The sequence below is a fragment of the Microcaecilia unicolor genome, chromosome 9, assembly GCF_901765095.1.
Source record: "Microcaecilia unicolor chromosome 9, aMicUni1.1, whole genome shotgun sequence".
NCBI lineage: Eukaryota > Metazoa > Chordata > Amphibia > Gymnophiona > Siphonopidae > Microcaecilia > Microcaecilia unicolor.
In genome coordinates, this window is record NC_044039.1 from 89,875,369 (window position 1) to 90,019,547 (window position 144,179).

General features: G+C 42.8%; 1 protein-coding gene across 1 annotated transcript; it reads left to right on the forward strand.

The window, feature by feature from the left end:
- Positions 1 to 22,129: 22,129 nt before the first annotated feature.
- On the forward strand, positions 22,130 to 108,091 carry THBS1 (thrombospondin 1). The gene is made up of 21 exons (XM_030214147.1): positions 22,130 to 22,688; positions 44,973 to 45,547; positions 52,021 to 52,096; positions 54,453 to 54,649; positions 59,872 to 59,979; positions 60,956 to 61,049; positions 65,714 to 65,887; positions 66,486 to 66,662; positions 71,496 to 71,669; positions 71,947 to 72,074; positions 82,502 to 82,654; positions 84,931 to 85,149; positions 87,844 to 87,951; positions 91,822 to 91,981; positions 92,815 to 92,933; positions 94,642 to 94,876; positions 98,044 to 98,271; positions 99,141 to 99,412; positions 101,738 to 101,835; positions 103,944 to 104,083; positions 107,452 to 108,091. Exons 1-21 carry the CDS (start codon positions 22,622 to 22,624, stop codon positions 107,472 to 107,474), a joined length of 3,525 nt encoding a protein of 1,174 aa, XP_030070007.1. The 5' UTR covers positions 22,130 to 22,621; the 3' UTR covers positions 107,475 to 108,091.
- Positions 108,092 to 144,179: the final 36,088 nt, after the last annotated feature.

A 144,179-nucleotide genomic window follows, 5' to 3' on the forward strand; every position in this document is an offset into this window, starting at 1 on the left:
AGAGGCGGTAAGGGCTACCATGCTAGTCCTGTGCTCATGCTACCTGATTAACCCAGGCACACCTAAACATTCCCAGACACCTCCTGCGGCAAAAAAATTAAAACATTTTTTTTACCATGGGTGTAGTGTGTGCTGCTGCCCAAACTACCACGGGATGCCTTAGCGAGTCTTTAGCGCATGGCAGGCCCAAATTAGGCCTACCACGCCTTAATAAAAGGGCCCCATAGTGTTTCCCTAGCCAATAAACCAAACATTTACATAGGACCTCAAAAAAAAAAAAGGAAATACTTTTAAAACAAATAGAAAGAAATATTTTTTCACTCAATGAATAGTTAAGCTCTGGAACTCTTTGCTGGAGGATGTGGTAACAGCAGTTAGCATATTTGGGTTAAAAAAAGGTTTGGACAAATTCCTGAAGGAAAAGTCAATTGCTTGCCCTGGGATTTGTAGTATGGAGTGTTGCCACGATTTGGGTTTCTGCCAGGTACTTGTGACCAGGCTTGGCCACTGTTTGAAAAATAAGATACTGGGCTAGATGGACCATTGGTCTGACCCAGTATGGCTACTCTTATGTTCTTATTATTTTTAAACAGGAAGTTACATCAGTGGAAACGAGAATTGGCTACTAAGGTCCAGATTCTGTAAATAGAGTCTAAAATTTACACGTGTCCAATTAATGCGCCTGACACTATTCTATATAATGCTCTTAAAGTTAGGCATGGTGTATAGCATAGCGCAAAGGACTAGGAAACACGTTTACATTTAGGCGTGACCATTTACACCACTGAAAACCTGGTGTAAATACCTGTGCCTAAATGTAGGTGCATTCCTTCGGATTCTATAACAATGAACGTAAATTCGAATAACACCCCTGGCATGCCCACACTGCCTTTTCAGCTACAGTGGGGAAATAAGTATTTGATCCCTTGCTGATTTTGTAAGTTTGCCCACTGACAAAGACATGAGCAGCCCATAATTGAAGGGTAGGTTATTGGTAACAGTGAGAGATAGCACATCACAAATTAAATCCGGAAAATCACATTGTGGAAAGTATATGAATTTATTTGCATTCTGCAGAGGGAAATAAGTATTTAATCCCTCTGGCAAACAAGACCTAATACTTGGTGGCAAAACCCTTGTTGGCAAGCACAGCGGTCAGACGTCTTCTGTAGTTGATGATGAGGTTTGCACACATGTCAGGAGGAATTTTGGTCCACTCCTCTTTGCAGATCATCTCTAAATCATTAAGAGTTCTGGGCTGTCGCTTGGCAACTCGCAGCTTCAGCTCCCTCCATAAGTTTTCAATGGGATTAAGGTCTGGTGACTGGCTAGGCCACTCCATGACCCTAATGTGCTTCTTCCTGAGCCACTCCTTTGTTGCCTTGGCTGTATGTTTTGGGTCATTGTCGTGCTGGAAGACCCAGCCACGACCCATTTTTAAGGCCCTGGCGGAGGGAAGGAGGTTGTCACTCAGAATTGTACGGTACATGGCCCCATCCATTCTCCCATTGATGCGGTGAAGTAGTCCTGTGCCCCTTAGCAGAGAAACACCCCCAAAACATAACATTTCCACCTCCATGCTTGACAGTGGGGACGGTGTTCTTTGGGTCATAGGCAGCATTTCTCTTCCTCCAAACACGGCGAGTTGAGTTCATGCCAAAGAGCTCAATTTTTGTCTCATCTGACCACAGCACCTTCTCCCAATCACTCTCGGCATCATCCAGGTGTTCACTGGCAAACTTCAGACGGGCCGTCACATGTGCCTTCCGGAGCAGGGGGACCTTGCGGGCACTGCAGGATTGCAATCCGTTATGTCGTAACGTGTTACCAATGGTTTTCGTGGTGACAGTGGTCCCAGCTGCCTTGAGATCATTGACAAGTTCCCCCCTTGTAGTTGTAGGCTGATTTCTAACCTTCCTCATGATCAAGGATACCCCACGAGGTGAGATTTTGCGTGGAGCCCCAGATCTTTGTCGATTGACAGTCATTTTGTACTTCTTCCATTTTCTTACTATGGCACAACAGTTGTCTCCTTCTCGCCCAGCGTCTTACTGATGGTTTTGTAGCCCATTCCAGCCTTGTGCAGGTGTATGATCTTGTCCCTGACATCCTTAGACAGCTCCTTGCGCTTGGCCATTTTGTAGAGGTTAGAGTCTGACTGATTCACTGAGTCTGTGGACAGGTGTCTTTCATACAGGTGACCATTGCCGACAGCTTCTGTCATGCAGGTAACGAGTTGATTTGGAGCATCTACCTGGTCTGTAGGGGCCAGATCTCTTACTGGTTGGTGGGGGATCAAATACTTATTTCCCTCTGCAGAATGCAAATAAATTCATATACTTTCCACAATGTGATTTTCCGGATTTAATTTGTGATGTGCTATCTCTCACTGTTACCAATAACCTACCCTTCAATTATGGGCTGCTCATGTCTTTGTCAGTGGGCAAACTTACAAAATCAGCAAGGGATCAAATACTTATTTCCCCCACTGTACATGCATTAAGAATTTACATGCTCCTCTTTTAAAAATATGCCTAAAAAGAAGCACTCATAAATTCCAATTTTGCCAATTAGTGATGATCATTTGTTGTTATCAGCCAATTATCATCACAATTGACTCGGTACTAAATTGAGTAGTTTGCGTAAATTGGTCACACCGTGCCTTATATAGAATCCAGGGGTTAACCCTTCTTTTTTTCTTTTTTTGTGTGTTAAAGTATCTTTATTAACACCAGAAACAGCACAAGATACATACCAAACACAAACCAGTAAGCACAGAATAAACAGAAGTAAACAGCCTGGCCATGGGAACATAACATAACTATTAGGAAGCTCTCAAGGTCTAGTTACAATAACTTTCAACCAGTTCCAAATCCTGAACTGGACATTGCCTCTTATCTCATGCCTTTTTAATTTCCTCAAGAGCTTCTCATGAGGGACTTGGTCAAACGTTTTCTGAACATCCGGATATGCTATATCATCTGGCTTATCTTTGTCCATATGCGTATTCATGCCTTCAAAAAATTTAACAGATTGGTAAAGCAAGACTTGACTTGATTAAACCCATGTTGACTCTGTCCCAGTTAACCATGTTTGCCTACTGTATGTGTTCAGTCATTTTGTTCTTTATAATGGTCTCAGTCATTTGCCTGGCACTGTTGTCAGGCTCATCAGTCTGTAGTTTCTTGGATCACCCCAGAATCCTTTTTTAAAATTATTATTATATATTTATTAAATTTTGAAAGAATTATGCAGAATACAAGATTACACTGAAAAGAGCACACCATCAGGAATAGAGCTCCTTATACAATGCCAAGTAAACTTAGAAAATAATATAAACATCAAAAAGAAACTCTCTGGAAATAAGGGAGCCAGATATATATAAGAGCAATTACACGGAAGTGTTCAGCTACTGAAGCTGAAAAAACTCAACCTTTCTTCTACTTATCTAGTTATCTTTTCTTCATTACCCTGAATAAATTCTGTCAAGTGGAAGGAATTAAAGAAAACATATTCTTTCCCCTGATAAATAATCCTGTGTTTTTCAGGGGGGAAAAAAAGTCATACCCATAGCTGAAATCTTGGTTTTAAAGAAATTCACTTCTGAGATTTAAGGGATAGGCCCAGGTTACCCTGGACATACCTTCATGAAATGTTAGATTTCTTCTTAATGAAAACAGGCAAAACATGATCCCTATCAGAGGCTCCAGCAAAGAAGTCAACCACAGTACCTCTGCTGTTGATCTTCTCTACTAAAGTCTCTAAAATAGTAGTAAAACATAAATCCTGGATCTGATAATGGATTTCCCTGAGCTATTTCTTAAGAGTTCTAGGCACGTAACATGTTTTTACTATATTGGGCAATGAATCAATCTCCAAATGGAGGACATCCACCATATATTGCTTTAACATTTCAGATGCAAAAATCATTGTACAATAGGGAGATTTTAAAAACCGCAAGTAGAGGGAACGAAGAATATTCTCAACTTTTTCCATTTTATGCTTTAACAACATATTACCTATAACCAGTGAAGCATTCTAATGATTCTAATCTTATTGCCTGATCCAGCAAAATCTTCCAATGGCTACCTATTTCTTGTTCCACTGTAGAAAATGTATGCACCGTTTCACCAGAAAATATACATAATTGACATGAATAGTTGCTTTCATTTTGGCCATAACTCATCAAGATTCCAAATTAGTAACCTCCTTCAGAGGAGAAACTGGTACAGTTTTATCTGGATCCATAGAAATAGGAGACAAAGACAGGGTATAAAGAGGAGCTAGTAGAAGTTATACAAACTGGCTCACTAATCACTATTAGGGAAGCTTTTGCAGCAGATTGCACCATAGACGTAGACACTGATGGTACAACAAGACTTATTTTCCTCCAAAATCGTTTTACCCACACTAGCCCACTCCTCAAGTCACTTCACTGGCTCCCTGTCCGCTTCCGCTTACAGTTCAAACTTCTCTTACTGACCTTTAAATGCATCCATTCTGCAGCCCCCCCCCCCCCCCCCCCCATTACCTCGCCTCTCTCATCTCTCCCTACATTCCTCCCCGTAATCTCCGCTTGCTGGACAAATCTCTCTTGTCATCCCCCTTCTCCTCCACTGCTAATTCCAGGCTTCGTTCCTTTTCCCTCGTGGCACCTTATGCCTGGAATGGACTTCCTGAGCCTGTACGCCTAGCTCCATCTCTACCTGTTTTCAAATCTATGCTGAAAACCCACCTTTTCACAACTGCTTTTGGCTCCTAACCACTACTCAATTCCCCTATCCTTGTTCCTTCTCACCCAGTACTTTCCTCACTCTTAATTGTCTTGTCTGTCTGTATTTTTAGATTGTAAGCTCTATCAAGCAGGGACTGTCTCTCTGTGTCAAGTGTTCAGCGCTGCGTGCGTCTGGTAGCACTATACAAATGTTAATAATAATAATAATGCTTCCTGCAACTTCCCATCATCTAAATCACTGAGGAGAAAGAGGAGACATAAGAACATAAGTGTTGCCACACTGGGACAGACCAAAGGTCCATCAAGCCCAGCATCCTGTTTCCAACAATGGCCAACCCAGGTTACAATTACCTGGCAAGATCCCAAAACAGTATAATACATTTTATGCTGCTTATCCTAGAAATAATTATGCCTGCGCTCTGTCGAGCATCAAAGATATAACAAAATGTTTAAACACACATGAATACAAGTGTATTGTTGCTTCTTCAGCTTGTTGAAAGTGGAGTAGTCTCATATATAACACACGATAAAAATTGTTTGATTTTCACCCAATAACTGGGTGTATTATCAGTGTGTATTGTCTAATCATTGACTTAACCTCCACCGACTTTACTAATCTTATATGTAAGATACCTTTCTATTTTTCTATATGCTATCATCTAATTTTATGCAGCACTTAGCTTGAACAGGTTGGTGCTCTTAAAACCCCGACAGGTCCCCGTTTCGTGGCTACTTTTTCAAGGGGGAGTCACCAGTTCTAAAACCAAAAACAAGATGGTTTTAGAACTGGTGACTCCCCCTTGAAAAAGTAGCCACGAAACGGGGACCTGTCGGGGTTTTAAGAGCACCAACCTGTTCAAGCTAAGTGCTGCATAAAATTAGATGATAGCATATAGAAAAATAGAAAGGTATCTTTACATATAAGATTAGTAAAGGTCGGTGGAGGTTAAGTCAATGATTAGACAATACACACTGATAATACACCCAGTTATTGGGTGAAAAATCAAACAATTTTTATCATGTGTTATATATGAGACTACTCCACTTTCAACAAGCTGAAGAAGCAACAATACACTTGTATTCATGTGTGTTTAAACATTTTGTTATATCCTAGAAATAAGCAGTGGAGTTTCCCCATGTCTATCTTAATAATGGCTTATGGACTTTTCTTTTAGGAAATGATCTAAACCTTTTTTAAACCCTGCTGAGCTTTTACAACATTCTCTGGCAACTAATTGCAGAGTTTACTTACACGTTGAGTGAAGAAATATTTTCTCTGATTTGTTTTAAATTTACTACTTTGTAGCTTCATTGCATGCCATCTAGTCCTAGTATTTTTGGAAACAGTAAACAATCGATTCACGTCTACCCATTCCAGTCCACTCATTATTTTATAGACCTTTATCATATCTCCTGTCATGAACCTGGAATATCAAACATGGAGCCAGATGTACACACCTACGACACACCTAATACCTCTCTTCTGAGTATCTCCAGCTTGGGCGCACCTAAACTTTAGCGTGCCAACATTTTGGTGCACCTAGACTTTGGGCACGTCTACATCTGGGCGCGTCTACTCTTTGGTGCCCCCATGTCTGGGCGCACCTACACTCTGTGCGTGCCTACTCTGACATCAGACGCCTTCACTTTAAATCCAGGAACTTCTCACTACTTCATTGCCTTGGTTACTACCTTCCTGGTGTCTTGTGCGTTTTTCTCGTTGCTGTTCTTCCCTGCTGACTGCTGCCTGAACCTGACCTCTGCTGGATCACCGCCTGTCTTGACTACTGCTTGGACCTGACCTCTGCTGGATTGCTGCCTGCCCTGACAACTGCCTGGACCTGACCTCTGCTGGATCACTGTCTGCCCTGACCACTGCCTGGATCTGACCTCTGTCAGCTCTGAGCTTGCCTCCTCTTCTTGTCTGAGCCTAAGTCCGTCTCACTGCCCGACTCCTTAAGTCCTGCTGGCCACCCGAACCCAGGGACTCAACCGCTGGGGAACGGTGGTCACTGCAGGTGAAGTGTTGGGTTTCTGACTGCTGGTCTCTGGACCAGCACAAAGGCTCACTTACTAATTCCTGATCTCTGTGACATCTCCCCTCTTTTCTCTAAGCTGAAGAACCCTAGCCACTTTAGCCTTTCCTCATAGGGAAGTCGTCCCATCCCTATTATCATTTTCGCTGCCCTTCTCTGTACCTTTTCTAATTCCACTATATCTTTTTTGAGATGCGGTGACCAGTGGCATAGGTACTAGGTGAGAGGCCAAACTAAGGAGCTTCCAAGAAGTATTCTGGCCAGCTGTCCTATCCATTTCCTTAGACAGTGTTATAAAAGTTTCAATAGGTCCCTGAATCGATCCACTCAACACTGCTTTAGAGGACTGACTCTTAGTTTTCCTCTTCCCATAGCAAAGAAGAGGAAAAGCAGTACCTGATTAAGTAGTATCCATTTTCAAAACAGATGTATACATAACTCTGAAGCTCTTCAGTTGCTGCTTGATGGCTCATTGATTGCTCCTCGCTGGCTCCAAAGGGGCTCCAAAAGGGGAGGACTTGCCCCTTTGGTCATGCCTCTTCAGGCCTGTGACCACTGACCATGTGCCATGGCTGCCCCAATATTTTGTAGAGAAAGGTATGATATTATGACATCACACAGCTCATGCCAGGCCCACCAAATAATGCTGTACTGCTGACATCTCTGGAATTCTACAAGCCCTGGAGACAGGTACTGAATCTTTATCTAGAGGTGCTACATATGTGCTAAGATCCAGTTGGACACTGCCCAACAGGGGTTTATCTAGTCCTGGGTTGCATGCAGGGACTTGTAATTCTGATTGCATTCCCTAATAAAAACAAGACTGCAAGTCCCAGCATGCACTGTGGTAAACCAGAACTAGATCAACACTGTCCTTCAAATCTGGATCCAGTTGGCAGCCTTTCAAGAATCCCTATGCCCCCATCCAGCACATACTAGGCCATGGCAAAAGGTGCATATTTCAATTCAGTGAGTTTAGTACCTTCTAAAAGTAGACAATTTGAGCAATACTTTGAATTTGATTGCCTGGATATGAAGAATTGTGAAGATATCATACATTGCATTAAAAAGCATTTTGCACATCATGGTATTCCAGAAGATGTGTTTAGTGACAACTCTCTATTCACTAAAGAGAGTTTACAGAAATTGCATGACCATGAATTTCAACATGCAATGTTCTCCCCCCCCCCCCCCCCCCCCAAATACCCAAAAGGGAAGGCAGAAAACGCTGTCTGAATGGCAAAGCCTCTGAGGCTCAAGTTGATCCATTCCTATGTCTACTAGATTGGAGGACTACCCCATCTAAGGCATTAGAAGAATCTCCAACTCATATCATGTTGGAGGTGACAAACTTGGACTCTTCAGCTTACTATGACTGCTCTGCTGGAGACTCTGTCATCACATTACATTATATTTCTACACCCCTGACCCATAAGTTCTAGGTAGTTTACAATAAAATATAAAGCAAAAAAAAACAAGACAAACCTCGGAATTACAATTATATCAACTGAATTGAAAAAGAGGATGAACTTAACAAATCTGTTAAAAAGAATATTCTTCAGATGTTTCCGAAAAAACTATCATAACTATTCAAATCTTAAAGCAAATGAGTTCCAAATATAAGGAGCCTGAGACATCATTGACTGCTTAAATAAGCCAAATCTTTTTATCCCCTTGGGAGAAGGAGTTGCAAACGGAGAATGTGGTCTTCTATTTCTCCTAAAATCTTTAAACTACACTTGCTCTATTAAATAACTTGGACAGTCTCCAGTTAACATTTTAAACAAAATATGTGCAAATTTAAATAAAATTATAGCTTCTAGTATCGGCAACCAGTGCAATTGAAAACAGAACTGAGTAATATGATCATTGCCTAAAGGCAGTTAAAGATAAATAGGCCCACTTTTACAATAGGACAGCCACAAAAAGACCAGTCCTGAAAGAAGGCCAGACTATCTAGGTCAAAACTGATGACAACAATGACTAGAGAAAGACAGACGTTGCCAAACAACTTCCACATCACTCATATTTGGTCAAAATGGAAGATGGATAAGAGTGGAGGGGAACATCCAGACATATTCGACTGAGTCTAAGTCCCCAATTGTGGTAAAAGATCTGGATATTATTACCAGAGTAGGGGATAGCCAATATAAAAAGATGCACTTACAAGCCATAAGCAATGCCTTATGCACAAAATGCAACCCACCCCCTAGTAAATTTGCGTTTATCATTCCAGTGATCAAACAAATACTTGGGTGTTGGAAAAATGCGAACATGTAGTAATTAAGTAAGACATTGACATATATCTCTCTGAAAAACAAGAATAGATGGACAGTGCCAAAACATGTTCTGCAATCCAGCCCTGGAAATTTTACATTTGGGGCATTCGTCTCTAGCAGCCAATGTAGCTCGAAAAGCTCTGTGTGGTGGAATGTGAGAGTTTCGTAACTTGTACTGAAGTTCCCAAAGACCCACATTCCCTGTAACACATTTGGCCTTGAGTAAACAGTTTTTTTTAACAATGTTTAACAGATATTTCAACTTTCATATTACTGCTTTACACATCTGCTAGATCATAGTCATAGTCCACTTCTTTCTACTGCAAGTAACCATGACAAATGGCCATTCAGATCTTATCCTGGTCCTCTAAACTTAGGGCATCACTCAAAGTTTCATGATGCTCATAACCTCCAACATAATGGACTAACTGCATAAAAGCAAAATGTGCACTGTGTTCATTTTACCTTGTACATTCACACATTGAAACAAATACCTCACACCCTTATCATGCCACAATTGGAAAAACTTGTGAAGTCATCACAGGTAAAAAGTCACAATTCACGTGGAGGGGCATAATCGAGCGCGAGCGCCTATCTCCATGGGCGTCTATGTCCAAAAACGGGTATGTGAAGAGGCGGGACAGACCATATTTTCAAAAAAATGGACGTTTTTCAGCTGGGTGTTTGTTTTTTTTAGCGATAATGGAAACTAAAAATGCCCAGCTCAAAAATGTCCTAATCCGAGCCATTTGGTCATGGGAGGGGCCACGATTCATAGTCCAGTCGCCCCCCTGACATGCCAGGACACCAACTGGGCACCCTAGAGGTCAGTGCAGTGGACTTCAGACAACGCTCCCACATGCATAGCTCCCTTACCATGGGTGCTGAGCCCCCAACCCCCCTCCCCAAAACCCACTACCCACAAATGTACAACACTACCATAGCTCTTAGGTGTGAAGGGGCACCTACATGTGGGTACAGTGGGTTTTGGAGGCCTCCCATTTACCAGCACAAGTGTTACAGGTAGAGGGGATGGGCCTGGGTCCACCTGGCTGAAGTGCACTGCGGTACCCACTAAAAGTGCTCCAGGGACCTGCATACACACAGGCCTCTAGGACTTGTTGCTGCTGTATAACATTGGCACACCAGTTGACACCTGAAGAATAATCTCTTCCGGAAACGTCCTTTATTGGAATAAGCACCTTACTCACAGTTAACTGCAGATCAGAGGTTGTGCCCCACTGGCAACGAGACTCCCTGGTACTGAGATTAGCAGTAGGTCAGAGCTGGCAGAATGGTGTACAATGCCCTCTTTCAGCCACATTCAAGGTAAGAACTAAGTTCTGTAACGTTGCTAACACGTGAAAGGGATCTAAAACTGGCTTACAAAAATGGCCACTACCTCATGGACTACCGGAAACAAAACAGGGCACACTCTGACCCAGTAAGCAGGGGGAAAAGCACCATGGGAGTAGAGCCTACCAACTACCAACATCGTGAGCATTTGCCACAAGCTAGTGGAATCACGGAGCCCAATACCCTGCACCCACCACAATGCATTGCTGATGTGACTCTGCAGTGCGCATAACAGAAAAGGTGTCACACTCACCCGAGAGCCACATCAGAACCAGGGAAAGGCTGTCACAGGATAGAACACATTCTGCTGTCATGGAGGTGGGTACGGCATTTGAGGCTGGCATAGAGGCTGGGAAAAAAGTTTTAAAGTGGTTTTTTTTTGGTGGGAGGGGGTTAGTGACCACTGGGGGAGTCTGGGGAGGTCATCCCCGATTCCCTCCGGTGGTCATCTGGTCAGTTGGGGCACTTTTTTGGGACCTGTTCATGAAAAAAGGGTCCAAAAGTGACCCAAAATCGCGGTAAAAACGCCTTTTATTTCGATTATCAGCTAAAGACGCCCATCTCTCCTTGGCGATAACCACGCCCCAGTTCCGCCTTCACCACGCCTCCGACACGCCCCCTCAACTTTACCCGTTTCTGCGACGGTTTGCAGTTGGAAACGCCCAAAATCGCTTTCAATTATACCGATTTGGGCGCCCACGGGAGAAAGACGCCCATCTCCCGATTTTGGGTAGCAATATAGGCATTTTTCTCTTTCGATTATAAGCAGGATAGACTGGCAGTAAAGGTGTAACTTGAGGGGAACAGTTAAACAAAGTTAGGAAACAGTTTCAGATAACCCTCATCAGACCAATAAAACATGGGTCTTTAGAAAGGACTCCATTGAGTTTCTGTAGCCTGGAGAAAAAAGCTAATGTAGAGTGGTCTACAAGTATCCAGTTCAAGAGATGTGGTGTAAAAGTGGTCTGTGCCCCTAAACCAATCATTAAGACGGCACATGTCACAAACAAGATTAAAACGTGTGATATCCAGTAAACCCAGACAACTTTTTTTTCTTGATTTGGAGAGCAGTTTGAGGAGCAGCCTAGCTCTCTATCCTTTCCACAAATAAGATAAAGCCCTATGTACTACCTGGTCACCAGTGTAGCAGAAAAGTCCTGAAAGATACAGCTGGACTAATCTTTGAAGGTAGTTTCACACTTATAAGAAAATAAGTATAGCCATACTGGGTCAGACCAATGGTCCATCTAGCCCAGTATCCTGCTTCGAACAGTGGCCAATCCAGGTCACAAGTACCTGGCAGAAACCCAATTAGTAGCACATTCCATACTACCAATCCCGGGGCAAACAGTGGCTTCTCCCATGTCCATCTCAATAACAGATTATGGACTTATCCTTCAGGACCTTGTCCCAACCTTTTTTAAACCCAAATACGCTAACTGCTGTTACCACATTCTCCAGTAGAGAGTTCCAGAGCTTAACTATTCTTTGAGTGACAAAATACAGTATGTCCTCCTATGTGTTTTAAAAGTATTTCATGTAATTTCATTGAGTGTCTCCTGGTTTTTGTACTTTTTGAAAAGAGGTGAAAAATTGATTCACTTCTACCCGTTTTACACCACTCAGGATTTAATAGACCTCAATCACATCCGCTCTCAGCCATCTCTTTTCCAAGCTGAAAAGAGCTAACCTCTTTAGCCTTTTCTCAAATGGGAATTCAATCCCCTTTATCATTTTGATTGCTCTTCTTTGAACCTTTTCTAATTCCAGTATATCTTTCTGAGTTAAGCACCAGAATTGAACGCAATACTCAAGGTGAGGTCGCACATGGAGTGATACAGAAGCATTATAATATTCTTGGTCTTATTTTGCATACCTTTTGTAATAATTCCTAGCATCCTGTTTGCTTTTTTGGTCGCTGCTGCACACTGGGCAGAAGATTTTAGCATATTGTCTACAATGACACCTAGATCTTTTTCTTGAATTCTGACTCCTAAGGTTGTCCCTAGCATCAGGTAACTATGGTTTGGATTATTCTTCCCAATGTGCATCACTTGCATTTGTCCACATTAAATCTCATCTGCCATTTGGATGCCCAGTCTTCCAGTTTCCTAAGATGTTCCTGCAATTTTTCACAATCCACATGTGTTTTGACAACTTTGAATAGTTTTGTGTCGTCTGCAAATTTAATCATCTCTCTCGTCGCTCCATTTTCCAGATCATTTATAAATATGTTAAATAGCACCGGTACCAGTACCTGACTTTATTTTTTTGCCATACTATGTTTTTCTGTGCATAGTTCAAAAGTGTGTGATCACCACTCTCTGCTTATTATGGTCACTATTGCTATCATGCTGTGGCTCCAAGAGGTGTGTGCATGTTCAATAAGGAGTGGCCCCATGTCTCCATTTAAAATTAGATCTTCTGCCAACCAAATGGATATAACATCTGCCAGTCAATGCTTCACAATGGTCTCAGGGATTCCCACAAAATGCAGATTGTGTTGCCACAAGTGATTGACAAGAACATTGAATTTCTCTGCCTGGGCTCTAATTAAAGCATGTAGGACCACCCAAGGATATACCACAGGGACCACCTAGGTCTCCAGTTCAGTCATACTATTAGCATACTCACTGAAAGTTTGTTACATCACATCCAACTGCTTGAATGTCTTGTCAAATTTAGAGTCTAATGCCTTAGTCAGATCTGTCACCAACACCTCACCAGCCTCAACAGGTGGGCCTGATATAGGTCCGTCTGCCATCTTGTCCTCATAGGTCTTTGACTTGCCTTGTCCTTATGCTGTTATTTTGCAGATGTATCAGAGGCATTCTATTTCAGCAACTTTTCTATATGCTAAGGATAACATGGAGGGGGATAATCGAACTGGGACGGCCATCTCTAAGGGTGCCCATCTCTAGGACGGCACCGTAAAGGGGCGGGGCATCCCATATTATCAAAACAAGATCTTTCGTTTGATAATACGGTCGGGGACGCCCAAATCTCCACATTTAGGTTGACCTAAGAGATGGTCGACCTAAACGTTGAGATGGTCGACCTTAGAGATGGGCGACCTCGGTTGTCGCCATTATGGAAACCGAGGAGGCATTTGGTCATGGGAGGAGCCAGCATTCATAGTGCACTGGTACCCCTCACATGCCAAGACACCAACTGGGCAACCTAGGGGGCACTGCAGTGGACTTCAGAAATTGCTCCCAGGTGCATAGCTCCCTTACCTTTTGTGCTGAGTCCCCCAAAACCTACCCAAAACCCACTCCCCACAACTGTACACCACTACCATAGCCCTTAGGGATGAAGGGGGCACCTACATGTGGGTAAAGTGGGTTTTGGGGGGGTTTGGAGGGCTCACATTTACCACCACAAGTGTAACAGGTGGGGGGGATGGGCCTGGGTCCGCCTGCCTGAAGTGCACTGCACCCACTAAAAACTGCTCCAGGGACCTGCATACTGCTGTGATGGAGCTGGGTATGACATTTGAGGCTGGCATAGAGGCTGGAAAAAAATGTTTGTTTTTTTTTGGGTGTGAAGAGTTTGGTGACCACTGGGGGAGTCCGTGCTGTTTTAAGGGCAAAGACCTTAGAATTCTGCCTGAAATTGCTATCAAAGCCCTTGATAAGTTTCATTCCAGCCCATCCAAATCTATCTAGCCACGATCAAGGCACAGACCGCAGAAGTCCACCCTGTATTGGCTTTGCTTCCCAATTACCAGTGTTTCCACCTAGTCTCTGCTAAGCTTCTTTGGATCTATTCTTCTAAACAGGATACCTATGTGTTTATCCCACACATTTTTGAATTCTATTAAGCCTTCCTTTAAAACATTTCTCAAGGTTTCCCAGCCCTCAATGGTATGATAAAGGGGGATAGAGGTAGGGGCCCAAGAGTAGCTCAGACCCATGTCCTCCCCTATCCTGCACTGCTTACTACATAGGTATAGCCATACTGGGACAGACCGAAGGTCCATCAAACCCAGCATCCTGTTTCCAACAGTGGCCAATCCAAGTGACAAGTACCCAGCAAGATCCCAAAACAATGCAATACATTTTAAGATGCTTATCCTTGAAATAAGCAGTGGATTTTCCCCAAGTCCATTTTAACAATGGCTTATGGACTTTTCTTTTAGGAAGTTATCCAAACCATTTTAAACCCCTCTAAGCTAACTGCTTTTATTACATTCTCTGGCAATGAATTCCAGAGTTTAATTATATGTTGAATGAAGAAATGTTTTCTCCGATTCGTTTTAAATTTATTACTTTGTAGCTTCATTGCATGCCCCCTAGTCCTAGTATTTTTAGAAAGAGTGAACAAGTGATTCACATCCACCCATTCTGTTCCACTCATTATTTTACAGACCTCTATCATATCTCCCCTCAGCCATCACTTTTCCAAGCTGAAGAGCCCCAGTCGCTTTAGCCTTTCCTTATAGGAAAGTTGTCCCATCCCCTTTATCATTTTCATTGTCCTTCTCTGTACCTTTTTAATTCCACCATATCTTTTTTGAGATGCTGTGACCATAACTGCACACTATTTTCGAGGTGCGGTGCGCACCACTGAGTGATACAAAGGCATTATAGCGCCTCATTTTGTTTTCCATTCCTTTCCTAATAATACCTAACATTCTATTTACTTTCTTAGCTGCCGCCGCACACTGAACAGAGGGTTTCAACGTATCATCAAAGATGACACTTAGATCCCTTTCCTGGTCAGTGACTCCTAATGTGGAACCTTGCATTACATCAGGGGCGTTTACATCCGGCTACATTCCCTGACCCCACTTTTGTGAAGAGGGACTATATCCTCTCATCTCCAATTCCTCGGAACTCCTTCCATCTCTTGGGATCTATTAAATAAATCCTTAAGAGGTCCTTTAAAATTCTAGAATGTAACTATCCGGCCCCATAGTTTTGTCCATCTTCAGTTTTTCAAGTTGTTCATAAATATTTTCTTCTGTGAACAGTGCAATACCTACTTCATTCCCATATATTCCTTCTCCAAGATTTTTCTCTATGAACGGTACAATATCCACTCCATTCTCATATATCCCTGTGGTCCTTCTCCAAAATTTTTCTCTGTGAACACAGAACAGGAGCATTTGTTTAGTACAACCGCTTTTTCCTCATCATTCTCCAGTAGCAGGTCTCAACATCTTTCAATCTTACAACTCCATTTCTAGCTTTCCTGTCTTTACATCTGTAGCCATTTCTATCTTCTGCTTGTGCTTTTGCTAGCTATCCCTCTTCACTTCTTTTGAGTTTTACCCAGTAATCTTTTCTATGTTTCTCTTATGGCATTCTTCTCTAGCTCTTGAATCCTACTTCTTTTGCCTTTATTTTTCAGCCACTTGTTTGGAGAAACACAGGTTTCCTTACTCTCCAGAAAAAGTTGCATCAGAGAGATGGGTATGCTGCACAAGAAAGGCCCTGGTGGGGCCAGGCAGAGACAGCTTACTTTTATTGTAGCCTCTGCTGGTGATCCACCACATGTTTAGAGGGCTGGCAGGGTGTGTGTGTGATTGAGAGATGCTGGACCTATCTGGGGAGGGGGGCAAAGGCTGGATCTGGTAGAGGAAGTAATGGGAGAAAAAGACCCAGGACAAAGGGGAAGGATAAAAGAGGGGGAGAGATGCTAGACTGAGGAAAAAGAGAGAGAGAGAGAGCGAGAGAGAGAGAGAGAGAGAGAGAGATATGCAGGCCTGGGGGGGAGGGGAAGGGAAGCAAAGGAAAAACAAGAGAGAGAGAGAAATAGATGCTGGATTGGTGGGGGGGGGGGGGGGGGGGGGAGGAAGCAGAGAGAAGAGAAAGAGAGTGGGAGAGAGACTGGACCAAGAGGAAGAGTGGAAGATAGAGGGGGAGAGATCCTGGAGCAACTGAGGGAGGAAGGGAGGGAGGGAGAGAAAGATGCCAGACCAGGGGGATGGGTAGCAGAAGAAGAGAAGAGAGAGGGGATAAGTTAGACATGGGGAACGACAGGGATCCAGAGAAGAGATGTTAGGCATACAGGGAACATAAGGACAGTTTTACCTGGTAATATTTTCTTTGTTTTTCTTGTGTTATTTTGTATTTCTTGAACACCACCTCTTTTGTTTTTTGTTTTTTGTTTCAACCACTTGTTTGGAGTACCATATAGGTTTCTTTTTTCTTCTGTTTTTTGTTTACTTTCCTTACGTAAAGATCTGTTGCTGTAGTTGTAGCTGCTTTCAGCCTGGACCACTGCTCTTGCTATGTCTGCCCATCCTATCAGTTCTTTCTTTAGATATTCCCCCATTTTACTGAAATCAACAATAGAATGGGGTAGAGGGTGTTCTTTTGGCTTTAATAGCCTCTTTCATCTTAATCATGCCAGTTGTCATCTGGCCTTTCTTCAAAAATTTTTAAATATATCTGGTAGAGGCTTTAGGATGATATTTTTAAACAACATCCATGCATGATTTAATGTATAAGCGGGCAATTCTGGAAGTGGGCATCTTTATTTTGGTGCCCCATGCCAAGCAGTGAAAGCCTGTTCAATAATGGTATCTGAGTGAGTGAGTGAGTGAGAGGGAAAAAATCAGGTAAGGAGAAGAAAGAAGATGAAGACAGGAAAAAGGATAACTGCAGACAGACAGCTAGGTATCTCTAGCAGATAATACCATAGAATCGTAGACCAAAACACAAATCTCAGGCCCTGAACGGAATTCCAGAAATGGAGCTTTGCCAGATGCTATTGCTGCATGTTTCGCAACCTCGACAAAGCTCAAACTGGAAAACAGCATGCTGAAAACATAAAAAGTGAGAGCAGGAGAACTATGCATTAAGAATTCAACCCTTGCTACTGTCCATTTGCATATCTGATATACCAATTCAGTGGATAGTATATCTCACATTTACTTGCCTCATGCTTGGGTCAGAAATGATTGGGCAGCATGGAGTAATCATGGTAAATTTAAATAGATTTTTAGCTGAATGTGATTTGTTGGTGAGCACTGCAACCACACTACTTATGGGAAAGGAAGGGATGAGGGCTGGTAGAGAGGCACATTATTTTTAAAGTAGCAGGGATGCTGTCCTGGAAATCGAAGCTCAGGCTAAAATTCCAAACAATCTCTCTTGATGTAAATAAGTGGTAGGACATGGTGAATGTTATGCATAAATACAAGATAGCTGCTACAGAAAAGAAAGGCTTTTAAAACTTATAAAAGTTGTCAAATATGGCAGACCATGGCAGAATACTTGGAAAAAGGTCCAATGCAATTCTCTGTCTGCGCTTACAAGCAGTGCATCTGTACAGAATTGTTACATGTTTGGTTTATGTACTTGTTGCAAAGTCCATAAAGAATTTTGAACACTAACTGCCCGATATTCAGAACGATTTAGCCGGCCGCTGATCAGTTAAATCGTGTGGTCAGGGCTAATATTCAGCACCACTTAACAGCTAAATGGTGCTGAATATCGCGGTTAGCATGAAACACAAAGCCGGCTATCTTGTGGGTGTTCTGGGATGGAGTAAGCACTTGGCCACTTAAGTGCTGATATTCAACCCTTAAGTGGCCAGGGTTAGCACATAAATAGCAATGCATAATGTCTGACCTATTATGCAGTATCCCATGGACGCTTAAGTGATAAATATTGACTTAAGTAGTTATGTGTTAGCCCGCTTAAAAATAACTGGATATTCAAAGCTGAAGCCCGCACAGGTTCCAGCTTTGAATATCTAGGAATAACTACCATCAGCAGTGAACAAAACACACTGCCGACAGCTGAATATAGATCCCTAAAATTATAAATTACCAGGATCAGATTTAAGATTTAGGTGCCCATAGGCAGAACTGGAGGGTGAGAGCATAGATCCTCCCTTGTAGTTCGAAGAGGTGAAGGGGTTCTCCATGGATAGTGTGATTATTTAGCCACACAGCTGAAGTGACATCTGGGTGACATTACTGACCCGGCCTTCCAATAGCATAGAAAACTCTAAGAGCTCTCTGCGCATGTGCTAACCTTCCCTTCACAGGTCTATAATATAAACACCGTACACATCCCCTGTAGACTCAGTTTTATTTAGTCTGAAGTTTCATTAGACCCGCTGCACTTCTAGTTTTTCCTCACAAATAAATACTTAGTTAGATTCTTTTACTTTTTGGATTCCTTATAGTTTGTATTGTTAAAAAAAATATTTTTTTCATCATGTCGCAAAAGCCGGGGTTCAAAGGTTCTAAATCCTGTCATCGTAAGATGTCGATCACAGATCCCCATATCAAATGTCTCCATTGGGCAACAACATATAGCAAAAGACTGTGCTGACTGTAAAACAATGTCAGCAATGTCGTTATAGATTCGGCTATTTATGCTCAAAGACTTATGCCAATCTCAACCTTTTTCAGGAACTGCTACATCGCTAAAGAAGAAGGCAAAAACTAAACATATAGTGAAACAAATGAAGATTTCATCTATTCCACAACATGCTGCACTTGCAGATTCTGTCCCCCCCCCCCCCCCCTGCTTCTATGCTCGGGGGACAGGATCAGGGTATCCCTGAACAGCAGTTGGCATCAGATGCTTCTCATGGCATCACTGTCAGTACTGCCGGGACCCTGCAGAATCTTGATCAGCCAGCAAATGAGGTGTCAGCTGATTCTGGCACAGCCAAACTCAGATCAATAATGATATCTGGACAACTTAACACCCGTGCCTTGACATCAGCCCAAAGTCGGGTAAGTAGAAGTTCGTCGACATTGTCGACCTCATCTACTTCTCGAAGTCGATTACCTTCTTCTCATAGAAAAAGCAAACAGTGCTGCTCTTCCTACTCTAGAAGCAAAACGTCTGTCTCACACAGAAGGCATAGGTATGTACACCACTCTAGTCATGATAGATGCCATAAATGTCGATCTGCTCATACTAGATATCTCAAATTGGTGCTGTCTACCCAAACAAATAATACTATTAACAGCTCCATCAGTACAGCAAGTTCCTCTGCTATCATACCCAACCCTCAAAACTGTCTCAGCCAAATTTGTTTCCGTTTAGTGGCTCAATTTTTAAAGCAGCATATTCCAACTGCTTCAGAAAATTCATTGGCAGCTACAACTACTCAAAGATCTATACCTCAACGGACTTCTCTCAGATCACATCTGGTGGAGACATATTTCATATCAGAGGTCAGATCACCTTCTAGGAATTCATCTCCTATCTCTCATGAATCTCCAGGGAAAAGATCAAGTATTACTGACTTAAACAATGATCTCCCTGTGAATTCTTCTATTCAACAACACAAGGAAGACTGTGCATATCCTCAGTTTCTGCTGAAGATGACTAAAGTACTTCAGTTACCAACAGCATCTCATGCTTCATCTACAGAGCTAGAAAAATGTTCTGTGTTGAAATACCTAAATATTAATAAAGAATCTGTACTTCTTCCCATTGAGAGACTTTAGGAAGATCAACACAAGCAAATTAGGTCTACTCCTTATACTATACGCCCTACTAAATGCTTTTTTGGACAATAAGTACAGCGTCCAGACAGAGTGTTTTAGGGCATGGCAACCAACAACTTCCACACTAATCTGTGGTAGTTAAGTTGGCAATGAGGAAGCATAAGACTGGAAAAGAAAGTACTGTATGCCCCATCATCCAAATAAAGTTCTCAAATGTATGGATCTGTTAGGATGGAAATTATATCAAAACACTATTCTTCAGGCCAGGATTATGGTTCATTCCTTTCACTATGTGCAATATTTATATACTGTCATGGATAATATTGCTAAATTACAAGATACTTCAAGTCAACTTCTAACACTTTGCCTACCATCATGCAGGATCTAAAACTGTGCTCTCAGTTTATGATACAGGCAGCATTTGATAGTTATGAAATGGCAGTGCATGGAGCAGCAACTTCCATAGCTATGCACATGACGTGGTTACATTCTTCTGCTTTGGCTAAAGATCTCTTTGATAAAGTGGCGGATTTTCCATGTTTAGGAGATAGCCCTTCTGGACCCAAGGTAGCAGAAATAATTGATAGTGTTAAAGAGGAATGCACAACACTAGACACCTTGAAGGAAGATCAGTCCAAGAGTTCTAAGACTGCATACAAACATCTGCCTTATTAACAGTGTAAGTCCAGGTTTTCTAATAAATGCTCTTACCCATATCAAAAACCTAATTATCAGAATAAGCAGTCTAGACAGAAACATTATCTCTCATCTAAGGCTCAGGACAGAAAACAACCTAAAGTTGTTAATCCCCAACATCCAAAATCCAATCCTAGTTTTTGACATCCTAATAAATGCTGCTTTACCAGTTGGAGGTCGTTTATCAATTGTCTACAATGCTTGGAAGATTATAACAACCAGCTCATGGGTGCTGCAAGTGATAGAACAGGGTTATCGGATAAACTTTCATCATTATCCACCAACACATGTTCCAGCAGCAAGCAGAAACCTTGAGGCTCATTCACTCCTTCTGCAACTGGAAGTGAACAGGTTGTTGCAAGCGCAAGCAATCGAATTGGTACCTCCAGATCAAGAAGGAAGCAGATTCTATTCCAGGTACTTCCTCATACCAAAAAAGTTGAATGATTTTTGAGTTATTCTAGACCTCAGGATGCTCAACAGATTCATCAAGAAAGAGAAATTCCTCATGTGTACTTTGATGAACATTCTGCCATTCCTGCAACAAGGAGTTTGGCTAGCATCCTTGGACCTCAAGGATGCTTATCTACATATCCCGATACATCCGGATTTGCATCAATACCTTCGTTTCACTGTGCAAAATACTCATTACCAGTACAAGGTTCTCCTGTTCGGTCTCACTTCTGCACCCAGAGTCTTCACTAAAAGTGTAATCATAATAATAGCCCATTTTTGTCAGCAAGGTCACATCACGTTTCCATATCTAGATGACTGGCTATTCATCGGTCGCACTCCACTAATAGTTGTCCAAGCATTGCAGATGACAATCTTCTCAACTCACTGGGTTTCCTCAGTTAGCACATGTACAGACAGCTCTTAGAGTTTTCTGTGCTATTGAAGGCCGGGTCAGTAAGTCACCTAGATGTCACTTCAGTTGTGTGGCTAGATGATCAACTGTCCAAGGAGAACTACCGTTACAAGCAAGCAACGTCTTTACTCCCTTGGAGAACAGGAATCAAGAGTGGGTGTCTTAGGCCAGAGAGCGGTGGCAGTGGAGGGCCTTAAAGTAAGTGGGAGAAGATTCCTTTTTGGCCTGGGTACTTGGTACCTTCAACATTTGGCACCCTAAGCAGTTGTCTTTACTACTACTACTAATCATTTCTATAGCGCTACTAGGCGTACGCAGCGCTGTACACATTATATGCCCTAGAGGGCTCACAATCTAAGTTGCCTATGCCTAATTTCAGAGCCTAAAAATTACAGCATATAAAATAAGTAAACCAATTAAGATTGGCTGCTGGAACACTGCACAGTATCAGGGACTAGTACAAGAAACCACTTTATTCTGGTTATGGTGTAATTTAAGAATTAGCAAGTTTTATTTTCCAGTAAAGGGCTAGGAGTTCAACCCCTTGAATGCAGCCTTCTATTAGCTCAGCACTGCCACCTGCTGTGATGCGGTATGGACTTATATTACTTTAACTTCCAATATTTCCCTCTGGCATCCAGGACAGTCTGAAACTCTGTATTTTATTTGCAGGCAGCCTGCAGAAATGATGTCATTTCCTGCGGTAGAAAACTCTGAAAGGCCAGGTTGTTTGGATGCTGTCTCCCGGGAACTGAAATTGATAGATGTTCAGCTTTTTGAGCTACGATACCTAGATATGCCAGATTGTGAAATTCCTGAGCCGTGCGTCACCCCCTTTCCAAGACTGTGCCGTTTCTCTTTGTGTAACAGGAGCAGTCGGCCTCTGATTGGCTGCTGCCGTCTAAGGAATGTGAGAAGCCCCTTTAAAGAGCTGCTGTGAGCAAAGAGCCGCGTTCAGAGGGGAGGGCGAGTGCTAAGAGTTCAAGACAAAGCGGCTAGGGCTAAGGGGGCTTCGCAGGTCTTCGGGACTCCTCAAAGAGCACAAAGAAAGCGGAGACAGACAAAGGGAACACTTTTTAAGTTCCCTTTGGGGACTTGAATTTCACTTTCCTCCAGAGGAGACAAGAGGCTTCTTAGGGTCTGGTGGCTGCACCACCAACTCGGTCGTGCGTATAGCGGGACATAAACTGTGCTGGAATTTCCTTCCTGCGCTGTGCGGTAGGGATGGATTTATTTGTGGCCGTTTTCTCCCTTCTGCTATTGACTGTTTGTGCAAGCGGTCATATCCAAGGTGAGAACTTGTCTGAAGGTTCAATCTAAACCTCTGCCGGTGCTTGCCTCTATGTTTTTTTTTGGCTTTTGCTTGTTTCTGTGGCCGATCTTGTATCTCACTTTGTGTCCATGTCTAAGATTGATTTATCTTGTGGTGGTTGTGCATAATCCTGTAATAGCCCGTGATCGCAGATCTGTGTCTGCTGTGGCATAAATTAAAATGAATCAACAATTTTAGAAAGAGCCCACATAGCGAGGCACTTCAGAAGACCCGTGACTGATTGAACATGAGCCCCACTTTTCCAAATTTATTTATATCGGTGCATTCCTTGTTCATTTGCAACTTTGTTGTCTGCCGGGTAGCCTTGGAGCACTGGGGCAGTTCCCCTGTAATGTGTAGAGATAGCCCTTAATTTAATTTTAAGATGATCATTTGGGGGGGGGGGGGGGGGGAGAGAATGTGTCCAGTGCATTTCAGCGGAGCTTTGACATTACCTTTTCTTGTGCCCCAAAATGCCACTGCTATGCCATTTGAAAGTTGTTTTTACTTGATGTAAGAGTATGGGGTGTAAGGGGAAGGGAGTCAGTAATTTAGCATTCTTATTTTGTGGTCGATTTAGAATATACACCTGTAATGCATTCATTTTGTACATTTTGCACACAAGATGAGTAAAGTTGATATATAGTCTTTTCCAAATGAGGGGATTGGGGAAATTTTGCATAGTAGAATTCTACTGATGCCTGACACAAACAAGAGCAAAATTAACTCTCACTAAAACCCGAAGAAACTGGTTATTGCAAAATCACACACACATCAACAAGTTACCAAAGGTCAACTTTTATTACAACTTAAAAAGAAAAAGCTGAAGAGAGCTACCCAGTATTTTGCTGTGTTACATGCACAAATCTACACACACACACACACACCTACATCTTTACATGCACAAATCTACACACACACCTACATCTTTATATATAATTATCTGTCTCATGGGGGTGGGGAAGGTTGGTTGAGTTTGTGGGTGCTGTGAGCTAAGCTGTCAGATTGGTGCAAATGGCAGGACGTTTTTATTTGGAAGGTACAACAAGGTGGCATGTCTGATCCATTGGTAACTCTGTAAACATTACAATATCACTGTATTCAGAAAAGCATTAGGATCCATGACCCTAAGAGAACTGTGAAAAAACAAAGAGGTTATGATCACCTGGGATATCTCCATCCTGGCAGATAAAAAGCTGGTTGCAAGAAAACTGGACATAGAAAAACACCAGAATGGCATCAGTCATAGAGGTGTCAGTCCCAAGCGATTCCAAATCATGTGGAGACAGAAGATCTTCAAGTACCAAGAAATGCACTCTGAGACAAAAAAAAAAAAAGGGTCAGAAAGATACAGAAATAATTCCCATTGATTTGGGTGCCACAGGCTTGATCAAAAAGAATTTCCTAGCACACCTGGATAGGTTGTGCAAAGGTGATACAAATTCCAAATGGAAGCGTTCTTTGACACCATGCACGTTTTATGATTTTAGCAGTAAATTTGAGAGGCTGAGATCGTTCTCCATATGCCCTGGCTTAGGAATGAGGTTCATTCCTGTCATGGTGTGTTAAATATTCCCTGCTTGCTTAAATAGAGTGGTTGGGTTTAAATGGTTAGACCTGGATTACATATTTTTTAGTTTTGAGAATTTCGGACACTTTTTCTCACAGATATTCATTATTTATTCATAGGAGTTTTTTGAGGAACCAATGATTTTTCTCTGTAACGGGAGTTTATTTCATTGGTTTGTTTTTTATCCTATATTTTATTTATTTATTTATTTATTATATTTGTATCCCGCACTTTCCCACTAAAAGCAGGCTCAATGCGGCTTACATAGTAATAGGTAACACAGAATTTTGTTATGTAAAGTAGGAAATTAAGTATCACATAATAGAAGGATGGATGGGTAGTATAGAATAACCAATGATAAAATTTTGCTCCTGGTATAGTGGAGACATAATCAACAAGGGAGGAATTGTTCCGGAATGAACAGTCTCACTAGGAGGCTTTGAGGTCCTTGTATTTGTAAAAGAAGTTCTTTATGTATCTGTCAGTGAAATGGTCCAAATGCAAACTGTTTTTTGAGGTAGGTTAGTGGTAAGGGTACCAGTTTGATCCTGTTTTTGAATAGTTTGGTGCATAAAACTAACTCATTTGGAGAAATTGCCCCCAAGAGACCTTTTGGAATATAGTAGAATAGTTTCACCTCCATTCTAGCAGCCTGTTTGCTGTTTTGGTGGAGCAAGATGTAAGCACAGTACAAACCCAGAGTTTAGTAGTTGGTTTGGATGGGTAGACTGGATAAACCATATGCAAGCTCATTTTCAAAGCACTTAGCCTCCCAAAGTTCCATAGAAACCTATGGAACTTAGCCTCCCAAAGTGCTTTGAAAATATGCCTCATAGTCTTTATCAGCATCAATTTTTCTATATTTCTAAGTTCAACAGGAAGGAGAGCATGGTGTATGATAGGAAGTAATCCTAGAACCTGCCTCCGTTATCCCTTCACACTGAGTATGTGTTTTACAGGCGATGTGTCCAGAGGGGAAGGGTCAGAACAGCCATTATTATTAGTCATTCAGACATTAGAATTATAAATAGCTGAGTGACTGGTGAGTATGAAGATCACTTAATAACTTGATTGGCAAAAAGGAAGGAAACTTTACGTGTTAGCTAAACAGGATTTTAGACAGTGCATGAGGTAGAAAGTTCTGGTAGCCAAATATAGGAATAACGAACCTGAAAACATTCTTCTTCAACAAAGCCTACAATGAAAACCTATAACCTCACTAAGTGCACCCAATTATGAACGCACACCCTCTAAAACTACCTTATCACCTATCTTCCTTCTTCCCTCTCCCTTCCTTAAGCAATACACAGTTCTAACTGTATCTGATATCCAACTATGACAATGCTATCAAATCTATGTAAGCCACATTGAGCCTGCAAATAGGTGGGGGAATGTGGGATACAAATGCAATAAATAATAATAATAATAACCTCCAGGGTAGTGTTCTCAGAAATGTTCTCAATTCCACATGGACACCAGAAGCAGGCTGAGCTGCAAAGTCTCAATGAGTGGATTATATATAGAAGCCTGAACACACTGCTCAGAACTGGGGGGGGGGGGGGGGGGGGGGGGTGCTCTAGCACCCATAGGGCTGGCATTTATGGATACAAGGAAATGAAGTTTAGATTTGTATGAAATTGGGGAACATTTTGAAGAAGGATGTCCTACTCGGGATATCGCTATTTTAACTAGGGTGCAATCTGTTTGCTGGCTCATAAAAAAGAATATAGAGCAGCTTTTCAAGTAAATAAAAGGGAAAAGCCAGCAATCCCTCAAGTTCAAAGGATACTGTCAACAACAAGGATGTAGAGATCCCCAGAGAGGCTATGGTAGCCCAGGTGGACTTAATAAGCTAATAAACAGGAATGTTTTCAAATTACCTGTATCAACTGCTAATTGTATTGTGAAAAGAAATGAGAAAATGTACTTTCAGTTGTCTGACATCTAAAGTATAAATTGTGATATTAGCGTAAATGATGATATAATCCTAATAGGCATCTCCAAGACCTGGTGGAACAAGGACAAACAATGAAACATAGTGGCACCAGGGTATGAAACACATCAGAGGATAGGGCAGATTAAATTGGAGGAAGTGTGACAATGTAGGTTAATGATATCCTCTTTTCCTTTCCAAAAACTTCCAAGCATTCTGTTTGCTTTTTCATCCACCACCACATAGTGTGAAGCGTTGCTCACAGTGGCTGAGTGGTAGTTGCTAAAGAGGAATCCAGCATTGGGTACCTGTAGTTAAGAATATTTTTCCCATGTGCATTACTTTGCATTTGCTCACATTCAATTTCATGTGTAGTTTAAATGCCCAGTTCTCCAGTCTGCCAAGGATCGTGTGCCGCTGCTCACAATCCGTTTCTGTGTTAACTACTTTGAAGGCTTTTGTTTCATCTGAAATTTGATTATTCCCCTTGTTGCTTCCTTCCCAGATAGCCAATGAATAAGTGGAAGAATTACTTATCAAGACCTTAAAGACTAAATGTAATGAGATACAAAAAAGAAAGTAAATTAATAAATGTGACAAATCCTGCCAAGCATGTAATTAATATAAAAGCATGAGGAATGGCTGGCCAAGACTTTACATTACATTTTAGTCTTGTATTCCGCAATATCCTCCACAGTTCCATGTGGATCACAATAAGAAAGAAACCAGAACAAATATCCAGAAATTTACAAAAACAGTCGCATATTAAACCAAAAGAATGATTTGATAAAATAATAAAACTGTAGAATACTCAGACCAGTGCTCAGAATTTCCCCCCCCCCCCCCTAAGCTGACAGCACTGCGCTTACTGCCAGAATAGCACATACACCTGGCATGCCAGTGCTCAAAGGAAATGATGATCAAATTATATGCGCGCTGTAAAAGCGAAAGCAAGGGGGGAATGTGCTTGGCGCATGCGCAGAAGAGTTTTGCAGTAAGCTCAGCTCCTGTGCATATGTGCCTGGCAAACCCAAAAGTGAAGCACCTTTAAATATAAGCGTTTCAATTTTTTTTTTACTTGGAAGGCTTATATTTAAACGCAGGAAACAGGTGCCAATGTCTGCTTTCATCTTGAGGTTTGTTCTGACTTGAACACATTCGTTTCTCGCTGCCAGCGCTCAGGGGCTTGCACGTGCTTCCTTTGGCTTCCAAATTGTGTAAAAACTGGTAGATTTTTTAAAAAATCATGTGAAATCTTCTCTTCAAACACGCCTGCTCCAAGCAGGAATTAATGTTTTTTCAGCGGTAAGGGCGGCTTTGTTTTGTGCGCTGTTCTCTGAGCATTGGGAAGGGATAGGAAATGACCTTTTTAACATCCATTTCACTACATTGACATGCTATTTGTGCTAATCTTTGGTGCACTCAATGTCTCCCACCTACAACCTCTGAGCATTCTGCACTCACTAATGTGGACACTAATTTGGCACTAATCACTTCTAGCGCCCATGTTTGGTTCTGAGCATTGGCCTCAAAACAGTTCAGAGGGGGGTCCAAAGTACAGAACAGAGTCCAAATAGCGAAAAGAAGCACCAGGAGCCTTCAAACTTGGGACACAATTTCTTTAATCGTGTAACTTGAACATCAGTTCTTTCCTTAGTGACCCAACAGAGCTTGAAGGGACCATCTTTGCGCCAATTCCACTGAGTATTTGTCATCGGGACAATTCATGTCATCTCCAAAGGAAAAAGTTCCGTTACTTCTTAGATGTCACAGCTTATTTGACCCCTGACGCAGGCACTGTGTGCCGAAACAAGGGTCACTAAGGAAAGAATTGATGTTCAAGTTACATGATTAAAGAAATTGTGTCCTGATTTTGAAGGCTCCTGGTGCTTCTTTTCGCTATCTGAGCTTTGACCTGTCAGAAAACATAGCAACTAGTCCAGCTAGTCATGTTGAGGGAAGGGGGAGATTATTTTATAAAAGTGCACTTATGTGAAATGTCCAAAAAACGCACCAGGTATAATTGTTACTTTATAAAGTCAAACTCTCTATACCAAGATATTTGGAACTTTTTTTTAAGGACCATCAATTTATTATCAATACTGTTGCTTCTTCAATCTAATCATTAGTTAGTCCAATTTTTTTCTGTATGGTTTTACTTTAAAAATTCATTAACTATCAAAACTACTTAAAATTGTCCATGTAAAGACCCTGAATAACAAAGTTAACCACTCAAACACTTACAACCATGTTTACTAAGGTGCACTAGCGTTTTTAGCACAATCTAAAAATTAGCGACGCTAATGCTAGAGACACCCATAGGACTATATGGGTATCTCTAGCGTTAACACGTGCTAATTTTTAGTGCGCACTGAAAATGCTAGCACGTCTACAGTGTGGTTTAGTAAACAGGGCCCTTATCTTGGTTTACTCAATGCAATCTTCAGTGGACTACATATTTCTCCAGCCTCCAGCAAACACTGCCCACTTCCCACATCTTAAGCAGCTGCCTAGATGCCTTTTGTAAAATAGGCTCATAAAATTACCTCCAGCAGTGCAGAAATTCTCTCGCACAAATTTACACCTGCTCAAAAAAAAAAGGTATAAATTGTGCATGTACTCAATTGGAGTAATTTTGTAAATGGGATCTCTCATTTAGGTGCTGAGAGAGAGCTATTACAAAATACAAGAGCAATCTGGCCTAGATGCGCCTAAGTGAGACAGGAACACGTGTAACTTACAGTATTGTGTAAATTTCCACGTAAGTGGGAGACCCTCCTACGTCCCACCCATGCTCCACTCCTGTGTACGCCCCATTGAAAATAGATGCCATGTAAGTTTATCGGGCATTTGCATAATAGTGCTAGGGGAAAGGGAATGGAACGTGCCTTTTTGTGGTCGCAGTCAAAGCGGTTTACATATTATATACAGGTACTACTTATTTTGTACCTGGGGCAATGGAGGGTTAAGTGACTTGCCCAGAGTCACAAGGAGCTGCAGTGGGAATCGAACACGGCTCCCCAGGTTCTCAGGCTGCTGCACTGGAATGCCCTCCCGAGGGAGGTGATGGAGAAAAGAAAACAGTGACAGAATTCAAAATGGCGTGGGATGAATACAGAGGATCTCTAATTAGAAAATGAATGCTATTTTTAAAAACAACTTAAATGGTTGCATGTGTTTGCATGTCAAATGGTGCTTATATGGCGACTCCAGCTGTTAAGAACTAAGGCTGGAGAGGGCTTTGACGGAAACTCAGTAATTTGGAACATGAGGACAGTGCTGGGCGGACTTTTGTTGTCTGTGTCTGGAAATGACAAGATGGATTTGGATAGGCTGGAGTGGGCTTCGACGGCAACTTTAGTTGGAACCTAAGGAAAGGGCTTGGCGGACTTCTACGGTCTGTGTCCCAGAAATGCCAGAGAGACAATGATCAAATATTTTATATTAGATTCCTTGTTTAATCATGACTTGATAATGATTGTGACTGTTGGGCAGACTGGATGGAATGTTCAGGTCTTTATCTGCCGTCATTTACTATGGGGTCCTTTTACTAAGGTATGCTGAAAAATGGCTTGTGGTAGTGTAGATGTGGGTTTTGGGCATGTGCCGATCCATTTTTCAGCGCACCTGTAAAAAAGGCCTTTTTAAAATTTTTGCCGAAAATGGACGTGCAGCAAAATCAAAATTGCCGCGCATCCATTTTGGGTCTGCGACCTTACCGCCAGCCATTGACCTAGCGGTAAAGTCTCACGCAGTAAAGGGTGGTAATGATCTAAGCGCGTCAAATGCGACTTGGTGCATGTCCAATATGTGCATCCGAAAATAATTATCGGCTGCACGTATCGGACACGTGCCAAAAATGAAATTACCACAAGAGCCACGCGGTAGCTCCATTTTGGTGTGCGTTGGGCGTGCATAGATGCTTACACAGCTTAGTAAAAGGGCCCCTATGTTACTAACCAGTAGGTTACTCCTCCACTCCTTAGGCAGCATGCTAGCAAATGCCACATAAATACGTAATGCATGCATAAATTTTAATGCCTAGTTTACAGAATTGCCCTTTGTGTGTATGCTTTCATATTTTATAAAATACTAGTGGAACCATGCCAGTTTCCTCAACAATGAAACAGGCTCTAGGAAGGCTGTCATGTAAGCTTTTTTTTTTTTTCTCTCTCCCCTCCCCTCCATGTCCAGCGATTCTTCTTTTCCCTCCCCTCGATTTGTACCTGAACGTTCTCTGGCTGACTGGTGCTGGCTTCCGTTCCATTCATAACGTCTCCTGACGTCAGCCAGCCTCCAGCATTCCCTTCCCTCTCACTGTTCCGCCCTCTGATGTCATTACGTCTTGACGCGAGGGCGGGACAGTGAGGGGGAATGGAACGCTGAAGGCTGGCTGAAGTCAGGAGATGTTACGATCCCAGGCAGCCAGACATGGAACGTTGGAGGTGCAAATTATTATATAGGATGTGTCTACATTGCTACACCATCCCTGTTCTGACCAATCTATGTCCCGGAGAAGCTTCATGCTTAGTGTGCATATCACAGAGCTTCTCAACCCAGTCCTCGGGACACAACCAGCCAGTCAGGTTTTCAGGATATCCACAATAAATATGCATGAGACAGATTTGCCTACAATGGAGGCAGAGCATGCAGATTTATTGCATGCATGTTCACTGTGGATATACTGAAAACCTGACTGGCTGGGTGTGTCCCGAGGAGTGGGTTGAGAACTCCTGGTATATAGATATGTATCTTCTTACTAGCGGGCATATTTACACCAGCATGTTCAGTAGAGCTTGGTTCTACATGTTAAACAGGCTTCACCTGCAGAAAATGATATATAAAATTAGTGCCAAGAAGATTATTTTATAAAAATAGGGTGAGAGCCAAAAAAGGATGCTTAAGTTGGGTTACAGACAAATATTTCTGCAAGTCTTAGCCAAAGATAGACATTTGGCAATTTTTATAAACAAACCTGCCCAAATAATATGTGTTTCCAGATAGGTAACATATCTGCGTATGTAGCACCAATATGTAAGCTGCAATTTTATATTTGGCAGGGGCATGTGTGTGTGTATTTGCAGCATATAAAGAATTTAAAACAAATTCCTAAATAATTATTGTGGCACAGACATGTATAGATGGCAAATTTTGTAAATATATACACTCAATAAAAGGTAGAAGGGATTTTGTTCTAAAAAGCAAACTTTTTCACAGGGGAGGTGGATTTGATAGTCAATGGTGAGCAAAATGTCCATCATCGAGCATTCCTCCATTCAATTTGGACTCAGGCCCACCCAAAATTGTGGCACTCTTGCTGTCGCTGGCGGGGATCCCTAAACCCTGCCAGCTGAAGACTTCCTCATCCTTAGGTAGCCAGAACTGTTCCAAATGGCAGCTGGCAGTGCTTGCTTTGAACTGATGCTGACACCAGCCCCTCTGCACATACTCAGTTTTCATATATGCGCAAGCACTGAGCACACGCGACCTACCGGTGGCGACATTAGCTCGAGGCAAGTTCTGCCAGCTGCTGTTTGGAAGAGTGCTGGCTGCCTGAGGAGGAAGAAATCTTTAGCTGGGTGTATTCTATAACAACGTGCACAGTTTTTAGAAACACCCATGACCTGACCATTCAACATCTATGGCCACGCCCCTTTTTCAACTATGCGCATTAGAACTTACACGCATTACTTTATCCTTAGACACACTTAGTTGTTAATGTCAATTAGTGTCAACAGGTGCTTCTTAATTGGCAATTAGTGCTGATTAGCTTGCTAGCTAATTAAGTTGTGTGTGCAAATCCAGAATACGACTGGATTTGCATGTGCAACTTAGTTGTACTATATAGAAACTGAGAGAAAGTGACTCTTTGATGGTTCTTCTGGAGAATTCTATGGATTTAGTGACTTTAAGAACGTTATTGCCCTGATCAGATTATAATATTGAAATTATGCCTTTGGACAGGTGAGAGATCTGTTTATGGGAGCATTGTTTAGTGCTTTTTCCTGATTCCTTTTTTGGATCCAAGTCCGAAGAACGGTTTTATTGGCCTTAAAATCTTGAGTCTTGGTTTGGCCTGGGAAAATTGAGTTTTAAAAAATGGCCTTGATTTTATTTTGTACTTTAGTGGATAATGTTCTGTTTCCCTCACCTCTAAACAACTTCAGGATTCTTTTTTTTTTTTTTTTTTTTAATATGGAGAAGGCTTGTTAAATGTTTTGGCAGTTCCCATAGTTAACACTTCCTTTTTTAAATTCTATTTCTGTCATTCAATTTGGTTTATTGAATGTATAATATATTACATTTTCTAAATAAAAAAAATTAAAAATAAATGTCAGGTAAGTACTTTGAGAAGAATAGAACCCGAACTAATTCATGAGCAATGCATCACATCTTTCGATCTAAGAAATGAACAATACCCCTTCCACATAATTCTATTTTACCACTCCAGTTATAATTAAGTGTACTTCTACCCTTATCCTACTCTGTATTGCTCACTAGAAGCTGTGGTCCCATCCCCGGAGACTTATCAGCCTCATTGGGATTACTTCTCTCTATATGCTACTATATATTCGTCTCAGAGTTGTATTCTCTTTTCTGGAACATTATCAGCTTCCTTGCACTTACTGTTACTCTATTTTCCACTCTGTATATATTCCCGGAGTTGGTACTCTCCTCTCCGGAATCTGTAAGCCACATTGAGCCTACTGTTATGCGGGAAAATGTGGGATATAAATGTCATAAATAAATAGAAGGGGCTAAGAAGGAGTGAAGGGAACTGAAAGAGGTCATTGCTTGGGAGAGAAAATGTTGCTTTGAAGGGCTGAAAAAGGCAGAAAGGAGTTGCAAGGAGCTAGGTAATGGGGACAGACTGGGAGTGGCGCTATGGGGAAAGGAATAAAGGGGCTAGGAAGGGGTGAAATGAACTGAAAAGGGCTACTGGCTGGGAGAGAGAATGGTGCTGTAAAGAGCTGGAGCAGCAGAAAGCATCTCTAAAGAGAAGAGAAGCTGGTTTATGGGGACAGGGACTGGGAGTGTCACTGTGCTCAATGCGCCCTGGGTGCCGGCAGCAAGGAGGGGGCGCGGAGCAGGCACACACTGTCAGCTCTGCTGGCCCCCTGCTCCACGGGGAGGGGGAAGGGGGGGTTCTGCCCCGGTTGCCATATAAGGTAGGTATGTTGCTGTCGCTGGGTGAGAGGAATAGAAACAGGCTGTGAGGGTGAGAAAAACTCAGGGAGAGAGCATGGGATGTGGTGGAGGAAGCATGATCTGGGAGAGAGGACGGAGAGGAAGCAAAGGCAACACAAGTTGCACAGGGAAGAGGAGCTAGAAGAGATGGAGAGTAGCTGTGTGGGATTAGAAAAAGAGGGGCTGAGAGAAAGAGGAGAGGAAGATGAGAAAAGGGTGAGAAATGGCATGAGATGAGAGATAGGCTATGGAGAAAAAACACATGGGGGAATAATAAATGAGGGGACCCTGGAAAAGAATTAATAAAAGAGAAGCCACGTGAAAGCAGAGAGAAAACATAAGGGAAGACCAAGAATAATCAGAGACTGAGGATAGAAAACTATACACACAAAGGCTGGAAAATTGTTTAAGTTTAGGAAAGATTTCTTTGCTAGTTGGGCAGGGTCAAGGGTGGGAAGTAGCTGGCATTTTGCCCTTCTCTCCAGTCCTATAGTTACCAAGATAATAAGTTATTTTACCGGAGGAGCATGGGAGAGCAGGAGGGAGTTGTGGCTTATGCGATGCCGTTGTCTGAAAAATCTCTTAAAAACTGTTCCTCTTTGACAGTCTTGACTATAGGTCCTCTCCATAACTGAAAGAGGAATGGAGAGGAGTATCATTTCCCTTTTTCACAAAAATAATTTAATCATCCCCTCATTACATCCCATGGGAGACAGTGGGGATTGACCAAGTGGGCTCATTATTTCGCATCAGCCCAAAGAAATAGCATGACAGCAGCAGCAGGAAGAGGTGACAGGAAAGATGGATGGAGTTTGGAAGGGGCGGGGGAACACTTCCACACGATATGTGTTGCTCGGTTTGGTTTCCCTCTTGAATCAGCTACTGAATTGTGGCTTCCTTTTTCGCTCCTAGTACTGCTCTGCTGATCCAATACTGACTCAGCTCAGGGCTGGCTTCGGAATGTGTTATCTATGTGGTTGTGCAGAGCACTTTGAATGAGGGGGTATTGCTGTAGTGGTTCCCTTTCTTCCCCTGTATGCTTCTAAATTATGAAAGTAATTCCAGAACAGGTTGCCTAATATATGAGAATAAGCAGATGCCTATTTAACGCCTGTTCTGTAAAGGAAAGCAGTGCCTGTCTTTTCTGTACAGAATACTAGTGAAAGTTGTACAAGCTGGGCCAGTGAGACGCAACGCCAGCAGTGTGTTTAGAATTTGCATTTATTCTTTGTCTTGACTGCATTTGAACTACATGTGCGCATACTGTTGGATATACATGCACCTTTGGACCCCTGATGCAGGCTATTTGGCCGAAACACAGCCCATGTCGGGTCGTGGTTCATTTTAATAATGTTTATTAATTCCCTTGTGCCCAGACTTTTTGAGCTTCTCCACCTTCATACTGTCAGCAGAAAATACACCTACGTATAAGGTGCAATCACTTATGCCAGCCCTATGGCTTGTATAAATCACACTTAGATGTTAGCCGGAACATGCATACATTATAGAATGCTATAATTTATGTGCATATTTGCATGCTCCAGAGAACTGAAAAACAGCCAAACACAATCCAAAGGGTTGTGTGGAATGAATGTAAAGAAATGAGGAAAGTGGGGAATACCTTCAGAAACCAAGGCTTCTGCCAAGGTCTAATCAACAAGACACTATAAAAGACTTTGTGCCCGTGATCAAGTTTCTTTCGTGGGGTAAATATTCCCTACTCCACTCATTCAAAAATCAACAGTTGAACTGTGGGGTTGTCAAGCCAGCATTTATTGAGCTAAGTTGACACATGCCATGCTGTAGCTTGAACAGTTTTTGTAACTCAGTTATCTTTAATATTTGTGCTCTATTATGGGCAATTTTGCATGATGCTCCTATATGGGCATTTTTGAATGAGTGGAGTAGGGAATATTTACCCCATGGTTTCTGAGGGTATTTCCCACTTTCCTCATTTATTTACATTCATTCCACCCAACCCTTTGGATTGTGTTTGGCTGTTTTTCAGTTCTCTGGAGTATTAGATTACCTGTTTAGGATTAACAGCCCATACTGTTTTTTTTTTCATCATGAGACATATTTGCATGCTCCATTCATGCCCTGCCCAATCTCCACCCATGCAAACGCCTAGTGGGAAAGTACCCACCATCAAAACATGGTGCATGCTGTTCTGCTAGTTGGTATTCTCTAAGAGATGGTTTATATGCGTTCCTGCCGCCTGAAATTAGACGGTACCTTATAGAATGTGTGCTGAGCTGAGCATTCCCAATCATTTTGAGAGGTTGGCTCCTACGTACATGTGTAACCCTGCCCACACTCGGCCCAGGCTACACACCATCGCATTTAGGCACCAGCTTATAGAATTAGTGTGTAACCCAGTGGTTCCCAAACCTGGTCCTGGAGGCACCCCAGGATACCCACAATGAATATTCATGAGAGAGATCTGCAGGCACTGCCTCCTCTGTAAGCAAATCTATCTCATGAATATTCATGGTGGATATACAGAAAATCTGATTGGCTGGAGTGCCTCCAAGACCTGTTTTGGGAACCACTGGTGTAACTAGATTATTAGCATTGACATACTTGTGTACAAACATTCTGGGCACTTAAAGATAGCCCACTGTTATAAAATTACCCTCGTAAAGCCTTTACATGTTTGATTTTTTTCTGAACTGAACAGAGACATTCCCAGGGATTGTGTTAGGAAGTGATTTGCATCTATGCATGCAAATTAACCCAGGAAATTGGTATTTGCCAAAGTCCTTTCAGAAATATTCAAAATGGAAATATGTAAATACTTCTGATTGGAAAACTTTGCCAGTACCCCTACAGGAAAAAGTAAGCATATATAAATTTACACATGTACTCAGTTATAAAATTATCCCCTTATTCTAGAATATCAGTTACATGACCTGGGAAAGTGAACCCTATGAACCCCTGGGAAACTAGTAACAGCCTGATGATGAAAAGAAGGCCTAGCAAAAAGCCAACTCTTCATAGTCTGAAAGAACTCTAAATCCAAATCATCAGTAAGCCATGTGTTCTCTGGCACAGAATTCCTACACCTAGGAATGGCAGTAAAAAAAAACCCCTCTCTTACATTCTCTAGATTATCTAGCTTTCCCAAGTGGTGGAGCTTGAGGAAGTGCCTCATAAGAATATAAAAATTGCCACAGGGTCAGACCCAAGTGTCATCTGGCCCAGTATCCTGTTTCTAACAGTGACCTAGCCAGGTCACAAGTACCTGGCAGAATCCCAAAAAGTAGCAAGATTTCATGCAACATACATCCAGGGAGAAGCCTTAATAACAGTCTGTGGACTTTATCTCTGAATTTATCCAAACCCTCTAGCTACAAGTTCCAGAGCTTAACTATACAGTCAGTGAAAAAAATATTTTTCTCCTGTTTTAAAAGTATTCCTATGTAGTTTCATGGTGTGCACCCTAGTCTTTGTACTTTTGAAAGCGTAAACAGTTGATTCACATTTACCCATCCACTCTGTTCAGGATTTTGTAGACTTCTATCATGTGCCCCCTCAGCCTCTTCTTGAAACTCAAGAGCCCTATCTTCTTTAGCCTTTCCTCATATAAAAGTCATTCCATTAATCATATCAGTTGCACTTCTTTGAGGCTTTTCTAATTCCATTATATCTTTGTTGAGATGCTGCGACCAGAATTGCACACAGTACTCAAGGTGGGGTCACGCTATGGAGTGATACACAGGCATTTTAATATTCTTTGATATATTTTCTATTCATTTCCTAATAATTCTTAATATTCTATTTGTTTAACAGGCCACAATAGTCAACTAGATTTTTCTCCATGTGCATTACCTAGCGCTTGTCCACATTAATTGTAATCTTCAATTCTGATACCCAATCTTCCAGTCTGATAAGGTCCTCCTGCAATTTCATACAGTCCACATGTGATTTAACAAATTTGGGGGCTCTTTTACTAAACTGCATAAGCATCTACACGCGTGGCTCTTGTGGTAATTTCATTTTTGGCATGCATCTGATATGCATGTCCTAAAAATAATTTTTATTTTCTGACGCGCGTATTGGACGCGTGCCAAGTGTCATTTGCCGCGCATAGGTCATTACCGCCGGGTTACCGTGTGAGACTTTACCGCTAGGTCAATGGCTAGCAGTAAAGTCTCACATTTTTTACAGATGCGCTGAAAAATGATTCTGCATGCACCCAAAACACACATCTAAACTATCGCAGGCCATTTTTCAGTGCACCTTTGTAAAAGGGCCCCTTAATCAACTCACTTCTTGGTCCATTTCCAGATCATTTACTATTGTTATAAAGCACCAGTCCCAGTACAGATCCCTGTAACATTCAGGGGCGTAATTGCTTGGGGCCACAGGGGCCTGGGCCCCCGCAGATTTCGCCCCGGACCCCCCTACCGCCGTCACCTACCCCCAAGGTCCGCTTCCTCCTGCCGGCTTTTTAAAATATTGCTTCAGCTGGCGGGGGACCCCAACCCCCCGCCATCCCAGCCACAGTCTTCTTTAACTTCTTCATCCTCGTCGTGCTGAAAGCTGCATGCATCCTTTCGACACGGTTCCCCACAGGAAGCTCTTAAATAAACTAGACGGGCTGAAGATAGGACCCGAAGTGGTAAACTGGATTAGGAACTGGTTGACGGGCAGACGCCAGAGGGTGGTGGTGAATGGAGTTCGCTCGGAGGAGGGAAAGGTGAGTAGTGGAGAGCCTCAGGGATCGGTGCTGGGGCCGATTCTGTTCAATATATTTGTGAGTGACATTGCCGAAGGGTTACAAGGTAAAGTTTGCCTTTTTGCAGATGACACCAAGATTTGCAACAGAGTGGACACCCTGGAGGGAGTGGAAAACATGAAAAAATATCTGAAGAAGCTAGAAGAATGGTCTAACGTTTGGCAATTAAAATTCAATGCGAAGAAATGCAAAGTGATGCACTTAGGGAGTAGAAATCCAAGGGAGACGTATGTGTTAGGCGGGGAGAGTCTGATAGGCACGGACGGGGAGAGGGATCTTGGGGTGATAGTATCTGAGGACCTGAAGGCGACGAAACAGTGCGACAAGGCGGTGGCCATAGCTAGAAGATTGCTAGGCTGTATAGAGAGAGGAGTGACCAGCAGAAGAAAGGAGGTTTTAATGCCCCTGTATAAGACATTGGTGAGGCCCCACCTGGAGTATTGTGTTCAGTTTTGGAGGCCGTACCTGGCGAAGGATGTTAAAAAAATGGAAGCGGTGCAAAGAAAAGCTACGAGGATGGTATGGGATTTGCGTTCCAAGACGTATGAAGAGAGACTTGCTGACCTGAACATGTATACCCTGGAGGAAAGGAGGAACAGGGGTGATATGATACAGACGTTCAAATATTTGAAAGGTATTAATCCGCAAACGAATCTTTTCCAGAGATGGGAAGGCGGTAGAACGAGAGAACATGAAATGAGATTGAAGGGGGGCAGACTCAGGAAAGATGTCAGGAAGTATTTTTTCACAGAGAGGGTGGTGGACGCTTGGAATGCCCTCCCGCGGGAGGTGGTGGAGATGAAAACGGTAATGGAATTCAAACATGCGTGGGATATGCATAAAGGAATCCTGTGCAGAAGGAATGGATCCTCAGAAGCTTAGCTGAAATTGGGTGGCGGAGCAGGTGGGGGGAAGAGGGGTTGGTGGTTGGGAGGCTAGGATAGGGGAGGGCAGACTTATACGGTCTGTACCAGAGCCGGTGATGGGAGGTGGGACTGGTGGTTGGGAGGCGGGAAATACTGCTGGGCAGACTTATACGGTCTGTGCCCTGAAAAAGACAGGTACAAATTCAAGGTAAGGTATACACATATGAGTTTATCTTGGGCAGACTAGATGGACCATGCAGGTCTTTTTCTGCCGTCATCTACTATGTTACTATGTTACCACCCATTGAGGTGAAGGCAAGGGCACCCAAGCTAACCTGGCAGCAATCGGTCAGTGATCACCGCCGGGTAGTATCTGGCACTACAAATTTGCTTAGTGCCAGAAATGACGGCGCGGTAGGGGTGGGAAGTACCGGTGCTTCCTAAATAGCTTTTAAATCTTTTCATGAGTCTCTCTCACAAGGGATGTCGTAAGTTTTCTGAAAGTCTAGATACATGACCTTAGCTGGCTCACTTTTCTGCACATGTTTATTCACACCTTCAAAAAAAATGTAGCAAATTGGTGAGGCAAGATTTGCTTTGGCTAAATCCGTGTTGACTCTGTCCCATTAAACCATGTTTGTCTGTGTGTTTAGTAATTTGGTTGTTTAGAATAGCTTTCTAACATTTTGGCCAGCACTAATGTCAGGCTCACTGGTCCGTAGTTTCCTGGATTCCCCCGGGGCCCTTTTTAAAAAAAAAATGGTGTTACATTATTGCTGGTAGTGCTATGGCTTCCACTCTATCATTATGGGCTTACCGCTCGCTATATAGGAAGTACCGCCAGCCTAATGCAGCAGCCCAGCGGTACTTCCCCCCCTAGCGCTGTCATTTCCAGCACTATAAAAAAAAATTTTTAATAGCACCGGAGTGTACCCGGCGGTAACTGGGCAGTGCTAAGAGCTGCCCGGTTACTGCCGGGTTAACGCGGGAGCCCTTATTGCTACCTCAGTACTGTAATTGCCTATTGCTCATGTTTGATCTATGCTTACTGTACACCGCCTTGAGTGAATTCCTTCAAAGAGGTGGTAAATAAATCCTAATAAATAAATATTTCTGGTTCTGGAGGGCTCACAATTAGAATAATAATAAAAAAAGTTAAAGTGGGATTTGAAACACAATCCCATGGTTTAAAGTCCACTGCACTGTCCACTAGGCTTCTGCTCACACTTCTCTGTAATACCCAGTGCAATTTTTCTAGCAAAAAAGGTGCTGGTACTCAAATACTAGGCCACCCTTCATGGGTGGGGTGATCCCTAAGGGACCCACCCCATAATAGCCAGGTCCCCTGCAACCAGTCACAGGATCTATGACAAGGCAAAATTGGTGTGTAGAGCCTGACCTCTTTCATTAAAACTTGGGGGTCCATGGGTCAATTTTAGCAGACAATGGAAAAGGTGCAGTACTCAGTACCCCCTCAAGAGAAAGCCCTGGTAATACCTGAGGCTCTCATAGAACCTGGTATTCCCGTCTAGTTTCACTTTCAGAGAGAAGGAAGGGGGGCAAGAACCACTGAGGAATTATGAAGGGATCATGCCTTAATCCCTGCAGTGGTCAGTTGCTCAACCAGATCACCTTTTTTTTTTTTCCCCTGGACATTATTGAATTAGGTCTAACGTAGGACATCCTAAATCTAAAACTTGGATGTTTCTTCCTGTTTGATTATTGCTGTTGGGTGTTCTGTTTTTGGGCATGGCCAAAACACGTCTCCTACCCACCCCCAACATGCCCCCTTGGTATTTGGGCGAACTGCAGTGTTGGGCTTTTTTTTTTCTGCCTTGCTAAAATTACTATTTGGACATTTTTGGCAGATAGACATTTTGGAGTGCATTTTGAAATGTCTTTGTGCTTTGAAAATGAGCACCTTAGTGTTTCACCAGTTATTCTCCTTTCACCAAACTTCTGAGATGTCTACTATATCTACCTTGTCATTGGTCTTGTGTCTAATTGACTTTCTAAAAATAAGTATGTTAAGTTCCAATTCAGCCAATCTCTGAGCTCAGTTTTACTTTAGTCTCAGAAAATTTGCAAATCTATTTATTTATTTTTCACATTTATAGACTGCTTAAATCAAAGTGGTTATACCATTTCAGGAACTTGCAGCAAAAACTGTGCCAATACATGCTAGCTTTACATAAATACCTCCACAAACAATGCAATCTTCAATAGCCACTTATGCAAAATTTCAGCACATAGGGCCCCTTTTACTAAGCTGCATATTGGCCTACACGCATACAGTGTATGCCAAATTGGCACTACCGCCTGTTTAGCACATGCGCTGGGCAGTAATTCCAAATCTGACATGTGCCGAATCCCATGGTATAAAATATTTTTCTATTTTCCACTATGGGCCGCTCACCCGGTGGAAACAGCAGTTGGCGTGTGCTGCATGCTTTCCGCGCAGGTAGCGCATGAGACCTTACCGCTTAGGTCAGGGTGGCGGTAAGTTCTCAGGCCGAAATGGACACACGCTGGTTTCAATTTTAGTGCACGTCAATTTACAGGCCCCTTTAAAAAAGGCCCTTTTTCCTAGATGAGGTAAAAAATGGCCCAGTGCATGCCCAAAAGACGCACTTGCACTCCTGCAGGCCACTTTTTACAACGGCTTAGTAAAAGGACTCCTCAATCTCAATTGACCTTTTAATGCATTCTATAACTGCACCCCAGCCACAGAGAAAGCAGCAGATCTGGTCTCACAATATCTAACCTGAGACACTACATCAGATGATAAACTCATTGCTGTCACTGATCTCAGACTTCTGACTTAGCGATATACACAAAAGGTACCTTTCAAATATAATGGAGCAGGGCTATAGATAGCTTGGTGCACATAACAAAGAACCTTAAACTGTGGCAACCAATGTAGCTGTCTCAAAATTGACGTGATATGTGTTGCTCATGTTACACCTGTGACTAACCTAGCAGCAGCAGCAGCATTTTGGACTAACTGCAACACCCTAACCCTGGTCAGTCTTTACCATACCAAAATAAAGCGTGAAGGCCAGATTTCATAGTAATTTGTCTCACAATTTAAAAAAAACAAAAAACTCCTTTGCATGATTCTGTGAACAATTTTTTTTTTCTTGCCAAAATTTCTGCCTCACCTCTTTTCTCTTATATAATATACTGAGGCTTGAAATTTTCATTCCTTACAACTGTTCTCATCCGTTATTTCTCTATTTCATCTTCAACCTTTTACAAACTTTATTAATTTGTCTCATTTATATTATGATGCCCCCTTTCCATTTAGATCTCCACTCCATCAAAACCATATGGACAATTTTATTATATGCCCAATATGATTCCCTATTTTAGTCATTAACCAAAAAATTCATTGCATTTCGCCATTGGGCTGATGTCGAAAATTTCTCTAAGTAAACATTACCAGAATTTCTTCTTTATGCTAAACTGAAGTAATTTTGCTCTTTGTTACATATCCATATTATTTAAAAGTTATCACATGACGATCTGACTAAGGAATTGAAGTATTTGATACTTCCTCCAATCTAAGGGCTGCTCATGGCACTCACTGACAAAAAAACATGATCAAATCTATGACCACCCACATGAGTTGCCTCATTAGCCATTTGAGTATAACTCACATCTTGCATACACAGTCGTAAGTAATTCTTCGTAATGAACATTAAAATCTCCTAACACAATAGCTAGAGTTGCTAAAGTGTGCTCCCTCAGCGGATGCTAATGCTGTTAATGTGCGTTAGTTGTATTCAAGCTTCTCCTTCTTACCTACAAATGCACTCAGTCTGCTGCCCCTCACTATCTTTCTACCCTCATCTCCCCTTACGTTCCCGCCCGTAACCTCCGTTCACAGGATAAATCTCTCCTCTCAGTACCCTTCTCCACCACCGCCAACTCCAGGCTCCGCTCATTCTGCCTCGCCTCACCCTATGCTTGGAACAACCTTCCTGAGCCCTTACGCCAAGCCCCCTCCCTGCCCATCTTCAAGTCTTTGCTTAAAGCCCACCTCTTCAATGCTGCGTTCGGCACCTAACCCTTACCGTTCAGTGAATCCAGATTGCCCCAATTTGACTGCCCCTATCGGACCAACTGTTCACTTGTCTATTAGATTGTAAGCTCTTTGAGCAGGGACTGTCTCTCTTTGTTAAATTGTACAGCGCTGCGTAACCCTAGTAGCGCTCTAGAAATGTTAGGTAGTAGTATTCTCATATGGTAGCACATATTAGCTACTGAAAGAAAACTCTGGAATGAGGGGGCATAAGATGAAGGTGAAAGGGAACAAACTCAGGAGTAACCTAAGAAAACACTTCCCAGAAAGGGTAGTAAATTCATGGAACAGCCTCCTGATGGAGGTGGTGGAAATGAAGACTGTACCTGAATTCAAGAAAGCCTGGGACCAGGGGCGTAGCCAGACTTCGGCGGGGGCCAGGGCCCGAGGTAAGGGGGCATATTTTAGCCCCCCCCCCAGCGCTGCTGACCCCCCCATGCCATTGCCAACCCTGCCACCACCACCACCACCACCAAATTTGACACCCCCACCCTGCTGATGACCCTCTCGGACCCCCCCCCCGCCGCCAACCCTCCCCCGCCGTAGCCTACCTTTGCCAGCAAAGGTAGACGGCGGGTTGACGGCGGGGGGGTCGAGAGGGTCTTCGGCAGGGGGGTCCAGGGCCAAATCTACGGGGATCCAGGCCCCCGTGGCACCATGTAGCTACGCCCCTGCCTGGGACAAATACATAGGATCTCTAAGGGAGAGGAAGGGATAGTAAGTGGCATGGATGAGTAGACTAGATAGGCCATATGATCTTTACATGCCTTCAGTTTTCTGTTTCTTTATTTTTTCTTGTAACTAGCTATAAGTTAGGGAACTCAATTGAAATTTCCCCAGTAAGCTGAATCAGCTCCCTCAATCTTGTCACACTTAAATTAGATGCCGGATAAATTAAAAACAATCCTACTTGCCTACTCGTATCCCATTTGACCAACAAATACTCCACCACCAGTCTGTTCAGCATTGGTACACAAACCAAAGTAAAATCCTAATTAAACAGAATAAATACTTTTTTTTTTTTTTTACATCATTCAAGGAAAGAAGGTGGGGGTATGTCAATATATGCTCGCTGGTGCTTCTATAAACATAGAAACATAAACAATGACTGCAGATAAGACATTTTGGTTGATATTCAAAATTATTTAAGTGACCAGAACTATCTGTTGACTGGTTAAACTTCTTGTTTGGGGTTATCCACTAATTTTCAGTGGCACTTAACTGGTCATCGCTGCTGAAATTAGCAGTTAGCGCCTAATTGAAAACCGGTTATTTTTAGGGTGGAGTCAGCAGTTGGCTGGTTAAGTGCCAGTATTTAGCACTTAACCGGCCAAGATAACCACATAAAACCCATAGCAGCTTAATTTCTGAATATCAACTTAACTGGCTATGCATTAGTTGGCTCCACATAAATCAGATATTCAATGTCAAAGCCCAGACATGGTCTGGCATTAAATATCCAGGAATATTGACCTCTATATGGCCTATCCGGGCTAAAAATCCACACCAACTACTAAGTTCTATAAGCTCTTCTTTTCCCTCAGAGATTCTCAATTGCTTTCTTGAATTCAGATAATAAACATACAAGTATATATCTTATTAATGGTATATAAAAGCAATGGTGTTGGTAAGTTAGGTATTTGTTGTCAATTTATCAGATATACTTTAACACATATCAACATTATTAATGGTCCCTTGGCGCCAAAGTTTATGAAATACCCTACACCTTGTGGAGGTCTTGCCTGGCCAAGAGTCCTCTTCAGTAGATCCTTTGTGCCCTCTGGTGGTAGAATGGGGCTGTGGCTCATGTATAAGTTATATAACTTGTTGAAAGTGTTATGTTAGAGGTTTAACCCTTGTTTATCTTTTTTTCCTTTCTAGATACTGTGGCAGATGATAACAGTGTATTTGATCTCTTTGAATTGGCCGGTTACAGTCGCAAGGGTCGGGGACGCAAGCTTGGAGTGCGTCAGGTGACGGGCCCTGACCCCTCCAGCCCTGCCTTCCGGATTCAGAATGCTAGCTTGATCCCTGCACTGCCTGATGAAAAGTTCCAGGATTTGATTGATGCTATCCATAGAGAGCGAGGTTTTATCTTACTGGCCACTGTGCGCCAGGCCAAGAAGAGTCGAGGCACCCTTCTGTCAGTCGAGCGGCGTGATGACTCCAGGAATATCTTTAATCTAGTATCTAATGGCCAGGCAGGCACCCTAGAAATCAGTCTTAGTGGAGAGGGCAAGCAGCAGGTGGTATCGGTGGAAGATGCCCTCCTAGCCACAGGACACTGGAAGACTATTACACTCTTTGTAGAGGAAGATCGAGCTCAGCTTTATGTGGGTTGTGAGAAAATGGAGAACGCTGAGCTAGATTTTCCAATCCAGAATATCTTCAGTCGGGATTTGGCCAACATTGCAAGGCTCAGGATAGCCATGGGAGGAGTACAGGACAATTTTCAGGTAAAAGCATGGGAAAGGAATACTCAGTTATGCCAAAGATTCAACTAGTTTCCTAGATTTATTTCTTATATACTGCCTGCAAGCCCAAAAGCTATTGAAGTACCGTGTATTCAGATATAGTAGGTATTTATCTGTCCCTAAAGGGCTCACCATCTTTTGTATCTAAGGAAATGGAGAGTTAAGTGACTTGCCCAAGACCACAAGGAGCTGCAATTTGATTTGAACTGGTCTCCCTTCCTCTGAGCTAACCATTAGGCTGCTCCTCCACTGTGGGTTCTACCAAATTCTTCTGGTTTCATAGAATAATATATTTCAATCTAGATTTCAAACTAACATCTTTAAAAGAAGAAAGTATTTGAAAAGTCTGTTGTACCTTGTTTTTCTTATATGGTTTTAAAGAGTGTAACTCACTAGATTGTTATGAAGGAATGGGAAAAAGGAGCCATAGGTGGAAGAAAGAACTTTGGTAAGAAATTAGTGAAATAAAAGGGTATATAAAAGGAGGGAAGGGATGATGGGATGGATGGGGTAAAAGACAGGGAGATAGGGGTGAGCATGAGATTTTGCAGAGAGGCATTGGAAGAGAAACAAACCATGGTAAATGGGTGGAAAGAGGAAGAAAACGGACCCTGAAAGTGGAATGGCCTGAGGAAGAGAGAGATTAAATGGAAAGGAGGTAGAAACGGGAATTATATGGAAGATTAGTATGATAAAAATTGAAAGAAGGCAACTACAGGAAGTAGAGTAATAAGGGAGAAGACAGAAGAACCATTGGGAGGAGAAGGGAGTCAGATTACCATGTTAGGATGTCCCCTGAGGGGTAAATTTTCAGCCACTGTAGTCACTGCATGGGTGCTTAACTTATATTCACTGCCTCCCTACATAGGCAGCGGTGGTGACAGTGCCAGCACTATCTGTTTAACTTAGACTTTAACAAAATAGATCACATATTAATTTAGCAGCAGAATATTGCCACTAAATGGATTTTTGTTTAGACCTATTTCCACAATACCTAACCTTGTCATTGCAAATTAAAATCTATATATATAAAAGGCAAGACCAACGTTCTATGAAGCCTCCAGCCGGAAGTGTGAAGCGCCAGAGATATCCGGTTTCCCCGTGAGTGAAGGAAAACAGCACAGCACGAAATCTCACACAGTGAAGGACTCAGAGGGGGGAGGGGAGAGAGATGCCCTCACTCTCTCTGTAACAAAAACACAGAACAGCAGGAAACTTAACACTGAAGGACTGGACTCCGAGGGGGGAGGGGGAGGGAGAGAGGGCAGGGACACACACTCCCACATGCACATTCTGAAAAAAACCTTCCTAGCCCCCGTTTCATTTGCATCAGAAACGGGGCTTTTTTACTAGTGGCTCAATATTAGCCAGAATTTTTTTTTTTAATTAGGGCTAAGGGAGTTCACGAGTTTTTTCTCTCTTTTAGTTTTTACAGCAAGAAGTGAAAGTCCATTAAAGTCCTCAGAGGAATGTGTTAAGGCCCTGATTTTGCCCCAGTTTTTTTTTCCTATAGACATAGAATGGAACCAGATATTCAATAATGGGCCAATATCTGCTTTATCTGCCAGCTAATACATAGCCAGTTAAGTCATGGGTTGCTGCATAAAGTTAGGACTGTGTTTGTTTTATGCGGTCCCATTTATGTGGTTACCCTAGACAGTTAAGTGCTGATTATTGGCAGTTAACTAGCCAACTCCACCTCTAGAGTACCCCCAAAATAGCCAGTTTTCATTTAGGCGCTAACTGCTAATTTTCAGTGGCGATAACTGGTTAAATGCTGCTGAAAATGAGCTGATAACCCCAAAGAAGTGATTTATCTGGTCAGCATCCGTTTCTGGCCAGTTAAATCATTTTGAATATCGACCAGTATGTCTTTTCTTCTATCTCCAGAGACCGAAGATAGTAACATAGTAACATAGTAGATGACGACAGAAAAAGACCTGCACGGTCCATCTAGTCTGCCCAACAATTTAAACTCATATGTGCTACTTTATGTGTATACCTGGCCTTGATTTGTTTATGCCATTTTCAGGGCACAGACCGTAGAAGTCTGCCCAGAACAAGGCCCACCTCCCAACCACCAGCCCTGCCTCCCCCAACCGGCTCTGCCACCCAATCTTGGCTAAGCTTCTGAGGATCCATTCCTTCCGAACAGGATTCCTTTATGTTTATCCCACGCATTTTTGAATTCCGTTACCGTCTTCCTCTCCACCACCTCCCGCGGGATGGCATTCCAAGTATCCACCACTCTCTCCGTGAAAAAATACTTCCTGACATTTTTCTTGAGTCTGCCCCCCTTCAATCTCATTTCATGTCCTCTTGTTTTACCGCCTTCCCATCTCCGGAAAAGGTTAGTTTGCGGATTTATACCTTTCAAATATTTGAACGTCTGTATCATATCAACCCTGTTTCTCCTCTCCTCCAGGGTATAGGTGTGCAAGTCTCTCCTCATACATCTTGTAACGCAAATCCCATACCATTTTCGTAGCTTTTCTTTGCACCGCTTCAATTCTTTTTACATCCTTAGCAAGATACGGCTTCCAAAACTGAACACAATACTCCAGGTGTGGCCTCACCAACGACTTGTACAGGGGCATCAAAACCTCTTTTCTTCTGCTGGTCACATCTCTCTATATATATACATCCTAGCAACCTTCTAGCTACGGCCACTGAGGTCTTGATTGCTTCAGACACTGATTTACCACTAACAGTAACCTATAGACAACAGTATTGAGAAGGGCACTTTTGAAAACTTATTATTTGGGTAAACAGCTGTTTACCTGTTTAAAACAGAGCTCTGAAAATTGATCCAGCATCACTGTGAGTAAAAGTACCCCTGTTGGTCACGAAGACATCTTATGTTTCAATTATGAATGAGCTCACTGTAACCCTTAAATCAGTGGTGCTCATCCTAGTCTTCGGGACACACCCACTGAGCTGGGTTTCAGAATATTGATAATGAATATGCATGAGGAAGATTTGCATACCAAGGAGATAGGGCATGAAAACATATATAACCAGGGCTTTTTTTGAGGGAGTTCTTGGGGGTACTGAGTACCAGCACCTTTTCCATTGTCTGTTAAAATCATGGTCCCCAAGTTGTAATGAAAGAGCTCAGGCTGTACACACCAATTCTGCCTTGTCATAGATTCTGTGACTAGTTGCAAGGAGCCTGGCTATTGTGGAATGGATCCCTCAGTGATCAACCCACTCCTGAAGGGTGGCCTGGCATTTGAGTACCGGCACCTATTTTGCTAGACAAAACACACTGTATATAACGCATGTTCCTTCTGGATATCCTCAAAACCAGCTGGCTGGGTGTGCTCTGAGGACTGGATTGAGAACTAATGTGCTAAATGTATTTCATTAAAGTAACTGATTTAGTAGTAACTAGGCCCTATGATATTCATGTATATATACATGTACAATTATTCCCATGTCTTCTGAGGGTAATTGCTGTTCTGGAATGTGCAAAAGGATCCCTGCTTGTTCCCCTGGAGTACAATATTGTAACCAAGTAGGCTGCAGCAAACAATGCTCCGACAGTAGCTCTGAGCAATAATAGCAGCTATAAGAAAAGTGGCATTATAACTCCTAGATTTTGATGGTTTTGTAGTACTTTATAAAGCTTTTGTTTTGGTCACCTCCTTCCCTTTGCTGAGATCTTCTCTTTTTTTTATTATTTCTAATACTGTAATGTGACTTTTTACATTTATTTTACCCCCTTCTTCTAGTTTAAAAGGCTGTCCACATATATTGATTGAATCTTTTTGCCGGCCACAGAAAGATGTAGCCTATCATGACCCTTGGTCTTCCGTCTAGTACTCCAGCCACCTATATATTTATAACCTTCTGGGTTACACTAGGTATAGAGCCAAATGTTGAAGCTGGCTGTGTGTCCATAAAAAAGATGCTAGAAAAAAGAATGCAATGTGATGGAAGAGGAAGGATTAATCTATGATCGTTCAAGGAGAGTAAGACTTGAGGAGTGATGTAGGGTACAGTCAAACTAGAGAGATAAAATGGAATCCCATCACAAAGTGCCTTAGAGGTTAAAGTCAAGATCTTAAACCAAATTCTAAAAAGAATAGAAATCAAACAAAATAAAACATGGAAAAGAAAATATGATACCTTTTTTATTGGACATAACAATGCATTTCTTGATTAGCTTTCGAAGGTTGCCCTTCTTCGTCAGATCGGAAATAAGCAAATGTGGTAGCAGATAGTATATACCACATTTGCTTATTTCCGATCTGACGAAGAAGGGCAACCTTCGAAAGCTAATCAAGAAATGCATTAAGTTATGTCCAATAAAAAAGGTATCATCTTATTTTCTTTTCCATGTTTTATTTTGCTTGATTTCTATTGATAACCTTTAAGAGTGGACTAACATGGCTACCACACCTCTCTATAAAAAGAATAGGAAGCCAATGTAAGCAAAGAAAAAAAATGGGGGGTGACATGATCACGGCGCTTAGCCCTACACAGAAAACAAGCCGTAGTATTCTGTAACAATTGTACCCTTTATTTTCTTAACTCCCTCTCCTGGGAACAGCCATGCTACAATCAGGATAACAGAGGCATTGCAGGCGGACTGGGTGGGCAGGGCCGGTCTTAGCAATTGCAGGGCCCCGTGCAGACCAGTTTGGTGGGCCCCCCTTGCCTAGGACTATAATTTCAAAATGAGGGATCAGGGATTTATTTATGTAAACAGAATTCTTTAATCACTGTCTACTATTGTGATCTTAATGATGTAGAAGCTTGTGATACCTTGGACCAAAAAGGCAATAAAATGATCCTATCCCTCGGAGAAGCGCAAAACCAAAGGGCAAGGGGGATTGAGAAAAAAGAGACACAAGGGCTGGTCTGTGGTGTGGTGTGAGGAATATAGAGTATCAATGCTGAGGAGTATGATTACCAAGGAGGAGGGGCAGGAGAGGGAGAAAGAGGCGATGGAAAGGGAAAAGAAACGTAATGTGGACAAATGAAAGGTGATGCACATTGGAAAGAATAATCCGAATCATAGTTACTGGATGCTAGGGTCCACCTTGGGAGTCAGCACCCAAGAAAGATATCTAGGTGTCATTGTAGATAATATGCTGAAATCTTCTGCTCAGTGTGTGGCAGTGGCCAAAAAAGCAAACAGGATTCTAGGAATTATTAGGAAAGGGATGGTGAATAAGACCAAAAATACTATGACTTCTGTGGTGGGACCGCACCTTGAATACTGCATTCAGTTCTGTTCGCCATATCTCATATATGATATAGCAGAATTAGAAAAGGTTCAAAGAAGTGACCAAAATGATAAAGGGCTAAAGAGGTTAGGGCTCTTCAGCTTGAAAAAGAGACGGATGAGGGGAGATATGGTTGAGGTCTACAAAATGCTGAGTGGTGTAGAACGAGTAGAAACAAATCAATTTTTTACTCATTCTAAAAGTACAAAGACTAGGGGACACTTAAGGAGTTACGTAGAAATACTTTTAAAACAAATAAGAGGAAATAGTTTTTCACTCAATGAATAGTTAAGCTCTAGAACTCTCTGCCGGAGGATTTGTAAGCAGCAGTTAGCGTATCTGGGTTTAAAAAAAGGTTTGGACAAGTTCCTGGAGGAAAAGTCCATAGTTTGCTATTGAGACAGACACGGGGACTACACTGTTTGTCTCAGGATTAGTAGCATGGAATGTTGCTGCTAATTGGGTTTCTGTCAGGTACTTGTGACCTGGCTTGACCACTGTTTGGAAACAGGGAACTGGGCTACATGGACCATTGGTCTTACCCAGTATGGCTATGCTTTTGTAACTTTTGGTCAGCTTCCAGTTTTAAAGCTGACTCAGTTAAGTGCAGGGCCCTTAGGAACACAGGTTTCTGTGCAGCCAGCCCTGTGGATGGGACCTTGAGGACCTGCACTTGCTCAAGGCCAGCTTCCACCCTCTCTGAACTTTCTCTTTCAGATGGAGCAGAAGCCGACAGGCTTTATGTGTGGATACTCAAGGCCCTGTGCTAGCCAGCTATAATGCTTCATCATAGGGAGGGAGATTAAAAAAAAAAAGGAAGAACTTCATGGTGGAAGGAGACAAGGAAACTTTTGGGTGTGCCAAGGCACCTTACGATCCCCATCCTCTTTCAAAGCCTATTAGAGAGAGGAACCCACATATGTAGCGATGTTTTATAAATTACTGTGTGAATATTCATAATAGGTGTGCCCCAAACATTCTTAACCTTGTGACGAACAAACAATTGTATTTGCAAGCCAGAGGTTTGTAGTCATGGACTTCTTGTGTATTGTTGGAGTGTGGTGTTACTTGAATACATAGGTCAAGAGACACAAAGAGAAGGGAGGTGTGACTTGTAATTCTTATTCTTTTGAATTTGGGAAAAGAGATGGCATATGAGAGTGATTTTTAATTTGTGCTATTTGAGGAGACACTGATTTGTAATGATTTCTTGGTCCACAGGGAGTGTTGCAGAATCTGCATTTTGTGTTTGGAACCAGCCTTGAAGCCATCTTGAGGAATAAAGGGTGCTTCAGCAGTAAGTGTGTTATACATTTCAACCGCTTATAGCTAAACGTCTGTTCACAGCCCCAAGGGGGTGGGAGTCATAGTCATTGCTGAAGGATTCCTGATCCAGGACCGGCACTACAGTGACCGGAAAAGGTAAGTTAGGGGTGCTGGAATATAAAACAGAGAAAAATTCTGAATAGTTGAGAATGAAGGTTTGTGTTATAAGATCCCAGCCCTGATGCTCCTTGAGCTGCAGTTACAGACAAGAAGAAAACTACTGGATTAAAAATTAAAAAAAAAAAAATTAAGGGGGCTGTTTTTAATAACTTAAGCTATTTGTGATGATTTGGGGCATTTTTAGCTCGTGTATATTGCCTTCAGTTCTCAAAAGTAAACAATGTGCATTATTTTTTTTTCTTTTTTGCTCTGTACCTTGATTCGTAGGGGTTTCTTTTTTTTTTTTTAAATTAGGAGCCACAAAGAGTCTGCATTAAAACGCCAGCAAACTTTGTACCTGCTATTTTTGTGGGTGGCATGGGGGGAGGGTTTTTTAGTTACATAACTGTGACTGTACAGTATATTGATAACTGGCAAACTGAATCGTATATCATGGCTGCTTGATTACTGGATGAAAATCATACCTCTGAATTTATATAAAACTGACAGTGAAATCGATTCTGGACGAGGTCCGTGTACAATGTCATAACAACGTGTTCACTACAGACAATGCCAATAATATGAAGGCTGCCTATTGAAAGGATACGTGTATTGTATGTTCACGACATCATCTGAATCTTGTTTTGTCGCATGGACTGCAGCACACAATTTTGTATGGCACTGGTTTGCCACCCGAAGTAGCTAAACTTATTGACATCTCAAAAGAACTAGTGACATTGTCATAACGAACAAAACTTAATAATCAGCTGGTAACAACACTTAAACAATGTGTAGTAACGCGCGATATGTGTAGTAACGCGCGATATGACCAGCTATCCGTGAATATTCAGTACATCGTCAGCCAGCTAAGTTTGGCAGCCAAATCAGGCTGACACTGAATATAGGCTTGGCCGATTTTAAGTTTAAACTGGCCCAAAACAAAACCAGATATTCAATGCCAGCAGGGGGGGCTGCCGCCCAGGGCGGGGCAGTTCGCCGTTGCACCCCCCCCCCCCCCGGGTGCAGCACGATGACATCCCCCCCTCGGCGTATCGACGCGCCTGCCCTGCACGTAAAAGAAATGTGGACCGTCAGGCCTTCTCTCGCTCTGTCTGTCCCGCCCTTGCAGAAATAGGAAGTTGCGTCAGCGGAGGGCGGGACAGATAGAGCGAGGGAAGGTCCGACGGTCCACATTTCTTTTACGGGCAGGCACGAGGCGCTGCGCCTCGCCTCAGATTCCGATATTCTTTTTAAAGGTAGGGTGCGGGAGCTGGTCGGGGGGTGTCGATGCGCCGAGGGGGGGAGCTGGCAGGGAGCACCCCCCCTCCCCCGAGCTGACACCCGGGGCGGACCGCCCCTCTCGCTCACCCCCCCCCCCCCCCCTTGCTATGCCACTGAATGCCAGTCACCAGAAATGGACCAGCATTGAATATCTGGTCTCACTGTTGACCATGATATCTGGCCAGGCTGCCTCCTGTGGTCTAAATATTGGCCCCTAGTATTCTATGTCAGTTGCGTGCACAGTTGCCATTATATATAATTAGCTCTTAGTGCTCATCATCCCAGTACCTGACTTTAGGCAACCTGTAGAAAGTTACCCTATACATGTAATGGCAGGTGGGGGCCTCAGGTGGCATGCTCCATGGAGTGGCACTCGCTCCTTCCCTTCTCAGCCCTCTCCCCCACATTTACCTTATTTCTTTCATTTCCAAAAGGTGTCAGTGGCAGCAGCAGTGATTCCCATAGGCTTCTCTGCTGCCGGCACCGGCCTCTTCTCCCTACTGCGGCCAGTCTCTTGACATAACTTCCTGTTTCCTCAGAGGCGAGGTGTGCAGTAGAGCAGAGGCTGGTGCCAGCGGTACATTGGCAGGGCACCCTATGAGAATTGCTGCTACTGCCTGCCACCTCTTGAAAAGAAGAAAATAAGGTAAAAGGTGTGGGGAAGAGGATTGAGGAGGGAAAGGGGAAGATGCCAGACTGGGGGTGGGCAGGGGCGGCATCTCATCCCTGGGCTGCCCCTGTATACTTGTATAATTTTTGCCACAAATAACATAGCAGTTTTCAGAAGGTTCATTCCCACTCATTAACCCCTGTTTTATGAGCAAAATTGCCTTTGCTAATTGCCCCATTAGGCTTTTGAAACATGAAGAACTGCACACTGTTTACTGCAACCTTCCAAACATGTAAATCAGTTCTTAAGTTTGTATGTTTCTTCTGCTCTGCTCTAGCAACAAATGCAGTAATTACATTGGAGAACACTATCAATGGTTCTAGTCCAGCAATCGGAACAAGTTACACTGGCCACAAGACAAAAAGCATGGAAGCAATGTGCGGTTTTTCCTGTGATGAAATGACCAGCTGGTTCCTGGAGATGGGAAGGTTGCACAATATTGTTATAAAGGTGCAAGAAGAACTCCGGAAAATAGTGAGTTTTTGGCTCAGAGTTCACTTATGAAGTCTGTAGGGCTAGTACCAAAGAAAGCAGTTTATGCCTCAGGTTTAAAGTTTGTTTACATATAGCATGTCTGGAATGGACCTTCCTTTTTACACCCTACTGTACGATGGTTGCGGTTTCATTCTCAAAATTACCACATGTGCCCTTCTTGCTACTTTCATTGTGTCAGTTTTTTTACTGGAGCTTTCAGAATCTGTTTATATGAGTGGTCAACATATTTTTTTTATTGAGGCTGGCAGCATATCATGAACTCTGTTAACATGACTGGTGGTACTTATGACAATTAATACTATTTTTTTCAATTATTTTTACTGTGTACAAGTTGGGAGAGCATGTGACACAGCTTTAATGACAACTGGTAGTCCAGAATACAGACTAGTCAAAAGTTTGCATGAGTTTAACAATGCTTCAAATCTAACTGATCCCCACAATCTCTTCCCTCCCCCAGCATTTTCATAACCATATTTATACATGGATAGAAATGGAAATTTCAACAGCAACCAGACAGAAAGATCAAGTTAAGGTCAAACTGACTGAGTTCATATACTGGTAGAAAGGGGACTAAATCTTCCAAAAGCATGGTAGTTTCTCTCAAAGTTATCAAGCTAGTTTTCGTAAGACAAAGATATACTGGGCCTTTTTTATCCATTTTCTTTCCCCTCTCCAAGGGGGGTCCAAGATGGAGCAGTGTCCTGCTTCCAGAATTTAACTAAGATATTGCCTGTGGCTAGGAGTAAACACTGAGTTAGTTTGTAGTGTGCTTAAGAGGTATTCAGAAATCTTTGCACCAAGGATGAAAACTGGACAATTGGTACTACTTCTGTATCTTTCTGTTGCATTTTCCTGGTCTCTAATTCAATATTTTACTACATAATGTTCTTTTGTCATGCTATACTGCTTCTGCATGGCAAGTTGAAATATCTTTGTCCTCCCATCCCCACTGATTCTTATTTAAAGCCGTCCTCAGTAGGTTAGCCGGTTTGCTCTAGAAGTCATTTCTCCCTTCTTTGGTAGATGAACATCTCTGTTCAGCAGTCCTTGGAAAATCACCCTATTGTCCTGGAAGCCAAAACGCTCTTGTCAATACCATTGACACATCAGAATGCAGACTTCTCTGCCTTGGCTTATATACTTGACTGGAAGGATTGAGGAGAACACCCCTTCGTAACCTAGTGGATGTCAGCAGATAAAGACCTGTATGGTCCATCCAGTCTACCCAACAAGATAAACTCATTGTATGAGCTACTTTATATGTATACCTGACCTTTGATTTGTCCTTGTGCCATTTTTAGGGCACAGACCATAGAAGTCTGCTCAGCATTAGCTTTCCTTCCCAATTACCGGTGTTGCCACCCAATCTCTGCTAAACTTCCGTGGATCCATTCCTTCTGAACAGGATTCCTTTGTGTTTATCCCATGCATTTTTGAATTCCATTACTGTTTTCGTCTCCACCTCCCGTGGGAGGGCATTCCTCTCCATGAAAAAATACTTCCTGACGTTTTTCCTGAGTCTGGCCCCTTCAACCTTAATTCATGTCCTCTAGTTCTACCACCTTCCCGTCTCTGGAAAAGGTTTGTTTGTGGATTAATACCTTTCAGCTTATGCAGCTATCTGCTTCACCCTTTCTTTCAAAGCCGCAGAGTCACTTTTGACCTAATATTCTATTTGCTTTATTGGAAACTACTGCATACTGAACTGAGGATTTCAATGTTTTGTAAACACCCCTCCAATATTCAGCTGATGGGGGGGGGGGGGGGGCAGCGCTGTTGATGTCCACTGCCAGGATTAAGCCCAGATATTCAATGCTGGGCCATATCTGGCCGCCATTTTGTAAAAAAAACAGCGCATGCTTGATGAACTCGATATTCAGAGCTAACTGGCCACTTGTTGGCACATAAAGATAAGACAGCTATTTATGCTGCCTCTTTTATGCACTTACACTGGCCGGTTAGCTCTGAAAATCAGGAGCTAAACAGACTTTGCCCCTGAGACACCCCCGACATAGCCGGCTTGCATTTTGGTGGTAACTAGTCATTTTCAGCAGGTTTGCTGCTGACAAGAATTAACCGGTTGGCGGCCTTTCCCAGCTGGTTCACTCGCACTGAATATTGGCTGGAATGTCTCTAAGGTTGTTTTCATAGTTATGATTTCTAACCTGTAACCCGGCATTGTGTACCTATAGATTTAGATTTTCTTTTCCCCTTTGCACTTATCTACAACTTAAATGCCCAGTTCCCTAGTCTAGCAATGTCAAGCATAGGGGTCATGGGAAAGGAAAATGCAGTAGAAGAGGAAATATAGCACAAGAGGCGAGGCATATGTGGATAAAGAACATGAAGAGGAAGAGGTAAGGATAATGTTCTGGAATAGCAGAGGTGTGAGGGATGTAAACACTTGAGGATTATCCACCGGATTCTATGTATCGCGCCTAGTATTCCACAACAAACTCCAAGCATATTCTATAACAACGTGCATAACTTAATTAGCTTAACAAGCCAATCAGCATTTTTAAAAGCACTTGACAACAGTAATGAGTACTAATTGGCAATAATTAGAATTTACACGCACAGCTCATTAAGTGTATTCTGTAAATCACAGCTCCTAAATTCTAATGCATGGAGCCAAAAAGGTGCATGGTTATGGGTGGGGAAATAGGCATTTTGTGGGCATTCGAAAATTGATGCGCACTGATACAGAATATGCCCCTCCGCGCATACATCTATGTGCCAGTATTTATGCTATATTTCCCTTGGTGTAAATGCGCATAGTTCTAGTTCCTGGGATATCAACTAAGCATATTCTATATAATACGCCTAAATCTAAGCGCCACTTATAGAATACACTTAGGTGGGAATTTATTTTGTGTAGATTTTTCAGGTGCCATATATAGAATCTAACCCTATGTGGGGAACAGAATGACAGCAGGGCAAGATAAGAGTTGTAGTAGAGAAAGTTGCCATCATCTCCTGCCTTCCTTGGAGCACACACAGACTTATCGGGAGATGTAGGCTGATGACTTTTTTCCAACCCACCCAATTTGTGACCCCAAACATGGATTTTGTTGACCCCATTTGAGCTGCAACCCACAGTTTTGAAAGCCCTGATGTAGAGAAAGAGGGAAGAATGGAAGAAGAGATGGGGAAAATCTTGTAGAAGAGCAGAGGTATGCACAGTTCAGACTTAAGTGTCAGACTTGTGAGTTCTTGTACCAAGTAGAGCGCTGCTGAGCCTGGTACTCGGATCAGTTTCTACTTGGCAGCCGGACAACCCCGGGTTTCACTTGCGCTGACCGCAGTTCCCCAGAGATTGAGCCCCTAGGTGCGGGCAGCCTGCAGGATTTACAAGATGGAGCTGGAAGCGGGGTGGTGAACGTATTGGCCAGGCAGGCAGCAGACAAGAGTGATCCAGGTACAGGCAACGCCAATAGGCAGGCAGGGGAGTAATCTAGGAACAAGCAATGTCAACATGCAAGCAGCAGGCAGGGGAGTAATCCAGGTACAGGCAATGTCAATAGGCAAACAGGCAAGAGAGTAATCCAGGCAAAGGTAAAGTCAGTAGGCAGGCAGCAGGTCATGAGGGTAATCCAGGTACAAGCAAAGTCAGTAGGCAGGCAGCAGGTCAAGAGGGTAATCCAGGTACAAGCAAAGTCAGTAGGCAGGCAGCAGGTCAAGAGGGTAATCCAGGTACAAGCAAAGCCAGTAGGCAGGCAGCAGGTCAAGAGGATAATCCAGGTACAGGCAAAGTCAGCAACGACGGACAAGTAGATAAGAAACAAACTACTGAGCAAGTAACACCTACCAAAGTAGAAGCTGAAGCATGGAGTCCAGGAAGAGCTTATCTGATAAAGTGCTGGCGTCTGACATCAGCATGAACCAGCAGGGAGAAGGAGCACAACCATAGGACAAGAGCAGGGGAAGGAGGAACCGGAAGACCAATAGGAGAGAAGCAAGGGAAGCCAGGCAGAGGGAGAGCAGACACAGGTGGGTGGAAGCAAAGCAATCAAGGAGCCTGCAACCACTGCTCTCTGAACAAACCCAGAGAAGAACTACACACACATGGCTTAGGGCAGTGCCAGTCAAGTGTGCATGTCGATGGGACTCCACGCAGCCCGAGAACGCCGCTTGCATTGAGGTAGGGGACATGACATGAAGGAACCAAAAGGTGGGGATTTCAAAATAGTCAGAACACACCTTTGCAGTTGTTACATTCTGCTGGAAGGTACATCCATGTCTCATTATTACTTACAACCATTGGCTCCGTCTCTTCTCCCATTAAGTATAAAATCTTGCTTCTTGCTCATAGAGCTTTTCTCAGTGGAGTTCCTATGTATTTGTTAGACTATATATGATATTTGATTTTGTATATCTTCTTGGTCTTTACATTCTCAGTGAGAGAAACCTTTGGTTGTTTCTTCCATTTCCCATATGCACTTAGATTTGACCTGCCATGACTTTCTTTTACCATGCTCCATTTTTGTAGAATTCCAAACAGGGATACCTTTGGTGTGAAACTTTCTATGACAAATTTAGGGTGCAGTTGACAGCCCTACTTTATACATAGACTTTTGATGGGACATTAGGACTTCAATGGCAGAGGGGTGGCTAGCAGAGTGGGCTTCATTCCTTTATTCTGTGGCTTTCTAATGTCTTTCTAACCTAAGTGTTGATACTGTATTAGTTCTGTTCTTTGTGTATGTCTTTATTGTTAACTGCTTTGGTATTTTATTATGCAAGTTCTTAAACTAAACTAAAGCAGTTTAAACAGGCTATGAATCATAATAAAAATTAGAAACGCATAAAAATATGCATGGGAGAATAGAGATGTACTGGAGGTGAGGGGGGGGGGGGGGGTGGAAGCATGAGAAAACATTCACAAGTGGTAAGAAGAGATGGAGAGAAGATATGCTTTTGATTTCTGAGCCAGTTAGCTGCTTCAATTAGTTGGGGTTGAGGATGTTGTGAAGAAAGGTGTTCCAAACACCACTCAATAGCATAGCAAAGTTTGTGGAGTTGGAGTCAGTCGGAATCAGTTTTGGATGGAGTCAGTTTGTAAAAATGTACCGACTCCGACTCCAGCTTCAAAATAAAATGGGGGTGCACCTTGAGGGAGTTGTGAGTGAAATTTCATTGTGTTGTACACATAACCTTCAGAGAAGAAGTTGAATAAAGTATAATTATTTTTCTTTTATTAGACAGAAGGAAATGAACTGCTTACTGGACGAGTTTGTATTCACAATGGGATTAAGCACGAACACAGTGAGGAATGGAGGGTTGATAGTTGTACGGAGTGCACCTGCCAGGTAACAAGCTGCAAGATGGCACAGTTTCTTCTACTTTAATACATGAAGGAGGGAGCAATTCTATAACTGTGCTCCTCCATTTAGATTCCCCCAAGGTGTGTGGTAGGACTCTATTATGTAATGGAGCCTAAGCACCTAGGTTGTGTTATAAGATTTTAGCATAATCCAGTATCAAAGTGCCAAACATTTAGACTCACACATTGACACCAGCCATATCAGCAAGCAGGTCCCTGGAGAAGCCTAATGGTCAGTGCAGTGAACATTAGGGAAGGGGACCCAGGCCTATATCCCACTCTAACTGGTAAGCTTGTGGTGGCAAGTGTGAGCACTCCAAAACCCACAAAATACCTTAGTAGTAGTAGTAGTAAAATACCTACTGAACCCACATATAGGTGACACCTGCTGGCATAAGGACTATTGTAATGGTGTACAGTTGGGTACAGTACATTTTTTGCTGTTCCGGAGGTCTTGCCACACAGTATAAGGGGGTTATTATGCGATGTGTACCTGGGACCTTTTATGTGAAGTTCCAGTGTACCCTTGGCTGCTCCACTGCTCTGCTGGCATGTCTGTGTGGTTAGTCTAGTAAGACTGCTGGCCCCCCAAACATCCCAGCGGCTTCGTTTTGTTTGGGTTTTTTTTTTTTTGCATTTTTCCCTTGGACATTTTTTGTTTGAAAATGGGCCTTAAAGACACACTAAGCACAAAAATGTCTAAAATAGGGTGATTTTCAAACCAAAAAGACGTTTTTCTGGTTCAAAAATGACTATTTGGCACTGGATTTGGACGTCATATCGAAAAAGCCCCTCCACATGTCCCCTTCTTTACGTGCACTTCAGATGTGCAGTTTTTATATGCACCTATTTCTGTGTTGCAAAGTATTACTTCATGCATAGAAAAGGCTTCTGCAATTGTCCTCCATGTGGTTTGCAAATTGCAATTTTATTCTTGTGCTTAATTGTTTGCATCTCTGCAGAATTCTGCCACTGTTTGCCGAAAAGTATCCTGTCCCCTGATAACCTGTTCAAATTCCACAATACCCGACGGGGAGTGCTGCCCACGATGCTGGTGTGAGTATGCTATTGTAGTGGCATGGGGAGACAACAAGTAGAATCAGTGGCGTACCAAGGTGGGGGCGGTCCGCCCCGGGTGCACGCCGCTGGGGGTTGCCGCATGCGCTTGTCCTTCGTTCGTTCCATGCTCCCTCTGCCCCGGAACAGGTTACTGTTCCGGGGCAGAGGAAGCATGGAACGAACGAAGGACAGGCGCATGCGGCACCCCCCCAGCGGCGTGCACCTGGGGGGGGTTCTTTCATGGGGGGGTGTCCTTTCGCTGGGGGGGGGGGGGTGCTGCACCCGGGAGGCGGGGCACATCGGCGATCTGCCCCGGGTGTCAGCCCCCCTAGGAACGCCACTGAGTACAATTTCATCCTGTCTGTACACATCAACATCAAACAACTACGCCTTTACCATAAATAAAACCTATCACGTATATAATAATTTTTAAGGAAAAAGACTTCAGCCATAGCCTCTCTGTTCTTTTTTTTTTTATTATTATTTATAACAATACATTTTCTGGCTTTAAAACATCAAAAGTCAAAAAACCTCCAACTCGTTCTATACTTATATTTTAATAAAACTGTGCATTCATGTGCATATCTTGTGAAAACATCTCAGTGAACTCTGATTTCTTCAAAATTCCCCTTCTGTGCCAATATTGTAGGGCTGTACAGACAATTGCAACTGTTTCGCTTATTCAAGCTTCCTCATGGTATACAACTATTGCACACAGCAACACTCAGGCTTCATGTCAGCATGTGTTAGGTCAAGGACACCATGCTGTGCAATAGCTGCATAGCTTGAGGATGCCTGAATAGATGAAACTGGGGGCATTTTTTTGAATGGTGGTCTTTTGGCTATAATAGCCTCTTCCACCTCTCCTTTTAACTATGCCTGCATTCATTTGGCCTTCCTTCTACCTTTTTTAATGAGTGGAATGCATCTGATCTGGGCTTCTAATGTCCACACTTGATCTAAATACTTAACCCTTGCACCGTCTCCTTTTAGTTTTTTTTTCTTGTTACCATTTTCCCCATTTTATCATTGCCTTCCTTTTGAAAGTAATATGCTAGTGCAGTAGTTTTCCTTAGTGTCTTCCCTCCAGTTGTCAAGTCACATATGAATTTTTTACCATTGCCTCTTGCACTAAATCCTCGCTTCCTTTAATGACTAGATTTAAAACAGGTCTTTATCTCATTGGTTCCATAAAGCAGCCATTTATTTCATCTAGAAACTTTACCTCGCTATTACATCCTGATGTGAAATTTACACAGCTAATATTGGGGTAATTGAAATCTTACATTATTCTTCTGTTGTCAAATTTGTTAGCTTCTCTAATTTTTCTTAACATCTGACTTTGTTCCATCTTCTGCTTTTTATGCTGTTTATCACAATCTACTCCTTAGGACTGTCTTCTGTCTTGGTTTTCCTCCTACATTTTCCATCATATTTTTACTGTTACCTCTGGTGGATCCTCCTCCATTACTATTACATCATCAGTCCATCAATAGATCCCAACGCTGTCCTAAGCTATTCATTAGATTTTCAGATAACATTGTATAAAAATAATCTCAGAAGTGTTTTTTCAAATACTGCAGTGTGAACCTTCAGCAGCAACTCGTTTCACATCCCTTCTTCTCTGAATAACCTATCACTCTCTTATTGTCTCTCTTATCACTTAACCATCACTCCTAGAATCTACTCATAGTCCAGCTGCATAAAGTATCTTCTAGAGCCATTAAAACTATATAGTCCCTCTTCTTTCTACACTGGCCTCCCATCTGCTTTTTCTCACAGTTGAAGCTTCTACCCACCTACAAGTACAATTACCTCTTTGTATTATTGTTCCCTATCTCCTTCTCATTAATTGTATTCTTTAGTCAAGCTACACTTATCTGTACCTTTTTCCTCCAGTGCCGACTCCTGACTTTTGGACTTTCCACCTTTCTGTACCTTATACCTAGAATAGCCTCATTCTCTGGACATGTGTATCCGGCCTAACGTGCTACTTTTGTTTAATACTGTGCTTAAATCTTTCAACCTGCCCTTCCATAATTATAGCCTTTTTGATTAAAGCCATATGTTCTATAATAAACACATCTCCCGAAAGTCAAAGTTGTTAAATTGCATGCAGACTGGTTGAAATTGAAGGAGGACCTGGGAACTTAGAAGACTGGGCTTCCAAATGGCAGATGAAATTTAATGTGGACAAGTGTAAAGACCCCTAACTTCTTCTCATTAATTCCATTCATTAGTCACACTGTTCTTATCTGTACCTTCTTCCCCCCCCCCCCCCCATGCCAACTCCAAACTTTTGGACTTTTCACCTTTCTGTACTATGTACCTAGAATAGCCTTCCTCTCTGCACATACACATATCTGATCTAAAATGCTACTTTTGTTTCATACTGTGTTTAAATCCTTCAATCTGGTCTTCCTTAATCATAGCTTTGTTGAACTTAACCATGTGTTCTATAATAAATACATTTCCTGGAGTCTTTACTTGTCTGTATGGCTTCAGTAGACTTTAAGCTGCACAGAAAAGGGACTGTGTTATGTGTATCTGTACAGCACTGCAGACATCTAGTATGACTATTGAAATATGTATTAGTAGAGGAAGGCTGTATAAGAACATACAGTAAGCATTGGCATACTGGGACAGACCAAAGGTCCATCAAGTCCACTATCCTGTTTCCAACAGTGGCCAATCCAGGTCTAAGTACCTGGCAAGATCCCAAAAGAGTAACAGGTTTTATATTCTACTTATCCTAGAAATAAGCAATGGGTTTTCCTATATCCATCTTAATAATGGCTTATGGAAATTATCCATACCTTTTTTTAAACCTGCTAAGATAACTGCTTTTACCACATTCTCTGGCAACGAATTCCAGAATTTAATTACACTTTGAGTGGAGAAATATTTTCTCTGATTTGTTTTATGACTGTTTATTGCACTGTTAGAGGCTGAAGCAATACCATGTGTCACACTGGTGGCAGACCTTGCAGTGTCATGTATTTATGCCAGGAAGACAGTGGCTCTGCACAGTTCCATGTTTTTTGTTGCCTATGAAAGACAAGAGTCATAGCACATTTGCTAAGGGGTGGCATGGACAGGGTTTGCGGAAGAGTATTGGGCACCTTTAGGCAAACCTTTAGCTTTATGACCCTGTCTTCAGACTTTCAGGCCCCTAATCTATCTTCTTCCACCCCCACCAAGACATCATGCTTATATATCACTTACATACAAATAATGAGAGCATTTTCCAAAAGCCATTTGCCCAGGTAAATGGGTCACTTGAAAACTTCCCACCCTTCCTGCAGGTAAAAATATTCAGTGATGGTTCTTTGGGTTTGAGTAGGTATCAGGATGTATTGGTTTGCTTTGACTATTATTTGCTGCCCTTGGTGGCCACATAGATATGCCTTATTGGTTGGCTTGGGCATGGGGCCCTGTGCTTCACAGAGAGGAGATAGCCTGACATCTTGGAGATCATTTTAGGAGGGTTACTTGACATCTACACATGTAAATAGAGGTATTTAAACATTGGTGATACTCCCATATCCTATAGCAGGGTGGTTAGGTTCCACTGACCTCTTTTAGGAAGATTCAGCCTCTGTCTTCTTTTTTTGTTGTTGTCTGTCCCTCCTGAGTGTATGTGTGGCTGTTCCTGTCCTATTAATTTTGGCGTTCTTTTCCTTTATGTGCTGATTTTATATTATTTTTTAACCTCCCTGTGATGTCCACAGGAAGAGCGGTATATTAAATCAAAATAAACCATGTATATGGAATACAAATGTAAATGCTAATTTTACAATGCCATTATTTATTTATACATGTAAATGCATACATTTTGAAGGGAACATGCTCTAGGTAGGATGTGGGCAGTCAGTTGTAATATGCTGAAGGGAAAGCCAGAAATCCAGTTGTGGGTTCAGACATTGGAAGGACTGGCATACCTGATGGGTCTCCTGTTTCTTATCTGTCATGTCTGCCATCATCACTGTTCCCTCTAAACTGGGCGGAAGGCCTTCAACTGCATTACTGCCAGTGTGGAGTGGTGTTTCAGTATTGTGTTTTCAGTCACTAGGGACAGGCCGGTTCCTTGGATTCCTGCAGAGCCTGCCTGTCCCTCACTATTGGAAATGTGATAGTGAAACAGCACCTTCCACTGGTAGGACTGTAGGTGAAGGACTCCTGCTCAGCTTAAAGCAGGGGTTCTCACCCCAGTCCTCAGGACACACCAAGCCAGTCTGGTTTTCAAGATATCCACAATGAATATGCGCGAGCAAAATTTGCATGCACTGCCTCCATTACATGCACATCTATCTCATGCATATATTATTGTGGTTATCCTGAAAACCTCACTGGCTGTGGTCATCCCAAGGACTGGATTGAGAACCTCTGGCTCAGAGGGAACAGTGGTCATCATACTCTATCTTTCTGCTTTATAATAAACAGAGTGTAACCATGTGGTGTTCAGAGATTCACAGTGATCATGCTGTCTTTCCTAGTCCTTTGTGCTTCTTCATAATATGATAGAAGCTTTAATCCGTTCAGCTGCTGCAAGTAGATAAGAGTTCCATTTCATTGGCAGAAAGTGTTGAATCTGGCACAATTGAAAGGAGGTACTAAGAAATCTGTGTATGTGGGGGTTTATTTATTTATTTATACTGCAGCAAGTGACTCCCCCGATGACGATTGGTCTCCGTGGTCTGAATGGACACCTTGCTCTGTTACTTGTGGCAATGGGATTCAGCAAAGAGGACGCTCATGTGACAGTCTCCACAACCGCTGTGAAGGTTCTTCCATGCAGACCCGAAGTTGCCACTTGCAGGAGTGTGACAAACGCTGTAAGTAAGCTTTCTGGATCAAGTCTTGTGTAGTTAATGTCTTTATTGATTTAATTTAATATCCAGACTTATATTCCACTTCTTTCCATTATCGTGATTCTGGGCTTGTGCAATGAATGTTTTCAAGGGTCACTGTCTCTCCGTGAAGAAAATCTCCTTGTCTGATTTTCCATCCTCATTGCACAAGTTGCATTGTGACTAGATTTTATACTAGACAACACCCAGTGAAATTCACCAGAAGATAATGTTCAAACTTCTTACCTCTCCTAACCCCCAGAACTCAGCCCTCACTCACTAGTGGCAGTCAGTCTTCTCCTGTGGCCCTTCCTACCCATCTTGCTCACTCCCTGTCATCTCCCTGACTCCTGTGTCTCCTGCTTGTTATGGCCCCATTATTCTCTTGCCTTTTATAATCCTGCAGCCTGCCGAAAGCTCCATGTCCATATCTTCTAGTCTTCACATCCTGCTGAACCATGACAGATACCACTACTAGGTCTTAAACATATTATTTGTACAGATGTATACAAGATGTGACTGTGGAAATCACACATTTTTCTTTGGACTATCAATAATTTGTAGCTTTTTTTTTTTGTTTTAGTCAAGCAAGATGGAGGGTGGAGTCATTGGTCTCCATGGACTTCATGTTCTGTTACCTGTGGCAGTGGACAAATCACCAGGATCCGCCTCTGCAATTCTCCACGTCCCCAAATGAATGGACAAGATTGTCAAGGAAAAGCCAGAGAGAACAAACCTTGCCAAAAAGACCCCTGCCCCAGTAAGTATTCTGCAAAAATCTCGAATGTTTTATCATATTCTTTTAATTAAACAGATATAAATTAAGCAAAACAAGATTTGAAAAAAATAGGACAATCTTGAATGCAAAACAAGAACTTGGGAAGTTCAAAGAAAGGAAAGCTGAAGATAACTAATGTATCCATAGCAAGGAGGTGTGGGGGGAGGGGGAGGAGGAGTTCCCAACAAGAGAGATGAGAAAGAGGAAACACAAGTTATCAATATAGCATATTTATTTGGATTTTGGTCACACCTTTTTCAGTAGTAGCTCAAGGTGAGTTACATTCAGGTACACTGTGTATTTCTCTGTCCCTGGAGGGCTTCACAATCTAGGTTTGTACCTGAGGCAATGGAGGGTTAAGTTGCTTCCCCAAGAGCAGCAGTGGGATTTAAACCGGCCACCTCTGGATGTCAAGACCAGTGTTCTAACCACTAGGCCACTCCTCCACATATCTCACCCAATGGCCACAGCTAAATGGAGTGGAGGAGTGGCCTAATGGTTTGTGTAGCAGGTTGTGGACCTGGGGAACTGTGTTCGATTCCCGCTGCTGCCTGATGGTCGGCAGTGGGTTGAGATCCTGGGGAACCAGGTGCAATTCCCTCTGCAGCTCCATGTGACCCTGGCAAGTCACTTAACCCTCCATTGCTCCAGGTACAACAGTTGTACAATGTACTACTCAGATTGTGAGCCCACTAGGGACAAACATAAAAATGAAACTGTAAAACGCTTAGGTCTAAGCAGTATATAAATACCTAAATAAATAACATAAACCAATTTATAATTATGATACGTATATCCATTTCCCCTGAAGTTTGTTGTAAGGAGAAGCAAGAGCAGAGGAAGCAGTCCTAATAGCCCTTTCCCTGAGAAAGGCTGCTAATTATAGCAGGTCAGAAAATGCAAATCCCATTTATAAGGGAATCTAATACAAATATTGCATCCAGATAAAGCACTTCATTTAACAAGGACAGGAACTGCTTTCTCCTTTTCTTATGTATGCCTAGAAATATCAGGAAACACAGACTTTTTTTTAACCAAAAAAATAAACTCCTTATACTGTTAAAAAAAAAATAAAAAAATAAAAAAAAATTTAGGTGGTTATTTTAGAAGCTCTAGCCCTGTTTTGGATGTCTGAAAACCAGCATTTAGAAGTCAGGTTATGGATGTCTAAAACTGCACTATGACCATATGGCAAGGGGGTCTTTGTGTATTTTGGGTGGGACTAGGGAGGGGCCAAAAGATGGCTGTTCAACTCCAAGTGCAGAAGGGGAAGGGTCCTCAATGTCCAAAAAATCGACATCCATATTGAGACCTGGTACTTGGCAGGCCCAGGTTACAGAAAGGTTGCCAATTGAGAAGTTCTCCATTGGCGGGAGTAAGGGAAGTCACATTAGGTATTTTTCTGTCCCTGGACGGCTCAAACAGCTACAGTGGGGTCTTGAACCTGCAAACTTTGTTCTGGTTTTCACTTAGCTACTCTAACCGTTAGGCTGCTCTTCTACATTGACTTTAACATCTATGGATGTTCTAATGCTTCCAAGAACACGTCTACGTCCCTTGTTTTGCCTTCTTCATAGTTTGGATGTTTCAATTTGTAAAATGGATATTCATTCTTGACTTAGACAGCCCTGGCACATCCATTTCTCATTTATTTTAGAATAGGCTCATGTCAACAGATCCCTAAATTACATGAGACATGGATGTCCATATCTGACTTTCAGACTTGGGCGTCCTTTCTAAAATTCCACTCCACAACATCTAATCATGGTCAATGTTCACTACAGATTGAACCAGCAAAGTGGCCTGAGATCATTTCTTTGTGGCATTCTTTATTTAGGCACAGACAAACTTTCCGATCTCAAATATGGGCTTTGTACTGTTACCACTCCCACTGGAAGATAATACACTTTATTAAAGGGTATGAGAATCTGACGAAATTTTCATTATCTCCTGAAAATTCACAGGGGACAAGAAAGATGATCTGGGAAACATTTTTTCAAGGAGTCTAAGATTTTTATTTCTGTTAACATTCTGCAACAATTCAGGTTTGGCATGAAGGGCCAGATTGTCCTTGGTCAGTGCAGTGTTGCAGGAATGAGCCCCTGAAATTTGCTGTTCTGCTTCTGTGCTGTTCAAACTTTCAATTGAGAGAGTCCTGAACCTGCAAAATTTGGACACCATTCCTGGTATAGTGGTGCGAAATTTGTTTCTGCCTTCTGAGAGAGATTTATCCATGCAACCAATTGCTACTTGTATATCTGCTCCAAAATGTCTATACTGCCCTGTTCCTGCTAAGCAAGAACACTGTATCTGCAGTACAGTGTAAGGAAAGTGAACGTTTGTAAACATACATTTTCCAACCTGACAAAATTTGGTTTCTAAAGATTTTTATAAAACAAACATACAAAAATGTGAGAAAAGTTCATTTTCCTTAAAATGTGATTTACAGATATGGTGTTCTTACTTAGTAGGCAGTATATTAGGGCTTTAAAGGGCTCCTGAATTACAATAATTGTAAGTTTGAGCCCACAAAGATTCACACCACTTATTCCCAATACTTCAGTGGCCAGTTTTATCCCTCTAAAAGACCCTTCCCCAGCTTGCACTGGCTCCCTGGGAAGGCCTGTATTATTTTTAAGCTGGGCACTTTGACCTTCCTTACTCTTCATGGATTTGCCACAGAATATCTGGCAAGCCTTGTTAATCCTACTTATAGGAATGCAGCTTTATCTGAAAGGTTACCTTTATTGTTATACTATCCAAATCTGAGGCGAGTAGCAGTGGCGTAGCTAGAGGGGGTGCAGGGGGAGCAACCACTCCCCCAAACAGATTTTGGATAAAAACAGCACCTATTTTTGCTGCTGGGCTCACTCCCTTCACTGGTCTTTCTTCCTCCCCTCTTCTGATCATCTTCTTACAGCTTTCAAGTTCGGTGGCAGAACAGCAGCCGTATTAGCTGTAAGAACAAAGTGAAAGCACATGGGACCATTTTCCTGTAAGCACCGCTGCTGCTCTGCCAGCCAGTCATGCCCCCTTTAATGCAAGCTTCCTGGGTCAGAGGGAGTGTGACTGGCAGAGCAGCAGCGACATGAGCACGTACACAGGAAAATGGTCCCGCGCATGCTTTCACTTTGTTTTTACTGCTAATACTGCATTGCTGTCCCACCGAACTTGAAAGCTGTAAATGAAGATGATCAGGAGACAAAGGGGAAAAGACAAAGGGAATGATGCTGGATGTTGAGGTGAAGAGACAGACAAAAGGGGCCATGCTGGATGAGGGGGAAGGGATAAGAGATTCAGAAATGAGGTGATGCTTGATGGGAGAAGAATGGTGGGGGGGGGGGGGCAGAGACTGCACCATGTTGGATGGGGTAGCAGGAGAGAAAGTAATGCTGAATGAGAAGAAGAGAGATAGAGTGATGCTAGGGAGTGGAGATATAGAGTGATGTTGGGGCGGGACAGAGAGAGAGAGATAGGATAATGATGGAAACGGAGATGGGATGATGCTGGATGGGGAATGAGAGACAGGGCGATGGTGGATGGGAAGAGAGAGGTGGGGGATAAAAGGGAAACAGAATGATGTTGGATGGGGGGCAGGAAGAGAGACATACAGGGTGATGCTGTATGGGGGAAGAGAGAGAGGGTGATTCTGGGTAGGGAGGAAGAGGGAGAGATGCTGGATGGGGGAAGACAAAGAGACAAACTGGGAGATGGTGAATGAGATGAGAGATAGATGGGGTGAAGCTGAATTGGGTGGAAGAGAGACAGAGAGAGAGCAATGATGGATGGGGGGAAGAGAGATCACAATGCTGAATGGGGGAGAAGAGAAAGAGACACTGAAATGCTGAATGGGGAGGGTAGAGAGAGATATATGGGGCAATTCTGGGTAACAGGGAAAAAAGAGAGAAAGATGGGCGATGCTGAATAGAGAAGTGAGAGAAAGAAAGAGGGATGGGGCATACTGGTTGGCAGGGGCAAAGAGAGAACGAGAGTGGAGATGCTGCATAGTGGAGGGGGAGAAGAGGAGAGAAAGAAACAGAGAGGAGAAGTGCTAGGCAGACTTATACGGTCTGTGCCAGGGCTGGTGGTTGGGAGGCGGGGATAGTGCTGAGCAGACTTACACGGTCTGTGCCCTGAAAAGGACAGGTACAAATCAAAGTAGGGTATACACAAAAAGTAGCACATATGAATTTATCTTGTTGGGCAGACTGGATGGACCATGCAGGTCTTTTTCTGCCGTCATTTACTATGTTACTATGTTATATGACAAAGGGAAAGAGCAAAGAGTTAATGAAAGACTGGGGAATGGATAGACCTGAGTGAAGGAAACATAAGGAAAAATGTAGGAAGATTCAGTGAAAAAAGGGAGCTCAAAGACTGAATAGTAGGAATGAATAAAATCTAAATGGATAGAGAGGCAGAAAAATAGAAGAAAGCTGAAAGAGAAAGATGAGTGTCAGAGATGAATGTAGTAGAGGAAATGAAGAAGACAGAAGAGAAAAAAAGAGAAATGGATAGAAAACCCTGGCAAGAGAGTGAAGAGAAGAAAGTAGAAACCAGAGAAACTAAATGGCCAGAAAGGAAGATAGAAAAAGAATTTTGTTTGTAATTCAGATTAAATTAGTGTGGTATCTTTTACAAGGCTGTGCTAGCGATTACTACACGGCAAATGAGAGGAAGCCACTGAACCTTTGTACTGATCCTATTGTCCTTGTATTTCTTTGAAGTAGCATAATACAAGATGGTATATTCAGTGATATTGGAAGATTTCACATGATATGATCCTACATCCTGTACCATGTTTGCTTTCCGTAGTTGATGGACAGTGGGGACCCTGGTCACCATGGGATAGCTGCACACTTACTTGTGGTGGAGGCATTCAGAAGCGTGGGCGTCTGTGTAATAATCCTGAGCCCAAATATGGTGGAAAGGACTGTATAGGAGACAACTTGGATACTCAGATTTGTAACAAGCAGGACTGCCCAATTGGTGAGTAGTGACTAAATCAGAAATTAAGATAATTATTGTACTGCATCATAAAAATAATTTTCTTTACTTTTATTGTACCTTATTTTATAGGAATCCACTGCAGCACAGCATCACATAGATTTAATTTGTAATATACTGTTTACTGCTGGGAGCTGATGGGCAAATGCTGTATTATATGACTTTTGTGCTGTGGGATAATGGCATTGATTATACTATATAGGTTTGGCCTTTTATGTATGCTGCATTTTGAAATATGGTCTTTACTTGTTTCTCATAGATGGATGTCTTTCTAACCCTTGTTTTGCGGGGACCAAATGTACCAGCTTCCCTGATGGTTCCTGGAAGTGCGGTGCTTGTCCTTCTGGTTATCAAGGAAATGGAATTCAGTGTGATGACGTTGATGAGGTATTCCAATAATAACTTTTGTTGTGATTAAATCCGGAAGCAGTTCTAGTCAGTTACTGTGCTACTGGTGAAGGCTGAAGAAGAATATGGGAAGAAGTAGAGATGGGCACAGTGGACCGGATATTCAGCTGGCAGTGGGCAGCTCATTTGCTGTCCACCACGGGCATTAAACCTAGATATTCAATGCCAGGCCATATCCGGCGGCCGGCATTGAATATCCAGGTTTATTTTGGCCACTAAAAAGTTAAACAGGTATGCCGATTTATTCAGTGCTAACCGGTTAACTTTTTAGAGATTAAAGATAGGCCTTCTATTTAAGCGGTCTGTTTTGACCACTCAGCATAACTGGTTTGTCACTGAATATCTGCACCTACCCAGCTATGTCACATATCTCTCGCTGAATATCCAAGGTGAGGTACTAAAACTTTATTTAAATAGGTTTGAATATCGGGGGAAGTGAAGAAATTTTGGGTTGTTTTGTGTTCATTTGGTCTTTTCCCTTGATTTTCTCTCCTGTTTCATTTAGTTCATTTCACACATCTGTGTTAATAAAATTGTTTAACTTGTGTTTACAAAGATTTAACATGTGGAGATTAAACTTTAGGTGTATTAATACACATGTTAATGTGTTAAATTGTTTTTGTGCCCTATTCAAAAAAAGCTGAGCTCCTAAATTGATGCTCCTAAATTTTTGCCCTATTTTCAGTCAAACCTAAGAGCCTAGGGGGCTCTTTCAGTAAAGTACAGTAGGATTGACACAGCAAATGTTAACATGCAGTAAGTGCAAAGCCTGTGCAATTGTAAACATGCAGTGAATGCAGGGCGTGTGGCCTTCATTTACCGCACAGGGCAAACAGTTAACACACGGACACCGTGTTACATGCCTGGACCAACAGCGCAGAGGGCCCATGCTATCAACAGGAGATCTATTCACAGCATCACCACTCGTTACCATGCCCCTCTGAACACCCCCAGATCAGCTCTCCCTCCCTTTCCCCATCCCCGAGTGTTACAAGCCGATCCCCACATGCCCCTGATCAGACACACTCCCAGTCCTTTTCTCATTCTTACCCCAGACACTCTTTCGAATCCTTTCTCCACCTCCACAATCAAAGACATCTCCGATCCTCCAAATTCTTTTCAAAACATTTCTGATCCCCTCACCCCAATCAAAGGACTCTTCTGTCCCCTCTGTGCCAAGCCCCCATTCACCCCTGGGAGTTACCTGGAGGCAAAGCTTGGTGATCCAGCGGTAAGGAGTGGGAGTGGTCCCCTCAGCTCTTGCGCCATCCGGCATCAGAATCAAAATGGCATTACTGAGCCCTATTGGTAGTCCTGTGGTACCTCCCCCCCCCCCCCCCACAACCCAGGAAGTCAGCCTTAGCTCCCATCCTAGCCACTGAACCCCAAACCTTGACTCTGGATACATCCTGGAGGTGGATGGGGAATCGGGGGGGGGGGGGGGTTGGGTTGGGTTGAAAGCAGGTGTGAGGGACATGTTTGACATAGGAGGAACTAGATACACTGGGGTGGAAGGGGGCTTTGATTGGGGGGGGGGGGATGGATCGGAAGCGGGCTTTGATCAGGCGTTGGGAAGATTGGTAGGGGTCTTTGATCGAGAGGTTGGAGGATCAGAGAGGTCAATGATTGGGTGGTTGGGGAGATTGGAGGGCTCTTTGATCTGGGGAGGTGGGGGAAAGTTCTGAAGGGGTATCTGACCAGAGGTGGAGGGTGGGGGAAGGATCATAGGGGTGGACAAGCACTGGTGTTAGTGCTATGGCTTTGCTACCAGACTACCAGTAAAACATCTGCACTTACCATCTCTTCTCGAAGTGGTTGTAACTGTGGCCACAATATCAGCAATTGTGACAGCTAGCACACAGTACCGAACTGTCGCAGCTGACCACTCCTCTGTCCAGTTCTCACCACTCTAGTGTTGAAGCAGCCAGTGCAGGCTGAGATCCAGAGGAGCCTGGTTCAAATCCCACTGCAGCTCCTTGTGATCTTGGGCAAGTCACTTAACCCTCTATTGCCTCAAACTCAGAGTGTGAGCCTTCCATGAAAATAAATAAATGTAAAACAAAATACATGTTTACCATGTAGTAAAGCCTGTATTAGCTGCTTAACACAGCTTAGTTAAAGGGCTCCTAAGTTTTCAGCTGAAAATTCATCTTAATTTAGGAGGTTGAAAGATATGCTTATACATTTAAGCCTCCACTATAGATTAATGTATGGGTAGAGGATGAAATAATCACACATGCAAAGTATACTATAAATACAATCCTCAGTCAGATTGAAATCTGCATTAGACATCTGCTAATGTAATCATAATAGAGGGTGGAAAAAGCCTCAAAGAGCTCCAGGGTAAACCCTTCAGAGCTAAAAACTTTTCATCACTGGCAAAAAAACACTCCACATATAAGTGCAACACTCTATATATGCAATGAAAATGTACAACTTTCTAAATAATATAGATATAATCAATATGCACTTATCTTGCAGCTTAAACAGAAAAAATCACCCTTGGAAACCATTTCTGGCACAGATTTCTTACATCCTTTTCAGTAAAGACTGAAGCAAAGAGTTCATTCAGTCTTTCCACTATGACCTTGTCCTCCCTGTATGCTCTTTTACTCCTTGATAATCTAATTCCCTCACAGGCTTTCTGCTTCTGATATACCTGAAATGTTATTACTATGAGTTTTTTTTTCCTCTATGGCAAGTTTCTCTTCAAATTCAATTTTAGCCTTCTTTATCAGAACTTTGCATCTAACTTGACTATACTTATTTTGCTTCTTGTTTTCTTCATTCAGCTTCTTTTTCCATTTTTTTTTTTCGGGGGGGGGGGGGCTCTAATAGCCAGGCCATGCCTAGGGTCTCTGGCGCCCCCCCCCCGGTGAAAATGATTCCCCCCCCCCCCCCCCGGTGAAAATGATCGCTCACCACTTGACACACTGACAGGAATTGTCAGCAATATTCTTAGAAACAAATTGCTATACATTGCAAAATAAGATAGCAGATGTAAATTCTCAAAGTGGACATATTCCAAACGCTAAGATGAAAATAAAATGATTTTTTTCTACCTTTGTTGTCTGGTGACTTTCTTTTTCCGATCATGCTGGCCCAGTATCTGAGTCTGCTGCTATCTGTCCTCTTAACTCCATTTCCAGGGCTTCCTTTGCATTTATTTCTTTACTTTCCTCCTTTCTTCTTCATTTCTTGCTCTATATCCATTTCCAGCAATTTCTTCTCTCTCCCTGGGTCCTGGCCTCCCATCCACATCCATCCTTGTCCCTCTCTGCCCTTCCCTCCTCCATCCATAGCTAGCAATCCTCCTCTCTCCCCTCCCCTTCCAGCAATTTGTTCTCTCCCTGGGCCCTGCTGCTGCCCTCCCATCCATGCCCTCCCATCCATGCCTGTCTCTCTGCCCTCCCATCCATGCCTGTCTGCTCTTTCCCTCCGTGCCCTGGGGACTTTAAATCTTTTACTTCCGGTCGCAGCCAGCGTCCAGTGAAAGCAGTAGCGCTGCCGACGTCTCCCTTCCCTTCGCGCTCTTGGTTCCCTCAGTGTCTGCCTTCTTCTAACGTCAGAAGAAGGCGGGACACTGAGGGAACCAATGAGTACAAGGGAAGGGAGACGTCAGCAGCGCTTTCACTGACGCTGCTGCGACCGAGGTAAAAGATTTAAAGTCCTCGGCGGCACGGGGCGAGGGTAAGCACCGCGGCAGCGCCCTCCAGAGGTGGGCGCCCCCCTGCGGCGCTTACCGCATCGGCATGGCCCTGCTAATAGCCTCTTTCAGTTCACTTTTAACCATACCAGTTGTTGTTTTGCTCTTAGGGCTCTGTTTACTAAGCCGTGCTGTAGGCGTGCAAACTTTTTAGCGTGCACCAAAAACTTTGCACGGATTAGTAAACAGGGCCCATATGTAGAATACATCTGGGTCTGGTCTTCCAAGATGGCATTTTTGAATGAAGTCCATGCCTGATTTAAAGTCCTAACCTTTTGTGGCTGTTCCTTTTATCTTTTTTGTAACCATTTTCTTATTTTTATCATTGTTGCCCTTTCAAAGTTAAATGCTGCTACAGTAACTCAGATTTGATAATGTTCTGATCACTGTTTCCTAGTGGACCCAACACCATTTTTATTTATTTCATTTATGTCCCACATTATCCCAATAGATCAGGATCAATGTGACTTATTGTGATTAACAGTACAAAAGTGCTGCAGAATAGTATACATTAAGTAGTAATAACAAAATAAATGAGGATTGAGTAATTACATTATGTAATATGGAAATGAATGCTAGACGCAAAATGGTAACAATTATAGTCATCTATGTATAATAACATTAGAATGGAACTGAGAAATTTATTTATAAAATTAGGGGTTTAAATTATGATCATCCATGAGAAATTGCTTAAATAGAGATACTTTAAGGTATTTCTGGAATATCAAATTAGGTTCCCATTTAATAAATTTTGGGAGAAAATTCCATCGATTGGTACAGAGGTAAGAGAATCCTGACGTATAGATTGACTTGTAGATCACATTTTTGCAACTGGGATAGTAGAGGGTTAGGTAATCTCTTGAACTAGGGAGAGCATTGTGAAGGGGGAGATCAATTAAAGGCTGCATATAATCTCTCACACAAAATCCTATATTCCACTAAGGACTAGATCTAAAAGAGGCCCTCCTCTTTTTGGTTTCTGGACCAGTTGCTCCAAGAAGCAGGGCAAGAGGACTTTCTGATCTGCAAGTCTGGCTATATGTCCAAATGTCAAAAAGCTTTCCCATTTGTACAAATGTTATTCTGCATCCTTTGCAGCCTTCCTTGAAGTGATGACATTCACAGGATGTTAGTGAAATACCTTCCCTTAACAGATACAAAGCAATCCTCAAACCCTACCTTGCTGTCATGGCTTCACACTCTTCCATTTCCACCTCAGAAAAGGATTCAGATAGTCAACTGTATTTTGTTAAAATGAAAGCATGACCCTGTGGGAGCAGCAGTTTAAAATGTTTAAATAGAATCTAGGTGCACCAGTTAGGATTAACAGTGAGTGTTGAGTAAACACCTAAAATGTGTTGCCCTGGCTCTTATCTGGTCATGTAAAACAGTTTCTAAATTTTGAAAGTAGGGTTCAACAAATTTTGGAAGAACACCATTGGATTTATGAACAGAATAGCTGGGAAGAATGTAGTTAAATCTTTACATCTGTGTATTCTAGATAATGCTGAGTGATTTGGTTACCAGTAGGAGATATTTTACCTGATTTCTGAGGAAAGTACTTTTGATGGCTAAAAAAATTGTGTTATGATCAACTGGATAGAGGATTCTCCACCAAATATGACGGTACAGAAGGACAGCAGGAGTCTCTGTACCTGTGCTGATTTCTAAAGCATCTGGGTCTTCAGCTGGACCAACAGCAGGAGAAACACTTAAGCGTGTATCATCTCCTGCTGTCATGTCATGTGGCCAGTCTCATTTTGGGCTGTGTTTGGTCTATAACTGCTGCTCCTTGCAGGCTATTCCAGTTTTTCATTTTTATCCTCTTGCCTCGAGGTATCCTGTGTGTTTATGCCACAGTTTTAAAGTTTCTCTAACTGTTTTTGTCATCAGCGTAACATCTGGGGTCTGGCAGGACATTCCAATCGCTCGTCATCCTTTCCACGAAAACAATACTTTTTGATGTTTTTCCTGAGTCTGCTTCCTTAAAACTTTATATTGTGAATCCTAGCTATAGAACTTCCTTCCCATTGAAAAGGTTTTCCTTCTTGAGCATTAATACCTTTCAAGATTTTATTAGATTTAGCACATTCCTCTTTCATTAGTAACTCATCACTGAAATACAATAGGTATTTCCCTTTCCCCAGAGGGCTATAGTCTTAGAGGATGATATTAAGCCCATGGCAGACAGTGTTTTTTTTTTTTTTTTAAATGCTGGCCATCACAGATTAAAAATACAACAGATGTTCAATGCTGGTATCCAGACAGCAGCCAGCGCTAATATTCAGGAATCAGTGCTGACTGGCGATATGGTCCATTTAGCTGCAATATTCAGACCACTAACCAGATAGATAATCAGATAAAGTTAGGGTAGGCTTTTTATTGCCCTTCTTTCATTTATTTATTTGTTGCATTTGTATCCCACATTTTCCCACCTATTTGCAGGCTCAATGTGGCTTACAATGTATCGTTATGGCATTCGCCATACCATATTAGATAATAGTTGGTATTATTACGTCATCCATCTTCTCTATGTAAGATTAAGCAAACAGATATAAGAGGAAAACAATTCCAAGTATAGGTAAAGTGGAGAAGTGTTACATTTACAATTATTGTTCATTGTGGCAGTGGCGTTCCTAGGGGGGGCTGACACCCGGGGCGGATCGCCGATGCGCCCCGCCCCCCTGGGTGCACGCTGCTGGGGGGGGGGGTGCTGCGCGCCTGCCGGCTCTTCGTTTTCATGCTCCCTCTGCCCCGGAACAGGAAGTAACCTGTTCCAGGGCAAAGGGAGCATGAAAACGAAGAGCCGACAGGCGCGCGGCACCCCCCCAGCGGCGTGCACCCGGGGTGGACCACCCCCACCGCCCCCCCCCCTTGCTACACCACTACATTGTGGTATGCTTTGTTGAAGAGGTAGGTCTTCAGAGATTTATGAAAGTTGGTTAGTTCGTGAATAGTTTTCAGGTTAAGCAGCAATGCATTCCATTGCTGCGTGCTCAGGTAGGAAAAGCTTGACGCATGCGTTAGTCTGTATTTAAGACCTTTACAGCTGGGGAAGTGAAGATTCAGGAATGTGTGGAATGATCTTTTAGCGTTCCTGGGGGGGGGGGGGGGCAGGTCTGCTAGGTCTAACATGTAGGCTGGAGCATCTCCGTGAATAATTTTGTGAATGAGAGTGCAAATCTTTGAACGCGATACGTTCTTTGAGTGGAAGCCAGTGTAGCTTTTCTCTTAGGGGTTTTGCACTTTCATATTTTGTTTTTCCAAATATGAGTCTGGCTGCAGTATTCTGGGCAGTTAGGAGTTTCTTGATTTACTCTTTACAACCAGCGTAGAGGGCATTGCAGTAGTCTAGGTGACTCAGCACCATTGACTGTACTAGGTTGTGAAAGATGGTCCTTGGGAAGAAAGGTCTTACTCTTTTAAGTTTCCACATGAGTGGAACATCTTCTTGGTTGTATTTTTCACATGATTTTCTAGAGTAAGATTTCGATCAATGGTAACTCCAAGAATTTTCAGGGTGTCTGAAACAGGAAGGGACAGGTTTGGTGTGTTTATTGTGGTGAATTTACTAGTGTTATGTTGTGAGGTGAGTATGAGACATTGTGTTTTTTCTGCATTAAGTTCAGCTGAAATGCATCCGCCGATGAGTGCATGATATAGAAGCTTTGGTCGATATCGTTGGTGATTTCCTTTAAATCATTTTTTTTTTTTGTTACATTTGTACCCCACGCTTTACCACTCATGGCAGGCTCAATGCGGTAGGCAATGGAGGGTTAAGTGACTTGCCCAGAGTCACAAGGAGCTGCCTGTGCCGGGAATCGAACTCAGTTCCTCAGTTCCCCAGGACCAAAGTCCACCACCCTAACCACTAGGCCACTCCTCCACTCTACATCATGTTTGAACAGGATGTAGATTGTTACGTCATCTGCGTATATGTATGGCTTGAGATTTTGGTTGGATAGTAACCTGGCCAAGGGTGTCATCATTAAATTGAAGAGGGTTGGTGAGAGGGGGGGATCCTTGAGGGACTCCATATTCAGGTATCCATGGGACTGATGTAGTCGAGTTAGATGTTATTTGGTATGATCTTGTGGTAAGAAAGCCTTTAAACCAATTAAGAACATTACGCCAACTCCAAAGTATTCTAGGATGTATAATAATATTCCATGGTCAACCATGTCAAAAGCACTGGACATGTCGAATTGTAGAAGTATTTATTTATTTGTAGCATTTATACCCGCTCTTTCCCGCTGTTAGCAGGTCAGTGCGGTTTACAAAGTATGGTACAGAGTTACAATGTCTGATACAAAGTATCACAGAAATAACATAATTGTATAGAGTAGGACAAGAGGAAAAGATATGGGGGAGGGTTTAATGTAAGGATAATGCTAGTGGTGTGGATTAGGTTCATGAATTAAGTTGGGTCATTGGATAGGCTTGTTTGAAGAGGGTAGGTTTTCAGCAGCTTGTGGAAGGGTAGGTGTTCTTTGGTTGTTCGGATGTGTCTGGGTATTGCGTTCCAGAGTTGGCTGCCTAGAACGGAGAAGTTGGATGCGTAGTAGGTTTTGTATTTGAGACCTTTGCATTTTCACGGAGTGGGGGTTGCGCTTTCAAATTGTATGTTGTTGTTGCCTGTTGCTATAGCTTGTTTAAATTTAGTCAGGAGAGTAACTAGTACTGTTTCGGTGCTGTGATTAGACCAAAAAGCTGATTGGGAGTCGTGGAGTATTGAAAATTTATTTAAGTAGTTGGTGAGTTGTTTGGTTATCAGAGGAATGGATTCTACTGGGCGGTAGTTGGTTAAGTCACTTGTACTTTTCTTAGCATCTTGGGTGTAGGGTGAGTAGAATATTTCCTTTATCCTTTGGGAAGAGTCCATTTTGTAGTTTATAGTTCAAGTGCTTCGTGAGGTCTGATATGAATTGTTGAGGAGCGAACTTTATAAGGTTGTTGGGGCATATGTCTAACTTGCAGTGGTCTTAAAATTGCCTCAAATTGCTTGGGTTTTGCCTGCCCCTGGTACTGTCCAGATAGTGCTGAACAGTGGCATTGCTACGGGTGGGTCCGAGTGGGCCAATGAGGCCCCCAGAGCACCCCATCAGCAGCCACCTTACTCCCTTGCCTCCCTCTCCTCCAGCCCCAGATCGAGCATCTGCCCCTCCCCGTCTCTCTGAACCCTCCCTCCTCTCCCCAGTATACCTGAGAACTGCTGTAGACAGCAGCAACTCACATCCACAGATTCTCCCAGCCCCACAGGTTTTCCTTTGCCATTTCCCAACCTGTTGATGGCACTTCCTGTTTCCTCTGTGGCAGAATGAGGCAGAGGGAAGCCTGCAGAGCCACTGAAGGCTGCAGTTGTGAATCACTGCTGCTGCCGGCAGTTCTCACGTAGAGTATGGAGGGGAGAGAAGGGGTGTTCAGGAAGAGGGGGAGTTGCCAGGCAACAGCCATGGGAGAGATGCTGTTGAATCAGGGGACAGAGGAGAGGGAGAATGATACAGGACAAAAGTGGAGGAGAAGTTTTAGAAGGGCCCACCCATGTTTACTTTGGGCTACCCAAAATGGCAGGTCTGGCTACGCCACTGTTGCTGAAGCAGTTAGTGCTGCTAAATATTTTACTGGGTGGCTCTTATCCAGGTAGCAGCAGCTGCTAACATTTCAGTGCCTTTGAATATCTTGTAAGTAAATACCTAAGACAGTGGAGGGTGAAGTAAATTGTCTAAGTTCACAAGGATTGTCAGCAGGATTTAAACCTTGGCTTCCCTGTTCCTCACTTTCTGCTGCTCTAATCACTATCCTGCTCTTCTGATCTTGCCTTTTAAAATATCAAGATATATACTACTACGTTTGTACAAGCAAAGTACACTCAAAAATGGACAAACCATTCAACTAAAGGAATGTAAAGCAGACAAGGGTGCTTCCATCTCGCATATAACAGGGGCGAATCAGGTAAACCCAGAAGCAAGAATTTTCCAATAGAAAAGACAATTATGAAATACACCTAGCCATCTCTATAACATAGAGGGTCCTAACCCCTCAATCCTGTACTATTAACCCCAGGGTCCGTATGAAAGAACCAGTTTGAGTTCAATAGGAAATGAAAACTATTCAGCTTCAAAGAATATATATTTTACAGTGGAAATCCTTACCACACACTTGCAAAGAAATTGTAAAATAAATTGCCCTTTGAGAAAGAAGAAAGCCTTTCTTCTCATATCTAAAAGTCCCTTCTTCTGTATTGGGGTTAGGAGGAGTGTTTGATTAATGAGGGAGTTGTTGGGTAGATTCCTATTTGGGACTGTAGTAAACAGTCCTAGAAACCTGAGTGGTAAGTGTTCTTTTTCAGGCTTGGGAGAGAGAGGAGGGAATGGGCAGGTGTTTGCATTCAGAGACTCAGGGCAAAAATTGAGGAGGGGGCCTAAAAGCTGGCCTTCAGTCTATGGCTTTTCAGCTTGGGGCCCAGGACAATTGCCCTGTTTCCCACCCCCTAATGCCAGCCCTGGGAATAGGATGGGGCTACATCAAGACAGATTGAGAAAGGGTACTATTTAAAATTAGAACTTTGGTATGCTTCTCTTCTGGATTCTTGAAGTTATTTTAGAGTTGCAAAGGAGCTAATTCTTTTCAAGTTAGGAGGAAGACCTTTACATCCTCACTTTAAAAAATTGTTTCATGACACATTATTTCCCTCTTTCAGTGTAAACAAGTTCCAGACACCTGTTTTGTGCACAATGGTGTTCACAGATGTGAAAATACAGATCCCGGATACAACTGCCTTCCCTGCCCCCCTCGTTTCACTGGGGCACAGCCATTTGGCAAAGGTATTGAAGAGGCCACAGCAAACAAACAGGTAATGACACAACCCTGGATTTCCTCTGTATTTATTTAGGGGCCCTGTAAGCAGGTTAAACACTACCATGGGGTATGCTCATGTGTACTTTTTTTCATTTGCACACGCTACCCATGCACTAAAAATAATTTTTATTTGTTAGCATTGGGGACAAGTCTGGGGGCAGAGTAGGCGTGTTCCACACAAATTGGTTAGCACAGCTACATTGTTGCATGCTAACCAATTAGCATGTGGTTAACGCATGAACCCTTACCGCCTATAAAATAGGTGTCGGTAAGTCCTCGTGCTAATGGCCATATGCTAATGGGAAGATTAGCATGTGGCAATTATTGCCGAAATAGAAAAATCTGCCATTTCCTGGCAGCACTAAAAGTGGCCTCAGCGTGTGGGAAAGACCAGTGATGGGCACAGTGCAGGCCACTTAGCTGCTTAGTTCAAAGGGCCCCTAAATGAGTTAGTTAGTATATTATAGACGTACTCTTTAATTATGGTGGGCATATGCAAAAGGAAAAGTCTTCAAGAATCCTTTCAAGTTACACTTAGGTCGGCAGGTATTTCCCCATTTCTGGAGGGCTTGAAATCTAAGAGACTTATGTACTAAAGTGCAAAAATGCTTGGAAATGTGTAAAATCACCAAGTTCAGATGTTTTGTGCTATGTTCATGTGAAGAGCACTTATATAAAATTACATCACCTACAGATTTATGTAATTTTGATGTTAACGAATTGCTATGATGCAAAATCATGCAAAGCAGCTCAATGCATAAAAATGTGAAAATAAATGTGCAAGTACAGACTTTGCAGGCCTGTTTTTGCTGAAAAATAACTGTTCTCAAGAGTATAAAAAATGCCCCTTTGCACAGCAAAATTAAAGGACCTCCGCCAGCCGGAGACATCCCTAGATCTCCTCCCTCAGGGGGACCTGAATATCCTGGTTACCCAATGGGCCTGACACTCAGCCCCAGTGTGGGGCTAAAGAAAGGAAACCCCCTCCTCATTGAAGAACCCCCTTCCTAAAACATGTGTTGAGGGTCTTATTGTATCCCCTCACCCCTGGTACCCAAACTCATCACAAGGGGTCTGGGGCTCACTGGGGTACCCGGAGTGATCCCTACTCAGTCCTACCCTGCAGGTTGCCTGCAGCAAAAACAGTACTGCTGGCCCCTAGTGGTAATCTTGTGGTACTACCACTAGAGGTCAGATTGCCAAACAAGGAATTGGACAGGCTTTTGGTGGTATGTCTTCTTACATAGGAGTTTCACCACACTTATTTGACTTTCCAAATCAATTCTCCTTGTCTCTCTCAAAAATACAAAGTTACCTTTTTATATAGTAAAATACCACCAGTAATACATATTGACATATGTGAGTTACACATTCAGTTGGATAATAAACAGAGTCCCCGTTCTCCCACAATTTCATAGTCATGAATATGATTTGCAAAATTTAGTGCTTCCCATCGAAGTCTGTGCCCATAGAATCACTGTGAGAGACTGGGGCTTGGTACAAATGTAAAAAAACTTCTGTGATTCTGTGTGGCAGTGGCAGTGATGGTAAAGGTGATGCATCATTCCCCTCGGTCCCTCGACTCACCATCCTAGTGAATTTGGAACTGTGAAGAGGACAATGACAGCGCAGCACCTTGGGCTACTATCATTCTGTACTGCCTCCTGAAGCTAGATTTATGCAGTTTAAAACATGAAAAGCAAAATGCAGCACTTCGGCTCCAAGTATCTGAGGAGAAGGATATAACCTGAGATGTTGCCCTTTTGCCAGGACTGGATTATTTTCAAATATTTTGCGCAAAATTCCCTCAGTAGTAAAATATAGAATGTTATGTATAATGGACAATCAAGAATAAACCTAAACTTAAACCTTAATATTTAGATTTGAACAGTGAGAAAACAAGGACTGATTTAATAAAAATATGTTCTTATAGCAGTGTTTGAAGTGATTATACATTCATTCCTAGACTTTCTGACTTGAAGATCTGGGAAAGGATAATTCTTTTTTTAAAAGTTGGAAACATATGCTATTAGAATAATTTGTTTTCACATTCCTAGAGAGTAATGCTTTCTCCTGGTAACTATCAATAAACCCTTTATAATGCGGACCATTACACAGGTGCATCACTACCCTCTGCTTGAATAACAAGGGCCAGCTAAGCATTTTTTTTTTCTATCTATATAGAGAGATGTTTATGGTTGGGGTTTTTTTTCATGTACTGAAAGACCACATGCGAATGAAGGAAACTGTTAAACTCTGCGTTTCTTGCAGGTGTGCAAGCCACAGAATCCCTGCACTGATGGAACCCATAACTGCCATAAGAATGCTCGGTGCATTTATCTTGGGGTTTACACAGATCCAATGTTCCGGTGTGAATGCAAACCAGGCTATGCTGGAAATGGTGTCATCTGTGGAGAAGACACAGATCTTGATGGGTGGCCAAATGAGAACCTCGTTTGTGTTGCTAATGCCACGTATCACTGCAATAAAGTAAGCTACTGTACATGTTTTATAAGATTGCCTCAGAGCTAGTGAAAAATATCTTGTATAGTAAAGTCAATATGAATAGTTGAGCTTAACTTACAGATAGTAGAAAGTAAAACTAAGGATTAATCCTTCAGAAATATACTGCTCATGTTCATTATAGAAGATATTGCAATTTCACAGAAAAACTGGCATTATGTGCAGACATAAAGAAACATAGAACATGACAACAGATAAAAGCCATATGACCTGTCCATTCTACCCATCCACACCAGTTACTAAGCTCTATAATCCCTTCTTGTGTGCTTTGTCCCATTCCTTCTTGATTTCAGATACTGACCTCATGTCCATTGCCTCCACTCGGAGGTTGTTCCCTGCATCTATCACCCTTTCTTTAAGGAAATATTTCCCTAGTTTGTTCTTGAGTCTATCCTCTTTCACCGTCATCCTGTGACTAGATTGACTGCCAGTTTTTCTCAGCCACTAATATTGGTTTTTCATTTTAATCGAGGAGTGTGGTAGCTGTGTTAGTCCACTCTTAAGGTTATCAATAGAAATCAAACAAAATAAAACATGGAAAAGAAAATAAGATGATACCTTTTTTATTGGACATAACTTAATACATTTCTTGATTAGCTTTTGAAGGTCTCCCTTCTTCCTCAGATCGGAAATAAGCAAATGTGCTAGCTGACAGTGTATATAAGTGAAAACATTCAAGTATTACTATGACAGTCTGACAGGGTGGGAGGAGGGGGGTGGGTAGGAAGTATGCATGGGGACATCAAAGCATATCATTGATATTCTAACAGGATGGGTGTGGATAGGTGAGGAGAGGGTGATCAACAGAGACATACAGCTTTATGGTTTATAATGGGCTAGGAACCCCAGATCCTTGTTAAGTCCTTTCTGTTGGGTGTTAAAATATTCAAACATTCTGACTGATTCTGTATCCACAGAATCAGTATCCACACCCATCCTGTTAGAATATCAATGATATGCTTTGATGTCCCCATGCATACCTCCTACCCACCCCCATCCTCCCACCCTGTCAGACTGTCATAGTAATGCTTGAATGTTTTCACTTATAAACACTGTCAGCTAGCACATTTGCTTATTTCCGATCTGAGGAAGAAGGGAGACCTTCGAAAGCTAATCAAGAAATGTATTAAGTTATGTCCAATAAAAAAGGTATCATCTTATTTTCTTTTCCATGTTTTATTTTGATTTCTATTGATATCATTTTAATCGCAAATTATTGCATTATTGTAACATTAGTAATATATTAACATAGTAGAAAATAGAAAATAAAAAACACGGGGCCCACCCAGTCTGCCTAGATACAAATGCCAGCAAACCTATTGCCCTAAAATTCAACCAGTTATGTCCTAATGGTTTTGCTAGACAATACATAATTATCGCAAAACTGACAGCACTGACCCAGTTCATTTCTGAGGAACTGTAGTTAAATGGGAACTAGAAGGCTACCTCTTAGCTTGCAGTGTTTATATTTGGCAGTATATGTTTGGCGCTAGGCCAAAATGGCAATTTTGAACTTATTACTTCTACTTATCATTTGTGTGGAGTGGCATTTTAGAAAGGCCACACAAATCTGAATAGAGATTTTCATGTTGGGATGTCTACAATATCCCATGTATTTTAGAAAAGGTGTGGAATCAGAAATAGACGCCACTGTAAACAACACTGTGACAGCTGTGTCCCATGAGTGGACCCATTTTAGACACTTAGACAGTAAGAATATCAACTTCGACTCCCCTTCCAGATAAACATGTCTGGTTTGGCATTTGAATGTGAATGCAGTGATTTTTGACCACACACATTTGAATGTGTATGCAGTGATTTTAGACCACACACATTGTCAATATATTAAAAAACTTTTCTTCTAAAAAGATCAAAATTGTTAAAATCTATTTGGAAATAAATTAAAAGTTAAAATAATTCTTTCCAAGCAAGGTTTTTATGACCAGTGATGAAAACCATGCCCCCAGTTAAAGCCGCTGAAAACTGAAAGTAAGCGGTTGGGCGTTTTGAGGTCTTTTCCTTGCTTTTTAGAAATATTTTGTTAAAATCAAACATTATATTTCCATATAACTTTTATTGGATTCCTCTTTATATGTTTGGTGATCTTACATCTTGGAGTCCTGTATGGTAATCCTCTTACTATTATCATGGGAGAGGCATGGACATCAGGGCTTTCTAGAAATTTCTGCACAGATATAAAATACTACAGATGTATGCCTAAGTTGGACAGCAGGAATTACACCTGATTTCAGCAGGCATAGTCCTGGCACCCAAATGTGGGGATGGAAATCGACAGTACGCACTGTCCTATAAAGGGTGCTCAACCCAGAGCACCGTTTATAGAACAGTTCTGGGTGCTAATTTTTTTTCCAGCTCCCAAATTTGAGCAACATTTACTAAATCTGGTCTGTAGCAAGTCAAATATGCACTTGTATTTTAGTTGTGAGCTCTTGCACCTGCCACAAAACTGTTGTAAACGCTCCGCCCAAACTCTGCCAAGTGAGTGCCATTGTTCAAATACATTCATAAATGACAAGAATACCTGCCATCATGTGCGTACTTGCAACTCCTAATAGAATTACCCCCTAGATGTCCATACAGATAGTTGTAATGGGTGGAATTTAAGGAAGCTGTAAAATGTCTGTTTCTTTTCATTTCAAGGATAATTGCCCCAACCTTCCTAACTCTGGCCAGGAAGATTACGATAAGGATGGAATTGGTGATGCTTGTGACAGTGACGATGACAATGATGGGATCACTGATGACAGGGTAAGCACTATAAATATTTTGTTATTATCAAAGATAAAATATTGATGAAAACTGAAAGGTTGGTTAAATTTAACTAGACTGATACAAAATGAAAGTACCAGTGGAAGGAGTCACAGCATGCTATGCTCATATTAGCCCTCTCCTCAAGTCACTTCACTGGCTTCCTATCCGTTTCCGCATACAGTTCAAACTCCTCTTATTGACCTATAAGTGCATTCACTCTGCAGCTCCTCAGTACCTCTCCACTCTCATCTCTCCCTAAATTCCTCCCCGAGAACTCCGTTCACTGGGTAATCTCTCTTATCTGCACCCTTCTCCTCCACCGCTAACTCCAGACTCCGTTCCTTTTATCTTGCTGCACCATATACCTGGAATAGACTTCCTGAGCTGGTACGTCAGGCTCCGTCTCTGGCCATCTTCAAATCTAAGCTAAAAGCCCACCTTTTTGATGCTGCTTTTAACTCCTAACCCTTATTCACTTGTTCAGAACCCTTATTTTATCATCCTCACTTTAATATTCCCTTATCTCTTGTTTGTCCTGTTTGTCTGTCCTAATTAGATTGTAAGCTCTGTCGAGCAGGGACTGTCTCTTCGTGTTCAAGTGTACAGCGCTGTGTACATCTAGTAGCGCTATAGAAATGATTAGTAGTAGTAGCATTCCTTTCACTGCAGTCTTGTCCAACCCACGGTACGTGGGCCAAAACCTGGCCTGCCAACTTATTTTTTCCATCCTGCAGAAGCTCAGTAAAGCACAGATTCCTCCAACAAGGTCCCTGTTTCCCCACAACTAGGCATGATGAGTTCAGCTTTTTCTTCCTCTGCTACTTTATGCTCAACTGATATAAAAATGAACCAAAGATGGGTGAAGGCTGGGGGAGGGGGGGGTTACATATGAGAGAGAGAGAGTAGATGAAGGCAGGGGGGCACATATGAGAGAGAGAGAATGGGTGACAGCAGGGAGCACATATGAGAAAGGGAGAAAGACCTCATCTGGCCAAGCTCAATGACTTATGCGGCTGTTATGCTTACAACTGCCTTATCGCTAAGATTGGCCCCTTTATAATCATAGGTCAAAAACACACAAAAAATGTTAGTTTTTTTTTTTTTTTAGCTTACAAACTTCTACATAATAATGTGCAATACTACTCAAAGTCGCTTCTCCAAAGCTTCAAAACACTGTTATATCACAGAATTTGCAGCACTTATCTTTAAAGCTTAATCCCGACGGGGATCTTAATTTCACCAACGGCTTCTTCAGGGGATATTCAAATACTGCTGCCAACGGCACTGAACGTTGTAAATAATGCCTGGAGCTATATGGCATTTATACACTGAATGACTCTGTGTCTGCACGTCGCTGGTGAAGTATATGCAAGTTCCCTTGACAAAGCGAGGCACCGCGAAACAGGTTCCTGTCGGGACAAAGCATTCACCGGCTGTTTAATGGAATGCTGACAAGTGAGATCTAAACAATGCAGGACTGCTGAATCCACAGCATGAGTTACAGATAATAAAGCAGCAGGGGGGTTTTTCAGCCAGATAAGTTTAAACATTGATCCTGCTTGACAAGTATAAACATTGTTTCTGCACGGGTTTAAGCTCTGTATATAAGCTACAAACGATAGTGCATAAAAATTTACAAAAAAATGATATGAACCAAAGAAGAATTTTTTGTTATATAAGCACAGTTGAAATATGGATTAATTTACTGTAGAACTCTGATTTTGAGGTGGTTGACAGCACTATCGGTGGTTGGGGGTAGTCAATGATTATAACTGAGTCACTAAAGCTGAGGCTTTAAGGAAGCACAAAAAAGAAGTGCCTGTGTGACCGTATGAGACATCCCCTCATTAAAACATAAATAAGTGTGAGCTGCTCCACTGACAGTTTGTTGTGTATATTCCTAAAGTAAGCAGCAAGAAATCTATTTTACTCTTTTAGATTGCCAGGTACTTGTGACCTTCATATCTCCCCTCAGCCCTCTCTTATCCAAGCTGAATAACCCTAACCTCTTTAGCCCATCCTCATAAGGGAGTCATCTCATCCTCTTTATCATTGTGGTTGTCTTCTCTGTACTTTTTATTTACCTGCAAACTTGGCAAAACTGCAGTCGATGTACGTTCTCCTTTTGTGAATACTCACAGCTTTTGAACATCATCCATGACACACAAGGATGTGTTTTGCAAAGATGCCCCAGACTTTGTAAAAAAAACATGTTTAGTTTATTCTAATACTGCCATATTACTGGGGAGCACAGTAACTAGTTCTGAACATTCAGAAAGCATTTTTTTCTTTTCTTTTTTTTTTACTGAGCAGTCCACATTTCTCAAACACTTGTGGATCAATTTTCAAATGTTTAAGAGCCTAACTTTTGGAATTAAATTGGCAGCTTTGAAAACTGGCTATGGGGATCTTTTACTAAAGCTTAGCTCGAGTTATCCTGCAGCAGGGCCAATCTTATTCCTATTGTCCCTGCTGCAGATAACTCGAGCTAAGCTTTAGTAAAACACCCCCTAAGGTTCCTAAATTTAGCTGTTAGTTTTCACTAGGCTTATAAATGTGGGATTCTAAATAGTGGATAGGGTCAGGTCCATGAAAGTAAAAATACACTTAGTACAGATTTTCATCTCAAGGAATCTGGTCCAAAACGTAAAAATCTAAGGGGGATAGTTACCGAGGTGCAGTAAAAGGCAGGCTTTTACTGCACCTTGATTTACCATAGGAGTCACCGACCTGCAGTTTCTCAATACCATAGGTTGATGTCGCCTGTGTAACAAGAGTAACTGCTTGGGAGCAGCATTTTTTCACAACCCAGGAGCATCATGCTGTAAAGCCACAGCCCAAATCTCCCGAGCATCTCTTAAAGGGCCCAGCCTCAGTTCCCCAATTATATGCCTGAAGCCCCACTCCCACTTGCAAGCCCCCCTCCCAACCAGGATATTCACCCAGATGCTACCACAGAGGTACCTCCCTCCATCCCCCTAGAAGGCTTCCCCCTTCCACCTGTAAGCTCCCCAGGCCTACATTCAAGATTCCCTAGAGTATAGAGCAGGAGTTCTCAACCCAGTCCTCTGGACACACCTAGCCAGTCAAGTTTTCAGGATAACCACAAGGAATATGCATGAGATATATTTACATACCCTGGAGGTAGTGCATTCAGATGCTATTTCATGCATATTCATTGTGGCTATCCTGAAAACCTGACTGGCTGTGTGTGCCCTAAGGACTGGGTTGAGAACCCCTAGCCTAGAGGGAACCACCAACATGGCCCAGTGCTCCTTGGCGGTAAAATAACACTTTTTTGCTGATGTTATTTTACTGACTATAATAAGGCTTGTGGTGTGCACCCAGTGTTCACCGGAAGCCAAGTTATAATATTTGCTTACTAATTAGATGCTTTACATGCTTTTTCTTGCATATTTTGTATCTCATTACTATGTGCCACTGGGTAAACTAAATAGCACTGCGTTAGGACACTGAAATATGCATTAAGGGGCAAATAATGCAGGTTAGTGATCTAATGCAGCTTGATAAATACCCCTCCCCCTAAATTTGGCTAAAAATTCTTCTAAATTTAAGCTCCTAAAATTAAGGCACCTAGGGTCAGGCCCTCCACTTTCTGTAAACATTAGCTTCTGCATTTCATTTATACCAGCAGGCACTTTGAATTAAGTAATGGCTCCCTAATTTCAAAATAGAAAAATTCATTTTTTACTTCTACGTAAGTTATAAGTATCGCACATGTTAGAGAGAACGTTTTGTTTTTGTATATAAATCTACAGGTCAAAAATGGATAGAGAGAGTATTTTTACATATTTATTTTAAATTCTTCTTCCATGTTGACAGTGTCTGATTTTCTTTCTGTTACAGGATAACTGTGCATTCATATTCAACCCCCAGCAATACGACTTTGACAAGGATGACGTGGGTGACGGCTGTGATAACTGCCCTTACAATCACAACCCTGATCAAACAGACACAGATAACAATGGAGAAGGAGATGCCTGTGCTGTAGATATCGATGGGGATAGTAAGCATCTATCTGATAACTCTTGAATGAACAGATATTTATAGAGTGCATTGGTTTGAAAGAAAACCAACCTTCTGGTAATCCAGAAAAGAGAGACACACCTAGGGAAAACATATATAGAGACAAGCCTTCTTTCCATTATCCCTTCCTATCCCACTTCAGAACATCAACATTTCAGGCAGTTAAATATTGGAATATTAGAAGTCTTCCCTTATAGATTACAGCTTTGTCGTCATGTACACTGTTTCAAAAGTATTTAAAATCTATTCTCTTTTCTGGATATTATGATCTTTAGGTTTATATGGCGATTGTTGTAGCTCTTCATCATAAGTTGATTTCTTCATCTGTAAACCGCTCAGAATCATATCATTTGAAACTGGGAGGGATATAAATGCTCAGAATAGAATAGGCTTGCAAACCCCTGTGTCAGCTCTGCTTAATCTATCCGACATATGCTCAATACAGCGAACTGCCACACTACTATTCTAAGAAAATAATTCATCTGAATGATGTGCCAAAAATCATTGTGATTTGTGGCACATCACTCGGTGAAATCATTTGTTAGAATTGCAGTTCGGCAGTAATGAGTTTGTGCTTTACTGTTTCAGTAACTGGCAGACTTGATGGCCTTGTGGTTCCCATCTGCCATCATTTTCTCTAATTATTCCCGTTTGGGAGAGAGCCCTCTATTTTCCAGTTCTAGGAATGAATATTAGAAAGATTTGATGGTTTAAGCTGGCATTCTGGTATGTTTTATAGACGTCTATGTGTTGCATGTTCTGCTATGATCTTTAGGGGAAATCCTGTTTTAACCTCCTGACTTTCATCTCCAGGTGTTCTGAATGAAAACGACAATTGTCCCTATGTACATAATGTTGACCAGAGAGATACAGACAAGGATGGTCTTGGAGACCACTGTGATAACTGCCCAATGGAACACAACCCAGAGCAGGTAAATTTCAAGCTGGAAAAAATGTATTAAGCAATAAGATTACAAGTATTCATATACTCATAGCTGATACCTGGTGAAATTTACCAAAATTGTCTGTCCCCTTCCTCAGCCCCAGAAGTAAACTCTTGTTGCCCCAGGGCTGCCAAGAAGGGGGGGGGGGGCATGTGGGGCAAGATTCCCTGGGCTTCAGGCCATAATGCAGTCTAACTTCCCACATCAGTCAGCAATAATGGAATGTAGGGAAGAGTTTTTCAGGGAGAAATAAGGATTTATGTCCATCAATTTTATATGATACTTGTTAATTGAGAAAACACAAGGGATAGTGAATGGCTTTAACCTACGATCATAAACCCAGCTGCTGCATCAGATAGAAGAGTGCAGAGAGCACTTTATAAGATGATTCTGTGATGCATATGATAACTTCTTTCAGGTGTTTGGAATTGGAGGGGGTTATTTTTGAATCAGTTTCCCCATTGGAGGGGGGCTCTGGATTTTGAACTGTTGATGAAAGATCAAGTATCCAAGGTTTTTCAGACTTGTTTTGCTCAGTTTCGTCTATTGTTTAGCAGGGCCGCTGAGAGACTGGGCCAGGCCCGGGACAAGGCCGCCCCCCCCACCACCCGAGGTCGCCGGGGCCCCCCTCCACCTCCGGACCTTCTGCATTGAACTTAAAGCGCCTCACCTTCGAAGGTGCAGCAGAAGATCACTCCCTTCGGGCCTCCTTTCCTCCCTGTGTCCCGCCCTCACGGAAGTTACGTCAGTCGAGGGTGGGACACAGAGGGAAGGAGTGGTCTGCCACTGCTTGCTGCACTTTCGAAGGTGAGGCGCTTTAAAGCTTTAAAGTTCAATGCCAGGGAGCGACTGAGGGTGGGCGGGCCGGACTGCGGCAGCGCCGCCCCCCCCCCCCCCCCCCGAGACCCGGGCCTGGGGAATTTTGTCCCCCCCCCCCCCTCTCGGCGACCCTGTTGTTTAGACTTAAACCAATGTTGTCTCCCCATGATTTTTGTGGGATTATTCAGAGTATGGTGTTATTGCATCTGGACTACTGCAGTGCTCTTTATCTTGGTATGGCAAAGACCCCAGGGTTAGGGCATTGCAGTTAGTCCATAATTCTGCTGCTAGATTAGCCACAGGTGTAATACATATTACTTCCATTTTGAGACAGTTACATTGGTTACCATTGCAGAGTAGAACACAATTTAAGGTTCTTTGTTATGTGCGTCAGGCTATCTATAGATCTGCACCAGAACATTTGAAAGATACCTTTTGTGTGTATCATCCTGCTAGGAGTTTGAGGTCAGAAGCAACAATGTGACTGTCATCTGATGTAGTGTCTCTTGTTAGATACTGTGAGACTAGATCTTCTGCTTTTTCTGTGGCTGGGGTGCAGTTATGGAATGCATTAAAAGGGCAATTGATATTAATCATTGAAATTTTGCAGTTAATAGGCTATTGAAGACTACATTGTTTGTGGAAGCATTTATGTAAAGTTGGTTGTATAATGGCACAATTTTTGCTGCAAGGTTTTGAGATGATACAGTGATGGCATGTATTTTGTTGTTTTGTATTTTATTTTGTAGGATTTATTGTAAACTGCTTCGATTTAAACGGCCTATAAATGTGTAAAATTAAATATATTTTTTTTAATTAGAAGCCCTACAAATAATGAAAATGAAATTTGACATGTTTCTCTTTCGTGTTTTCCCAGACCGATTCAGATTCTGACCTCATTGGAGATAAGTGTGATAGCAATGAGGACATAGATGAAGATGGACATCAAAATAACTTGGATAATTGCCCCTATGTCTCCAATGCTAATCAGGCTGACCATGACAAAGATGGTAAAGGTGATGCCTGTGACTCTGATGATGATAATGATGGAATCACTGATGACAAGGATAACTGCAGATTAGTTTTCAATCCAGACCAGGTTGACACCAATGGTAAGTAAGGAGAGTACAGCAGAGAACATTAACACATTTAGAGCTTCAATACATTGAGTCTCGTATGCTGTTTGGTATTTTCATTTAGGAGGTACCCAACCAAGAAGGCTCCAAGTGATGTAAAATATACATGTACAAATAAAACAGTATAAATCAAATATAAATGGAACATATAAATAAAAATAAGGTAGAACCAAGAAACCCAACAATGGGAAAGAATACAAACAAGTTAGTTAAAAGTATTAGTAAACAACCAGGGTTTGCATCCAATCCTGATAGAGTAGTCTGCACACAATGAGGGGCATAATTGAAAGGGGCACCCAAGTTTTCCTGAGGACGTCCTCGCAGGACGTCCCGGCGAAGGGGCAGGGAAACCTGTATTATCGAAACAAGATGGACGTCCATCTTTCGTTTTGATAATAGTCGGGGATGCCCAAATCTTAACATTTAGGTCGTCCTTAGACTTGGTCATTTCTGATTTTCGGCGATAATGGAAACTAAGGACACCCATCTCAGAAACGACCAAATCCATGCCCTTTGGTCATGGGAGGAGCCAGCATTCGTAGTGCACTGGCCCCCCTGACATGCCAGGACAACAACCGGGCACCCTAGGGGTCACTGCAGTGGACTTCAAAAGAAGCTCCCAGGTATATAGCTTCCTTACCTTGTGTGCTGAGCCCCCCAAAACCCACTACCCACCACCAGGGGCGTATCTGAGGTTCGGCGGTAGGGGGGGCAGGGGCTAGAGTGAGGGGGCACATTATAACCCCCCCCCCCCCCCCACCGCCGTTAACACTCCCTCCCTCCCCGCCTACCGCCGTCACCTACCCCGAGGTCCGCTTCCTCCGGCTTTTTAAAATATTGCTTCAGCTGGCGGGGGACCCCAACCCCCCGCTAGCCCAGCCGCGATCTTTAACTTTTTCATCCTCGTCGTGCAGCGCGCTGTGAAAGCTGCATGCATCTTTAGTTCCAGTTGGATGGAGTTTGACGTCGCAGCACATTGTAACGTCAACGTGCTGCGACGTCAGACTCCATCCAACTGGATCTAAAGATGCATGCAGCTTTCACAGCGCGCTGCACGACGAGGTAGGTGTTCACATGAGTGCAGTTTGAGGGGAGCTGGACAGTGAGTGTATTTAGACACATGGGACTAGATTCTATATATCATGCCTAAAAATTTGGTGCTAAAATGAAATTCACCTAAGCACATTCTATAAATTACACCTCAATTTAGAATAAGCCTAAATTCCCGTACGGTATGTAGAATACGGCGAGAGGCCATAACAGCACCTATCTCTAGGCATGACTATTTACATCAAGTTAGGCACAGAGCACGTGTATTATATGACCCTGCGTGTAGTTTTCCAGAATGCCCATGATCTGCCTATTCCACACCCATAGCTATGCCACCTTTTCGGCAGTGTGCATTAGAATTTATGCGCATCGCTTTGCAGAATACGCTCAGTGGGTAGTGTGCGTAAATTTTAATGAATGCCAATCAGTGCTGATAATTGCTTAACATTCAATTATCAGCACTGATTAGCTTGTTAACTAATTAAGTTATGCACATTCTTATGGAATATGCTTTGATTTCCACACAGAAATCTCGGCGCCATATATAGAATACGGTGGATAAATCGTAAAATACTATAATCTAAATACATTCATTAATGATCTAGGTGCAAGCATTTACATCTGATCTATGGTTGGTGTGAATGAGTATGCCGAAATCCTTGACCATTTTGGAATTTAAAGACGGGTGTTATCCTGGCGTAGAGGTTTTTTTGACTGACAGTAAAAAAAAGAACGGATCTCTTCAGAGAGATGGAGATCTCTGAGTGGTGTTCCATAAAGTTCCCCTTTCTCCCCTCACTTTTTAATTTGCTTATGCAGTACCTTGGAGAGGCTCTTGACTAGATTGAGATTAAAAATACATACACAGATGACATTACTGTCATATTACCTGTATCTCAATTGTGATCTGTAACTCTATCTAATATCCAAAATTATGTTAGAAAACTGGATTTCAATCCATCAGCTCAAACTTTAATAAGAATAAAACTAAGGGTCCCTTTTACAAAACTGCAGGAGGAATAACACATGGGTAGCGCACACGAAATTGGCACTACCGCCAGGGTAGCACGGGCAACCGGCAGTAATTCTGAGTTTTGCGCACACTGAATCCCATGCTAGAAAATAAATTTTTTATTTTCTACCATGGGGGGTGTTCCCAGCAGAAATCTGCAGCACAGCCACATTGGTATGCGCTGCATGGTCACCTGCGCTAACCCAGCGGTAACTGGGCAGCACACGGCAATGCCTGATACCACTGGGTTACTGCCATGCAAGCCATTTCTGGGGGGGGGGGGATTTTTCCCCAGGAAATGGTGCACGCTCAGGGCAGGAATACCGCCAGCTGCTGGGTTGGGCCACCAGCAGTCCTGAAAGAACGAGCAGTAAGCCCGTGTTGGGCCTACCACCGCTCTGTAAAAGGGCCCCATAAATAGGTAAGAGAGTAAGGGGACTAATTTAAAGACAGGTGCACATGAAGTCAGAGAGATGGTTAAATATTATCTCAGCTAGAGTAGGAGTGGATAACCGTGGAATATGGGAAATGAAATGTCAACAATATTTCCCATGTTGTTTTGTCACTTTTTTTGCCTGAAACAGTAAAAAATCTGAAATTTCAATATAGCAATAAGTATAAAACTCAAAGGGCCCTGCTTGCTAAGGTGCGCTAGCATTTTTAGCGCATTCTAAATGCTAGAGACACCCATATATTCCTAAGGGTGTCACTAGCATTTGCGAGCGCTAAAAACGCTAGCATGCCTATAGTGCAGCTTAGTAAACAGGGCCCTAAATGTTGCTTTTTGCCTGTGTTGTATTTGCTAATAATGAAAATTGTTGAAGAGTATGGAGGAGTGGGAAATTGTAGACACTCTTTCGAAAGAGTGTGAACTACTAACGATGTTGCTCCTAAAATGAAACGAGCAAGCAAAATGAAAATGCCCATAAATGACACAGGAAACTAAAGCAAAATGAACATTTTGTGGGCTGCTCATCCCTATGAAAATTTTGTGGGCTGCACATCCCCTATGAGCTGTTGGTTGATTGTTATTGCCTATATCTATCACCATTATTTATTGACGGATTGTGTGTTTTTTCAGGTGACGGTCGTGGTGATCCTTGTCAATATGATTTTGATGCTGATAAGATTCCAGATGTTGATGACGTCTGCCCTGAGAATGTTGAAATTAGTCAGACTGATTTCCGCAAATTCCAGATGGTTCCATTGGATCCCAAGGGCACATCTCAGATTGATCCCAACTGGGTAGTTAGACACCAGGGCAAAGAGCTGGTTCAGACAGTCAATTGTGACCCTGGCATTGCTGTTGGTGAGTTAAAAAAAAATCTTGAAGTCATTTCTTTGACTTTAAAGCCGCAAAAAAGAATCATATGTGGATTTTTCTTCACTATACACAAGGATGAGTGAAAGTCAGAAAAATGGAAATGTTATGGTTTATTAAATTTTAATATAATTAGGGGGATGTTATCAATGTGGGCTACTGTTAAGTTAGATTATTTTACCACAAGTTGGGTTATTTTAGCATAGGGTCTTATTGCACAAAATTGTGGTAAAATAACACGATTTAACAGTAGCCCATGTTGATAACTTCTCCCTTAATTGCTTATATTCCGTCTATATAACCATAGTTTAATGCAGATTACAATCCAGTATAGCAATGAATATGTTTATTTTTCAAATAATTGAGTAGCACCCAGCTATATGCAAGATTTAATCTATTTAGAAACGCAAATATACATTCTAAAAGTTTGGATTCTCCTTTTTCCTAGTTGAAGGAATATTGGGGGCCGGTGTTCAGACCGCGGGATTTAGCCCAGCTAACGCCTGTGGTCGGTGGTAACGCTGGATATTCAATGCCAGGCTTTTCCGGAGACTGGCATTGACAATCCAGTTTATTTTTGGCCGCTTTGAACTTAACCAGCCAAAATATTGCATACAAAGAAAACCAATGTATGCAATTTTTATCCAAAATTTAGATAATTTGTCTCCATAATGTTGTGCACGTTAAAGATAATACCAGGAAATGATTTACTTTATCAAAACTAGGTAGTACTATTGTATTGATGTGAGTTCATATTAAAATCCTTAGCTTTTCATAAAAGACGACTAGCAAGTAGCTGAATTCACAAAGATAATGGAAGTCTTAAGAAAATTCTTGCTTTTGTCTACTGCCTCCAGGTTTTGATGAGTTCAATGCTGTGGACTTCAGTGGCACATTCTTCATAAACACTGAAAGAGATGATGATTATGCTGGTTTTGTATTTGGTTATCAGTCCAGCAGTCGGTTCTACGTCGTAATGTGGAAGCAGATCACACAGACCTATTGGGACAATACACCAACCAAAGCTCAGGGGTACTCTGGCCTCTCTATCAAGGTGGTCAACTCCACCACAGGTCCTGGAGAACACTTAAGGAATGCTTTGTGGCACACAGGAAACACCACCGGGCAGGTACATATCTGAAGAATCTTCTCATACATTATGGGGTTATCGAGGAACAAGGAAGGTAGTCACTAAAGTGCGGTATAAGTTGGCATTTTACCACATCTTACTTTACCACAGGAATTAGCAATTTTCAGATTGTCCACACTGGAGCATAGTGTGCCATTACTTTTCACCTTCAGTGTTTCTACTACTTTAAAAAGAGAAAATCTACAAGTATTTTATAAAGCATATTACATTTGAATCATTTTTTACATTTCTATCATTCAAATCAACTATGATACCTGAGGATTGGAGGGAGATCAGTGTAACACCAATTTTTTTATAAGGGCTTCCAGACCGATCCAAACAAACTAAACTGGTAAGCCTGGAATCGGTCCTGGGCAAAATGATTAAAGCTATACTAAAAAAACCAAAATTACTATTCATAAAGGGGCTGTTTACCAGTATGCAAAGACCATGCTGGTAAACACCGGGGTAAAATGGCTGTTTTCTCCAATTTTCATTATTAATGACCAGATGCTAATTTTCCCATTAGCTAATGGCCCTAATTTTGCAATGTAGCGGCACTAACCGATTATCGCAGAGCACACTCACTCTCCGCTCACAGACCCATCCCATGGGTAGTATGCTTATTTTTATCAGTGCCCATTTTTCATCGCAATATCTAGAATTTTGTCCATAGTGGATAAGAATGAGCTGTTTGATATAGTTTATTTGAATGTTCAGATAGTGTTTGACAAAATACCTCAAGAGACACTTGACAGGAAAGTAAAGATATGTGGAAAAGAAGGCCATGCCCTTTTGAGGACTGCAAACTGGCAGAAAGACAGAAAAGAGAGAGCAGATGATGTTTAATATGGGCAAGTATGAAGTGATGCTACTCTATAAGCCCTGTTTAGAGTTAGGCATGATTGACACAATAGCGCTAATGCCCGGGAATCATGCCTACCTTTAGGTGTGGCCATTTGCAACAACTGAAACAGATCCTGCTCCTAAATTTACATGCGTAAATGGCAATTAAATCTAATTAGTGCCAATAATTGCTTGTTAAAAAGTCAACTATTGGTGCTAATTGGCTTGCTATTCAATTAAATTGTGTGCGGCAATTTTTGGCGGCTTTTATAGAATTAGGGAGTTAATGCTTGTTAAAGAAGCAAATATCATATGTTATTGTCTTAATTAACCTTGCTAACTAATCCCCTAAGTAAGTTATGTATTCATCACTCACTGGCAATCTTAACCTGGGCTCCAGGTTTGTTAAAGGAAAAGCAATTGCAATAGGAAAAAAAGTGATTCATTCACAAACTTAATAAATATTTAAATATGCAGATTTTCACAGGAGCACTCAAGTTTTAGGTTCTATTTCTGGTTTTATATTTTATTTTATTGGTTGTATTTTTTTTAGATGCTATGAATCTATTTGTGTAAATTGATATTTGTGTAATACAAATATGAAGTAATGGTGTTATATGTTCATTGCTAAGAAAATGGAGCTTAAAAATATGCATATTATCACAACTACTACGGTTTGCTGCTTAGTGTTCTTCACTTCCATGTTATCCATGAAGTCTTTAGTTGATATCTTTTAATCCTATGAATAGAAAGTAAATACGTATCTATAAATAACTGAGGAGCCCTTTTACTAATCTGCGTAAATGTGTATGAGCACCCAACGCACACCAAAATGGAGTTACCGCCCGGTAATTTCATTTTTGGTGCGCCTCAAGAGGCATTTGACACGCGTAGGTCATTACTGCTCGGTTACTGCATGAGACTTTATTGCTAGGTCAATGGCTGGCGGTAAAGACTCAGACCCAAAATGGATGCACGTCAATTTTCATATTGCCGCACGTCCATTTTCGGCAAAAATTTTAAAAAGGCATTTTTTACAGGTGCGCTAAAAAATGATTCTGCACACGCCCAAAACATGCATCTACGCTACCGCAGGACATTTTTCAGTACGCCTTTGTAAAAAGGCCCTTGAAATCCCTTCTATGTGACCATCTCTGGGAAAAGGTGATTAAAGTCACCAGAAACAAAAAAAAATGAGGTTTTAATTAATTGTGCTAGAGCAAACAGTCCAAACCCCATCTTTTTTATGTAAAAAGTTACAAACTGTTTATGGACACATAGTGTGAAAAATCGGCCATTCTCAACATTTTAGATCTGCTATGTTAGTCACCTTTTCCCAGAGTCAGTTGCCTACGTTCCAATCTAGTTGCTCTGTTCTAAAGGTTTTCAAACTGAATCTATTTTAATAAGGCAATTGTATACTATTTTATCCTGTTATCTGGCTATCAAGTTTTCTAAATTCCTATGCCTGCTTCCCAGGTTCATACTTTATGGCATGACCCCAGTCACACAGGCTGGAAAGATTTCACTGCCTATAGATGGCATCTCAACCACAGACCAAAGACTGGTTTCATTCGGTAAGTGAACCACAAAAGCAGAAATCCAAGCATAGTTGAATTTTTCACTGTAAACCAGGGGTTCTCAACCCAGTCCTTGGAACACACTTGGCCAGTCAGGTTTTCAGAATACCCACAACAGATACGCATGATATAAATTTGCACCCATTGCCTCCAGTATATGTAAATCTGTCCTACCCACATTCATTATGGATATTTTGAAAACTAGATTGGCTTGATGTGTCCCAAGGCCTGGGCTAAGAACCTCTGATTTAAATCATGCTAGAATCATAGGCGCTGATATTCAGACCATGGGAGGGAGCCAGAGCCGGTCTTAGCAAGTGCGGGGCCCTGTGCAGACCAATTTGATGGGGCCCCCATCCTAGCTCCAGGGCGGCCACCCCTCCCTCTGAGCTCCAGGACCATCCCCCCTCCCTCCAAGCTCCAAGGCCCCTCCCTCCTTCCCATCTCCAAGGCCTCCCTCCCAGCTCCAAGGCCCCCCACCTTCCGAGGCCTCCCTCCCTCCGAATTTTAAAAGTTACCTCGTCAGGTTACAGGCAGCGGCAGGTAGCAACAGTGAAAAAGCGTGCAAGCTCGGCACTTCAGGAGCCTTCCTTTCTTTCTCTCAGCTCTGGTCCCGCTCATGAGGGCGGGACCAGAGCTGAGAGAGGGAAGGGAAGGCTCCTGAAGCGCCAAGCAGCTTGCACGCTTTTCACTGCTGCCGCCTGCCACTGCCTGTAACCCAACGAGGTGACTTTTAAAATTCAGAGGGAGGGGGACTGGAAATCGGGCGGTCGGGGCAGAAGCGCGCCGCGCGGGGCCCCCTTGAGCGTGAGGCCCTATGCGGTCGCCTCGCCCTGAGACCAGCCCTGGAGGGAGCCCAGCTAACTCCCGCAGTCAGCGATCAACCCGGATATTCAATGCCGGGCCATTTCCGGTGACCGGCACTGATTATCCAGTTTTGGGTAGTTTAAACTTAATTGGCCAAAATTATCATTCGAAGATAGCTGATTAAGTTTAAACTGGCCAAAGATATTCTAGCTATTTACACGGCCTGAAGTGGCCACTTACAATAGCCAGTTATCCCCTGCTGAATATCGCCGGATATCCCGTTAAGTGCCATTTAACCTGCCAATTTCTGTTCCTGGCTGGTTAAATGGTTTTGGATAAATGGGGCTAATGTATAGGGAATACAATTTCACAAGATTCCACCTGGATGTCTAAAGAGTTACCCAGCCAAAACTGGGGTCTGAAAATTCCCTTTGGGTAAAAGCACCCAGAAAAGGGAGTAGGGGAGAGATGATAGAGCCAGTAGACAATATGACAGGATTTCATTTTGAAATCATGCATAAAACACAGTGTGAACTTTGCTCTTGCTGTAAAATAGGCATGAAGTCCATGTGTACTTTGTTTCAATGGCACTGGCCAGTCCCACACTTTCAAATGAAACTCTGGATGGGGAGGAGGCGGGAAGAAAGAGAGACATAGGGTGATAGTAAATGGTGGAAGAGTAAGAGAGATAGAGAGAGATAAGGTGACGATGGATAAGTGAGGTGGGGGAAAGAGTGATGCTGGAAGAGAGGGTAGAGAGAGAGGAGAAGAAGAGATAGAGAAAGGGTGATGTTGGATGGGGAAAGAGTCAAAGAAAGAGAAAGTGAGGCAGAGCAATGCTTGATGGAGGGAAGAGAGACCAGGAGAGGGAGAGAGAGACAGGGCCTTGCTAGAAGGGGAGATGGGGGGAGGGAGATGAGAGAAAGTGATACGGATGGGGTTAAGAGAGGCAGAGAGAGAGAGAGAAAGATGGGGCAATGCCAGATTTGGGGGTGGGGGAGATGGGGTAATGGCTGGATGAGTAGGGGGGGGGGGTTGAAAGACATTTAGAGAGGAAGGGCCATGCTGGATAGGGGTCAGAGGAGAAAGATAGGCCCATCCTGGATTGGTGGGGAGGGTGAGACAGAGAGCGAGAGAGAGACACCACCATGCTGACAGCCTATGACAATATGGGGAATCTTACTAACATCTGCAACCACAAAAGAGAGAAATATTGAGTAGAAACATCTATGAATACACAAAGAAAAGTATATATTTATCGTTTCTCAAAATGACTTTTTTTTTTTTTTTAATTTTAGTGTTGTAATGTATGAAGGAAAGAAACTCATGGCAGACTCTGGACCCATCTACGATAAGACATATGCCGGTGGCCGCTTAGGATTATTTGTCTTCTCTCAAGAAATGGTCTTCTTTTCTGATCTTAAATATGAATGTAGAGGTAAACAATTTTTTATTATATTTTAATAGAAATCAGCATGTTTTACCAAAACTAAACATTTGTTTTTTGCAAGTCAAGACATTAGTTGGACAGTCTTCAGACTCCATGGTTAGCACTTCTTTTAAACCCCAGCACCGGTATTTAAACCTATACCAAGATATCCAGTACTCTCTGATATCTGGGTATCATCACCAACTATATGATCATGGTGATGAACACCACCAATAGTCTGGATAATGGATATAATTTAGATAAAGCACTATGATATGAATAGGAATACGGATAACTTAGGATACCTTTTTTTTCCTGTCCTATGTTATCCAAATAGTTAATTGTGTAAATGCCCATGCCTTACTTAGGCACGGATCAAGCGTTTATCTATAATAGTGCCTGTAGTTTCGAGGAACACCCACACCCCCTTTTGAGATCAGCTAATTAGCATTTACATTTTATTTATTTCCAAATATTTGCTATACTGCCTTCACTAATTGGCAGACCAAAGCAATGTACACACTAAAATTACAAACAAGCAGTGCAGAAAGGAACTCCAATACTTGATAGGAAAGCCTAGACATCATCCATTCAAGGTAGCAATACTGGTCAAAAACCTTAAAAAAACAGGGGCGTGAAAGGCAGGGCAAAAAGGGAAGAGCTCAAAAAATAGGTGAAAGGAGTCAAGGGCGGGATGGGAGGGGGAATAATAGCAGGGTCTTTTGCCTAACAATTTTGGACCACACGCCCCTCAACCTGGGTTAAATGCAAGTGTGAAGAGCCAGTTCTTCAGGGCAATTGTTTAGCAGATATTTCTGCACGGAGGGCTAGGGGAAGTGAATTCCAGAGAAATAGTGTGGCAAAGAAAAAGGCTCGATGCACCATTTATAAAATACACTCAGGGACCCTTTTACTAAGCTGCAGTAAAAAGGGCCCTGCACTAGTGGCGGGGGCAGGTTTTGGCACACGCTGCAGCCCTTTTTACCACAGCGAGTAAAAAGGTTCCAAAAAAACATGGCCATGCGTTAAGATTTGCCATGCGAGTGAGGGGGGGGAGCACTTACTGCCACCCACTGAGATGGCGGTAAGGGCTCCAACACAGTGGTAATCAGGTAGCACACGGCGCTGCCTGATTACCGCTGGGTAAACTGCTGCACTAAAAATTGGGCCCTATTTTCCCTAGCATGGGAAATGGTGTGCGCTAGGGCTGGAACTACCGCTGGCACCTGTTAGGCTGACGGTAGCTCCAAATTGACATGTAAATTCTAATTAGTGCCAATAATTACTTAGTATTGGCCAATTATCAGTGCCTTCTTAAACAAATAAGATGCGCGTGCAACTTTAATCACCACATATATATAGAATCTGGAGGCATAGGGATAAAATTGGGCCATTAAACTTTCTAAATAGCCAGATTGCAATCATATGATAAGGAGTCAGTATAAGGGAGGAGCATAAATTCAGCAGCAATATTTAACTGCTAAACAGAGAAGTTACACATTTAGATTGTGACCTGCTGGAATAGCAGGCCTGCGTCACTGATATCCATATTGAGCGGTGTCACTGAATTTACATATTAAGTTAAGAGCCAGTCCCAGCTCTTAAGTTTAAATGGTGGCTGCTCTGGCTGAATATTGGGCCCTGTTTAGTAAGGAAGATGTTTACAAATTAACACCAGAAGTCCTAATGAGTGGCCTAATGGTTAGTGTAGCAGGTTGTGGACTTGGGGAACTGGGTTCAATTCTTGCTGCTGACTGATGGTCAGCAGTGGATTGAGATCCTGGGGAACTAGGTTCAATTCCCTCTGTAGCTCTGTGTAACCCTGGGCAAGTCACTTAACCCTCTGCTGCCCAGGTACAACAGTAGTACAATGTACTACTTAGATTGTGGGCCACTAGGGAGAGACCCCGTACCCATAAAATGAACCTGTAAACCACTTAAGTCTAAGCAGTATATAAATACATACATGAATGAATGAATTTTATTGAAAAGTGAAGGGAACAATTGAATGTCAGATAATGAGGCACAATATCCAGGACGAGTCTTCAAACTTCCAATAAACTTTTAATTAAAGAACATCCTCCAGTTTCTGGTATCCTTGGTCGCTCTCCCACTTTTTGTGTTTTATTGTCTTTACCGTGGGGCGTTTGAGTTCTCCGCTTGCCAGCGGATCTTCTCTCACGATGTCCAGGAAGCATTTATCCAAGACTTTTTTTTTGATCAGTATAGAAAAGTCCTTATAAAATCTCTATATTTACACTTCATGAACTTTCAGGTTTCTTATACATTCAGGTACAGTATGTATTTTTCTGTCCCTGGAGAGCCCACAATTAACAAAAAAACAAAAAAAAGGCACAAAGAGCTGAAGTGAGATTTGAAACTGGAGCCCTTACCTGTCAGTCTACTGCACTGACCATTAGGCTACTCCTCATCTCAGCATTGATGTCTATTAAGAAGTTAATTTTACAAAGATTTTAGTACCATGAACATCCATAGTTGCTGAAGGTGTCATAGAGCCCTGTATCCCTTGCTAATTTCACATTCAGGGAAGGGAGGAGGACAGCTGCTCAATCAGGTCACCTTTCTGTAACCTGGACATGCCAACTACCAGGTCTAAATAATATCCATCTTTTTGGATACAGATCAATGGCATAGCTACGTGGGGCCACGGGGGCCTGGGCCCCTGGTTTTGCTGGCGGGATCCCCAGCTCCCACCAGATGAAGCCTTCACCTAGCAGCGGTCTCGGTGTCACTGCGTTGCCTGCCTTGCTCACTCTTCCCCTCACGTCCGGCACGCTCCTTTTAGTGAAACTGCTCAGTTTTACTAAAAGGAGCGTGCAGGACATGAGGGAAAGAGCAAGTAGGGCAGGCAATGTGGTGGCACCAAGACTGGCGCTGGATGAAGGCTTCAGTTAGCCAAGGTATTTGAAGCAGCGGGGGGCGATGGCAAGGCGTGGGGGGGCGGTAAACTAAAATGTGCCCCCCCACCTCGGGCTCTGGCCCCCTCCCACTGCAAGGTCTGGCTACGCCCCTGATACAGATATCCCTTCCCCTTGTGAACCCATATTTTGGCCCCTCCCTGGTCCCACCAAGAACACGCCTAGACCATGCCCCTTTGACATATGGACATACTGCAGTTTTAGGCGTCCATATCCTGACTTTATAAAATTGGGATTTGGACAGCTATGCAATGTGGATGTCTAAATGATGCGTTTCAGATGTAGAGCTTCTAAAATAAGGTCCATATTGGAATTGGCCATTTAAAGTTATACCATGTATTTTCAAAGAGCACTTTTATGCCTATCTGTTGCTGGCAACATATTTAACTTGTTTTAATATATTTTTTTCTACCAGTAAACCTCTCTTTCTTTCCTTAGATACATATACTGGAGGAAATTAATCCATAGACTGGTTAAGAGCTGAAATTGCACCTTTTGAATATGCACAGCTGTACGAAGCCTGGGACCATTGTCTGCTTTCATCTGCCTGTCTAAATTAGGATTTTAAACAATGTTTTTGAAGGGAATGCTTTGATCAATGCAATACAATGTATTCAGTTTTTATACTTTGCTTAAATTAATGTATAGAAACCTGGTTTTTCATAATAGGAAGTCAGCACTTCCTGTGTCTTGTAGTCGTGTAAAAATAATAGTCAAACTTAAACACAAATCTAGGGTCTGATTTACTAATGTGCATTGATGCGAGTTATGCACATGAAGGGAAATTCTAGAAACTTGGCACTGACTACATGCCCGCTGTGTGCACAAATGTTTAGAATACTGCATATACGTGGGCAGGTGCTCATTTGTGCATTTATACGCTAGAGTGTCCCCTAAGCACTGTTTTGTAAATATGCCGCTATCTTGCAAAGTGAATATTTGCAAGGGGGCTTACACTTGGGTGGAGTATGGGTGGGACACAGGTAAGGATCCCACATAAGAACGTAAGCATTGCCATACTAGGATAGACCAAAGTTCTATCAAGCTCAGTATCCAGTTTCCAGTAGTGGCCAATGCAGGTCACGAGTACCTGGCAAGATCCCAGAACAGTAAAACAAATTTTATGGTGCTGATCCTAGAAATAATTCCCAAGTCCATCTTAATAACAGCTTATGGACTTTTCTTTTAGGAAATTATCCAAACCTTTTTAAAACCCTGCTAACCTAACTGCTTTTACACGTACTGCTGTAACTTACAGAATACTCTTACATGCGTCCCTGCTGCTTTTATTTTATTAATTGGGATTTATTAACCACCTTTATGAAGAGATTCATCCAAGGCAGTATATAGTTTAGACGCCAGCTGCATGGCTGATGTAAGTGCCAGCTCCTAAATGGTAGGCACAACGATTCTGGGTTGCACGTTACTTATAGGGCAATTCTAGATCACTGTGCCAATATGTAGGCACCCAGGGTGTCCCTACGTTCCTTTATAGAATACTAGGAGGACAGATCAGATATGTGCCTATAATTCAAGCATGAGCACCCATTCCAGCCACAGAGCTGGTGTAATTGTTCATGCCTAAATGCTGGAGGTACCTGAATAAGTTATAGTATGCTATAAGTTAATTAAGTGTAAGTCCCATTCACCTACACCTACCTGTCAAATACGCACTAAGATAGGAGCACATTTATGAATAGCGTTTAAGCAAAATTTTGGCATAAATGCATACATGTGCACACATTCACACATATTATGCTAGTTTTATAATCATTTGTGCACATAACTGGTGTGTGCATGTTAGCGTCCAGTTCATAGACTTGCCCCCTTGGTGAATAGACCCCATTAACGGTGAATAGACCCCATTAACAATAGTGGGGTTCGCATTAAATAATATGTATTAAATTACACTAACTTGAATTAACAATACAAAGTTAGGAAATGTAGCTCTAATTCTGTAAAACCTGGGGATTTGCTTTTGTCATAGCAATGACAGTACATCTCATATCCCATGAAACTTCTCTCTCTCTCTCTCTCTCTCTCTCGCTCTCTCTCACATTCTTTTACTTTTACCTTACTGTCTGTTTCTCTCGCTCTTTCACGCGCTATGATATGTCACGTTGAGCAGGATTGATAAGAGCATCTCCTGTTTGTGCTGTGAGCCTCGGATGATTTCTTAAAAGAATGTTTGCAGTAGGAGAAGGGTTACAGATTCAGATTAAACCCTGAAAAAAAACTGGAGCACCAGGGATGAACTTAAAAATGTGCTAGTGGAACTTTTCCTTTGTATTGAAATAATAATGCTTCATATAAACAAGTGTATTACTAAAGTGGTTTCTTAAAAAAAAAAAAACCACACAAAATAAACTTTTGTTAGATAAAGCTCTAATACCATTAAATAATTAATGGCGTTCAGGATTTCAACTAGGCAGTGAAGCTAAAGTCATGTTACAGTGATTGAATCATAGTTCCCCATCCTGTTTACCAACCTTGTACTTATGTCTAGCTGACCCAGTACATCATAATTGTTTCTATCTTATCAAAGAAAAATTGGATGATTAGATCAGCTGATACCAATGTCTTTATATTAAAGAACTTGGGCATTTCTACGATTAACTCGTTGATATTAGGTAAAACATGGGGTGGGTAATTTTCAAAGCCATTTCCACAGGTAAAACAGTCACAGAAATGGGTGAATTCTCTGTTTCATTGTATACAAAACTGCCCATTCTATGTGTGGATAAAAGTGCAAACATGCTTTTTAGCTATGTGTGCAGTTATAAAATTATCCCTCAGTGGTGCAGTCAAAACCCATATGTATACTGTGGAGTTTTGGAGGCTTCCTGGGGCAAGCTTAGGTTAGAGAGCAAATGTCATGTGTAATTTTGAATAATCCAACCCATGCATTCCAGTTCTGCCTTGAAAGTGTATTTGCACAAAAAGCTGGTGCAAATTTGTGCAGGTGCTGATTTGTTGTACACTGATCTAACAAAGTATATGTGTGTGTTTCACCCACAACTGGAAGTATTTGTGAAAGGGTATTCACACATTGTGAATTTTACCCATAGGCCATAGAACATTTATTACCCATGGAGTTTTACCTAGGTAGCTCCCTAATTACCTCATCAAATCCTTTTAAAAACTGGTCTTCTGTAGCACCCCTTGTATAAATTGTCATCATGCCAATAAAGTTTCCTGTCTCTAAAAAAACAGAAGCATGCACTCGCTTTTACTCAGGAACTAGACAGCCATATGTAGCCACTTTTAAAGTAGAAACTTCTGTGGGTAGATTTGGGTGAGGAAATTTCTAAATATAACACACACAGTTTACGCCAATTTTCAAACAGCAACATTTTTTTAAAGTAATGTAAAGTAGAGGCATTAAGGGGTCCTTTTATTAAGCTGCTTAAGCAGCTATGTGCACCTAATGCACGTCAAAATGGAGTTACCACACGGCTACCACGTAGCTGTTGCAGTAATTTCATTTTTGGAGTGTGGCCGAAAAATAATTTTTATTTTCGGTCACGCATATCGGACGCGCACCAAGTGGCATTCGACGTGCGTAGATCATCACCGCCTGGTTACCACATGAGACTTTACCGCTAGGTCAATGGCTGGCAGTAAGGTTGCAGACCCAAAACGGATGTGTGGCAATTTTGATTTTGCCACACATCCAGTTTCAGGCATTTTTTACAGGCGCACTGCAAAATGGATAGGCACATGCCTAAAACCTGTGCCTACAGTACCATTTTTCAGCGCACTTTAGTATAAGGACCCCTAAAATTGGCCACATACTTTGTATCTGCTGTTAATGTGTGGCATGGATACACAGGGCTCCTTCTCGGCTCTATTGGCCACTGTCCAAAATCTCTGGCAGCAGAAAACAATTGTCTTATTTTGCTGTTCTAGTTCCTCACTTCCAGGCAAACTTCAGACAGGTGCAGGGATCAAGAGCAGAGAAGTTGGAGAAATGATCAGAGCAATTGTTTTAGTCTTATCTGCTATAGTTTGCCCCCTTCCCTATCTGTTCTCTTTTGAAAGTGAACAGGAGAAGAAGGACTGGAACAAATAGGAGCAGCCTGCAGGTTTGGGATCCCAGACTCAATTATGGGCAGAGTTGGAAGGAGGAAGTTCATACCCTGGAGTGCAAGTCAGGGAGCTGTGAGATAAATTCTGAAAATAATATGCATACTTAGATGTGTGTTGTCCCTGGGCATGCAGTCATGTGCATTTCTGCCTGCTCTTGACATGGCGCAAGTGGGCACGCCTAAATGTAGGCTCATAGATGTTGACTTACACTAATATTCCATAACAGAATCTGGGTGCACAGATGCCATTATAGCTCAGCGTGCTGCATCCGAGTGCCTACCTTGTGGTACCCAGTTATAGAGTTGCCCCCACAGGGGATAATTTAAGAGGGCGCCAACATTTAGGTGCCAAGAAATGCACATAAATGACTTGAATACCATCATGTATACACATATGCCAATATTCCAGCTGCACTCTAAACTGGTGCTCAAATGTGATGGCATGTAGCTTGAAGATGGCAGTATGCATGGGCAGAGTCTGAGTGGAGCATGGCCACAGCACAGAGTTACATGCTTATAGAATACAGTAAAGTTTCAATTATCCAAAGTAAACAGGACCAACCCGTTGTCAGATAATACGGAAAATGATGGTAACCCTTCAAACAATCATAAAGGCTGTAAAAGCAGGGTCCTGGGTCACAACAGTGCCATTTTGCTGTAAAAGCAGGGTGCTGCAATCTAAAACAAATTGTCTCAGCTTTGAAACTTCCCTCTGTGCTACGCCAGAAAATGGAAAGAGATATCATGACATCACCAGGGGGTCTGTCAGATATGCCAGATGGTTATATTAGCGAAGTTTGGATAATCGAGACTGTACTGTACTATAACATGCATTTTTTTAAGTAAAATATGTATGAGCTTTTATACCAACTTTATAGCTGTTGTAAGTGGCCACGCCTAAATTATATCCACATATTTGCACTGCTCTGCTAGTATTCTATATTTTTTAAAAGTAGGCTACTTTCTTTTCTAGAATAAGCTCTAGATACAGTAGGTGCATTGTTCTCTCTAAGCTGAGCGGGAGTCCTCCAACTGCATTTCTTCCAGTGGGGGGCAGAGCTTAAATATTGTGTTTTCAGTCACTAGAGACAGGCAGGTTCCCTGAAGTCCTGAAGAGCTTGCCTGTCCCTCGCTATTGAAAATGTGATAGTGAAACAGCTCCCCCCACTAGTAGGACTGTAGGTGGAGGACTCATGCTCAGCTTGGAGGGAACAGTGGATAGGTGCCTTCTTGGCTCCTAAAAAAAGCTACCCCTTTATAGAATAGCCCATGTATAGGTTCCTACAAAGGTGCTGTTATATAGACAAATAGGCACGTACTTGTGTTCAAAAATTATTAACATACACCTGCTTGAGAGCTGGTGTAAATGAAGGAGCTTAGTTTACACATGTAAACTAGACATGATGTACATGCATATAACTCTGGCTGTGCTCTTCATAAACTCCACCCCTGGGCACATTCACCAGTAAAGTATATGCTATCATATCACGGCGCATACTTTGACACCAGTTGGTATTTTATATGCCTGCACTTTGTAAAATTACCTCCATACACTATAAAAGTAGCCACTATGAAAAAATGTCCTACCTGATAATTTTCTTTCCTTTGGTCACAGCAGATGACTCCAGAGCGGAAGTAAAATTCGGCCTGTAGTGGTCTGTATTTTTGTAAGCGCTGACCACCATGGGTTGAATTAGGCCCATTCAATGCCAACACCTGTCCGGGTGCTGGCACTGTATATCTGGGTATATGGCGGTACCTGGAAGTCATCTAGGGATGGTCAAAATTCAGTGCTGTATCCGGATACCTAACAGAGCATAGTTAGGACAGCATTATAGGCAGTCCAACATGACCAGTTACCTATCCAGATATTGGCACTGAATGTCTGTGGCACTAACTGGATAGTAGTGTTACTGTTAGTACTGTTAAGTACTGGTGAAAATGAGCAGTTGAGACAACAAGATTTAACAGGGCAGGAGTCTGTTCTACATGGTTAGACTGGTTTTGAATATCAACCCCTGTCTCCTGTGTGCCTATGTTTCTCAAACATATACTCCAGGCAATTTTATAAGACCTACTTGAACATGTAAAACACTGTCCTACATGCTAAAGTCCCTTGTAAGTTCTCTTTTGGGCAGGGAGTGCTTACTGTAACTGAAATTGTAATTCAATATGATCTGGAAACATGAATAATTAAATTTAAAATCCAAATCTACCTTCACGAATACTTTTATATAGTCTAGATGAGGGCTAATTTACTCAGGCAGATAGATAGTTACTTACCAAAGTGCATGACTTTGATGATTTGACCCATGCACATAGGGGACCTTTTACAAAGCCACGGTACAAGGTGACCTATGGTAGTGTGGGTGTCTTTTGGACACGCGCCGGGCCACTTTTTATCACGACTGGGAAAAAGGTCATTTTTCTGGACCAGGAAATGGGCGTCTGCAAAAATTAAAACTAGTGCACGCCTATTTACGGCCTTAGCCCTTACCACCAGCCATTGACTTAGCAGTAAGGGCTCACTCGCTACCTGTGCAGTAACCATGCAGCATGCACCAACGTGGCCATGCTGCCGATTACTGCCAGGAACGTCCCCCACGGTAGAAAATCCAGTCTTTTGTATTGCAAATCATGTATTAATATTCCATTAGCACGCAGTACTTACTGAGAGTTAACATGAGATCGCTTACTGCCTCCTGTTTAGGAGATGCTAAGTGTTCCCATGTTAGCTCTGCATTATCCGGTTAGCACGTGCTAATAATAATGTGCTAGCTGGATAATACAGGAATGCCAACTCTCTACCCATGACAGCCCCCCCCCCCCCCCCAAAAAAAAAAAAATAAAAGATCAATATGACACAGGTTACTGCACACAAACAGGCAAAATACTGCAAAACACTTTCATGCTTCTGTGATAGACTGTAGATGTGCACTAAACATTTATTAAGGGCTTAACACCCTTTAGTAAAAAGACCCCATAGTGGGGGGGTTTTTTTTAATAAAATGTTAGCAATCGGATTAAAACATACACAACATTTCCTATATGTCATTTCAAACAAATGCACATTCATACTGGGTTGTTTTATACCTGTATAGGTTTTAGAAAAGATTTTCTCTTCTACCTCTGTCTCTGAATGCCTGAGCAAGAGGTACTGTCTTTCTAATTCAGGAAAATGTATTGGCATGACAATTTGTACAAAAATACCCATGTATTAGCTGCTCTGTGGCTTTCTCAACATGTACCCCAAATGGTTAAAAAATAAAATAATAATTAGTATTTATGTCTCTCCCCTACCCACCTCCACTAGGAAATGGTTCAGTGCTACTACGGTTGTGATTATGCTGCTTTGTAGTTTGCTGTTAAAACGGCAGAAATAGCAAAAGTCTTTTTATCCTTTCAGTTGACAGTAGCAGGTAAAATAACCTCTTTTGGTCAAAATTTTACTTTGGTTCTAAAAATTTATTGGAATTTTCCAAAGCTTTTTTTTCTGCTTAGTTACTTCTATCATTTCAATGATCTATCTATAAATGTAAGAGCTAACACATTTATCATTTGAGAACTAGTGGATCTAAGGGGGAAAGGGCAGAAAAGGAAGCAAGACATAGAATTTTTGAAAAATCAAAATACTATTGCTTAATTGCAATTCCTAAAAAGTAATGTTATCCCTCTTGCATATCATGGAAGGTTGATAAAGCGTTTTCTTTCCTTTCCTATGTGTTCGAGGGAGGCATTTCTTATGTACATTGATGTAAAAAAACTGCAAAAATGAACTTTTGCATACAAATATTACCTCATGATTGTTAGCATCTGATGTACTTTAATGCTACTGTAGCATTCACCCATCTGTGCATACTTTAGTCCTGGCTATCTCTGTAAATTTGTGCTAGTGCAGTTCAGAAATGATATTGAGAAGGCACAATGTTTTTCTTATGTGGTTGTGTTGTTCTTTCATCCTGTACACTGTTTACTTTTTTAATAAGTTATTTTTGCATTGTTCCTGTGACAGGAAAACTTGTATCTGTGTATATTTGCTATTTAAATAATTTATCTGGAAATGCTTTCTCTGTAGTTTGTACTTTTCTATGTATAAAATGTTTCCATAATGAAATGATATGAAAAGAATATTTTTTGCATTTTCTGTATTTTCCTATTAGCTTATACTTAAAAAAAAATCAAATGATACTTTTAAATATACTTTTTAAGCATTTTATTTTTTCAGGTCTTGTAAATTGTACAGTGCAGTTTGGTACATACAATAAACTACATGGAAATAACTAAATAACTTCACTATTTCAGTCGAGTTTTTACCATGATATGTTAGAAAATGGGGGGAGGGAGACTGACTCAGTGACAATGCAACATAGGGATGTGCATTTGTTTGAAGCAACATAGGAAATGTTAACAATATTTCCTATTTTGTTTCATGTTATTTTAAAAATGAAATGATAGAAAAAAATGTTAGTGTGTGCTATTGACAACATGAAACTATCTTACAATTATCAAGTTTCAAGTTTATTAAAAATTTATCACCCAAAGGAATGACCTTCTGAGCGGTTTACAATGCAATAATAATAAAAAAGAAAAAAATAGAATGTCAAAAATTAAATAGGAACGAATGATCCATGCTTCTGAAGAATACTGCATGCTGTCTGAGAATAGTACATATCATCCCCTTAATTCTATAATCTGTCACACAAAATTGCATACCCAATTGGCGAATTAGGCACAATAGTTGCAATTAATGCACAGCATGGCAACTATATATGCAGTTATCTGCATAACTACACTTAGGGACCTTTTTACTAAGCTACGGTAAAAGGGGCCCTGCGCTAGCATCGGGGGCCATTTTTGCCGCGCAGTAAGATTGAACTAACCATGTGGCGGCATTCAAACTTTAGGTGCCTAGTTATAGAATATAGCCTAGTCTGCCTTAAATCTAGGTGCATGGATTTATACCAAGTTTTCATTGGTGTAAATGGATGCGCATAAACTCAGGTGCTGAAATACGAACTAAGTGTTTAGGCACCGATTACAGAATATGTGTAGTCGGAACTGATTTTTAGGCGCCATATATAGAATCTCCTCCATAACATTTAGGCGTGCGCATCTACACCTCCAATAGATCAGGCGAAAGTGGTCATGCCAAAATGATGCATAAATGCGGTCTTAAACAAAATCTCAACATGCAGATGCCGTTATAGAAAGCGCAGAGCACCCATCATTTTGCCCACATTTTGGTGACCTATACTGAATTTCCCCCCTATGGTGCTAATTCTATAACTGAGTACTTACTTTTAAGTGCTCCAATGCTGTGTGGTGAAAGCCTATTCCATAACGGCCTTTGGGTGCCAAATGCCATTATAGACTACTACCATAATCTGGCACATGTATGCAGCCCGCTTACAATGCTGCTCTCTCCTCTGCTTTGGACACCCTCGCTCCATCCACCTCCCGTCCCACAAAGCGTACTAATCCTCAGCCTTGGCTGACCCCTTGCATCCGTTACCTTTGCTCCTGCACCCGATCCGCTGAACTCCTCTGGAGGAAATCTCATACCCATTCAGACTTCCTTCACTACAAATTCATGCTATCCTCCTTCCATTCCTCCCTATTCCTTGCAAAACAGGACTATTACACCCAATTGACCAATTCTCTCAGCTCCAACCCTCGTCGTCTCTTCACCACCCTTAACTCCCTCCTCAAAGTGCCCCCCGCTCCCACTCCCCCTTCACTCTCTCCTCAATCACTGGCTGACTACTTCCGCGACAAGGTGCAAAAGATCAACCTTGAGTTCACTACCAAGCCACCACCTCCTCTTCAGCCTGTAGCCCCATCCAAGAACCAACCAACCATGGCCTCCTTCTCCTCCTTTCCTGAGATCACCAAGGATGAAACCTCCCGCCTTCTTTCCTCCTCGAAATGCACCACCTGTTCCTCCGATCCCATCCCCACCAACCTACTTAACACCATCTCCCATACTGTCACCCCCTCCATCTGTCATATCCTCAACCTCTCTCTCTCCACTGCAACTGTCCCTGACACCTTCAAGCACACCGTAGTCACACCTCTCCTAAAAAAAACCATCACTTGACCCTACCTGCCCCTCCAACTACCGCCCCATCTCTCTCCTACCCTTCCTCTCCAAAATACTTGAGCGCGCGCCATTCACAGTCGCTGCCTTGATTTTCTCTCCACTCATGCCATCCTCGATCCACTTCAATCCAATTTTCGCCCTCTACACTCGACAGAAACAGCACTCTCTAAAGTCTGCAACGACCTGCTCCTCACCAAATCCAGAGACCACTATTCCATCCTCATCCTCCTCGATCTATCCGCTGCGTTTGACACTGTCAATCATGATTTACTTCTTGCCACACTGTCCTCTTTTGGGTTCCAAGGCTCTGTCCTCTCCTGGTTCTCCTCTTATCTCTCCCACCGCACCTTCAGGGTACACTCTCATGGATCTTCCTCCACTCCCATCCCACTATCTGTTGGAGTTCCCCAGGGATCTGTCCTTGGACCCCTTCTCTTCTCAATCTACACCTCTTCCCTAGGCTCACTGATCTCATCTCATGGTTTTCAGTATCATCTTTATGCTGATGACACCCAGCTATATCTCTCCACACCAGACATCACCGCGGAGACCCAGGCCAAGGTATCGGCCTGCTTATCCGACAGTGCTGCCTGGATGTCCAACCGCCACCTGAAGCTGAACATGTCCAAAACCGAGCTCCTCGTCTTTCCACCTAAACCCTCTTCTCCTCTTCCTCCATTCTCTAACTCAGTTGATAACACCCTCATCCTCCCCGTCCCATCTGCCCGCAACCTTGGAGTCATCTTCGACTCCTCCCTCTCCTTCTCTGTGCATATCCAACAGACTGCCAAGACCTGTCTCTTCTTCCTCTTCAACATCAGCAAAATTCGCCCTTTCCTCTCTGAGCACACCACACGAACTCTCGTCCACGCTCTCATTACCTCTCGCCTTGACTACTGCAACTTACTCCTCACCAGCCTCCCACTTAGCCATCTATCCCCCCTTCAATCCGTTCAGAACGCTGCCGCACGTCTTATATTCCGCCAGAACCGATATACTCATATCACCCCTCTCCTCAAGTCACTTCACTGGCTTCCGATCAGATACCGCATACAATTCAAGCTTCTCCTCCTTACCTACAAATGCACCCGGTCTACGGCTCCTCACTACCTCTCTACCCTCATCTCCCCCTATGTTCCCGCCCGTAACCTCCGCTCTCAGGACAAATCCCTCCTTTCAGTACCCTTCTCCACCACTGCCAACTCCAGGCTCCGCTCATTCTGCCTTGCCTCACCCTATGCCTGGAACACTCTTCCTCAACCCCTACACCAAGCCCCCTCCTACCCATCTTCAAATCTCTGCTTAAAACTCACCTCTTCAATGCTGCTTTCGGCACCTAACCTTTCGAGAAATATAGTATGCCCTATCAGATTGACTCTACACTTGTCTTTTAGATTACACTTGTCTCTAGATTGTACACCTGTCTTTTAGATTGTACACTTGTCTTTAGATTGTACACCTGTCTTTTAGATTGTAAGCTCCTCGAGCAGGGACTGTCCTTCCATGTTAAATTGTACAGCGCTGCATAACCCTAGTAGCGCTTTAGAAATGTTAAGTAGTAGTAGTAGTAATTACACCAGGCATAGACCTAATATAACTGCAGGCACATAACTGTAGCAAAAGTGTGTGTAATTTATGGTATTCTGTAAGTGCATGTAACTGACAGCCCCTCCCATGCTCTGCCCATGGGAACTTACCCCATACATTTATGCACATATGAAATGAAAGCATGCTCTTACAGGATAGCGCATAGTTGTTTTGCTGCCACGTATGAGCAAGATTCTATATAAGGTGCCTAAATATCCATGCAGTAAAAATTTCTGCCTTATTCTATAAGCGGCACCTAGATTTAGGCACGGTACATAGAATATGCTTAGTTGATATCCCAGTGCCTAAAACTACACACCTCCATTTACACCAATGAAAATGTAGCGTAAATCCCTGCATGTAGATTTGCACGTACTGGGCCATATTTTACAACTAAGTGTGTAAATCTGGGCATGCCCACAAAGCGCCCCTTTCCCTGCAGTAAGTCGTGCCCCTTTTGAACTGTGCGCATTAGAATTTAGGCGCAGTTCATTACAGAATACGCTTAGCGAGTTGTGTGTGTAAATTCTAATTATAATTAACTTCTTCTGACGTCATTTTATCTTTCCGTGAGGGTGGGACACTGAGAGGGAATGAAGAGAAGGCTAGAGACGGGCAGGGCTTTCACTGACATGGCCACTGCGATGGAGGTAAATAAAAGATTTAAACCCCCCCAGGGCAGCGTGGGTGCAGGCAAACGAAGGCTGTGGGAGGTGAGGTAAGTGGTGGTAAGCATGGCTTGTGGCGCCCTCCAGAGGTTGGCGCCCCCTGCCATGCTTACCTTGCTTACCAGGTTGCACTGGCCCTGGCCCCTAGGGCAGAGAGGGAGGGCTGGCCCTAGCTCAGAGCTAACAGCCAATAAGAAAAACTCACAAGGAGCCAATCACAGGATACTGCAAACTATAGGGATAGCAGTCCTAATACACAGTACTATGTAAACACAGACAATGCAAATGAATACAAATAATACTTATACTACATACATACTACTGGGAGTAACTAGCGAGGTAATTAAATTTGCTGATGACACAAAGTTATTCAAAGTCTTTAACTCGCGACAGGATTGTGAAAAATTACAGAAGGACCTTACGAGACTGGGCGGCTAAATGGCAGATGACGTTTAATGTGAGCAAGTGCAAGGTGATGCATGTGGGAAAAAAGAACCAGAATTATAGCTACGTCATGCAAGGTTCCACGTTAGGAGATACAGACCAAGAAAGGGATCTGGGTGTCGTCGTCGATAATACACTGAAACCTTCTGCTCAGTGTGCTGCTGCGGCCAGGAAAGCAAATAGAATGTTGGGTATTATTAGGAAAGGTATGGAAAACAGGTGTGAGGATGTTATAATGCCGTTGTATCGCTCCATGGTGCGACCGCACCTTGAGTATTGTGTTCAATTCTGGTCGCCACATCTCAAGAAAGATATAGTAGAATTGGAAAAGGTGCAGCGAAGGGCGACTAAAATGTTAGCAGAGATGGGACGACTTCCCTATGAAGAAAGACTAAGGAGGCTAGGGCTTTTCAGCTTGAAGAAGAGACAGCTGAGGGGAGACATGATAGAGGCATATAAAATAATGAGTGGAGTGGAACAGGTGGATGTGAAGCATCTGTTCACGCTTTCCAAAAATACTAGGACTAGGGGGCATGTGATGAAACTACAGTGTAGTAAATTTAAAACAAATCGGAGAAAATTTTGCTTCACCCAACGCATAATTAAACTCTGGAATTTGTTGCCGGAGAATGTGGTGAAGGCGGTTAGCTTGACAGAGTTTAAAAAGGGGTTAGACGGTTTCCTAAAGGACAAGTCCATAAACCACTACTAAATGGACTTGGGAAAAATCCACAATTCCAGGAATAACATGTATAGAATGTTTGTACGTTTGGGAAGCTTGCCAGGTGCCCTTGGCCTGGATTGGCTGCTGTCGTGGACAGGATGCTGGGCTCGATGGACCCTTGGTCTTTTCCCAGTGTGGCATTACTTATGTACTTATATACATAAACAATGCACCCTGCTACAATGAACATGAGGACATGCCATAATTTGGGTTTCAGCCAGGTACTTGTGACTTGGCATGGGTGCTATTAGAAACAGGATAATGGGCTAGATGGACCATTGGTCTGACCCATTATGGCTACTCTTATGTTATGTTCTTAACACAACGGACACCCCTAATGGTACACACAGTCATATGGAAGTTTTGTTTATTCCCAAGCCCAGCATCTGTTTCCTGAACTGGCTAGATGCAGGGAATATAAGAATGTAAGAGTAGCCATACTGGGTCAGACTAATGGTACATCTAGCCCAGTGTCCTGTTTTCCAAAAAGTGGCCAAGCCAGGTTACAAGTACTTGGCAGGAACCCAAATCATGGCAACGTTTGTTCTTGTAGAATACACCTGGATATTGGCGTGGATCTCTAGGCATGCTATATAGAATCCAGCAGTATGTATGTAAGTGTACACTTACCTGTGAAAGTGCTGGTATTCTGTACATATACACAAAGACGTGGCTTATAAATGTGGGTGAGCAGTTATAGAATTGCCCTTTAAATGAACAATAGTGAGTTCTGCTGAAGGTATAACAACCTGAAATGAAAAACGTTTTACAACAAAATGAAACAAATGAGGAAAAAAGATATGACTGTCTTGTAGCATTCTAACTTGTGGACAGGTTCTGCCAGTCCTAGGCAAAAAACAAACAAACAAAAAAACAGTCTCCCAACTGGTTATAAATTTGCATTTTACATTAATGAAACTGCTATAATTATTGGGAATATTTAGATTTACTAAAGGAAAGTTATATTCTAGTGGAAATTGATTGTTGAATCAACTGAAATTGTTTGATCAGACTGTATCATTTCTGGTCAAACCTTGAGAACTTTTTTTGATACAGCACTTGGCTGACTCACTGAGACTTATAGTCCCACCGTCCCTCTCCACCCCCTACCCACCCCAGGGTCTTCCACTCATATATAGACAAGTCAAAACTCATTAACTTTACTCCTCAGTCAGGGGCGTAGCTACGGGTTGGCCTGGGTGGGCCCAGGCCCACCCAATTTCAGCCCAGGGCCGCCCAGCGCCAGCGCCAGCTCCCATTGCCGGCCACTGCTGCTTTTCCTGATGAGCAGCAGGGCCGGCGCTACAAAAAGAAGAAGCGCTCAGCTGACTGAGCTGAGCGCCAGCGCGTCGCTAAGGACGAGAAAAAATGTTTTTTAAAAAATGCGGCACCGCAGGCAGCCTCGAAGCATTGGCTGCTGGCTCTGCAGGCTCCTCCCGTCTCTTACATACTGCCCCTGTAGCGAAGCAGGGGCAGTGATGTAAGAGACGGAAGGAGCCTGCAGAGCCAGCAGCCAATGCTTCGAGGCTGCGTGCAGTGCCGCATTTTTTTTTAAACATTTTTTCTCGGGTTAGCATTGGCGCTCAGCTCAGTCAGCTGAGCGCTTCTTCTTTTGTAGCGCCGGCCCTGCTGCTCATCAGGAAAAGCAGCAGTGGCCGGCAATGGGAGCTGGGGCTGGTGGGCCTGAATGGGAGAGGGAAAATGGATGGCAGGATGGGGAGAAAGAGGGAAAACAGAAGGATGGGGAGAGAAAGAGGGAAAACAGATGGGAGGATGGCAGAGAAAGAGGGAAAACGGAAGGATGGGGAGAGAAAGAGGGAATACAGATGGGAGGATGGCAGAGAAAGAGGGAAAACAGAAGGATGGGGAGAGAAAGAGGGAATACAGATGGGAGGATGGCAGAGAAAGAGGGAAAACGGAAGGATGGGGAGAGAAAGAGGGAAAACAGATGGCAGGATGGGGAGAAAGAGAGAAAACGGAAGGATGGGGAGAGAAAGAGGGAAAACAGATGGCAGGATGGGGAGAAAGAGGGAAAATGGAAGGCAGGATGGGGAGAAAGAGGGAAAATGGAAGGATGGGGAGAGAAAGAGGGAAAACAGATGGCAGGATGGCAGAGAAAGAGGGAAAACGGAAGGATGGGGAGAGAAAGAGGGAAAACAGATGGCAGGATAGGGAGAAAGAGGGAAAATGGAAGGATGGGGAGAGAAAGAGGGAAAACAGATGGCAGGATGGGGAGAAAGAGGGAAAATGGAAGGATGGGGAGAGAAAGAGGGAAAACAGATGGGAGGATGGCAGAGAAAGAGGGAAAATGGAAGGATGGGGAGAGAAAGAGGGAAGACGCTGGATGGAAGGGTAGGGAGAAAGAGGTGACACTGGATGGAAGGATGCAGAAAGAAAGAGGGGAGACAATTGGAAGGATGGGGAGAGAGAGGGGAGACACTGGAAGGATGGGGAGAGAAAGAGGAGAGCTGCTGCATGGAAAGGGGGAGTAGTGAAAGATTGGAGAATAAGAGGAAGGGGCATGGGGAGAACAAGGGTGAGAAAAAGATGAAAAGCCATAAGTAGATGAAGGAAATTAAAGAATGGATAGTAAGAATGAATTAAATCTGGACACAGAGAGAGGAAGAAAAATATTGAAGAAAGCAAAGAAAAAGGAGAGAAAAATGACAAATGGCCAGGAAACCCTGGCAGAAGAGTTAAGCGAAAACGAAAGAAAGCAGAATCTAGAGACTGGGAGCAACACAATGAGAAAAAGTAAATGGCCATACAACAAAGGTAAAGAAAATAATTTTATTTTTAATTTAGGATAAAGTAATATGGTGTTAATAAAGTTTCAGAGACCAATACTTCCTTCCTTAGGTCAGGAGAGGATACCGTAACAGCATTATACTGACCTGAGGCAGGAGGTTTTGGCCTCTGAAAGCTCACTGAAAAGGATTAGGCTATTAAATAAATTGTCTGAAACCTGATGCACTGAAAAGCAGCACTTTACCCTGTGTGACAAATGCATCTGAGTGTGACTACATTTTGCTGGGGGGGGGGGGGGGGGGGGGTGGGGGGGGGGTAGAGAGAAAATTTTGTGCCCACCCACTTTGGGTTCAGGCCCACCCAAAATTGGCAGTCTGGCTACGCCACTGAGTCATACACAGGCAATCTTGCAGACTGTTAACCCTATCATAGTACACCTGTTCGTACCCATTTCAACCAATCAGGATAACTTTTATTCTCTGTAATAATTGTGGTGCTTTAGTTTCAAGGCAAATCATCTGGAGACTTAATGCTTGTCCTATCTGTCTACAGCTTGCTAGTTTAAAACAGGAGCTCAGTAAACTAAAGCAGAAATGTCCGGGTAGGTCCAAAACGAAGCTGGAGCCTCGATTTTTGGCCTGCCCGGAAGGAGTTCCATAGAAAATCGCATTTTTTTGTGATTTTCAAACGGAGCTGCGACGGGACGGGTCAAAATTGGAAGGTGGAAGTGGCCTTCTTCATGTGTGGGGAGTCAGGAAAACGGTTCCTTGGCCTGGGATGCTCTTTTTGAAGAAATGATAGGACAATTGACAGCCAAATACCAGAGAAGAAAACAGCTTGTTGCAGAAAGGGAAGCAAGTCTTGGTAAAACAGATTTGAAAGAATCCTCTGGACACACCCATGATGAGTCTGAGATGATGGGTGGTGGTGAACATGTAGAGCTGGCAGAAAAGTTTGTTTATTATAAGGAGGGGAATACTTGGAAACCAGCTGATGGGCAGCTGCTTGTCTCACCAGAAATAAGCTCCTGTAGTGAAGGGGTTTCTCTGGAGGAAGCAGAGAACCTGAATAAAACAATGCCAATGCTGGAAGAACACGGCGGCACATTGGAGTAAAATTGGGCTCACCTTCGCTTATTGTTGACCTGGAAGATCTCCTCCCTATGTTCAGAGAGGTGAGGAAGGAACAACAGCAAACCACCATGACAGAAAAGATTGTGATGGAAAACCCAGAAAAAGATTGGAGAACGGAAGAGGCAGAATGTCCAGAGTGCTGTAATTCAGAGCGAGTGCTGGGTGAAAATGCTTTCCCAGAACAGGAGGGCTGGAAGGAGTTGTTACAAGATGATAGGAAATCTTTTCCCTCCTCAAAGTCAGGATGAGAGAAAGACTGGGGAATGGCCCTTGAGGATGAAACACAAACTGAAAAGGAGTTCAGAGAAGACATCTCTGAGAAAAAGACATGTCAAGGAGAAGAGCAGGAACTGCAGGATTCGACTGCAGCCATAGAACTCCAAGTGAAGAATTTGGCAGATACAGAAGTGGCAGAAGAACTACTCAAATGGGAGATCTTGCCTGAGCTCATTGAAGAGTTGAGGAAGGGGGCTGGGATGGATTGTTCAAAGATTAGCCATCTGGGCAGGGAAACAGCATTCAAAGGAGCAATCCATTCCATACCCTGGCGCACAATGAAAGCTTTATGATATAGTAGGAGATCAGGGAATCTGACTCCACCTTACATTTTTGGCAGCTTTAGTTTACTTAGAGAGATTCTGGGAACTTTAAGATTCCAAAACAAATTTGAGAGTAAATTTTCCAGCCACCTATAAAAGGAACAAGGGAAAAGAAGGGGAATCATACTCAAAGTATATATGATCTTAGGGACTATCATCATCTTGATGGTATCTAGCCTTCCCCACCAAGTAAAATTTAATGGGGACCACGCTGTTAAAGAGGACTCAACTTGTGCAAGTATTTTGTCAGAGTAAATTTTAATAGTGGTAACAAGATCTCTGTCAAGACGACACCAAGATATTTAATAGAGGAAATTACCCATTTAAGAGGCAACCCTTGATTAGAAAAAGGAATACATACGTCATTCAAAGGCATCAGCTCTGTTTTATCCCAATTGATTTTATAACCTGAAAGTTTTGAAAACCTAGAGATTAGGTTAATGAGGGCTTCCAAAGATGATTGAGGACTGGTGAGGTATAGCAGGATGTCATCTGCATATGTTGAGAGTTAAACTCCTCCTTATCCAAAGAAGTACCAGTAATATCTTTTGATTTACGAATTGCCACTAGAAGAGGTTCAAGGGCCAGATTGAATAACAAGGGAGAGATAGAACAGCTTTGCCTGGTGCATCTATGCAAAGCAAATGAATTAGAAAATTCTCCATTAGCTACTATACGCGCCGAAGGCAGGGAGTATAACAGCTGCAGCATATGAATGAAGGATTCAGGGAAACCAAACTGCTCAAAAACACCAAACAAATATTTCCATTCTACCCAGTCAAAAGCCTTTTCTGCATCAAGGGAAACAGATAGTATGGGATAATCCTTTGACCAAGCAAAGTAGACGACATGACACTGTAATCTGGTATTATCAGCACCACATCTGGATTTAATGAAACCAGCCTGATCCCTGTGTATAAGTGAATGAACAATACTTTCAGTTCTGCAGCACAAAAGCTTTGCATAAATTTTATAGTCAGTATTTAGAAGCGAGATCAGTCTGTAATTTTGTACAAGAGTACAGTCCCTATTGAGTTTAGGCAGCACTATAATGTTGGCATCCAAGAAGTGACCTGAAGAAGAAGACTCAAGTAAAGCTTGAAAATAGGACAGCAGATGAACTGATACAGAAGATGAAAAGGTAAAATTCCTGGCAAACCATCCGGACCCTGTGCTTTGGCTAATGGCAGCTTGTTAATTGCAGAGACAACTTCGTCATGAGAAATAGGATTATTAAGTTGGCTGATATAGTGCTCCGAGATGCATGGTAAGTGCAATGCTGAGAGAAAACTGGAGATTTCAGAGTCCTGAGCTGTAGATTCTGAGGAGTACAGTGACATAAAAAAGGATTCAGAAGCCTCGAGAATTTGAGAAGAGGAGGTTAAAGAGGATCCTCTAGATGATTGAACAACCGCTATCCTCTGTTTTATTCTCTTGCCCTTGAGATAGGTTGCAAGCAGTTTACCAGCTTTGTTTGCTTCTGAATAGTATATAGCATTTTGTTTAAAAGTAATTACATTAGAGATACTTGGCAACAGAGAATTATTTTGCATTTTAAGCAACCTCAGCTTTTGAAGAGTAGACTTGGATGAAGAAGTATAAAGAATTGCTTCAAGCTGGTGGATTTTTTTTTGTTACATTTGTACCCTATGCTTTCCCACTCATGGCAGGCTCAATGTGGCTTACATGCGGCAATGGAGGGTTAAGTGATTTGCCCATAGTCACAAGGAGCTGCCTGTGCCTGAAGTGGGAATTGACCTCAGTTCCCCAGGACCAAAGTCCACCACCCTAACCACTAGGCCACTCCTCCTTTTCCAGATTAGAGATTTTAGCATTACTAACCTTGTGAAGATGAGATGAGTAGCTAATTATTTCACCTCTCAGCCAGGATTTAAACGCCTCCCAAACTGATATAAAAGAGGGTACAGAGTCCTTGTTATTGTCAAAATATTCATTAGACTTTTGAGAAATGCACTGGAGAAACAGAGTATCCAATAGTAAACTGGCATTGAGTCTCCAGAGCAGTGGCGTACCTAGGGTAGTTGACACCCGGGGCCGGTCATTTTTTAACACCCCCCCCCCCCCCCCCCAAATCCAGTACTAGGCATACCGAGAATACAAAACACTCAGGACCTATAGAGTAATTCTACCATACCATAAGCAGTCATTTCTACGAGTCGCACAAGGAAAAGGAAAGCATCTTAAACACTACAGTGAGCACTAGAACATCAATTCACCTATTGTAAAACGAAACCAGACAGAACAGTACAGATCGTAGATCCTGCAAAGTCAATGCCAACTGAAAGCCATGTCTTTTTCACAAACACAGATACACCCTAATCCACTATAGGATAAGTAATCATAAACTTTCTATTTAGACAAAAATTAAACTGAACCCCCGATGCCAGACTCTGTATACAATGCAACACCACAGAAACAGAAAATGTCCTCTAGTACTGTGCAAAATATAAAGACAGCAGATGTAAATTTGAAAAAACTAACAAATACCAATCACCACTTTACAAATTAACAAATAGAAATAAAACAAATACAGAAAATAAAATAATACCATTTTACTGGACTAATACATTTAGCTTCCAGAGGCCAAAATCTCCTTCCTCAGGTCAGTACAGTATAGTGCTGTTACAGTATCTTATCCTGACCTGAGGAAGGGGGTTTTGTTCTCTGAAAGTTAAGTCAAAATGTATTAAAATTAGTCCAATAAAAAGATTACCTTATTTACATGTTCTATTTATAAACAACACAGCTACAATACTATATCCTAAAGCAAAATAATAAAAATATATATTTACAGTTTGTTGTCTCTGGTTTCTGCTTTCATCTTCTTTTCACTGTCTTCCTTCCATCCAGGATCTGTCTTTGCTCTCTCTCTGCCATCCAGTGTCTGCCCTCTCTAATGTCCCTTCCATCCACTGTCTGCCCTCTCTCTCTCTCTGCCCCTTCCATCCACTGTCTGCCCTCTCTCTCCCTTCCATCTACCATTTGCCCCAGTCTGCCTTCTTTCTCTCTCCCCCTTCCACCCACCATCTGACCTTTCTCCCTGCCCCTTCAATCCGTCTGCCCTCCCTCTCCCATCCATCCAGGGTCTGCCCTCCCTCATGCTCCCCACTTCCTTCCAGGGTCTGTTGTCCCCTCTCTCTCTGCCCCCCTTTTCAGCCCCCAGTTCCACCTGCCCCTAGTTCCAGCCCCAGCCCACATCTCCCCCCGGCCCCCCTTTTCAGCCCCACTATCCCACCAGTCCCCAGCCCTTTTCTCTCATCAGTCCTGAGCTTCAGCCCCCAGCCACTTCTCCCTGTCCCCTTTTCAGCCCCTAGTTTCAACCCCAGCCCTTTTCTCTCACCAGTCCTGAGCTGCAGCCCCAGCCAGTTCTCCCTGTCCCCTTTAAAGCCCACAGTTTCAGCCCCTACCCCGTTTCAGCCCACAGTTCTAGCACTAGCCCCCTTATCCCAAATACCCTCCTTTTCAGCCCCCAGTTCCAGCCCCCTTCATCCACCACATGCTTTGCAACCCCCCTTTTCAGCCCCAGACCCATTCTCCCACCTGCCCCAGGCATGGACCCATTCTTCCTCCTGCCCCCTTGTCGGACCCCAGTTCCAGCTTCAGACCCCTTCTCCCCTCTGAGCACCCCCACCCCTCCCCAATCCCCTTCTCCCCTCTGAGCACCCCTCTGAGCTCCCACACCCCTCCCGTTACCTTCTCCCTTCTGCGAACCCCTCTGAGCTCCCCCCACCCCTCCCCAATTCCCTTCTCCCTTCTGCGAACCCGAGTTCCCCCCACCCCTCCCCAATTCCCTTCTCCCTTCTGCGAACCCCTGAGCTCCCCCACCCCTCCCCCACCCCTCCCCAGTTCCCTTCAACCCTCTGTGAACCCCTCTGAGCTCCCCCACCCCTCCCCAGTTCCCTTCTCCCCTCTGCGAACCCCTCTGAGCTCCCCCACCCCTCCCCAGTTCCCTTCTCCCTTCTGCGGACCCCTCTGAGCTCCCCCACCCCTCCCCAGTTCCCTTCTCCCCTCTGCGAACCCCTCTGAGCTCCCCCACCCCTCCCCAGTTCCCTTCTCCCTTCTGCGGACCACTCTGAGCTCCCCCACCCCTCCCCAGTTCCCTTCGCCCCTCTGCAAACCCCTCTGAGCTCCCCCACCCCTCCCCAGTTTCCTTTTCCCTTCTGCGGACCCCTCTGAGCTCCCCCACCCCTCCCCAATTCCCTTCTCCCGTCTGCGAACCCCTCTGAGTTCCCCCCACCCCTTCCCCAATTCCCTTCTCCCTTCTGCGAACCCCTGAGCTCCCCCACCCCTCCCCAGTTCCCTTCTCCCCTCTGCGAACCCCTCTGAGTTCCCCCCACCCCTCCCCAATTCCCTTCTCCCTTCTGCGAACCCCTGAGCTCCCCCACCCCTCCCCAGTTCCCTTCAACCCTCTGTGAACCCCTCTGAGCTCCCCCACCCCTCCCCAGTTCCCTTCTCCCTTCTGCGGACCCCTCTGAGCTCCCCTTACCCCTCCCCAATTCCCTTCTCCCCTCTGAGCTCCCCCACCTCCTTCTCCCCTCTGAGCCCCCCCCCCTCCGTGGAGAGCGACAGAGCCCTCTTCTCCTGCCCCCATCCTGCGTTTTTTTTTTTTAATCCATGCAGCGACGCAGGCAGCGCCTCGTGTCTGCCCTGCAGTGTGCTGTCAAAAAAGAAAATCGCTTTGCCGGTGTCGGGCCTTCTCTCGCTATGTCCCGCCCACTTTTGAGGTAACTTCCTATTTCCTCGAGGGCGGGACATAGCGAGAGAAGGCCCGACGCCGGCAAAGCGATTTTCTTTTTTGACAGCACACTGCAGGGCAGACACGAGGCGCTGCCTGCGTCGCTCGCTGAATGGATAAAAAAAAAAAACGCAGGGTGGTGGCAGGAGATGACGGAGCACCCCCCCACCCGCCGACACCCGGAGCTGGCCGCCCCCACCGCCCCCCCCCCTTGGTACGCCACTGCTCCAGAGAGAAGAATTGAATTTATTAGGGAACCAGTTGAAGTCACATGATATTGCTGCATGGTCAGAGATCGACATTTCATGAATTTTTGCAGTAGACAACATAGGAATCAAATCTTTGGTGCCCAAAAAATAATCTATTCTGGAATATGTACGATGGGCTGAGAAAAAAGTATAGTCTCTAGATGCTGGGTAGAGTAGTCTCCAGAGATCAGACCATCCGTTGGATTGCATGAGATTATTTAATGTGCTCCTGACTTTAAGTTTAGCAGGCCTGCAATTTGAAGATCTATCCAGATAAGGGTCTATTGGGAAGTTGAAATCATATTATAGCGTGGCAAGTGAGTGCACTTTGGCCAGATGTATTGACATTGTGAAAGAAATTGGGATCATCAGTGTTTGGAGCATAAACATTGATTAATATTATGGGATTCCTTCTAGCCAAGACCATCTTCCTTCATTGTCGTTGCTATGAGAGATTAACTGGAAAGACAATGACTTTTTGAGAAGAGTAATATCACCATTTTTCCGACTTTTGCAGGGCTAAAAAAACATTTATCGAACCATTTACCCAAAAGTTTAGAGCTCTCTTGTGCATCAAGATGAGTTTCCTGCAAAAAATAGATATCCGCTTTTTATTCCTCAGATATAATATAAGCTTTTTCCTTTTAATGGGATTGGAAATTCCCTTTACATTAAGGGAAAGTATGCGCAGATTCATCACAAAAATAATGGAATATGAAATCAGCTATGCCATGCTGTACTAAAAAGCAAATGCATGAGAGGAATATAGGAAATAACAAGAGAGCATAAGATCCTAAAAAAAAAATGGGGGGACAAAATGTGAGGTTCCAAGGCGCACAAGTACTTAGGAAAAGAAAATATACTCCACTGAGGAGAAAAGAGAATAAAAATAAGACAATCCATTACAGGGCACATGAGCCCAGTACAGACACTCGGAAGAGCTTTAGCCAGCATATAATACAATAATGGCAAAAAAAAAGTCACATAGCAGCCATAAGTACAAGACGTGTGAAAAGGAGAGAAGCTGCAATCATACTCAGCTATAAGAGGTCAGATTGCAGAACAAGATTTACTTTCAAGAAAATGTACTCACTCTACTGCTCCCCAGTATCTCTCCACACTCGTCCTTCCCTACACCCCTTCCCGTGCACTCCGCTCCATGGATAAATCCTTCTTATCTGTTCCCTTCTCCACTACTGCCAACTCCAGACTTCGCGCCTTCTGTCTCACTGCACCCTACGCCTGGAATAAACTTCCTGAGCCCCTACGTCTTGCCCCATCCTTGGCCACCTTTAAATCTAGACTGAAAGCCCACCTCTTTAACATTGCTTTTGACTCGTAACCACTTGTAACCACTCGCCTCCACCTACCCTCCTCTCTTCCTTCCCGTTCACATTAATTGATTTGATTTGCTTACTTTATTTATTTTTTTTGTCTATTAGATTGTAAGCTCTTTGAGCAGGGACTATCTTTCTTCTATGTTTGTGCAGCGCTGCGTACGCCTTGTAGCGCTATAGAAATGCTAAATAGTAGTAGTAGTAGTAGTAGTCAATGTAGTGCTTAGTGCTATTTTGAAAAGTTACACGCATAGTTGCAGGGTACAGAAGACTATACTGAGGTCCCAGGACGCATTGACAAAAACAGCTTTTGTTTTTTAGCAGTGGCTTTAGAGAAATCAGGAGCCAGCAGGAGTTTTGCCCCTCCATGAAACACAAGGGATTTAGATCTGACAGCCTTCAGGATTGACATCACTTGATCTTGACGCAGAAATTTAACAATGATTGGGCGTGAGTAGTTTTTCCCAGGGATAGGCCGCAGTGAAATACGGTGAGCATGTTCTGTATCGATAATGGAGTCAGTTGGGAGTGCCGCAATATTTATGAAGAGGGTTTTTAAAAATTGAATCATGTCCTTACCCTCAGATTGCTCAGGGAGCCCAAGAAGTCAGATATTATTCCTTCTCAGATGGTTAGAGAGATCTATCTCCCTCTGCATCAGCTCGATTTTATTCAATTTATGCGACGTTTCCAGCTGAAGTGCATCGTGGGCAGACATGCAGTCTTTGAGGAATTCAATTCGGGCATTGAACTGAACAAGCTGAGTAGAAACCACAGCTAATTCTGACTTGATTTCAGCAGTAGAGGTGAGATTTTGCTGCATTAAGACTCACAGGGCTTTGATATCATCGACGAGAGACTCCGTTTTTCCAAGGGGTAATGGCGTCTGAAGAGCCTTATCAGGAACAGAAACAGCATCCGATTTGTTCCATTTGGAGGCTGGATGTAGAGGGTAAGGGTTATCATTTCTATTAGTTTTTGACGCCATTGTTACAGGCAAAAAAAAATGCTAAGACTGGGGCTAAAAGATAAGAAAACGCTGGCTACTACGAGTCTTTTAATACCGAGGCTGGCGGGAGAGATAGCCCTACGCGTCCATGCTGGTTAAGGTCACATGACCACCATCTCGTTTGTTAATTTTGATTGCAGTAAATACCATTACTCTGATAAAATACAGCAGCTTTGGCGCTTGTATCTTATGGACATTGGCTTTTTTATTGGATGTGTAATGAATACAGCATTCTAGTCATACAGTTTTACAAAAAAAATGTTTTTAAGTATTTACATATTTATATATTCTGTTTGGTTTTGTGTCAACATGTCAATTTAGTGTCAATATGCATTCCTTCTCCTCTTTCCAAGTTTTGCCACTGCAAACAGTCCTTACACCTTCGAGGTGAGTCTTTTTATGTCCATCTATTCAGTGCTATTACATCACACTTTCACTGTAATTGCATTAGTTGTCATTCATTAACACACACACCAAAATCTTATTTTATTCAATATTTTTGATCTTGGATAGATGATACTCAATGGTTGTTTTTCTACTACTATTATTATCTTATTCATTTTTAATGTTTTTATTCTGTACATTGGATATTACATATGCATGGTTTATTAAATATATTTTTTGACCAGTTTGATCATTTTGATGTTTTACTTGTACTTCAATAATACCCACTCATCATCGGTTCCACAATTGACACATTTTACATGTTTTTAATTATACTTGTTTTTGCTTGATGCAGACCCCTGACGCACGCCGAAACATGGCCCGTGTCGGGACATTGTTTGAAGACTGTTTCCTAAGTTGTGTGATTAAAGGATTCTTGTCCCATTTTCTGAAGGCTCTTGGTGCTTTCTTTTGCTACTTGGATTTTATCTTGTGCTTTGTACCCTCTCTTTGCTGTGCAAAGAATAAAGCTAAACCATGCAAACCCAAAAAAGTGCAAGAGCAGAAAAGACCCCACGGGGCTAAGCTATATGCCTTACCCAGTGGTCACTATCAGGTGATGACCAGGGGCAGCAAAGCAGTACTTAACACTTGACCAAGCCTGGTCCATGTTCCAGGTCCGGTCAGGAACCTGGGAGATGGCCATTAGGTTTAACCAGTCAGTACAGGGTAGTTAGTGGGGTCCCGCAGGGGTCTGTGCTGGGTCCGTTGCTTTTTAATGTATTTATAAATGACCTAGAGATGGGAATAACTAGTGAGGTAATTAAATTCGCCGATGACACAAAATTATTCAGGGTCGTCAAGTCGCAGGAGGAATGTGAACGATTACAGGAGGACCTTGCGAGACTGGGAGAATGGGCGTGCAAGTGGCAGATGAAGTTCAATGTTGACAAGTGCAAAGTGATGCATGTGGGTAAGAGGAACCCGAATTATAGCTACGTCTTGCAAGGTTCCACGTTAGGAGTTACGGATCAAGAAAGGGATCTGGGTGTCGTCGTCGATGATACGCTGAAACCTTCTGCTCAGTGTGCTGCTGCGGCTAGGAAAGCGAATAGAATGTTGGGTGTTATTAGGAAGGGTATGGAGTCCAGGTGTGCGGATGTTATAATGCCGTTGTATCGCTCCATGGTGCGACCGCACCTGGAGTATTGTGTTCAGTACTGGTCTCCGTATCTCAAAAAAGATATAGTAGAATTGGAAAAGGTACAGCGAAGGGCGACGAAAATGATAGTGGGGATGGGACGACTTTCCTATGAAGAGAGGCTGAGAAGGCTAGGGCTTTTCAGCTTGGAGAAGAGACGGCTGAGGGGAGATATGATAGAAGTGTATAAAATAATGAGTGGAATGGATCGGGTGGATGTGAAGCGACTGTTCACGCTATCCAAAAATACTAGGACTAGAGGGCATGAGTTGAAGCTACAGTGTGGTAAATTTAAAACGAATCCGAGAAAATTTTTCTTCACCCAACGTGTAATTAGACTCTGGAATTCATTGCCGGAGAACGTGGTACGGGCGGTTAGCTTGACGGAGTTTAAAAAGGGGTTAGATAGATTCCTAAAGGACAAGTCCATAGACCGCTATTAAATGGACTTGGAAAAATTCCGCATTTTTAGGTATAACTTGTCTGGAATGTTTTTACGTTTGGGGAGCGTGCCAGGTGCCCTTGACCTGGATTGGCCACTGTCGGTGACAGGATGCTGGGCTAGATGGACCTTTGGTCTTTCCCAGTATGGCACTACTTATGTACTTATGTACTTATGTACAGCAGCCATCTTCACTGTTGGGAGCTAGGTCAAGGACCAGGATCACCAGCCTGAACAGCCTATCATCTGCTGGACGTAGAGAAATACTGGGGCTTTCCAGTGAGTACAAGTGGGTTACACTGATGATGTCACTGGGAATTTTTTTTTTACCTACATCTGATTGCAGGAAGGGATAACACTTACTTGTTAAGGATGAGGCAGCCCAGACGCAAAGGAATACTCACTTATCCCTATATTTTCAAAAGTATACAATCTGGTAATAGGAAGTACAAGAAAAGGAATATAATTTCAACAATAAAAGAAAAAAAGGAAATTTCACTTTAAACATAATCATTATTAAGGGCTCTGTTTACTAAGGTGTGCTACCGATTTTAGTGCATGCTAAAAATTACACACTAGTGCGGCTTAGTAAACAGGGCCGTCAGATTGCTTCCTGTTGCCCACATCAAAAGGGAGGGGGAGGAAGAAAAAAGGGAATCCCTATATATATGGGTAGAGTTACATTCAGTTCAAAACAGAGTCAAAGTGTGATTGACTATACCAGAACAAAGAGACCCTTTTACTAAACTGCTTTAAGCACTTACCCCCTGGATTCTATTAACACTGTAACAGAATATATGCAGATATTTATTTTGTATAATACTTACCTGCTTATTTTCGAAAGGAGAAAAACGCCCATGTTCGGGAGATGGGCGTCTGTTTCCCGTGGGCGGTCAAATCGGTATAATCGAAAGCCGATTTTGGTCGTCTTCAACTGCACTCCATCGTGGGAACGAATAAAGTTGACGGGGGGGAGGGTGTCGGAGGCGTGGTGAAGGCGGGACTGGGGCGTGGTAATCGGCCGAGCAGAGATGGGCGCGCTCGGCCGATAATGGAAAAAAGAAAGGCGTTTTTTAACGAGAATTTAGGACACTAGTTTTGGACCCTTTTTTCTCATGAACAGGTCCCAAAAAAGTGCCCTTAATGACCAGATGACCACCGGAGGGAATCAGGAATCACCTCCCCTGACTCCCCAGTTGTCACTAACCCCCTCCCAACAAAAAAGCCCCACTTGCAAAAACCTTATTTCCCAACCTCTATGCCACCCTCAAATTCCATACCCACCTCCATGACAGCAGAATGTGTTCGATCCTCTCACAGCCATTCCCTGGGTCAGATGTGGCTCTCGGGTGCACTTCAGGGTCACATCAGCATTGCATTGTGGTGGGTGTAGGGTATTGGGCTCCGTGATTTCACTAGCTTGTGTTACAGTCTCACGATGTTGGTAGTTGGTAGGCTCTGCTCCCATGGTGCTTTTCTCTCTGCTTACTGGGTCAGAGTGTGCCCTGTTTTGTTTCCGGTAGTCCATGAGGTAGTGGCCATGTTTGTAAGTCCGTTTTAGATCCGTTTCTTGTGTTAGTCACGTTACAGAATTTAGTTCTTACCTTGAATGTTGCTGAAAGAGGGCATTGTACACCATTCTGCCAGCTCTGAGCTACTGCTAATCTTAGTACCAGGGAGACTCGTTGCCAGTGGGGCACAACCTCTGATCTGCAGTTAACTGTGAGTAAACGCGGTTATTGAAATAAAGGACGTTTTCAGCGAGATTAGTCTTACGGTGTGAACTGCTGTGCCAAGGTTATACAGCAGCAACAAGTCCTGTCCCTGGAGCAGTTTTAGTGGGTAATGCAGTGCACTTCAGGCAGGCGGACCCAGGCCCATCCCCCCCTACCTGTACCACTTATGGTGGTAAATGGGAGCCCTCTAAACCCCCCCCCCCCAAAACCCACTGTACCCACATGTAGGTGCCCCCCTTCACCATTAAGTGCTATGGTAATGGTGTTGAGTTGTGGGGAGTGGGTTTTGGGGGGGAATTGGGAGTCTCAGCACCAGGGGCGTAGCCAGACACCCAATTTTGGGTGGGCCTGGGCCCAAGATGGGTGGGCAGAAGAACCCCACCCAGTCCTACAGGTGATTTGGTCTCTCCTTCTCTTGCCTGCATGCCATATGGTCTCAAACATCCCCCCTCTCCCGCATACCTTTTAAATAGCAGATTTTCACTGGCAGTGAGAAGCAACTAATACTCACTGGTCATGTTGGCCCTACAGCCTTCCCACTGATGCAACTTCCTGTTTCCACATAGGCGGGAATACGTCAGAGGGAAGGCTATGGGGCCGGTGTGAGCAGTATGTATCAGTCGCTTGTTGCTGCAGGTGAAGATCTGTTATTTACAAGGTATACAGGAGGAACAGTTGTTGGGAGTTTTCAGCTAGTGGGGCTTCAGAATCCCTGCCCACCACATCATAGATGTGCTACTACTGGGTGGGCCTGAGTCCAAAGTGGGTGGGCCTAGGCCCACCCAGGCCCACCCTTGACTACGCCACTGCTCAGCACCTAAGGTAAAGGAGCTATGCACCTGGGAGATAATTTAATGTTTTTTCCTATTTTTTAAAAGTGCCCCCTAGGGTGCCTGGTTAGTGTCCTGGCATGTGAGGGGGACCAGTGCACTACAAATCCTGGCCCCTCCCATGACCCAAAGCCTTGGAGTTGGTCATTTTTGAGCTGGGACACTTCAGTTTCGATTATCGCTGAAAAACGAAAACGCCCAGCTCAAACAAACGCCCAAATCTCAAAAACGCCCACATTCAATGCATTTGCCTAGCACAACCCATATTTGCGAAGCTAAAGATAAACGTCCATCTTTTTCGGAAATACAATTCGGCCCACCCCTTCACGGACCCGTTCTCAGAGATGGACGTTCTTACACATGGGCGTTTGAGTTCGATTATGCCCCTCCACATCAGTTCTTTGGTATAATCTTTTGTAATAGTATTTATTTTTTTATGCTTGTTTGCCATATTTGCTAAGTATCATTATTATTCTATTATATATAGAGCAGTGCGGGGAATGAAGGAAGGTCCAGGTAGAAGAGTTGTTGCTGGTGCAGAAAACATTTCTTAAACAAAAACAGCCAGCTCATTAGTAAATGGATTAACACTGCAGGGTCCAAGGCAATACTCCACTGAGGCAACCTGGTTTCAGTGTCTCCAGTAATACAAGTACTACTATGTAGAACTGAGATGCCAGCATTTATTCCAGAAAACTCAAAAACAAAGCAAATTAAAAAAAAAAATGCCCACTGACAGGATAGCAGGAGCTTGGGTATATTTAAATCAGTCTATAACAAAGTGTTCTTGTCCTCCACAGTTTCCAGGGCAAGTTTGCCCTCAGATTCAGGGCAAAAGCTCTGCAAAATAAATCATAAAGGTCCCAAGCTTTGAAACTTTTCTGCCAGGCTTACAGGTAAAACTGTCCAAACTTTTGCAGGAAAAACAAAAACAAATTCAATCCCCCTTTCTTATTTAGGACAATAATATTTCTAACTTGGGTACAGACAACCAAAGAGCTCATGTACCTCCTTACAACTGAGGAATTACTGTTCAAAGAGATTTTCTGTCCATCTGATGCACTAATTATTACTACAGCCTGTTTCTCAGCTAAATCTGTCCTCATTCTCTTGGAGCTCCTCCCATTTTGGCTCCATTTAAAAGAAGCTTTGTTTTTAAAGCACAGGCATACTGTCTAGGTGATTGGTTATGCCTACACAGCATACTGTATGCTGCCTGCCTGACAGCAGTCTGATAAACATACAGGTTCCAGTTTTTTCAAAGCTTGCTCTATATTTTCAAAGCTACACTCAACATCACATGTCATGGCTCATATAAACTGCTGGCAACTTTCTGCAAAAGACTAGAGGAGTAATTCCACCATCTCTCTCTCTCTCATTGACCTGGCTTGGCCACTGTTCAGAAAACAGGATACTGGGCTAGATGGACCATTGGTCTGACCTAGCATGGTTGCTCTTATTTTCTTACATGCTCAGGAACTGAAAACCTGTCAGACCTTTGCTAAATGCTCATTAATTGGGAGACAACCCCACTATCCCCCAATCCTACCCACCCACACACATCTACCTTTCTCAAATGGTATAACCATCTGTTTGAAGGATATAATGATGCGGGCTTTTACCAATGAAGTGAGGCCACCGCCTGCATTATCACGGTGCTAAAAAGTCAAGTAAGAATTTAATGTAGCATTATCCCCCTCTTGTGGTCAACAGTGGTATAGATGCTTTCCAGGACATGGGGACTAGCCATGCCATCCCAGCTCTGATTTGTGGTTTAGGACATGTTTCTGATTCAGAAAAGAATTAGCTCTGTTTCAGAAACTAGGTTCAGGTTTTACTGGAACTGGCAGAGCCTTAAAAGTCTCTGCTTCTACCCCAGGGATAGCATAGCCTGAAACAAAATCACTCCCACATTCAGAGTTTTGTGCAGCTTTCTACTCTTGTAATTCAAGTAAGAGAATGTCCAGCTCATTTTTGGTGTAATACGCCTCTCTGGAGAGAACAAGCTCTACATTTCCAGATGTTTATAGCTGTGACCTTCTACCTCATGCTTGCCACAATTCAGGGGAAATATTCAGTTATACTAACCTCGCACACCTAACCTGTATCAGGTGCAGGAAAATAATGATAAATTTCAGGATTTTCTTCAGAGAATAATCTGAACTAAAGATGTAAATTCTTTATTAAAGGTGTAACTCAGGAGGGCAGAGTTCAAGATGGCTGCAGGACTCTGAGCATGTCTCTTTTTGCACACCTGTTTCCTAAGAGAGTTTCCTTTTCATTATACTGCATATGAAAAGGAAGGGGGCAGTTAAGCCCACGTCCTGCGCAAGCCAAACTTCCACCACTGTGGAGCAATCTCTCGAGCAGTATGCACTTGGAACCTCAACTAATGCAGTCAGAGTTGGAGAGCCCGCTGCTCAGGTAGACAGAGGAGTGCCAGAGAATGTGGTAAAGGCGATTAGTTTAGTGGAGTTTTAAAAAGGTTTGGACGGCTTCCTAAAGGAAAAGTCCATAGACCATTATTAAATGGACTTGGGGAAAATCCACTATTTCTGCGATAAGCAGTATAAAATGTTTTGTACTTTTTGGGGATCTTGCCAGGTATTTGTGACGTGGATTGGCCACTGTTGGAAACAGGATGCTGGGCTTGATGGACCTTTAGTCCTTCCCAGTATGGGAATACTTATGTACTTATGACAGCCTAAAGGATCTGTGCCTGAAGGAAGTGGATTGATCAAAGAATTAAGGAGCAGCCTTGGATTTTTACCAGCCCTGGGGATGGGTAAAGGACAGGAGGTTTTGTAAACGTGTAACTACGTGAAAGTTAACCAGAAGAACAAGTGGAACAAGGAGACTGAGGTTGTAATACACAATCATGAATGGACAGGAGAAGTTTCTACTGTATAGATGGAGTTATAAAATTTGGTTTCCTGTCATTTGCAGAAAGTTTAGTAAAGTTGAGTTGCATCAACAGACACCATTGGAGTGCTGTGTGAATTCTTTGAAGCAGGAATGAGGACACTTGCTTCCAGGACTGGTATGACTCAGGGACTTAGCCAGACCTCGCGGTGGGAGGGGGCCAGAGTCCGAGGTGGGGGGCAATTTTGGTCTGCCGCCCCACCACCGTCCCCTGCTGCCTCGCAGCTTCCCCGCCACCCTGCCACTCCCCCCCCCCACCCCTACCGCCTTGCCGCTCCCCACCCACTGCAGCAGCAAATACCTTGGGTTTCCCCTAAAATTAGAGTCCCACTCATGTTGAGTGCTGGAGTTTCACTTAGCTGCTTGGCTGAAACTTTGGTCTTTCTTGAATGATGGGGCCCTCCTCCAGCATCCAGCATTGTCCACTCCGGGCTCTGTGAAGTTACTATCCTATACTTTAAAAACTTAACTAAGAAAACTTGTCTCCCTTTCCTTTTTTATTGGTGGGCCCTATTACCAGGATACATTAAACTGCAAGCAGGCACAGTGGCTAATCAAATAAAATTCAAATGCTGATTCCCTATCTTCCAGGCCTGGGCTTATTACTGTAAACTATTCTATAGAAGAGCACTAGGTTTGCTGTTCTCTGTTTCCACGTTGTCACAGCACACCCATTCTGAGCCAGTCTTAGTGCAGACACACTCCCACTTGTGACTCCCAAACCCCCTTCCTCTTTCAACTCTTTTAAGCAAAGGCCTGTAACCAGAACCCAACTGTCTCTCCCTTAAGGAGATCTGATTTAAATAAATTTAATCCAAATCCGACTAATTGCTAGGCTTATCAAATATTTCTCTCTCCCTTATCACATACAACTTTGCAGCAAGCAACTCCAATCACTCCTTATGGCTTTTAGTTTAAAACAAAAATCAGAATTTTCATACACTTTTTGGAAAAACTGGCAATCAAATCTGTCACCGTGTTCAAAATTAGGCATTACTCAGTTACTCTTTGACAATTTTCTGCACTATCACCTTCTCACATACACAAGACACCGAGATATAGACTTCTACTCTCACTGAGTTTTTCAGCTCTTCTGAGTTACTACTACTACTATTTAGCATTTCTATAGCGATACAAAGCGTATTCAGCGCTGCACAAACATAGAAGAAAGACAGTCCCTGCTCAAAGAGCTTACAATCTAATAGACAAAAATAAAGCAAGCAAATCAATTAATGTGGGGGAGTGGTTACAAGTCTGACCAACAGTCAGGAAAGCTGCTTCTTTAACAATGCTGCCTCGACTGGGTCACCTGACCTAAGCCAACCTATCAGACACTCCCATGCAGAACTTGCAGTTTTTTTTCAAAGCATGGAACATAGGCACCGTCTCCATTTTGAAAGATTAAAATCCCATTGAAATGAATGGGAAAATAAACCTTTGAGTGAAATACCACAAAAATCATTAAATATTTTAATAAAAACTATATCAATGTCCCATTTTACTGTGTATCAACTGTACCTTTTTTTCAAATTTAAAAGAACACACCGTACAAGATGTTACCATATTTCTTCACAAAGAAATACCTAAAATCCATTCCAAACCCCACAACGTCAAACTTGAAAATTAAAACATGACCTAAGCCACCGGCAGAAAACATACACCCGGAAGTAAAAAAAAAAAACCTGTCCATAAAACAGCCACAAAACCAATTAAAATATATATCTATTTAAATCTTCACCATCCTAACCCACCTCAGGGAGACCCCCAAACCCCATGAGAGACAAAAAGTTTTTTTTAATTTATCAAGACCCTCAGTACCACGGTCCCAAAATAATCAATTTAAAATCAAAATAATTAAAAATCCAGACCAAGAGACCTCTTACCTGATTCCCTTTGTCCTTTCTAGGCTGTCTCTGGGCATCTTCTGGGTCCGGATGGACCCATTGCAGCAGCGGCAAAAAGCCGCAATTTGCAGTGGAACTTCACCAGGCTGGCCAAAAATCTAGGCACCGGCTCCATTTGAGGCCTACTTGGAGCTCCAGAGTGCTATCACTCATGTACAGAAAAACGCACATGCACCGGAGCTCTGGCAGCCAGGCCCAAAGCAGGTCATTTTCCTGGCAGCCTCCAGCCCAGAATACCTCATTTGTAACTGGAATCACATTGTGGAAGGTTGCAGCTGCCATGGCTCCAGCCCCAGATACCCCGGGACCCCATCCAGACCCGGACTGGTTCCCCGCTGACCACCAACAATCCTTCCCAGACCAAAGAACAGTACCAGAACCAGCCCAATGTAATTTTTTAATCCCCAGGTTACAGTGGTCTGTGAAAGACTGAAGAATAATCTGTATGTAATGTAATATATTGTTTCAAGGTTCGAGGTTCAATTTTATTTAATATACTGTAAATCAGTAAACCTAAGCAGTTTACAATGTGTTTTCTTTTTGTGTTTGTTTAGAAAGTGGATACTTGTGGTTAATGTTACTAAAATATAAATTTAAAAAAAAGAGAATGTCCAGCTCAGTGAAGCATGACATATCATTGAAACACAGATACACAGAAGGCATATAAAGACCATATGGCCTATCCAGTCTGCCCATCCACGCCATCTACTATCCCTTCTTCTCCCTTAGAGATCCTGTGTACTTCTCCCATACTGGCTTGAATTCAGATACAGACTTCATCTCTACCAGCTCAACAGCCGTTCCATGCAGGGGTTACCGAGTTAGGGGGTTACTGAGGAAGGACAGACTGGATGGGCCATGTGGCCCTTATCTGCCATCATGTTTCTATGTGTCTGTGAAAAAGTATTTCCTTAGGCTATTCCTGAGTCTATCACCTTTCACCTCCATCCTATACCCTCATTCCAAAGCTCCTTTCATTTGAAAGAGACTCGCCTCCTGTGCATTTATGCCACGGAGGTATTTAAACGTCTCCATCATATCTCCCCTCTCCTGCCTTTCTTCCAAAGTATACATATTGGAAGACCACTGACCATTTTTGTATCCATCCTCTGGGACCAACTCTATCCTGTTTGTATCTTTTTGAAGGTGGAGTCTCTAGAATTCTACACAGTACTCTAAGGGTCGCTTTTACTAAGCATCGTAAAACACTAACTCATGGTTCCTGCATGCCAAAATGCATAATGTGTGGCGCGCTTCTGTGATCTGATACTAGCTTCGTTCATTTCTCCCGATTCGGGTCCGCACTCAGTGATACACGTCTTCTGAGAGAAAATTGGAAAGTTGATCGAACAGACGCTTTAATACAAAAATTTGCATCATCTTTGAAAGACGAAAATAAAGATTGCACCTAACCACTATACCACTATTCAGGAAATCTAGACTGCTCCAACTTGACATTTCGTCCTTTAGATTGTAAGCTCCTTGGAGCAGGGACTGTCCTTCTTTCTTAAACTGTACAGTGCTGCGTAACCCTAGTAGCGCTCTAGAAATGTTAAGTAGTAGTAGTATGATGTAAATATAGGAAGTGAGCTTTCCTATGGTGAAAAGACTCCTGATGCAGGCCTGATGGGCCGAAACACAGCTGTGTCAAGTCTTATTCACCCACCTCCTTATTTTAATTTTTATATTTTTTATTTCATGTTCAATAAACTTGGTCTTATTGTATTTACATTAGAAGCGTCGTCTTCTTGAATTTTTTGAGTCATCTTCGCTGTTTTGTTTGTCGTCCGTGTACACTTGCCATGCAGTAAAAAATACAAAGGGGCCCTTTTACTAAGCTGCAGAAAAAAGTGGCCTGCGGCAGTGTGAGAACATCTTTTGGGCGCACGCTGTGCCATTTTTTGCCGGTTCCTGGAAAAAGGGCCTTTTTTAAGGAGCCAGAAAATGGACATGTAGCAAAATAAAAACCAGTGTGTATCCAATTTTGGCCTGAGACCATACCACCACCCACCGACTTAGTGGTAAGGTATCACACACTACCTAGATGGTAGGCATGGAGTGCACGCACACTGCCGTTTACTGCCAGGTAAGTGCCAAGCAGTAGAAAATAGAAAATATTTTCTACAGTGTGTTTTTGGCACATGCCAAATTCAGAATTACCACTCGGGGCATTGCGGTAGCTAGGTGGTAATGCCAATTTGGCGCACCCTGGACATGCATAGGCCCTTATGCACCTTTGTAAAATGGCCCCAAAGTATTTTTTAGTGCTGGGGGCATGTTTGGGGGCAGAGAGTAGGCATACCTAG

Coding starts and splice junctions, on each gene's coding strand:
- THBS1 (XM_030214147.1), top strand. CDS start 22,622: ATGGATTTATTTGTGGCCGTTTTCTCCCTTCTGCTATTGACTGTTTGT. Junction 61,050..65,713: donor GTGCTGCCCACGATGCTGGT/GTGAGTATGCTA, acceptor TTTATACTGCAG/CAAGTGACTCCCCCGATGAC. Junction 85,150..87,843: donor CCACGTATCACTGCAATAAA/GTAAGCTACTGT, acceptor TTTCATTTCAAG/GATAATTGCCCCAACCTTCC.